A 132,716-nucleotide genomic window follows, 5' to 3' on the forward strand; every position below is an offset into this window, starting at 1 on the left:
GATCACATTATGTATGTATGTCTCATTCAACAAATCATTCTTCTTACACACCGTCAGAAATTAAAGTCGAACTAAATTAAATAACTCAACTATCTACCAACTGTGCTCAGACGTTATAGGTAGGACCAAAGTGGTTTTATTGATTATAAATACCCTGTTCTAGCGTTCATTCTTCTCTTCTTCTCCTTCATCATTTATTTTCCTTCACCTCTTTCAACCGTTTGGGTTTCTGGAAGCTCTTATTTTCAAGTGGGTGGGTACGTAATATCTCTGTCTCTCTGCTTCACTTTCCATTGTCGCTAACTCCTCCCACGTGCACATTTCTCTCTCTCTCTCTCTCTCTCTCTCTCTCTCTCTCATGTTTGGCTGCCCAGAAAGTTTACCGCAAAAGGAAACTCCTCTTCAAGTTTAAGCCGCACCAAACACACTTTGTGTTTGTTTTTTTGTTTGTTTTAAGTAACCAATGATATCACCATTTTTATAAATGAAAATGTTGATCGAAATTCTAAATAATTCGACCAAAAAAAAAAAATTTCTAAATAATCATTTTCATCTTTAATTCACCTACCGGTATTTTCTTTCCCCTTCTATTTATGCCTTTTTTCCTGTTAGTTTATTTTCTGGGCATTTTTCTCAACTTTCTTTGTTTTTTGTTATGTTTTGAAGGCTTTTATATTCATCAATCATCAGTAACTTGCGTTGTTGAGTGAAGATTAACGAGTACCCTCGTTTCTTTGTTCTGGCTGGAATCGGAGCTTGTTTATTAGGTACCCTTTTTATGCCTCTTCTCTTTTTTTTTTTTGTCAAATTCAGATTCTGAAATCTGGGTTTCTTTTATTATTATTATTGTTGTTGCTATGTTGTTTCATGTTGATTGTGTAAACATGTTGACATTCAATGGTTCGGTAACACTTTTCAATCTTGAATCTTTCGGGCTGCTTTCGCTTGTTAATAAAGTTATATTATGGCTTTTCATTCTTACTATTTCAATTTTTTTCCCTTTTTGACTTGGTCAGATTCTTTGTAGTCTGCTTTTATTTGATTAATTTATTAGCATAGACAATTCTTTGATTTTCTTTTTTAATCATATTGTTGTTTTCTTAGAAGGGTGGTTACATGAATGTTGTTTGATTCAGTTTTTTTTTTTTTGTCTTGATTTTGTCGAGGAGTGATTCTGAATCTGATTTGTCTGCCAATGAAATTGTTTTTTTATTAAGCTGTGGTGAAGTCGTTGTTTGTTTTGGGGTTTTGGGTCTAATTGCTTGTTGTCGTGATCTTGTGATGTAATCTATTCTAAACAGTTTAATAGAAGTTATAACTCATGAAAAGGATCAAAAGGTCTGTGAAGTTGACATCAATCCAAGTTTAATTGACCAGTCTTAGATGGTTTTTCTTGGGTACTTTTCATTGAAAATAGAAGTCCAGTAGAATTATGGACCAAGAAACATGCCATACAAATTCTGGAAAAGTTCATGTTTTTTATAGTTAAAACATGAATTGGGAATTCTGTAGACTTTGGTTTCCTAAAAATTTCTTAAAGGTCTCTAACATTGTTGCTGCACTGTAAAATTGTCCATAGACCTGGATCCAATGGACCTGAAGGCAAATCGTGGTCCTCTCCTCAGTGATACAGCAACCTTAACAAGGTCAAGGTCAAGGCTAGGTGTGACTTCCACTCAGTTAGCTTGCTCTCCTCCAGCAGGGGCCACAACCTTTTTGCACGGTTCATCGATAGCAATTCCGAGGAAGAAAACAGGAGTTCTTGATGACGTTCGTTCTAACGGTTGGCTGGATTCCATGAAATCATCTTCTCCAACTCACAAGAAAATATCTAAGGATGTTAGCAATGGAATCGCATCATCCGATGCCGATGCTGCTTATTTTACTTGGCTGGTATAACACACTTCCATCTCTCTATATAACTTTTTTGCCTTTGATAATTATGGGACTTCAGTTTATGCAGTTTCGTTACCTTTCTTTTTGTAATTTCACAGCTAAAGTATCCATCAGCACTTGCATCTTTTGAGCAAATTATTAACTGTGCGAAAGGCAAGAGAATAGCATTGTTTCTGGATTATGATGGGACTCTTTCACCAATTGTGGACAATCCTGACTCTGCATTCATGTCTGACAGTGTATGTAGTTTTCTTCTAAGATTTAGTTTCCAGAATTTCAGTTGAGTTCTTTTTTTCTTCTTCTATTGTTCTGGTTTTGCTGAATACTGTAAATTCTGCAGATGCGTGCTGCTGTTAAAAATGTGGCAGAATATTTTCCGACAGCAATAATTAGTGGAAGAAGCCGTGAAAAGGTAGTTGGAGAATTTTATAACAGAAAACAATTTGATTTCTCTTTTATGTTTACAAATAAAAACTCCCTTGTTTGTTAGTTTTGATTTTGACCTTTGTTAAACTCCTATTTGCTCAGGTGTATGATTTTGTTGGAGTAACAGAACTCTATTATGCCGGTAGTCATGGAATGGACATTCTTGGTCCTCTAAGACAATCTGTATCTGATAATCACCCTAACTGCAATAGGACTACTAACAAGCAGGTATGGTTTTCAGAGTATCTTTATATCTACCATATATTTCTGGCAGTGAGTCTGATTTAACAATTTCTTTCAAGAAGTAAATTTTTAAAGGGACTCTTTCCTTATTTTGAATTGCTTAAAATTACAGGGTAAAGAAGTTAATTTATTCCAACCTGCTGCTGAATTCATACCCATGATTGATGAGGTATGTAGATATGAAAGTAGTACAGTGAATCATCTTTTCTTCTGGAATGTTGTATCCTGAATAACTCATGTTTGTGCAGGTACGTGGCTTGCTCCTTGAGTGTACAAAAGACATCAAAGGAGCAAAAGTTGAGAACAACAAATTTTGTGTCTCTGTGCATTACCGTAATATAGATGAGAAGGTATTTCCTTAATGCCTTCATTCGGTTGATGAATCCTTAGTGTTAATCAAAGATTAAGGAGTCTTTCTGCCCAAGATGATTCCCTCTTTTCACCAACCTGTTACATATTTCGTCACACTTTTAAGTTTATTTCCTCTTATTTTGTTTCATTTATGTAGAATTGGGGTATGGTTGGACAGCGCGTATATGATATACTGAAGAACTATCCCCGCTTACGATTAACTCATGGGCGAAAGGTACTTTTTCAGCTTTAAACCCAGATTTTTGACTCATTTTTTAGAGATAGAACTGTTGTTAATAGTAACTTATGTTTACTAATTTTCAGGTTTTAGAGGTCCGTCCGGTGATTGACTGGGATAAGGGAAAAGCTGTCACATTTTTGCTTGAGTCACTTGGTGAGTACAGTTGTTTCATATTTAATTACTACTATGTTTCAAGATCAGAATTTCTGTTTGGCAGTAAATGACAGTACATATCTTTATGTTAGGACTTAACGACAGTGATGATGTGCTAGCTATATATGTTGGAGATGATCGGACAGATGAAGATGCATTTAAGGTAATACATATCACGGTACTATTCCTCTAATTGGGATTAAGGTCCTCTCATATCATGTTGGAATTTTGTATCTATCTATCTATCTCTTTATTGGTTTGAACTTAGAATATCTATGAAGTTAGAAATAGGTACAAAAATTCACATGACATGAGAGGACTCTGATTCCTCAGATTGCATGTTTTTCAAAATTTCTTATCCATACTCTAAATTTTCCTGAACTCTGATATCAAATGGACTATAACAGGTTTTGAGAGAAGCTTATAAAGGTTGTGGCATATTAGTGTCCTCTGCCCCAAAGGAAAGCAACGCATTTTACTCTCTTCATGATACTTCAGAGGTAATTTGGATGTTTCCTTCGAAAGTTCTCTTCCAATTTAGATCATTCGTCAGAGCTATGTTTAGATATCTGTTAGCACCAGTTTAAACATAAAGAATAATTCCCTTTGTTTATATTGACATTGGTTTTCTGATGACATCAATTCTACTATAATGTTGTTTGTGCAGGTTATGGAATTCCTCAAATCACTCGCGGCATGGAAATCAAGCTCGTTAAATAGCTTTGTATAACAGATAGAGGAGAATATACTCCACTATACTATATAATTATCAAGGAATAAGGAGGTCTCTATTTTTGGATTTGTAGGTGACATTTCAAGAGGTCTGCTGGAGCAGATTTAGGCTCAAATGGCCTTTTGCGACGGCAGTGACATTTTTATTACCAGTTGTTTTGCTCAAAGCTGTGTACGTGGTAGATGTAAATTCCTTGCTCATAATCATATGGTTGTCAGAAAGATTAAGGAAGATATGCTCAGAGGTTTTTTTTTTTTTTTTGCAGTGAAAATGTTTATTGTATTTAGTTCACATTCTTTCTTCAGTTTTGGTTACAGGTCCTTCCCAGCTAATTGGGGGACATTCTTTTTATTTTTTCATTAAGAGAGAATTTTCAGTTAATTTTTTTAATATGTAAGTTGGAATTGGATATCATTATTTACATTACCTATTTTATAACAGTCAGATCATCATTACATGCTTGATTGTGCCTCTGCTCCCTCAATCTTCTTTTGAATTGTCCTGCAAATCTTGACTTCATAATCCATATCAATCTAGAGGAGATCCTATGAAATGTGTCCAAGCGAATGCTTAGATGAATTTTTTTAAGGACTAATGTAATAACACTTTAATTTTTGAGTGGTTAATTTAGTGACAATGATATTTAAAGGACTTACACAATGACACCCTAATTTTTGGAGAATTAAGTACTTAAAAAATATTAATCCAGAATAGCAATTTTTATAGCAAAGCCATGTATGTACCAAAAAAGCAAAGCCATGTATGCCCAATCCAACCTTGGTTCTTCTTTTGGTCCATGGCAATGGCTATGACTTTGCTTGTCTCATTTCTTTCATAGTTTGGAAGAGAATTTTTCCTTTTACTCACTTTTGGAAATAAGTAACAAAATGTAGCTTGTTGGTAATTGTTACCCTTTGAATTACGGGTTTACTGTCAATTCAAACACATTGTATGACTAGTAGTTCCAATGAATATAGCTTTAACATCTCTCTTTTTTTTCATCACATTATCAATCTCAATTACATATATATAATTTTAGGGGTGTCAAAAAATATATGTTTTGCGGTCTTTATATCCTCATGAACAGTGAACGTGATTTAATTTCTCTTTGGCTTCTTTCTGAACTACCATTCCTATCTAGCTAACTTCTCCTGCACCTCATTATTGGTCATTGTATCTCTACACTTGCCATTCTCCACGTTCCCACAAAGCTTATTCAACCATATTTTCTTTAAGTGAACACCCTAAAGTCCTCTAGGAACCATCTTCACCTCAGCTTAGCCATAGCATCAATGGAGGCCAATTCCTCTGTAGACACTCCCCCACTGAAAATACAATCAAGTGTAGACAGTGCTGGTCATAGTCGACCATTAAAGGGTATCCTTGTCATATGTGGCTCCATTGTTTTCCTAATGTCATTAGTTGCACTAATCATAAGCCAGAGCCAGAGTTCCTTGGAATCCTCTCCTCTTTCTAACATCTCCATTAAAGAATGCCCTAGAGGAATTGCACAAGGGGTTTCACCCAAGTCCTATCCTTCTCTTTTCCTAAAAGATTCATATAATTGGACAGAAGCCATGTTTTCTTGGCAAAGAACAGCTTTCCACTTTCAACCCCAAAACAATTGGATGAATGGTAAGCTAAGTGTAGTGTAGTATACCTTAGTTGCTTTCTTGTTTTTTGTGATGATATATAGACCTTCACTTTCTTTCTTTAAACATAAAACTCTATGACGGTTCACAAAGTAATTTGTGTAAAGGATGTTCTAAGAAAATGAGTGTCTTTCAATATATATATATTTTTTAAAATCACGTCTCAAATTGACATTTCTACATGTTTTATAGCTTTGAAGAATGGTAGGTGAGATTCAGGTTCATCCCAAATCTCACTCTTTCAATTTTGTCTTTCATTGTTTTTTTATTAATTAGTACTCTTAATTATGACTAAGAAGCTAATGAACAATGAATCTTTGACTTATGGGGTTCCTGTTCCGCACGTGGACGTTTGGTTGACATGACTTCAGATCCTGACGGTACGTTTAAATTTTCATTTGAGTAATGATACATAGTTATCCACTTTCTATTGGACATTCTTTAGGCATATCACTCTTTGGACAAAGATAAAGTGGTATGTCTAAATGATGTCCCAAGAAAATGAATGTATATTAATACTTTATGTTTCCATTTTTAAGCTAATTTATATTTCCATTTGTTAATAATGTTAGAACTTATGTTAACATTTTTTTGCAACACTCTCTCATTGATTGAGTGACATTCATATTTGAATCACTACAAAATGACCACCACTTCCAATTTAGTAAGACCCACATAAATTTTAACCAATAAATAAGAAAATATTGAAAAGAAAAAGTAAAAATGAGCACCCTCTTCCATTTATTTGAGCCTTTAAACCTGTTCAAATGCAAATCTAAGAGTAATTATGTGAGTTTATCCATTAATTTTTACAATATGTAAATTTTAAATTGAATTGAAACACTAAGTCATGTAACTACTTAAATTAATGTGACATGAAAAGATTCAATGTCAGTGTAAAGAAATTTCACACTATGAAAATTAAACTCATAAAATAATCTTCTTATTCAAAGCATATTTAGTTAAGAATATAATTCTAGATGAACAATAATAATATTTCTATAAATATAGCATTAATATAATTTTCAACATACTTTTCTTAATTACATTAGCCAATCTAAAATGAATTATTTAATCGTTTAAGTTAAGTTAAGCCATTCCTTAGCACATTGATAACTTTCTAGTAGTGATTATGGTTTTAGTCGTAGCATATAATAATCCATGTTCATAATTTTAGTAATTTCATATGTATGTATTATGATTATGATTTTGATGCCTACTTATTTACATGTTTTTGTTGTCCCCATAACGTGAAATTTTTGGGTCCATTCCGGTTTGCCAAACTTACATGAAAGGGAATTATACGACCATCCATTTATTTATTGTTTGTATTCCCGACTAATAGGATTAAAGGTTAACATGATTAATTAAACATGACATTAATTTAAAGTGGGTTTATATTGACTTTCAGGTCCATTGTTTCACATGGGATGGTACCATCTATTTTACCAATACAATCCTGATTCAGCAGTGTGGGGAAACATTACATGGGGCCATGCTGTATCAAGGGACCTGATTCACTGGCTCTACCTTCCCATAGCCATGTTACCTGACAAGTGGTATGACATCAATGGTGTATGGACCGGGTCCGCCACGCTCCTGCCAGATGGCAAAATCATGATGCTCTACACTGGTGATACCAATAAAAATGTGCAAGTACAAAATCTAGCATACCCTGCCAACCTATCTGATCCCCTACTCCTTAATTGGGTCAAGTATGCGGGTAACCCGGTCCTGGAGCCCCCACCCGGCATTGGCCCGAAGAATTACCGTGACCCGACCACAGGCTGGATCGGGCCGGATGGAAAATGGAGGATCATAGTTGGGTCAAAGAAAGGAGAAACAGGGCTTTCATTAGTGTACAAGACCACTGATTTTATTAACTTTGAGCTCAATGATCACTACTTGCATGCGGTTCCGGGTACGGGTATGTGGGAATGTGTGGATTTTTACCCGGTTTCGCTAAACGGGTCTAAGGGTTTAGACACATCAGTAAATGGGCCACAAGTTAAGCATGTGTTGAAGGCTAGCATGGATGATACAAAGGTGGATAGTTATGCACTTGGGACCTATTATGTGGAAAATGATACATGGGTGCCCGATAACCCGGTTGAGGATGTGGGTATTGGGTTGCTTTTGGACTATGGGAGATACTATGCTTCAAAGACTTTCTATGATCAAGTAAAACAGAGAAGGATCTTGTGGGGTTGGATTAATGAAACTGATACAGAATATACAGACTTGGAAAAGGGTTGGGCATCTCTTCAGGTACGTATTTATTTACTGGTTAATTTTTAACATGGATAGGTTCTTACTGAAATTTAAAATGATATGTAGCACTTTTAGCTATATTGCATTAGTATTGATACTGGACAAACAATACTGCAACATCCAACAGACACATTATTTTTCTATTTATCTCTTTCTTTTATTATATATTGCGTTCATTACTTTTCTGTCCTTTTGTCATTTCTCACTCTGGGTGTCTGGATGTCTATACTATATCTATGAATCATTTTCCATATTACATATAGTCTGAAAGTAGCTCTTTGTTTGACACATGAAGAATCAAAGAATGTATTTTTGGACATTTGGTACTAATTTGACTCCACATCAATTTTCCAAAGTATGAAATTCATTGGGAAAAATGTTTGGAAGAAAAATTCATATGAAATTTATAAAAAATTGAACAATTTTTTATTTTAATCAGACAATTCCGAGGACAGTGCTGTTTGACAACAAGACTGGAACTAATTTGCTTCTATGGCCAGTAGAAGAAATAGAGAGCTTAAGACTGAGCAGTGTTGAATTTGAAGGAGTGTTGGTTGAACCGGGCTCTGTTGTGCCATTGAACATAACCCAGGCTACACAGGTTTGTCTATACCATTATGTAAATAACATATTTGTTGTATTGTCACTAACAATAACTGAACTAATCAACAACTCTTTCATGAAAAATTTACAGTTGGATATATTTGCTGAATTTGAGATTGAATCATTGGCATCCGGTGGGATTAGCAATGACAGTGTAGATTGTGGAAGAGGTTCTAGTGATAGAAGTGCTTTTGGACCATTTGGCATTCTTGCTATTGCTGATGATGCACTTTCTGAACAAACTCCAATTTATTTCCGCCTGTCTGATACTAGCCTTGGAAATTCTACAACTTTCTTCTGTGTTGATGAAACAAGGTAGGAATTTGCATTAACTGATTCAGATTTAAAGATGAATAAAGGTGATAATCATTTGTATAATGAATTGTTGATGATGCAGATCATCCAAGGCCTCTGATGTTGCAAAGCCAGTTTATGGAAGCCAAGTTCCAGTCTTCAGTGATGAAAAACTATCAATGAGGGTATTGGTAAGTGTGATTATGATACTTGTTGTATTGCTCAACTCTTTTTTGGTGTAATATGTGTATCCTCCGCAGGAAGATATCATGTTTGAGTTGAAAATATCCATATCCTTTTGGGGCTAGCTAGCTCTCCCAGCATAGGTTTTTTTTTCGTACACAAGTCTCAAACGTGAGATATTTCTTAAGGGAAAAAGACATGCACTACTTGAATCAACTACTGGTGGATTTGATGTTGTATTGCACAACTCTGCAGCCACTTATATGTGTATTTGATAGCTGTGTGTGTGTTTGTAGACCTGGTAGTTTCATACATTCGAGGAGAAGTGATTTTGAGAGAAGCTACTAGTAGTAGCTATGTTATGTGGAGAAATAATTTTAGGAGGATTAAAAGTAGATACAAACATGCTATATAGGGTTACATGACCTGTTTTAGCTTTCTCCCCCTTCTGAGCAAGACTAGTTTCTACACTAGGTTATGCATTCTTATATTATAGCATGTTTTGATCGACTTCAGAATCAATTCTGACACTCGGTAACTACTCACATAAGCCTTTTCTTGTAATTGATTTTGACTTTAGAATCAATTATAGACAAATTTACAAACATTCACTTAGACTGGGATCAAACAAAATTTACTTGGTTTCTGTTCATATATTTGTTCTTGTGACAATTGACTCTCCAATTTGACCAGGTTGACCATTCAATCATTGAGAGCTTTGCTCAGGAAGGTAGAACTGTGATCTCAGGCAGAGTTTATCCAACAGAAGCAATATATGGGGCAGCAAGATTATTCCTATTCAACAATGCAACTGGCATAAACATCAAGGCCTCTCTCAAGATTTGGCAATTGAACTCTGCTTTCATAGGCCCCTTTCCCTTTGATCAGATTCAGAGTGAATGAAAAGTGCAAAAACTACACCATGTACCTTTTTTATCAACCACATGAAGCTGACAAATAATGTTTGAAATCATACACCTTGTTAATGTCCCTATTGATGGTGATTCATTTTAACTTTGGATTTGCAGGGGCACAGGATTTCCCCTACTGGCAGTGCATTTCTTTAATCATTCATATATTGGATAATGTAGAACATCACCCATCAAGAAATCATAATCAAATCTTCATGTTTTGTTGATGAATGTGAGTTGTTTAGGAATAATTTATGGACTCTCATTTTTAATACCAAGATTTGAGTTGTTGGGTTTGAGTTTAGGATGCGTTAATGTTTGAGTGATGAAGAACACTCATGAATTGCGGGTGTTGAGGTTGAGATTAATGATAAGGATTACGTATTAGAATTTTTAATAATTTATTTTGTACTTAAAAAATGTTCTTATTGCTTAATGTTATTAAAATAGGGTTAATGTCTTAATGAGTTAATAAAAAATGTTTGAATTTTGTCCCTTACTTAATACACGTGGCGTGTCACATCAATTTCGTCGCACATAAAGTATGGTTTCCCGAGCTTATTTTAGATGAGGACTAAAATTGAAGTATTTATCTAACACTCATTTTCACGCCGGGAAGATTTTATTCATGTTAAGGTCGCGCACACAACCATCAATGCTTATGTTCCTTCCTAAGGTATGACAATGGTAATAAAGTACCCTTGAAAAACCCTAGCAGAGCTAGAAGAGGTAAACAATACGTAAATAAGGAAATAATCTCATAAATGGTTAAAAAGGTCCCTAGTACAAGGTGAGGACATCCTTTTTATAGTAGGAATGATCCTTATCTAGAATGTTCATGTATTTGGGCCTTACATACAGGGTCCAAATCCCTATGTTGAATAAGACAAATGCATGTATACAATATGATAAGACGAAACAACTCGGGCCCACATCCTTAAGCTGGGGTTTACGTCCTAATAACCTCGTTGCTGGTCTTACCGGGAGGGTCAGTGGACTTATGATGACCCGCCCGGCCCATAAGCCCACAAGACAAGAAGCTCCATCTCTTCTGGAACTGAAATGTCTTAGTCAAGATAGAAATGTTCTTGCCGCCCTTCCCGCGGTAAGCCCGCCTTATCTGACCTAGCCCACAAGCCCACAAGACAAGAGACTACTTCTTTTTGGAGTCTGCTTGTCTTATAAAATTCGCGCCAGGTCGCCCAACTTGTTTGACTCGTGTCATTTCTTCTATCGTTGCACCGTTACCAAACAAAAATTGCCATCATTAGCCTTCAACTGCCGCAGTCTTTTCACGCGGAATTCGAGGGATTGCCTCGATTTGTGAAAACGTTTAAAAATGGTCACGTCTTTTCCACTTTCCTTCTCTCTCCTTACTTGACTTCCCTATATAAAACCCCAAATCTTCATTTTTCACTCTTTTACTTTTCCTTACTTTCAACCCTTGTATTTGTTGAAGTTCTCTGCACTCGACGGCCGCTTGCTACTCCGGTGACCTTTCAGTGTTCCGACCACCATTGCTCGCTGCATTCCCATTACCTCACCTATCTTCGGTCAGTTCCGCTCTTTTCTCTTTACTTTTCTTGTTGTTTTTCCATTCATCTCCCTTTTCTGAAGCTTCTCCAAAATGTCTGCCAAAAACCCCTCTTGTTCTTCTCTTTCTCTTGATCCTGTTTCTGATGATGACAAAATTTTTAATAACCAAAAGGTTATTACGGTTGAATCTGATTCTGAGTCCCACACCTCGCCCTCTTCCTCGGAACCCGCCCAAGAAAGAACGGCCTCTATAACCTCTCACCTTTCCACCGAAAACCCCTCAACTTCTCAAAGTTGGTGCACTAGTGATAAGTGTATTGATGACAAGTGTCTCTTCCGTTTCGTTTGGAATAGTGTTCAAGCACTGAATAACAATCGCCTTAACGCCCGAGGTTTTACCAGGGTGAACCCCGAAACCGGCCATAATGACGACCTATCCTTGAACGTCGCCCCTTGCCATGACAGTGAAGTCGTAACCCTTAAACCTAATGGAGCCAACGGAGAGCCCACCTGGTTCTATCTTCATGGGTATATTTTTACCGAGCTTTTCATGAAGCTTCCTTTTTCCAGTTTTATTTGTGATGTGCTTACTTTCCTAAATGTCGCCCCCTGCCAGCTTCTACCGAACGCCTGGGGCTTCATTCGTTGTTTTGAATTGTTGTGTGAGCAGCTAAACGTTGTCCCCACTTACCCTTTATTTTTCTTTTTCTATAAGACTAGCATCGCCAAACCTTCTTGCGTGTCTTTTGTTCCTTTATCGGCCCGTCCTAACATGGCCATTTTCAAACCCTTGAAGAGTAACTTCAAACATTGGCAAAAAAAGTTTTTTAAGATCGTTCATTCGCCCGACATTCCGAACCTCATCCTTGACCAAAAAGACCGCCCCTTGTTTCCTCTACACTGGACAGTGAACCCTCGGCGGGACATCACTGTCGTGCTTGAGGCGCTGACCAAAGAGGAGAAACAGGTCGCCTTTTACATCCTTACCCTCCCTCAAATTTCCTGTTCTGACCTTCTTCAGGCCGCCAAAGATGAGAAACTTCCGCAATTTTTTTGTAAGTCTGGAATTGGTAATTTTTTTATTTTTTTTTTACTGTTTTCAGCTGAAATGGGCAAGGCCAAAGGCGGCGTTAGTGCTGACAGCATGCAAGCCTTAATCGCCAGTCAGGTCGATGCTGCTAAGGGGCAAAGGAAGAATGAAAAGAAAGACTTGAAGAGTGACAGGAAAAATAAGTCACCCTTGATTGATGAACGCGACCCCAAGCGCCAAAAACCTGGCGGTTCCTCCAAGAGTGACCCCAAGCAGCCAACATTAAATGATGCCTTATCCAAGGCTTCAAAAGACAGGAGGTCTTCCAGCAACATTCCCCCGCCCCCAATTCACAATCCTGGCGCTTTTGCCAACCTGATAGCTGCCGCCAGCCCTGCCCCTCAATCATCTCGAGACGCAGTATCTGGTAGCGATACTGGCGCTCTTCACAGCGTCTTTGATTCCAAATTCAATGGCCTTAACTTTATAGAGAGGAATTTTAACACTCAAATTCCGCATGACGTGGCCTCCAAGGGCGTTCGAGCCGCTGTGACTCTCACAGTAAACCAAGCGCTCGCCGCTGCCAGCTGTGCCGCCGGTCTTCTTCCTCATTTGAAGAATATCGAATCTGATAAGGCCCGCGCCCAGCAAAAATTTGAAGATGCTAAGGTGGCCTATGCCCAATTGAAAACTGAGTCGAACACCGCCGCCAAGCGCGCTGATACTGCCAAGAAGCAAACTGAAGATGCTTTGGTCGGCGTCCGCCGTCAGCTTCAGGGGGCGACTGAGGATCTTGCCAAGGAGAGGGCTGCCAAGGGGATCCTTGAAACCAAACTTAACACTGCTGAAGAAGAAATTAATAGGCTGAAGGCTGAGTTGCATAAAACTAACGAGACACTTTTAGTGAAGAGTTCTCGCCAATATGTTTTGGGTCATCTCAGCGCCAAAGAGCAACTTCGGATTCTTTATCCGAAACTTGATTTTTCTATGTTTGGTTTCATGAAGAAGATCTTGGATGGCAAAGTTGTAGGCGATCCCGATCCTGAAGTGCGCAGCCTTCCTTTTATGCAAGAGTCCGACGATGAGGAAGAGGGCGAGGATGCGGAGAAGATTGCTGCAAGTGAAACAACTCAGGGCGAGGGCGAGGATGCGGAGAAGATTGCTGCAAGTGAAACCAACGCAAATAACCAAGCATAAGATATTAAGGATATTTTCAATATTTGTAACTTAACTTTTTGTTGCTTCTATTTGGATTTCGGGCTCCGCCCTTTGTTTTGTAATGACGTATGACATTTGGGCGCTTGTTCCCTTTTTATTTTCAATCATGTTTTACTCAATCATTTTAATTTCGTTATAGCGTGTTTTGCTGAGACTTTACTCGCCTTTTGGCGAGGTTTTTTTTGGCTTGGTATGATAACCAAGGCTTAGGCGCATTTTACTGGCCTTAGTCGTTTTACGGACGAGGCTTGGTTTCTAGTGGCCACTAGAATTGCCAAGGCTATGTTTGCTCAGTGATGACGCTTTCTTATTGCGAAAGTTTTTTGTCATGTTGGGTCATCGCCATAGGAAATTTGTTTAGCAAAGTTTATGAGTTAGATCTCGTCAGTTGTGACAAACATCAAACTGTAAAACATTTTTCATTGCTGTTAATAAAACTTAGGGTTTATAGACCCGTACATGAGAGTTTCCCCCCTTCTTTTCATTGGTCGCCTCATTAAAAACCTTTTTCAAGGAAAAAAGAGTGCGACTTTCTTCTTCCTAACTATAGTATTGCCTTAAACTAGAGGCGTTCCACGTGCGGCGCACTGCCCCGCCATCCAACTGTTCCAGCTTGTACGCCCCCGCGCCCACTTCAGCTTTAACCCTAAAAGGGCCTTCCCAATTGGGTATCAACTTGTTCTTTCCTGAAGTCAGCGTCCGTTCACGCAACACCAAGTCTCCCGCCTTCATTTTTCGAGGGATGACCTTAGTTGCATACTTTCGGGCGACCCTTATCTTTCCAGCTTCATTACGCAAGTGTGCCTCCCTTTGCAATTCTGGGAGCATGATCAAGTTTGCGATTAAGTTATCATTGTTTTCTTCCTCATTCCTGTTTGCAACCCTCCAGCTTTGATTTTCTACCTCCACGGGTAACATGGCGTCTGAACCATAGGTTAGCCTATACGGCGTTTCTCAAGTGCTGGTTTGGACCGTGGTATTTTACGCCCACAAAACACCGGGAAACTCCTCCGCCCACCATCCTTTCGCCTCATCAAGCTTCTTCTTCAATCCGTTTAATATGACCTTGTTTGCCGCCTCCGCCTGGCCGTTTGTTTGAGGGTGTTCAACCGAAGTGAACCGCATGTCAATCCCAAGGTCAGCACAGAAGTCCCTTGTTAGTGCGCTGGTAAATTGAGTGCCATTATCCATAACTAATGCCATTGGGACTCCAAAACGGCACACAACACGCCTCCACAAGAAGTTTTGCACCTTGGCAGCCGTGATTGTGGTGAGTGCCTCGGCTTCTATCCACTTGGTGAAATAATCCACTGCTACCACGATGAACTTCATTTGAGCCTTTGCCTTTGGAAAGGGTCCCAAAATATCCGTTCCCCACATGGCGAAGGGCCACGGGGCGGTCATCGTTGTGAGTTGCTCTGGTGGTGCCCTGTGTATATCAGCAAAGACTTGACACTTTGAACACTTTTTCACGTACTCCATGCAATCTTTCTTGATGGTTGGCCAATAGAAGCCCGCCCTAAGGACTTTTACGGCCAAAGACCGCCCCCCAATGTGGCTTGAGCATACTCCCTCATGAACCTCAGCCATTATTTCTTGAGATTTGGCGGTATCCACGCATTTAAGCATTGGAGACATAATTCCCCGCCTATACAGCTGTCCACCAACCAAAGTATAAAAGCTAGCCTCGCGCCTTCTTTCCTTGGTGTTTTTGCTTTCATCTTGCGGTTGTTGACTTAAGAATTCAATGATTGGATCCATCCAAGATGGTTCTCCATTTCCTATAGCCTTCGCCACTTTGAACTCTACCATGTCTGTACTTGGATGGGGCAAAACTTCTTGTATTACAGTTTGGTAGTTTCCGAGTCGCCCAGTGCTGGCTAGTTTAGCCAATGCATCCGCACGCTCATTTTGACTTCTTGGTATGTGCTCGATCCTTACATGTCTAATCGCCTGCATAAGCCTTTGAACAATTTCTAGGTATTTGGACAATTATGGATCCTTCACTTGGTATTCACCACGCACTTGCTTTACTACCAATTGAGAGTCGCCCTTTATATACAGTTTTTGCACTCCCAATTCAATGGCAAGTCTCAAACCGGCTATTAATGCTTCATATTCGGACTGATTGTTGCTCGCCCTGAATCCAAACTTAAGTGATTGTTCAATCAGCATTTTGTCCGGACTTTCGATCGACACGCCTGCACCACTTCCTGATTCATTGGATGAGCCATCCACCGAAAGTACCCATTCTGCATTTTCTTTATCACCCTTTGTGGGTGTTAACTCCGCTACAAAGTCAATCAGACTCTGAATCGTGACTTGTCCTCTTGGTTCATAGCTAATGTCATATTCCGACAGTTCGACCGACCAACTCACCAATCGCCCTGATAAATCAGGCTTTTGCAAAACTTGCCTCAAGGGAATGTCTGTCTTGACCTTTATTTGGAAACTCTGAAAGTATGGCCGAAGTCGCCTGGCCGTCTTTAGTATTGCTAGAGTCGCCTTTTCTATTTTCTGGTACCGCGCTTCTGCCCCTTGCAGCGTGTGACTAACGAAGTATATGATTTTATGTTGCTTGTTTTCTTCTTGAAGCAAAACCGTGCTAACCGCCGCCTCAGTGACCGCCAAGTAAAGAATTAAAGGAATCTCAGGCGTTGGCTTAGCTAGCATAGGTGGTGAAGCCAGTAACTCCTTAAGCTGCTGGAAGGCCTCCTCACACGCCCCTGTCCACTGAAAACTTGCATTCTTTTTTAAACATGCAAAGAATGTCGCTGCCCTATCACCCGCTTTTGGCAAAAAGCGAGATAAGGCCGCCAACCGTCCTGTTAACCTCTGAACTTCGCGAATATTGGACGGGCTTTTCATGCTTACTATAGCTTTGCACTTGTCGGGATTAACCTCGATCCCCCTTGAAGTGACCATGAATCCTAAAAACTTGCCACCTAAAATTCCAAAGGAGCATTTTTCTGGATTCAACCTCATATTGTACTTCCGGATCTGTGCAAATGCCTCAGCCAAGTCTTCATGATGGGCGCCCCCTTTGACAGTTTTGACAATCATGTCATCCACATATACTTCCATGTTTCTTCCCACTTGATTTACAAAAACCTTGTCCATCAACCGCTGATAGGTCGCCCCCGCATTCTTCAAACCAAAGGGCATCGTTTTGTAGCAATAGTTCGCCTGACTCGTCATGAACGCCGTTTTCTCCTCATCAGGGCGATACATCATTATTTGGTTGTATCCGGAGTATGCATCCATTAAACTGAGCAGTTCATTCCCGGACTCCCCATCTACCAACTTGTCCACATTTGGGAGCGGATAAGAATCCTTTGGGCAAACTTTGTTCAAACTTGTGTAATCTGTACACATTCTCCATTTCTCATTAGCCTTTCGCACCATAACAACATTTGCCAACCATGTTGGATATTGAACTTCTCTAATGAACTTTCCTTCAAGTAACTTTTGAGTTTCTATTTGTACTGCCTTGTCCTTTTCCTCGCCTGTTCGCCTACGAGCTTGTACAACAGGTTTTGCCCCTTGCTGAATTGACAAGTGGTGGGATATAACATTAGGATCAATGCCTGGAACATCCTTAATTGTCCATGCGAATAAATCCAAATTGTTTTTGAGTAACTCGACCAATCGGTCCTCTTGTTCCTTTGACAAGGTGCTTCCAATTTTCAAAGCACGCCCAGATAAGTGAACAGATTTGGTTTCTTCCGCCGGCTGAGGTCGTAACTCCTTCGAATCATCACGAGGATCCAAATTGAAATTCTCATGTGGAAAAATTTCCGTGACGCGATGGGCTTCCTTGGCGGCCTTCTTGCCGTAAAGTTCCAGACTTTGTGTATAACATGATCGGGCGGCCTCTTGATCCACCCTCAAAATTCCCACCTTTCCATTGCAAGCTGGATACTTCACTGTCAAATGGGCGGTTGAAATTATTGCACATATTTTGTTCAATGTATCACGCCCTAAAAGCACATTATACGTCGCCTTACATGGAAGAACCAAATACTTTACTTGAAATTTCTTCACGTATTCACCCTCACCAAAAGCAGTGTCCAACTCCACGTAGCCTCGGACCTTGGCCCGATCGCCTGTGAATCCAACTAGACACCCAGTATATGGCTTTAAGTCTGACTCCTTTAAGCCCAATCTTTCAAATGCATCACCATATATGATGTCAGCAGAACTGCCTTGGTCTAGGAAAACTTTCTTGGTAACATAGTTATTTACGCGCAGAGTCACCACTATTGGATCGTTATCATGCGGAATCACATGATCAAAATCCTTTGGTGAAAAAGTAATTGGAGTATGGTTCAGCCAACATTCCCCCTCGTAAGCGTGGTGAACCGAGTTCACTGCCTCCACATATCTTTTCCTTCCCTTGCTAGATATGCGCCCACCGCTAAATCCCCCTGCGATTGACAAGCAAGACCCGGCGGGTACTCCTAACTCCTCAACGACCTCCTTTCCCTTTGCCGACTCACCGCCCGTGTTTTTGACTGCGTCAAGCTGTATTGTCTCCTGAGACAAAATTGGACAAATGCCCCGCCTTGATCAGTCGTTCAATCTCCTTGCGCAAAGTCCAGCAATTATCTGTATTGTGTCCCATGACTTTATGGAATTCACACCACTTTGTTGTGTCCACGTTCGCAGGAGGTCGCCTGGGTGGCCTTGGGTATTGAACTACATTAGTTTGCCCTACTGCTCGCAGTATTGTGTTGAGAGGGGCGTTCAATTTGGTTTGATTACCTTGGGCGGGAGCATGTCCTCCTTGGGCCGTCGAATTCCCCGAAGCGGGTGGACTATTCTGATGCCAAGTGTTACTTTGTGGCCCCTGTCTTCCTGCTGGATAGGGCGCTGGCCTTGGCTGGCGTGGTGTCTGAGCGAGTCGTTGGTCTTTAGGAGCGCGGCCTTTTTCTGATGGAACACCCGGTTGGGCTCGCCAGTCATCCCTATCTTTTTTAGTTTGCTCATCCTGCTCCACCAAAATAAACTCTTGCACCCGTGCACGCAAATCCATCATATCTTTGGCAGGCCGTCTAGTTAAATCTTTGTTCAATGAGCCGCATCTGAGCCCATTTTTGAAGGCCGCCACACAGACATCCGGACTGGCGTCCTCTAACTGTACTGAAACTCTACTGAATCGAGACATGTAGGTTTTGATACGCTCGCCCGCATGTTGGCGAATATTGAACAGATCAGCTGGGGTCGCCTTTTGTGCTTGATTGGCCGAAAATTGTGTTAGAAACTTGGTTGACAAATCAGTGAAGTTGGAGATGGAATATGGAGGTTGTTTTATGAACCAAGTCATGGCCACGCCCTTAAATGTTGAAGGCAACAATCTGCACTTCACAGCATCGGTCGCCCCTCCAATGACCATTTTAGTATTAAAATACCGTAAATGATCAATTGGATCGGTATCCCCCCCATACATGTCCAAAGTCAGAGTCTGCAAATGCTCTGGAATCTCAACTGCGGCGACTATGGGCGCAAAGGGCTGAAAATCTACCACATCCTCAGCATCCACACGTTGTCCACGCCTTAAGTCGCGCATTTGATTAAGGTACTCCACTTGAGCCTGTAAATGTTCATTCTGACGTTGAACCGCCTGGATAGTGTCCAACACCTTCCTGAGCTCCGCAGATGAGGCTCCTACCACATTGTCTGGTACTCGCGCGGGTGTGTCAGCCTGCTGATCTCCTAAAGCATCCGCTTCCGGGGTAGGAAGCTTAGCTTTAAGATCCAGTCCAGATCCAACAGCCGCATCTGGCCGTGCCTGGACATCTGGAACCGTGGTGGCATGAGAGCGTACCGCCACCGAGGCTTCATCTGAAGAAGCTTCTCCTTCCAAGTCAGGTTGTCCTACAGGAGCCTGGCTTCTGACTCCAGTAAGACGACCTCCACCTCGACGGCGAGGAGCTCGCCCACTGCAAGAACGTGTCTCCATAACCAAAAATATGCCTCTCACGTCAGCAGAAGAATAATCGCTGAGTCAGAGCCACAGACGGCGCCAATGTTCCTTCCTAAGGTATGACAATGGTAATAAAGTACCCTTGAAAAACCCTAGCAGATCTAGAAGAGGTAAACAATACGTAAATAAGGAAATAATCTCATAAATGGTTAAAAAGGTCCCTAGTACAAGGTGAGGACATCCTTTTTATAGTAGGAATGATCCTTATCTAGAATGTTCATGGATTTGGGCCTTACATACAGGGCCCAAATCCCTATGTTGAATAAGACAAATGCATGTATACAATATGATAAGACGAAACAACTCGGGCCCACATCCTTAAGCTGGGATTTACGTCTTAATAACCTCGTTGCTGGTCTTACCGAGCGGGTCAGTGGACTCATGATGACCCGCCCGGCCCAGCTTATAATCATTTTCTTTTCTTCTTAAGTGTCTGAGTGTGTTTTTACAATTATTCTGCAAAGGGATGAAGATCGAAATCATTTATTTTATGGAGACCAAAAATTTATTTATTAAAGAAAATTAATTTAAACCATGTAACAATTTAAACCAAATAATAATAAAAAATAGGAAAATTAATTTCCACGGTTGAAAGTTTGTTTGGGTTTGACTTCCTCCATGTTTAAGAATTTAAGATTTAAGATGAAGGGATGGATAGTGATTAGTGACGAGAAAATCAACACAGGAAGAGAAGATAAGAGAAGACCCACAAGCTCCATCTTCGAACTCCACCAATAACGGTAAACAGTTTCTTTCTCTTTGGTGAGGTTTTGGAATTGGGGCAAAGTTTCAATTTTTTCCCTCAATTGTCACTCATTGCCACACTATATCTGAAATTAAGTTAGTAGGCATGTTGATTTGCATGCAACCAGCTGTGTATATGAAAAGGAATAATTTTTGGGAGTGATTTGTTGGAAATTGGTAATTTTTGTCTTGTACAATGAATCATCATCATTTGGCAGTTTTCTTCACCTTCTTTTTAGCTGCAGCATGAATCATGTGACTGAGGAGAATTGTATCTGTGAAAATCATTGTGTAACAACTATTTTAGGAGTAGGATTAAGCTTTTGGTTTGTGACCTTTGTGGACTGGTAGCCTTTTCTAAAAGGAATTAGAGACTATCTATCACATTTCTTCCTTTCCTTGCCTAAGGATAAAATACTGATCTGGTTTGTTCCTGGTTCTAGGCTCTGATGTGGCTACTTATTACCAGTAGTATATTAGTATAGCTGTTGATTAGCTGTGTTTTGTTATTAAGTTAGTGAGAAAACACTGATAGAAACTTGGAATTAGAGTATTAATAATGGAGACCAAGATACAAGTGGAGGTATCCCTCTGTTGAGTGTTTAGAATGAAATCACAAAAAAAATGCTGCAAGAAAGAAAAAAACAAGGGAAATTCTGCAGACACACAGAACATACCTCCTGTCTCATTACCTCTCCTCTCCAACTTGCTTGATTTTAACCAAGATCTCCCAGATCCTTCCCTCCTCTTTTATCCTTTCTTTAACTAGTTTCCTCCCCCTACATCCCTTGCCATTCCTCTTCTGCTCCATATTCACATTGTCCTCAAAGTAGAAGCTGAATGAGGCGTAACAACTAGCGTATGCACTTGGAGTTTATGATTATTCTTGGGACTGGTTGTCATAGACTACCTACATCCCTCCTCTTTTATTTTGTTCTTTGAGAGATTTTATTATATATGCTATTATCATCTTTATATTCCTGTTTTACTTGCTGCTGATCATATTTAATTTGTTGAATCTGAATATTGAAATTTGAAATGATAACATGCTGATAATATATCAGTGTTCTTAATTGATGGTTGGTCATGGTCAAAGTTCAAGTTCAGCATCAAGTACCTGAAAGTTGGGGATATTATATCCATCAATTTCATGTAGATTTGTTCCATTGAGAACTTGAACATGGTCAGCATTTTCTGTTATTTTCAGTTGTATGACAAAAAAATTTCTCATAAAAAATCTGTGTCTTTTTGGCTCTTAGCTATCAAGCTGACCAATGTTTCTACAGCCTCAAAATGTGTGGTTCCTACAGATTCTGCACATAGTTTGTCAAAATCTGCTGTCTGTGCCCTTTAGTTCATAATTTGGGTTATGCACGTTTGGTTTTGGTCCTTTATTTCTTTGTTAGAAAATTAAAACACAAGGATGTCAACCATGAAATTCCGTATTTTCACTATTTTTAGTATTTGTCGATTGATAGTATATTTTTTGTCAAAATCAAAGCTGTTTCTGTGTAATTCCTGTTTCGGGCAACCTCTGTTGTTTTACTTAGGCTATTCACATGATGTTAATTGCTCTGCAAATCTAAGATCTATCATTTTATCAGTTAGATGATTGAGAGTTTTTTTTTTAATTGTCTTAGAAGTGGTCATAGATGAACTGTGAGCATTGATTTATGTTATCATGTTGAATTTTTGGCAGTTTGCCGGAAACATCTTGTGTCCACTAGTTTGTCTCTAGCTGCTTAACGTATGATGGAAGGAGATATTAATACTTGCGATGGAGACAACATGCACAGCAAGAAAGAAAGTGCTCTGGTGAAGATAAAAGTATTGTTTTTCGCTAGAGCCCGTGATCTTACTGGCTTGAGTGAGGTGCCCCTGGAGGTCACATCTGGAAGTACCACTCGTGATTGTTTGAAAAAGCTTCTTGCCCAGTTTCCGAGTTTGGAAGAAATACAAGGGTGCATGGTTTTGGCTCTGAATGAGGAGTATACAACTGAGTCAACAATTGTTAAGGACACAGATGAGTTGGCCATAATACCTCCAATAAGTGGTGGTTGAACTACTTAAGTTTATTACTATAGGGTACTTAATTATAATGTTGTGCCCTGATAATTATTTAGCTGAGCAAAATCTGAATTTGAAGAAATCCTGTAAAGTTATGTATCATTTCCAGTAATTAAATGGTGGAGGTGAAGTTCTCAAGAGGTTAAGCTTTCTTGCCAGAATATGCATGTTGAGATTTTTTCCTGTATCTTTAAAGCAGTTCAATGCTTGAGGTTAATTGAAAGGAATTGTATGAGTTCAAGTTTTTGAGAAGTCCACCACTCTATGGAATGACCCTATCACTATGTATTGGAAAAATGACTGCAGACTTTAAGTTAGTATTGCAATGATTTCAATAAAGGATTTGTAAACAATTATAAAATTTATAGTCCTAGAGAAAAGAATAATCTTGTATATTATGTTGTCTTTGTCTTTGTTGCTCTGAAACCAGATGCAGAAAGATCAAGTTCATTGTCTTGTCATTCTGAGGCCCTTATCACAAACATTATTTTGGTTATTGCTCTTGAAGTGAAGAACGCTAGTTCAGCTTCTCTCACATTTTATTTTATACTCTTAATAGTCTTATTCTATCCTTCTTGTTATTGTGACTGTAATTTTGGTAGAGAAGATATACTTTTACCATGGATATTTTTTTAATTACTGGTTACCTGTGTAGGAATAGGTTGTTTCTTTCTTTGGTTCTTCTCGAATGTAAGAGGATCTATGTTCTTAAGGGGTGGCATATGTAAATTAGATATGTCAGATATATTTTTCAGGGGGGAATGCTATGAGTTTACTTTGAAATGTATTTTTCTTTTTGAATGCTGAATGAAGAATATATTTGAATCAAACAATTTTGGCAAATCTCGTAGGATGTCTAGATAGTTTAAGTAGTTTTTGATAGCACAATTTTTCCCTCATGAAACATTGCAACAAATTTTAGAGCATGAAACATTGCAACAATATCACGCTTAAGTGAAGTGACAACAAGTTGTGGTTGCAAGACACTCAAAAACTTGCAAAATGTTTCATTCTTGACATAGCAAAATTAAAGTTCAGGAACAAATGTCTTGACAAGGTCTTGGTTCCACACGCCTGAGATGATTATGTGTTAAGATGTGGTGGTAAAGATATGAGTAGCATCAATGCATCAGTGCCATTGGCAACTGGTGTAGTAGAGACTTAGTGTTCACCAATCTTTCCGATTATCTAGGAGTAATTATAACTTCACACCTCATTTTTGAGGTGTGAAGAAGTGGAGGAAGAGAGAGATATGAAGAAATGAGAGAAAAAGTAAAGATTTGATAAGTGATTTAATTGATAGAAAAAAGATAAATAGATAGAAAATGAATGTGAAAAAGGAGTTGAGAGGTATGTATATATCATAACTCATTATCTAGTGGCGACATCTATTCAAAAACTTAGATGTTGATTCAATGAATTGACTCTGCATTTGTACGACTGTATCCAATAGTTTAGTTTTTAACAAAATTTCCACAGCATTTCCCATTGCCATTGGTCTTCAAGCACACAACTTCATCGATCATGGTATACATCATTATCAAACATAAACCCAAACGATAGTATTTTGCATACATCACGAACTAATTACTCATATAATGTACGAATATATTTTCTAGTGTGGATCACTAACTTCTTGGTTTAGCTAATTTCAAACAAACCAAACTTTATCATCATATTTTCGTGGTCTTTTAACACTACTCCCTAATTTCGTTCATTAATCATAATGCATTCATCTCTTGTGCACATTGACTTGATGGTGAAAATGCATTTAGCTACTTGTCCCAAGTTAATGCGTGATATTGGCAGAAATTTCGTGGGTTGTTAGAGTGCACCTAAATTGGAATTTACTTTGCGTATTCTGTAAATATTATCCCCCTTCACAAATAATTTAACACATACTATTCTACAAATATCGCGTTTACTAAAATCGGCCCTATTAATTTTAGAAAATGAAAAATGAAATGTTTTAATTAAAAATGTATTAAACCCATTATTTTTATTCTGAACTTTGTACTTGTAAATCCTCTGTTACTCTTTATATTCAGAAAAAAAAATTAAAATATAATATTTTTATAATATTTTTTATTCAAGGTTTCATAAAAAAATTGTACTGATGTTAACAAGATATAAACTTATTTAACTAAATTCCTATCAAAATTCATATAAACTGTCACATTTCATTTAATAAAAATTGATACAATAATGATAAATAATCCGAAACAAGTTAAAACTCTTTTTAAAAAAAAGTTAAAACTAAAAAAAATCCAGAGACTAAAATAACACGAAGAATATTTGTTTATAATTTTTTTGAACGAAATATTTGTTTATATTTTGCTTGCAATAATACATTCCCTTATCATTGCGCAATTGCAGGAAAGTATAAAATAAACAAAAATAATTCTAGTCTACTCTTGCGTAGATTATAAAATAAAAAAAGACAAAGAGAAAATTAATGAATGTCATGTGACATATTTGATGTACCGATCTAATGTAATAAGAAGTGAAAGATAGAGAAAAAAATAAAATATTTGTGAGTGTTTATAACTTTTATCCTATTAAGTTATCTGTGAATCAGCTCTCAATAAAATAATAGGTGAGAGGAGAATTACTCTTCAAGCACCTCATAAAACAAAGTAGTCTGACAATTTGGAATGTCTAATTCATTTTTATTTTGTACTATCAAGAAAATAGAATAATCTGGGCATGTTCCTCTTTCTAGGTTGTCTAAAACATATTAATATGGAATCACTAAACAAATGTTCTACCAAGTGATGGAGCACTCCTACGGAGTGCAAAGTTTATCCAAATCCATTGTTTAAAAATTACTAAACAAGTGTGTGGAAGATGGGTTAGTTGTGGTAATTGTGGAGTCTAAAGGGAAAGGCTGCGCAATCTGGCTTGATGGTATTGGGCTGTAGGTGGAGGTTGGGCGATGACTGAAAATTAGAGTGGGAAGAGAAAGAAGGAAGAAGAGTATACAAAAAATGATTAAAGAGAATTTTGAAAGACTAAAATTAATGTGAAAATTACACATTGACACTTATATTTGACTAGATATATAGAATTGCCACATGAGTTGGTGACTGGGTAAAACATATTTCAAAAATATTTTATGGGGACTATTTTAATTTAAACAAATTTTTTTAAAGATAAAAAACGATGAAATGTTTTTCAATGACCATTTTATATCCGTACGTATAAGTTAGAGAGATTAATGGATATGCACTGTCAGTGTAAAGAAGTTTTACACTGACGTCCAATCACATTATGCCACATAAGATTAAGTAGTTACAAATCTTTTTAATTTTAATTAGTAAATTAATAAATTGCTGATGTGGCGGAAATCAATTGGGTGCATGTGTAAAACAAGTTTACACTGTCAGTGCATCTCATATTTTCTCTAAGTTAGATTAAAAAACATATTTATCTCTATATAAATTTTATCCTTTAAATAATACATGGACAATGTCCATATTAAAGGTACAAAAATAACCCCCACAATACCACACCTACAAAGTACAACCGTAAGCAAAATAGAGCATAGGAGATTCCAATTAAATTGCATCCTAACACCTTTAGAACCAATAAAATAAATTAAAAGCTTAAATCAACAAAAGATTGAAAAACTATGAAAAAAGAACCACAATCACTCAAGAAATTAAACCAACCTAGATCAGCATTCCCAAAAATATGATTAAATACCAATTTGCTCTATTAAATCGAGTGGTAGGTTCACAGCTCATATCACTTCAGAGAAAGGTGCATATAATCCACTTCCAGTTTTGAAGAGCATGAAAAACAACTTTCGTCATGAAATCTCTTGATTTAGTTTGGCAGTCTCATAACCTTTTCATTGCAATGAGATTTATGCAAAAAGTTTTTCCCACATACGACAAATGTTCTTCTTGAATCTAGATTGATAATTTTCCTCTAACTCTGTTGATGGTGCATGACCTTGGAAAATTCTATCAGGATGATGGTGATGCACTGATACGATAAGGAAGTACATGTAAATTAAAAGAACTCTAATGCTGAGGTTAGTGTAAGAGCATAGAGATAATTTCAAAGACATGGAAGAACAATGATTTAGCAAAATGAGTAAGTCTTATATCAATAAACAACCAAACATGTATTTAGATATGGTGATCATTACATTCGTGATTCAAAGTCTTTGGAAAGTCATAATAATGGATTTCTAAGATAATGATTATATTTGCATAACCTTATGATGTTTCATTAATTAGGCTAGCTGTATTTGGTCGGCTGATCTCTAAGCGAGATTTTCCTTATCTCAATCATCTCGAGCAACTAACATAATGTTCAACGAGTTGTGAGACCTTTAAAGGTGACAAGACAAAAGTTAATAATATAATGAAAAAGTAATTGCAAATGAGAATAATATTAGTATGTATGAATTCACATATACAAAATGCTAAGGACCAAAAAAAACATATACAAAATGCTAAATATTCCTTTGTATCATGGACCCAAATTTGAGGATTTTAATCTAAAATGGCGATAAAAAGGAATTGAAATCAATTAAGCAAAACTCAATAAAAAACGAATCTTATACCAAAAATGTGATTTTGGGGCCAAAAGAGATAAAAAGACAAAAAAAATAAACAAGAGAAGCTAATACTATGTGGCTTTATTTAGATTGTGAGGTGGGACCAAAAGTCATGCATGTAGGACTGTGGACCCTTCTCAGATTTGAAAACAACTGGAATGTAAAAGGTTGCAATGAAGACGACACCCCATAAAAGGTAAAAGGGAGCTCTCAAACGAGCACTGCCGCACTGGATTCGTGTGTTACCATTCACTTTCATGCGTTTACTCACACGATGAATGACAATACCTAAAACCAGGATGAAGACGTTTTTATCCATTCCACTACCACCAGTCCTACACACCTACTTATTCTTTTCATGTTTTTCAAATTTAAATTCATCCCAAAAAAAATTAAATTAAATTAATCATAAAATATTAGTGCTATTACTCATCATTTGTGTAACACATTTATAAACTAACTAGCTTGAAGTAGTGGCATAGGCATAGATATTCATCCCTTCAGGGTTTGATTTTCAATTCTTGTGAATTGAAAAAATTTATGGATCAATCTCCTACAGTTTAGTGCGTGATTAATCGTGAGACGATGAATTAATCTCACAACTATCAAAAACGTCTAAATCACCTATGTGAGTAACTTTTTGCCCAAGCATATGAACTACTAATAAATTTATTTATAAAGATTTGACACTCATATTATATTTTTTGATACATAATTTGAAAACATATCAAAATGAATAAATCGAAATTTTATTTTCCAATTTTAATACTATGTGGAATCACTTATAGGAAGGAAACCAATCCGCCTTGACATTCTTGGAATTTTATGGACTAATAAATTTATTTATAAAAATTTGACACTCATATTATATACTCTACATAATTTGAAAACATATCAAAATGAATCAATCGAATTTTTTTCTTCCAATTTTAAGACTATGTGGAATCACTTATAGGAATTAGGAAGGAAACCAATCCGTCTTGACATTCTTGGAATTTTCAGTGTGCTAAATTAACACGCTTTTTTCAATGGGATACATTAATGAATGATTCTTTCCTTCTTTTGTTTGTTAAAATCTATACTAATGAGGAATGGGAATGAAAACATCAATCAATCATTTATCAAACCAGAAAAGAATAACTCAATAAAAGGGTTTTCTTCATTGACCTAAGAATGTAAACCAATTTTATTAGAAACTTGACAAAATCAATTAGCCTGTTAGTCTACATTGGAAAAATAAATTACATCATCCAAAAATTGATTCCTGGATCTTCCCCTTCGTTATTCATATGTCACCAAACTCTTACGACTTGTTATATCATTCGGAAACCTTCTACCCTACTTAACCACCAAGATATCTAAACATATTTTATTAATTATATATATTATATATATATATATATATTTTTGGTTATGGAAAGAATATAAAAGATTTTTCTGGAATATTGTAAAAAAGGAAAGAAAAAATATATGAACCAATGACAGGTCATTGATGAGTGATGTACACTGTATATTTTGGAAATGCAAATAGCCGTTTTTATTTCTCACTCTCTTTCTTCTTCTTCTTCCTGCATTTGATTGTGTGCTCTGAACCTTTTCATTTCACAACTTTCACACTGCGCGCAAATTTTCACATTCTACAAACGAGCATGGTTGTCTTTGGATTCTCTCTGTTAAACCCTGTTCTGCTATCGCTTCTCCACATTGCTCTGCTTTCAAGTCTCTGTTTTGCCGGCGACCCAACAGTTTTTGCCGACCTTCGCGTCTCATACACCACCGTTTCTCCTCTGGGTATTCCTCAAAGGGTTTGTTCTTCACTCTGCTTCTTCTCTTCCATTCATACCGCTTGATCATCCATCTGGGTCGCTCTCAAAATCATCAAAATGGTTTTTTTTTGTTCTGGGTTGCTAATGGTTTTTTTTTTTGCTTCTCTGTTTTACCTCTCCCTCTTCTTCTTTTTTCATTTTTGAAGATTTTTTTTTATCTCTGTTCAACTTTCTTTGTGATGTTTCTGAAATGTTAAGCATGTATTTTTTTTGAAAGGCATTAAGCATGTATTTGAAACCAGTTTTTTTGGTAATGGACTGCTTCTCCTGGTAGAAAAACTGAAAAAAGGATCAAACTTTCTCTCTGCTTTATCAATATTTCATGTTAACTGAGAAAGCTATCAAAATAAAATAAATAGCCCCTTTTGAATGTATTTGAAATAGTACTAACTGAGAAACCTATCAAATTTTTTAAGTTTCTGCTTAACCCTATTTTGCAAGAGATTGAACCTGGTAGTAAAGTTGAAGTATAGCCCTAGTGGGATTTAGATTTTTCATATGGTTTTTGCCCCAATTTTATTTTTCTATTTTTTCTTCATTTTTTGTTGTTGTTAAATGACTAAATGTGCTCTAAAATCTTTTATGGTTTTTATTTTTAATGTAGTGAACTTTTCCTCAAATATTATATGACCTGATGTTTCAAAGGTACCAGGAAGCTAAAGAGTTCAATAAAAAATCTTATTGCAGGTCATAGCTATCAATGGGGATTTTCCAGGACCAGTCATCAATGTTACAACCAATAACCATGTGTCTGTGAATGTGCACAATGAATTGGATGAAGAGCTTCTCATTACATGGTTGGTTTGGTTCCACTGTCAGTCTGTCACATTAGAATATTTTTTGTTTTATTCCTATTCATCTACTTGCAATCTAAGAAATTTAATACTAACGGTTGTGGCAGGCCTGGAATTCAAATGCGGCGTGACGCGTGGCAAGATGGAGTTCTTGGCACTAATTGTCCAATTCCTCCCAAATGGAACTGGACATATAAGTTCCAAGTCAAGGATCAAATTGGGAGTTTCTTTTACTTCCCTTCTCTTAAATTCCAAAGAGCCTCTGGTGGCTTCGGTCCCTTTGTTATCAATAACAGGGAGATTATCCCAATTCCTTTTGCACAGCCAGATGGAGATATTTTCCTTATGATTGGTGACTGGTATACCCAGAACCACACGGTTAGTAATTTTGTCATGTTAATCTTTCTGCGAATATTTCAGATGGAATGAGTTGCAATAATTTTTTTATTCCATTGTACTTGCATATTTGAAAAATGTAGGCTCTAAGAACAACACTTGATGCTGGAGAAGACCTTGGAATGCCAGATGGAGTTCTTATCAATGGGAAGGGACCTTACCAATACAACACTACTCTTGTCCCTGGTGGCATTGAGTATTCAACATTTTCTGTTGATCCAGGTACTTTTATCTTTTTTTTGCAGGGCATATACTTGTGTTTTAAATTCGCCTCTGTTTATCAAGAGTAGTATTACACATTCGCGAAACGAAATCATACGAATTGCAAGAGAACTTGAGGTGTCATCCTTAGCATAAAACCTGGGAAAAGGTGACTATAAAAGATAGAAATGGAATAAAAATCAAATTCGGATGGTTATTACTGATTTCATGCTTTTCGTTTCTAGATGCTTCATAATAGCTATCATTTCTGTTTTATCAAATGTATCTCTATATCAATGATGAAGCTAGTGTGCTTTATTCCCCTCATTCAAGCTAGATGTTTCAAGTTATCCATTCGTCATCTTCACCATTGCCTTTTCATGTATACTTACTGTTAACAATTTGGTGCCTTTTATTTGTTTCCACTTGTTTCTTATGCATTTTGTTTGGCTAGTCCTTTCTTCACTGCAAAATATTTTGTTTACACTGTCTCAAAGGTCCATACATTAGTATGCAGCTCGATTTCCTGAGTTTCATAGTTGTATTCTTTCTGACTTCTTGTTAGACTGTAAGATGTATTGTTTCACTTCCTCTTTTTAACTGTTCCTTTTATACCCTGGACCACTATTTCTGAGATTTCTTATGTGTGCCATCTGGAAATTAACCACTTGTAATTTGGTTTTATTCAAAGTAGCCTTAAAGGTTAGGACAAGTTTATTATTCTTTGTGTGGTTTTAAATCAAGGTCCGCAACCGTGATTTTTGCTGCGGTGTCAAGCTTTCGGAGGTTTCCGAAATCGCAACCGGACCGTGATTTCAGCCGCGACAGCCATGCTTATTCACAATTTTACGCAATGCGAAGGAAAACAACGCAACCTTCATGTGACCAGGACTGCAATTTAAAGCCTTGATTATATGTTTCATAATATCCAAACTCTGCTCTCGAATAGGCTATAAATAGTTTGAACTGTTTAGGAACAATAATTAATTCTAGCTCGAATGGTTTGTTGAGGAATATCCTACCTTCTCTGATCCATTCTACACATGCAATTCTTTTTCTGTTGATACACCCTGCAATTTGTACTCGAACTAGTCAACTACCTGCCTGTTCAGTTAACTCAATCGCTTTTTTCCTTGATTCATGAAACAAAACGGTGTTGTGTAGCATGGTCATGCAGATTGGTATTATTTAGCGGATGTTTCTTATGAACAAATTTCAAATTATATTCCTCCTTAAATATTATCCTGTATTTCCCTGGCTAGATGTTGGAACAGTTTGAATTATGACCGGTTGTATGTGTGTGTTTTGCAGGCAAAACTTATCGAATTCGGGTTCAAAATGTGGGGATTTCAACTACTTTGAACTTTCGAATTCAAAATCATAATCTATTGCTGGTAGAAACAGAAGGGTTTTACACAACTCAGATGAATTACACCTCTTTTGATATTCATGCTGGCCAGTCTTATTCTTTTCTGCTCTCCACTGACCAGAATGCAAGTACAGACTACTATATTGTTGCAAGTGCTAGGTTTGTGAATGAATCGTTGTGGCAAAAGGTTACAGGTGTTGCCATTTTACACTACTCAAATTCCAAGGGACCAGCAACTGGTCCTCTTCCTCCCCCACCAGATGATTTTTATGACAAGGGTGCATCATTGAATCAAGCTAGAAGCGTCAGGTTTGTTTCTGAGAATTTGACTTTGTAGAGGATTATATCACAGGAATTATAATAAATGTTGAATTATTGTTTGAAATATTGTTTAATTGATTTATCCACCACATAAAAGCAAACACATATCCGTTTATTATATAGTTACAAGTGTTAAGTGATAAAAACTCCCCTTGTGAGTTTCAGCTAAAATTTATGGTCAAAGAATTTGCCTGCCATTTGAAATCACTTGTTATAATAGATTCGTGAGTAGTTTAGTGGTATTTGCTCTATATGTGTAACTTAATGAAGTCAATGATTGTAGTCTGTATTTTTTTCATTCTTGATGATTTCACTCTCAAGTTGACCTTTTGGCTCACGTTGCTTATGATTTGAAAGCTGTTGCAGGTGTTAAGTTACAATTCACTTTGTAAATGTGGTAAAATCGTACTTTTCCATTTGTGCATTGAGATGTGTGTTTTCTGCATACAGGAAACTAAACACAGTAATTTAGGACACAGTCATTTTGGTTTCAGTATTTCGTTCACTATTTTGATGATTTCACTTATGCGCAGGCAAAACACATCTGCAAGTGGAGCTCGTCCTAATCCTCAAGGATCCTTTCGGTATGGCTCCATCAATATAACTGACACTTATATGTTAAAGGTTACACCGCCAGTGACCATCAATGGCACTATTCGAGCTACTATTAATGGGATCTCATTTCGGAAGCCTGATGTTCCGTTCCGGCTTGCTGACAAGCATCAATTAAGAGGAGTTTATAAGGTTGATTTCCCCAGTAAGCCAATGAACAGAACTCCAGTAATTGACAGATCACTTATTAATGCTACATATGGGGGATTCATTGAGATTGTATTGCAAAACAATGACACCACAGTTCAAAACTTTCATATGGATGGCTACTCCTTTTTTGTAGTTGGGTAAGAATCTATTCTATTTTTGTTCTGTGTCTAATGACATTGTTTGTGATCAGAGTTCAGAAATTGATTTCTTGAATTCAGGATGGACTACGGTGATTGGTCGGAAAATTCAAGAGGTTCTTATAATAACTGGGATGCTATTGCTCGCTGCACAACTCAGGTGCGTTCCTTAGGAAATTGTCTCTCTAGTTTTACAAGGTCTCATTTTGCAGATTTTTTTTCTTCTAAATATTAGTTGTTCTCCCAATGTCCATAATGAGTAGGAATTTCAATGGCTAAAAAGACTTCAGATGAAAAAAATTTCAGCTATTGAAAAATAAACTTGATTTCTTATCAAGTTTTCAAAGGAGTTGAATGGGGAACTTGTTAAATGGTTTACTTGAGCTTTTCAAATGCTTTCTACATGCTATTTTAGGCATGGAGAGTTAGTTTAGGCATGGATGTTGCCATTCTAAATCTTCAAAGGGGACTTGATATGGAAATTTGTCAGCTACGGGAAAATAAACTTGATTTTCGAACAAGGTGAATTGGGAACTTGTTAAATGGTTTCTTTGTGTTTTTCAAATGCTTTGTACATGTTACTTTAGGCATGGATCTTGTCATTCTAGTACATGTTTGGATCAGCTTATTTTTTGATAGAATCAATTTTGACACTCAAAAGCTACTCAAATAAGATTTTCTCCAGAATTTTTTTGCCTTTAGAATTAATTGTTGAATGATTTCAAAACATGCTATAAATCTTCGAACACCGAGACTTGATTCTTGGTATATTTTCCACCAAACAGGTTTTTCCTGGAGGATGGACTGCGATTCTTGTGTCTCTGGATAATGCTGGATCATGGAACCTGAGAGCAGAAAACCTGGACAGGTGGTACCTTGGCCAAGAAACATATCTGAGAATTGTCAATCCTGAGGAAAACGGAGCCACAGAGATGGCGCAACCACAAAATGTTCTCTATTGCGGCCCCCTCGGTTACTTGCAGAAGTATACCATCATCTCATCCTTTTGTTAACATTGTTTCAGTCCTTTTATTTTGTGTTCTCTTTTATTTACTTTACTTTCTTTACACTTGCAGGAAGCAACCCCATTCATCTGCAGCTTCTACATTTGGATATTTCTCAAACCTTTTCACATTGATCCTGGGACTTCTCATTGTGGTTTTCACATCTAGCTAAAGCTTCTGTTCCAAACAGTGTATAGACCTGTTACAAAGTGTGATTACTGATTTTCTTGGTCTAAAGATACAACACATGATTTTGTTTGTCTAGTTATGTCATGCTTTGTACACATTTTTCTCTTAGTTTAGCTATTAACTCACCGAAAGGTCTTCATTCTTAATCCATGTTTAGTTTATAGAATTGAGTTTCTCAGAATTCAATACCTTTGATCCTTATCATGCCTCTAATCATTTCCTTGCACGTGTGGTAGATATTTCGCTTGCCTTGTAAACCTCCAAGAGATTTTAAGGCATATTTATGATTATAATCTATCTGTATTGCTAGTCTTTGCAGCAAAGTATGTGGTACCATTCGTTGCCTTAGGGAGTGGGGAACACAATCAATCCTCTGCATTTTAGATTTGTTAACTTTCTAGAATAAGGCTCCTAAACGGCTTAACCTTTTGTCATAACAGCAATGAATCATTATCTTTAATCTTTGCTGCCACGGAAAGGGATATATATATATATATATATATATATATATATATATATATATATATGTATATGTATATATGACTCTCTATATTGATTTAAGGCTTAAATGCTAGTAGCTATCTTCAAATAGAGCCAGAAGCTTCAAATACAAGAGCTTCAATGTCACGTTCATTTAGTTTATTATGTCCAGGAAATTAAACAGCACTCGTTTTTTTAGGTATAATTAGTTGAGATTCCTAATATTAGTATATGCCCTTAAATCAATTCAAGCAGCCACTATTTCCACATGTCAACGGGGAAGCTGGGGTTTGACGTTGAGGCATTTTCAGGCTTCATTTCATGGTTTTCTATGTCCCTGAATTCTTCATTGCTATTGTTCTTCAACTGAAAGATGTCTTTGGTTATATCTTGACTGAGTTGTGAAGCAACAAACTTGTCAAGAGCTCTCCAATCATGAGCCACTTGCTGAAGGTTTTGCTGTTGAGCTTGTTGTATGATTGATGCAGCATGGTTGTCTTCTGTGCCATATGCTGCCATTTTGTTAGGGCTTATGGTGGAAGTAGATTGAAGGAGTTTTTGGTTCTCCAATGGAAGCTGAAGAAAATGGTAGGCTGAATTCTTAGGTTGAGAGGTTTGGTTTGGTGAGTCCATGTCTTGCATGACAGAGACTTGGTGGTCATCATACCAACAGGGAGAATCATGATGATCACTCAGTTTCAGCATGGTTGGTAGTCTCTTTTTAAATACTCTACACACAACCCATCCTTCTTCCTGCTTCAACCAGACAAAAAATTAGACAAACCGATACTAAATGTTACTAGTAAAAACATCGTTAATGAGTGAACCAGTTTTTAACATAACACACTGTAGAATTGACAATAAATACAGTTATATATTTTGAAACTTGCCTGTGGTGTGGCATGTTCATTGGTTTGAAGGCGATACTCATGCATGATCCAATCAGACTTTTGCCCATTGGGTGCTCGACCTTTATAAAAGACTAATGTTTTCCTCATCCCTACCAAGTCATGCAGCTTAGAATAGATTGCTTTGTCTCTTCCCGTTGCTTTCCAAAATCCTGCTGCTGTTGTTCTATTCGTACGGGTTCCCGTTGGATACTTCTTATCTTTATGGCTAAAGAAGTACCATTCATTTTGTTCTTCACTTCCCAAAGTGCAAAGCTCTTCTTTTTTTATAAAGGAAATTATAAGATATGCATAAACTAACCAAATATTTTTTGCAATTAAATTTAAATTTATGAGCTAAGTATATACAACCTTGAAGATCCCAGGGCTCAATTTTATAGAGGTCAATATCTTTGATGACATCGAGGTCGATCCTCCTTGAAGTAACTTTCTTCCTGAGGTAATAATCAACAAGTTCTTCATCCGTGGGATGGAACCTAAATCCGGGGGGAACATGGGAAAAATCATTCATATTCTCCCTCACTTTAATTTCTGAACCCTGCATGTATAGAGAAGTTATAAGATAGATATTTGCCTCCATTTGTAGCCCAAATTAAAATATTACTTTTAATATATAGCAAATATCTATGATCATGTACTTATAGCTTTCAATCAACATTTTGATCAGCAAGTTAATGTTACTAGCTATAGGAAATGGATATTATATATGTAAAATTGAGCAGTATTAGTTAATATTCTCTATTTCGCTCTTCTATTATACATTATAATTTTCTCTCTCTTATCTTCTTTTTTAATTTTGAATGTATGTTGGATGTCTGCATTATGCTTTAAATCATTTTATAACATTAAGAATCACATCATTTGTTGGATCTATTCCAAACCTTTAGACACCCAATCAAATGAGCTATTCTCAATTACGGAGATCAATGTTCTCTTGCCTTGTTGGCCAGAAGCGTATGGGTCCAAAAGGAGGAGGAATAAGATGAAGAATTTATGGGTTTTGCATACTAAAAAGATAGAATACTTTCTAGGTTGAGATGAATTTTTGGGTTTTAAAAGGAGAAGGACTACATGTGATGAAAAGAAATTTTTAAGGAGTTAAAACATGTGAATAATCCATGTGCTAATCCATGTATGTGGACTGGTGACTAAATAATAAAATTGTCACGTAAATTTTATGACATTATAAAGACTATTTTAAATCAAACAAAATTTTATGAGGACTAAAAACTAATATTTTTTTTAGAGATCATTTTAGATGTGTATAAGCCAAACATATTTAACATTTGTTCTTTTCTATCTCTCTTTCTTCTTTTTATATGACATATCTATCTTGTCTCTTATTTCTCTTTCGTCTATTTCTATCTCTTTCATAAAAAGTTTAAGTGTAAAATTGTGAATAAATTATTGTTCGAAGTAATATGATGCAAAACAAGAACACTTGCTTCTAATAACGAATAATATAAGAGATCGTGTGAGAGTGGGAAAAATATTGTAGAAGAATTTTTTCTCTAAAAAAATATTGTAGAACAATGCGAATGAGGGAAGAACCATTTTCCCCATCACAATTTTATCTTTTATCTTTTTAATTTGATAAAAAAAAGTTGAATTATATGTAGGAATATTAAAACTTTGCGTTCCAATTTTGTTTTTGATAGAGTATAAATGGCAAAAAAGCGTGACCATGATATTATGCATGTGAAATGATTAGAAATGGTCAGTAGACAATTAGACATGCGTTAATAGAGGTGCACAACACTCACTGCTATTACTACACGAGAAGACACACAAACACAAGAGATTGTCACTCATTGTGATTCCCACTAATTCATGAACCATGCTTCTTGCACCTTACAATTATTTGTAACAACATATGCCAAAGCAATAATGAGATGCCAGTAGATATCATCATGAATAGAAAGCAAAGAAAATGAATTGAAAACACATGAATACTGCTTGAGTTTTAATTAGAAGTGTCAAAGAGAAGTTTCCACCACCAATATTATTGTATATCTAATTGCACTAAAGCATTATATTGAAGAAAAGAGACATGAAGGGAGAGTAAATGAGAGAGAGATCTCACAGATGAAGCAACAGATGTATGAAGCTTTTCTTGTGATCAGCAACAGATCCAAGTGGTGCAGTCTCAGATCTTCAATGCAATAAAAGTTCCAAGATAGAACAAAATAAAAAGAAACTCATCATAAACCCTTCAACTCTCTGTTGTCTACTTCTATTGGATCAATCCCGAGGAGAAGAGAAAACAAAAAGAATCAGAAAGAGGCAAATCTTTAGCACCAACACTTGAACTAGGAAAGCTGAAACAAGGAAAGTAGGGTTAGATAAGAAGGACAGAAAAACCCAAATGATAATTTATAAGATCTCACTGTCAAGTTGAGCTGATTTGGTGGGTAAGCTTTGTGAGCGAGAAAAAAGGTGGCAGAAAAATGGCAAATAAAGATCAAAGGAAATGGCTCTTTCTACTGCCACCTCTACCAGCTACCGAAAGAGACCCAACAAAGAGTCAAGAATGCAGGAAAAGTTCTCTCAAAAGTGTCTATTACCAAGCTTAGCAAATCACATATACCATAGAAGAGAGAATAAAGAGGCAAAGGGTGAAGGAAGATGAGATATTAGACCAATCACCAATCTTAAAAGGCCAGACTCCAGAAGACCCCAAAAAGAGTAAATAAATAAAGTTTCTTAATATATTCAGTTATTCACACATTTATAGTCACTTTCTTTATTACTTTATTCTTTTCGTATTATATTAGGTGAATTCTATGGTATCCACATTTTTTTTTGGTGTGATACCCATATTAAGTGGTCCAATAAATTAATGACATGTGGTAATTGATGTTATAATTATTGTTTTTAGTTAAAAAAAAAGAGGAGGGATTTTCTCGTGCAATAGTAAAAAGCATAGGTACTAATAAAATAATAAATATTGTTGTTGGGTCCTTTCTATTATAAAGTTACCACCACGTAAGTAATCAATTTCAAAATGAGGATTTGAAGATTAGGGTTTGAAGGTTGTCATTGTTGGGCACTGGTTGAAGCTTTATGAACGGCTGTCCGTGGACGTCACTGCCATTTGTGATTGAACTGGTTTATGGTATTCATTGTCAAAATATTATTTCGTAGGCATAGCAACCCAAGATGTTGGATCTCGGGTCGAGCCAGTTTGATGGGTGATCGGGATGATCACGGAGTGCTGGGGCAGCCAAGAGGGAAGAAGGGCTGGTGTGCTGACGAGCTGGGTGATCCCGGGAGGGGCTCCTGCAGGGGACTCCAATGCCAAAGTGAGTAGGGGAATCGAGTAAGTGAGTGGTGAGGTGAAGAGAATAACGTACGTTAGAATGGATGTGTCGCCTCCCTTATATACACGTTGGGGTATTAGGGTTGGAGCCATGCAACGTCATGCATGGTCCGTACCGGTGGACTAGGAGCCGTTGGATCCTTCTGCTCCTCCTGTTGTTGACAGTGATCCAACGGCCTAGAATCCCTAGGGACCCACCTCCCAACCACCCTAGTTCCGTAGGGTGGTGGGCCTAGGTCAACCTCTAGGTGGTGGGGTCTAGGTTCTTGGATAAGGGGAGGATGTCGTCCTGCTTGTGGTACAGGGCCTGGACATCCCACCCCGGTCGTCCTCTAGGGGCCTTCACCGGGTAACCCTGATCGGGTACTAACCATACTGGGGGTAGAGGTCGGTGTGTCTCCGTCCGTCCCATAACAGTGGGTTTGGGAGGCAGGTCGCTGCCATAGGTGATGGTTTATGGTGATTAGATCAGAATAGAAATCATCGCTTTGGTTCTGTTTTGTAGAAATATTGGAAATGCAAAACTATAAATGGAGGAATGGTGTGCTGGAAATAGAGGAAGTGCCCCAAGGTGCTGGTTTTCCAGATTCGTTTTGATGGTGTTCTTCAGCATTTGGACCTGTAAATGGCAAAGCTTGGGAGGAGAAGGAGAAGAGGAACAGAGTATGAACAGATCCCGTTGGGAGAGAAGACCCATGGTCAATAACTTCAAAATTTTCCAAGGTTAAATTCTCACATTTATTAAGTGAAGGGGTGTTTTAGCAAATAATAATAACTATATTTTCACAAATAAACTTATTAAAAAGACATTGTTAGGAAAACATAATTGCTGAATCATATGAAACATGGCTGTTTATTATTAATTGGGCTAACTCATTTTGGGTACTATACCTTAATCTGAGTTAAAGTACCACAGCAAATACCCTTATTATATTTTATATTTTTCTCTTCTTTTTTATACCATTTCATTGAATGTGATTGAGGTGCCAATAGTTTTTTTCCATAAATAAAGAATGATAATACTTAAAAAACATCTATTTTCTGAAACACATACACCCCTTTATAATGACTTTTAATGATTTAATCCACAAAGCACTTTATGACGGTTAAAAACAAACATAAATGGTATATATCTAAAAAGATGTTCTAAGAAAATGGATGTGTATCAATACTTTAGCACAAATAAAATAAAAAGTGATCAATGGTTGACGTAATGGAACAGCTTCCACACGCCCTTTAACAGAAAAGCTACCCTCACACAAATGGGGCATAGTGGCCCCTCTTACTCCCCTACTCCATTCTAGTCCCTACCATTTCCCATCATCTTCTTCAAGTGTAATGGCATCATGATCATAGGAATGAGTGACACGGGATTCATGTGGATCTTCAAGACTTCAAGTGTAATGGTTCTACTGTGCTGTTGTCTCTTTCTAAAGAATTCTGCACATACGTGATGGTTGTTCGGCTTATAATTAGGTTAATAATACAACATTTGTAAACCACACGCATCCAGAGATACAATTTTCATTAATTGTAAAGGAGCCAAAGTCATTATTATTTCATTAGTCTTAAGTGAGACAAAAGAAACAAGAGAAACGAAATATTTGAAAGTTAGGATTTTTGGTACTTTAGAATATTAGGTATCAGTATTCCATAAGTATTGTAAGTTATACTTTTTAGATATTCACCTTGCTAGCGTGGAAAATGTTTGGTAGATCATGGAGCATAGATGACGGAAAATTTGAAATGAAGAAATAAATAGTAGTAGTGAATGCGATATATGATGTAATGCGATAAAAAGTGAAAAATAATGCAAAAAAAATTAGGTGTTTGAAGGGTGTTCTACAAGAAAACTGGTCACTAGCAGCAATTTTGTGAAAACTGCAGCCCAAGATGATTTTGCAGCAATTTTTTTTTGGTTTTTGATGGATTTCGAGTTCAGGAAATGGTTGCAGACTCCTCCTAACAAATGTATTTCTCGAGATTCAAACTTGTATTATCATCTTTACGACTCCATCAACACCTTATTGGTTGATTTTTTTGGCGATTACCGAAGCAGACAGTGATATTATCTTTAGCGGCGGTTTTTAGTCATGTTGCCGCGGTTTTTAGCTTTAGTTGATAACTGGCAGCTGAGAAATTACGAAAAGGACAAAATGCTACATTCAATTCAAGTTGAAACCCTTCGCATCTCTCAATCACTCTCTCACGTTCGCCTCCGCGAACCAAACCATACCACATCGCCTTCGCAAACCACCGTCCTCGTTGCCGTCGTTCATCTTGCCTCTGCGAACAAACGTTCACCTTACTGCAAAGGCATTAGTTCTTCAGCTCAATGGATGCTTTGTTGTACTCTGATTTTATAGTTTTATTCATATTTGAATTTGAAGGGTTAATGGATTATGCTTGTGATTGGGTTATAAACAATGATGGCTAATTGCCATACATGGCTCCCTGCCTTTTACCTTCCTGTGCTTTTTTATTTGTTTCTTGTGAATAGATATGGTGATCATGTGAAGTACATTATTGTAATTTTGTGTGTCTAATTCATTTAAGTTTCTTTATCTTGAATTATTTAGGCCCCGTTTGGAAGAGCTTATTTGAGCTTATCTGATAGCATAAACTCTTATGCCAGTGTTTGAGAGAGTTTATGCAAACAGCTTATGGCCTACCATAAGGATAGCGTATGAAAAAGAGCTTAAGCTTGTATATAACTTATTTTCGATTTATTTCAATAACTATTTTAAAATAGCTTATGAATAAGCGCTTATGTCATAAGCGCTTAATTAAGCTGTGTTTCCAAACGAGGCCTTAGGAGAAAACCAAAGTTTGATGGCTACACAACTGAGGATGGGATCAGGCTTAGTCCTAGTGTCAAACATAGTACTTAAGGCTTAAATAACATGAATTTGTGCTATATTGTTCTCTTGGTGGATTTATGCAATGCTCTATTATTGTAATTTGTAACTCATAGTCGTTACTTAGCCTTAGTTAGTTTGGGCTATGACTGTCGTTGTGGGCTGTGAGTTCGTTGCCTGCTGTATCTTGTTCCTGCTTATCGATCTTATTAGTTTCTTTGTCCTGGTTTGTTCGGGAAGTTAGACAGTCAGAAGGGTGGTTAGGGGAAGCAGTTAAATAGTTGAATTGTCAAAGGAATAAACATCTTTTGGGAGAATTTTGTTTGTACATAGCTACTGCTTGGGTGTTAAAGGGGTGATCCTTTCTAGGAGTTCCACTCCTTGAACAGTTCTCATCAAGAAAAAAAATCTTTCTCTCTTCTTTCTCAAAACTCATAACTTGTTGCTGAGTTTTCCTAAGTTCTGTCTTTCTCAGAACTCTTTCTTTGTATGTCATGTCTCACTTTTGATGATGTAACACAAGTTTTATCCTTTTCTATTGATACAGTTCTCAGGCAGGATAATTAAGTTTTTGACCATGAATATTGATTATTTCAAGAAGGACATTGATGAACTTATTGGTGAATTCGCTCAGGTATTTCTATGACCAGTACTTTCCTCATTGTGTTGGTTCATTTGTAAACTCGAGGAGCTTGTTTCTAGATGTGGGCAGGGTTTGGTTTTACATAAAAACCAAGAGTAACTGGTAAACTGGTTGTTTTTGAGTGTTGCGCTGAAGAGGCTTCACTTTACGGACAAAACTTAGAAACATTGCTATTGATCCTGTTTGCCATGTTCTCCAATTATCAGTGTAATGATGTATCATGTATCATCATGACAACTGCAAAGGTGGATGGCGTAGCGGAGATTGGTTCCCGGTGGAGGAGATGACAAAATCGCGACAAGATGGAGCTGCATATTGGTTCTATTGGGTTGTGTATATGAATGTTGGAGTGATGGGTTGTTATACTGGATTGAAACCAAGATGGAGTACGATGGGTTGTTATTGATGAGGTAACAGAATGAATTGCAAGATTAATAAGATGAAATGGTGCTGGAAATGATAGTATTGATGACAGAAAACGATTACAGAATGAAAGATAGAAATATTGCTAGAAAACTCTAACAATCCCAAAGAGGAGCACTAATGGCTCTCTCCCCAAAAGAGATCTTACTCTCTCTCCTCTAACAGAAAGATAACAATCATTGGTCCCCTAAAAGACATTCCCATATTCCCTTATTCTAACTAACTACAGCTCAGCATTCTGCAGCATCTTTTCCCTTCCTCCTCGTGTAGACTTTCCAAGCCTTGGGCCCGCCAAGGCCCACCCTAGGATTTGGGTTTCTATCAACTCCTTCTCCCTTAAGAACAGCCTTGTCCTCAAGGCAGAACTCAGGGAATTGGCCTGCAAGAGTCTCATTATCTTCCCAAGTGACTTCTTCTACAGATTTGTGCTTCCATTTGATCAAGCTTTGCTGAACCTCTCTGTCTCCATGCCTAACAGTCCTGATCCCGAGGATGGATTCAGGATATACATCATCAGATTCCTCTATGCCCAGATCTGTAGGTAGTTCCCCTTGGACTTGATAGTTACCAATGACTTTTTTAAGCACTGACACATGAAAAACTGGATGGATCTTTGACTCTGCTGGGAGCTTCAGTCTATATGCCACAGCACCCACTTTGGCTTCTATCTGAAAAGGACCATAGAACCTGGCAGCAAGCTTTTGATTAATTCTCTTAATCACAGAGTGTTGTCTATGGGGCCTGAGCTTGAGAAATACCCATTCTCCTACCATGAAACTCAAATCCCTTCTCTTCTTATTTGCATAGCTAGCCATTTGTTCCTGAGCTCTCTTCAAATGTGCCCTGAGCTGCCTTAGTGCTTCATCCCTCTCACTCAACTCTACAGCAACAGCAGCCACTTTGGTTTCATTGGTGAGGAACTTAACCACAGGAGGGGCCTTCCTACCATATACTACCTCAAAAGGTGTTTGTCCAATGGAACTGTGGAAAGTGGAGTTGTACCAGAATTCAGCCCAAGGAACCCAATGGGACCAGGTTTTGGGATGATCAGAAGCAAAGCATCTCAAATAGCTCTCAAGACACCTATTAATGACCTCTGTTTGGCCATCAGTTTCTGGATGATAAGAAGAACTCATCTTCAATCTAGTCCCCTGCAGTTTGAACAACTCCGACCAGAAATGACTCACAAATATAGGGTCTCTGTCACTGATAACTGAATTAGGAATCCCATGTAGCCTTACAATCTCTTTGGCAAAAACCTCAGCAATGGATTTTGCAGAATAAGGATGTTTCAACAGAATAAAATGGCTGTATTTAGATAACCTGTCTACTACCACTAAGACAGCTTCATACCCTTTTGATTTTGGTAAACCAGTGATGAAATCTAAAGATAAGTCTTCCCACACTGCATTGGGAATAGGTAGAGGCTGTAGCAACCCCCCTGGTGACACTGCACTGTATTTTTGTCGTTGGCACACATCACATTCCCTGACAAAATCCCTAACCCTTTTCTGCATTCCTGGCCAATATAAAGAGTCAGCTAACCTCCTATAGGTCCTCAAAAACCCCGAGTGTCCCCCTGAAAGAGAAGCATGGAATTCCTGTAACAGCCAAGGAATTGATGGGGATGTAGGTGCTAAAACCAATCTGTCTTGGTATAATAGAATTCCCTGTTGGACAGTAAACCCTGGCTTAGATTGTGGAGATTTCAGGACTTCCTGAGTGAGGTTCTGAATGTAGGGATCACTAGCAATCTCCTCCAGAATTTTCTTCCTATCTTTCCACAAAGGAAAAGACACCAGAGTGTGGAATTCACCCTCATCATAGCACCTGGACAAGGCATCTGCAGCCTTATTCTCCAGCCCTGGCTTATACTTTACCTCAAATTGATAGCCTAAGAGCTTGGCTAACCAACATTGCTGGTCTGGGGAAGAGACTTTCTGTTGAAGGAAGTGTTTCAAGCTCTTGTGGTCAGTGTAGATAGTGAATGCTCTTCCTAACAAGTAATGCCTCCAATGCTGGATGCATAAAACCAGGGCCATAAGTTCTTTTTCATAAACAGACTTTGCAAGGTTGCCATTAGATAGAGCTTTGCTGAAAAAAGCAATTGGTTGCCTTTGCTGCATTAACACAGCCCCTATCCCTCTCCCTGCTGCATCACACTCTACTTCAAAGGGCTTGGCAAAATTGGGCAGAGCCAAGACTGGGGAACTTGTCATAACCTGCTTGAGCTGTTGGAAAGCTTTTAGTGCTTCTGGATTCCAAGAAAAATTGTCTTTCTTGGTGAGCTCAGTAAGAGGTTTTGCAATTTTTCCATAGCCCTTAATGAATTTTCTGTAGTATCCAGTGAGTCCCAAAAAACCTCTCACCCCTTTGACATTTTTAGGCTCAGGCCAATCTATAATGCATTGGACCTTCTCAGGATCCACTGCTACTCCCTTCCCTGAGATAATGTGTCCAAGATAGTCTATCTGTGCACAGCCAAATTTGCATTTGGCTTGATTGGCTACAAAACAATTTCCCAGCAGCACAGTTAAGACTAGATGCAAATGCTCCTTGTGTTCTAACAGATTTCTACTATAAATCAAAATGTCATCAAAGAAAACTAACACAAACTTTCTAAGGTAAGGTCTGAAAATGTCATTCATGATAGCTTGAAAAGTAGCTGGAGCATTCATTAAGCCAAATGGCATGACCAAATACTCATAATGACCATTGTGAGTTCTAAAAGCAGTTTTAGGAATGTCATCTTCATGTACCCTAATCTGATGATAACCTGATTTTAAATCAAGTTTTGAGAACATGCTTGCACCATTTAACTCATCTAATAATTCATCTACTATAGGGATTGGATACTTATCTGGTACCGTAGCTTTGTTCAAAGCTCTGTAGTCCACACACATCCTCCAAGTATTGTCTTTTTTCTTCACCAAGATGACAGGGCTGGAAAATGCGCTCATACTAGGCCTGATGATCCCTGCTTCCATTAGCTCCGCCACTTGTTTTTCTATCTCCTCTTTCTGATGATGTGGGTATCTATATGGCCTCACATTGATTGGACCATGTTCTGGACTCAGAGTAATTTGGTGGACCTTGCTTCTTTCAGGAGGTAATTGAATCTTCTTCCTGAAAACTTCTGGGAACTCTTCAATTACTTCCCTGAGTTGCAGTGGTATATCAGCCACTTTCCTGGTGATTTCTGCTGATTGTAATTGAGGCCACCACCCCTCCAAATTCTCTCTGCCTTGAGTATCCTTTAGGAAGGAGTGAAGGTTACTTTGGTTGCTATCATTTCCCTTCATTCCTTGCAGGGTCACCATCTCTTCCCCATGGACAAATTGCATTGTCAGAAGTTTCCAATCCATCACCACTTTCCCTAGTGTACTGAGCCAGGAAATTCCCAACACCAAGTCCAAACCCCCTAAGTCTAAGACCAAGGCATCAATGACTATCTCAATCTTCCCTAACTGAGCCTTAATTCCTCTACAAAATCCTGTAGTAGTCACCCTGTGGCCATCCCCCAACTTGATTCCCCTTGAGGAGATAGGGGTAATCTCTAGTCCCAGAGCCTTGGTAATCTTGGGGGAAATAAAATTGTGACTCGCTCCACAGTCAATTAAGATAAGTAAAGCCACACCATCGACTTGCGCTGCGAGTTTCATGGTTTGGTACTCCCCCATACAACCCAGAACACCCATGAGCTTGCATTCCGCTGGTTCTTCTTCTTCACTCTCTTCAAGTTCTCCTTCCAGCATCACTATCTCACCATCCTCACCCATGGTTTCTCCTTCACCCAGAATTAATACTCGCAGTGCTCGCTCAGGACACTTGTGCAGCGTGGGATGATATTTTCCCCCACACTTAAAGCATAGTCCCTTCGCTCTCCGATTCTCTATCTCATCCGCTTGAAAGCTTCTGACCCCTCTCCACCGATCAGAGTTGCCGGTGCGATGGTCGCCGTCAGTTTTCCTCGCCGTCGATGACAACGACGAAGCTGGTTGCGCGTTCGACCCATACGAGCTAGAAGATCGATTCAGACTTGACCCACTGGATTTCACGAATCGGGTTGTGTCTCTACTTGAAAACCCGCTTCTATTGGCGGTTGGGCCGGCCCAATTCATTTGACCCGATCGCTCCAACCCGTTTTTCCTAACAACCCGTTTACCGTCATCTTCTTCTTCCCTCAACTCTTCCTCCACATCCTTCGCGATCCGCATCATCTCCATACGAGTACTCGGATTCAGTGTTCGCACCCGTCGTCGAATCGGTGGCTTGAGTCCACTCATAAAATAGCCCAGGTATTGATCATCTGGTAACCTCCCCACTTGTGAGGATAACAGCTCGAAAGCCTCCACAAACTCCTCAACGCTACCGTTCTGCCTCAGCGTCGATAGTTCCTCAAAGGGATTCTCCAGGCGCCGGCCTCCATAACGCGCAATCAAAGCTCGTTTCAGTTTTTCCCAGGATAGCTCGTCTTCCGTCTCTATCAACAGATTGAACCAATGGATCGTCGATCCTTCCATGCTCAAGCGAGCCAGTTTCACCTTCAACTCATCAGGTGTGCCCTGTACATCAAAATAAATCTCAGCTCGAGTGATCCAAGCAACTGGATCATCTCCTTCAAACACTGGCAGCTTCACCTTCTTCCCGGCGAGGCGCGATTCTCCGGGACTGGAATCCCCAGATGATGCTTCACCCTCATGAACCACTCTCTTTCCCATCTGCTTGCTCAGTTCAGTCAGCAACAGACTCTGTTGTTGCAGTTGAAGAGCAAGTTCTTGAAGCGTCGTGGTCACCGTACCCATTTGGTTTTCCAGAGCTTCCATACGATCAGTCATCTTCGGTGGCATCTACCAACACTGGTTCTCGTGGGATGGGATGATCCGGTAGGTCGGACCAATTGATGAGGTAACAGAATGAATTGCAAGATTAATAAGATGAAATGGTGCTGGAAATGATAGTATTGATGACAGAAAACGATTACAGAATGAAAGATAGAAATATTGCTAGAAAACTCTAACAATCCCAAAGAGGAGCACTAATGGCTCTCTCCCCAAAAGAGATCTTACTCTCTCTCCTCTAACAGAAAGATAACAATCATTGGTCCCCTAAAAGACATTCCCATATTCCCTTATTCTAACTAACTACAGCTCAGCATTCTGCAGCATCTTTTCCCTTCCTCCTCGTGTAGACTTTCCAAGCCTTGGGCCCGCCAAGGCCCACCCTAGGATTTGGGTTTCTATCAGTTATCCACATGTTATATGATAATTTGGGAACAACATGAACAAGACGCGTAGCACTGTTTCTAAGTTTTGTCCTTACTTTATATATATGATTTATTCTATTGTCTCTGATAATAACATGTAACTCTGTTGATACCTGGACATTTAGCATGAATTGAAACATCAGCTTATACAATAATGCTAACAACCATACAGATAAAACAATGATTTGGTACAAAAGCCACAAACTATTCATCTGAACTTATTTGTTTTAGTGGTAGATAGGTAATTAAGTGTCCCTGATCAATTGGTTGCATATACAACAGCAACAATCAAAGCCTTTATTCTCTAGATGAGGACAATTATGTGAATCAAATGATGTTATAATGTCTATTTTGATCAGTTTCAAATGTTAAAAGTACAAGTCCCTTCTGTCTCTGAACTAAAAAGAAAAAGGCAAAACACAAACGCGGCGCAAAAGTCACTGCCTCCAAAGTAAAAAGCATGTTGTAACCCGGCTGTGTTAGTAACTATTAGGTTATATTCTATAACAACAATAAAAAAAACTATTAACAAAATTTATTGGGAGTTAAAAACTCACTCAGAAGATTAACATTTGTGTTTATAGTCTTTAAGCACAAAAATGAATGCTTGTTAAGGCTGAGACGCTAATCAGATCATTCCCCTTTAAACCCTCTAAATAGCACAAAATAAGAATATTACTGAGTAAAGTATTCTGTGATAGTTTGTACTTCAAAGTTCAAACATGACATTCAAAAGGACTAAAGGAGTATGAAATTTCATTCTTTGACCGCCATTCTCATAATGCTTTTGTGGGTCGGCTGAACCATTATTCAGAAAATTCTGAGTCAGTAATAACAGACTCTTCTTAGTTGTTAATAAATTACTGATAAGAAGATCCCTATTTGTTTCTTATTATTTGTATTTGGTTAGTAACAATCAATACTTACTGTTCAACTTTGGTGAGTGACAGGATGAGTCAACAACTCTAGCTGATATGAAGAGAGTATGGCTTTCTAAGAAGTTTTCCTACATTTATGAAGCTTATCCTTCCACCAACCTGGCCTTCTTTATGCAATCTCTGTATGCTCATTGTATAGGTACATCTTTAGCTGGTATATGCGGTGTTGATCTTACTTATTTTTATATCTAAAACTGGTAAATGCAAACTATTCACTTGAGTTCAGGATTTTAGTGGTAATTTGGATGTTGAATGGTTTTATTTTGATGCTGAAAAATATTTCCAAAAGTAAAAGGCAGTGAAACAAACAGAACTGAAATTCACAATATATTTGTGACAATTCACAAGTATTTGATAATTATGTCATTTTAAGTGTATTAGTTTTACTTTATTAGCCTTTATCTTTTTATTTCATTATAGAAACTCCTTTATGTTCCTTGTAATGTTCCTATGCAGGTTACATGGTTGGTGCTGGTTCTTTATCAGTCAGACTGGGCAGCCTTTATTGCCTCTACTGTCTTTATGAGACTCAACCTTTTAAACCTCCTTTTAAGATCTATCTATCCCTTGGTATGACAAATTTTCACTTGAAAATAAACTATCATACTATTATCTCACTTGATAGAGTTTGTATTCTGATATGATTCGAGCCCCAATTAAAAGGGTCTTTGAGAGGAAATGTAAGAGGAATGTACGGGAAAATAACCCTGCACCCTCAAAGCTGAATTTAGTTATTAGTTGTAACTGATTTGTTAATTGTAACAGAATACTATCTTAGCTGTCATAGTTAGTTAGGATCACTGTTAGCATGGAAATGGAAACCCCGGTACTATAAACAGGAAATGGAAAATAGAGAAAAGTAAGAAATTGGTGGAAAGTAGTGGAGAGGTCTGGATTTCTCAAAGGGGGGGGGGTATTCTTTTCCTCTGGAAATTTGAGAGTTTACTCAATGAAGTTCTTCGTCCAGTTCTTCTAAACCTCTCGTAGGCAATTCTTATCATATTGTCACAGAGGCACATTGTTTGTACACACTTTAGGGATTGCGTCATTTTCTGTAACTTCTAAACTGCTTATATAATTTTGCTTGTCGGAGCGAGATATATCATTCGACTTATTCGTAATGTATATTAATTACACATGATGGTTTAATGTAACTTCCTTTTTTAATTACACATTCCCCCAGTTTACATGAAAAACCTAAATTTATGTTTGTACAGGAGAGTTAAAGAAAGTCAGGATCCTTGTTGCTGATGCAAAAGTAAATGCCATTAACGTGGCACCTGCTGTAGTAAACAGAATGCTGGAAAGAAACATGTTCCTTTTTGGCGCTGTTGACTTAGCGGAAGGTGCTGTCACAGAGACAGTACAGCAACTCCAACAATTGCAGAATGCCAGTATTCGAGTGGCATATGAAACGTAAACCACCATGCTTGAAAGAAACATGTTCCTTTATGTTCAATACGCTTTTTTCCTTGTGATGTTGTCATGATAGTTTAGTTAACCTTACAATTAAATGTTTTAATCTATTCCCTGCGGATGACAGGTTATTTAAAAGCACTCCAATCAATCACTACATCCACATGGACCTTGTAAGTTTCCCAGTGCTTTATGACTTGCATATTGATTTCATTCTTTAATCACACTGATTTGCCATCAGATTTCAAGTTTGCCAGAAGCTTATATTGTTATTTATTTTCATCTAGTGTGTTAGATGGGTTGGACTTTGGAGTCATTTACAAGGGCTGATGCAATTAACTTAGTTTTAGGGAACTAGGACGAAAACGGTGGATAGCTAAAGTGTGTAATTTTTTTTTGAAGAATAAAAAAGCTCTTGCGGCGTGTTACTTAACTTAATAATTGTAGCTATCATATAACCTTCATTTCCAGGGTGATGGGGTTTCTTTGGGGGGGCTATGGTGCAGTTAGGTACATGATTTTAGCTTACTTGCTGGCCTGATTGAAATTTGAAGGATTGGCTATAAGACTAAGATCCATGCAATTTCAGCCGATGTATATAGCTTTATATTGCATAGGTTAGAAAGCTGATTTAATTATAATCAAAATTTGTGAAGAAAACTTGTGCAGGGCATGCCACTCAATCGATGCTTTCATGTTTCATGTGGGTGTGGGTGGATTTTGACATCTATCTCTTAGAAACTAATCAATCTGTTGAGAGATGTATTTCACGCAATCTCATTCTATAGATTGCCTGTTTCTTTAGTTTGTGATTTAATTGCATTTAACTTCCTTACTCCTTTGCACTTGTTAGGGCATGGAAGTAGACCTCAATAATTTGAAGAAAATATCATCTGAATATGCTGAGGCCAAGCATGTAGCCGCGAAAGGTAATTATTCCATTCCTCTTATAAATCATAATGTGCTCGGTGATTAAGACATTTTCTCTATTTTGAATTGATTTCTTGTTGTGTAACCTTGTATATGTGCATTGTCTTTGTTTCTTCTTGAAGAAGCAAGCAGTATTTTAGACGCCGAAAATATAAAGCGCATAGCAGGAAATAAGGAATTGATGCTAGGAGATGTCTTTGAGGAGATTGCTAATGATTGGGTTATCCAGAAACAAGCATTTTATAAACAAACCGGATTAGGGGAGGATGAAGCATATGAACAAGAGCTGGAGCAGTTACTTCTAGAGCACCGCCATGATGATGAAGAGTCTAATGAAGATTGAAAACAAACATATGAGTCGTAGTTTCTCATGTATAGGGAATTCATAATGCTAATAGCCTTGTTTGAATAGTAGATTAGTTGAGAATTTCAAAGAAGCTGTGAACTTTTTTGCGGGGTCGGGGGGCATTTAAGATCCTTTATGAAACAGAACAGAGTAATTCCACACTAATTTTAACTATGTTATTATTTTATTTGTACCCTTTGGAAATGTGCACATGCTCTGCAATGTAACTTAGTAGTTATCTATATTGATCTGGAAGCAAAACTTAACTAGCCTCTTATATATTATTTTAATAGTGGCAAATAAAACAAACATGAGCTCATCTAGCTAAGGATACTATATGCTGGTTCTTTATTTTGAAACTTGCCTGTGGTGTGGCATATTCATTGGTTTGAAGGCGATACTCATGCATGATGCAATCAGATTTTTGTCCATTGGGTGCTCGGCCTTCATAAAAGACTAATGTTTTCCTCATCCCAACCAGGTCATGCAGCTTAGAATAGATTGCTTTGTCTCTTCCAGTAGCTTTCCAAAATCCTGCTGCTGTTGCTCTATTTGTACGAGTTCCTGTTGGATACTTCTTATCTTTATGGCTGAAGAAGTACCATTCATTTTGTTCTTCACTTCCCAATCTGCAAAGCTCTTCAATTTTATAGAGGAAATTATAAGATATGCATAAACTAACCAAATATTTTTTGCAATTAAATTTAAATTTATGAGCAGTATATACAACCTTGAAGATCCCAGGGCTCAATAGAGGTCAACATCTTTGATGACATCGAGGTCGATCCTCCTTGAAGTAACTTTTTTCCTGAGGTAATAATCAACAAGTTCTTCAACCGTGGGATGGAACCTTAACCCAGGAGGAACATGAGAAAAATCATTCATATTCTCCCTCACTTTAATTTCTGAGCCTGCATGTATAGAGAAGTCATAAGATATATATTTGCCCCCATTGTGTGTACTTACTTAGTTACTTTGTAGCCCAAATTAAAATTACTTTTAATAGCAAATATCTATGACCATGCACTTGGCTTTCAATCAACATTTTGATCAGCAAGTTAATGATATATACTAGCTAGGAAATTGATATTATACATATGCATGTAAAATTCAACAGTATTAGTCAATGTGATCAATATTTCGCTTTTCTATTATACATTACGTTCATAACTTTCTCTCTTTTCTCTTTTTTCTACTCTGAATGTATATGTTGGATGTCTGCACTATGCTACAAATTATTTTCCTTAATTATAACATTAGGAATGACATCATCTTGCAAAGATTGGATCTATTCCAAACCTTTAAACACCCAATCAAATGAGCTATTCTTAATTCAACACTGATGAATGGCTCGAAAACTTCTAGGAATTCAACGAATTAGTGACTCAATCATTTTAACAACCACAAGATTCTCACCTAGTGCTATAACTAAAATATATTAACCAACCAGAGCAAGGGAAGGCACTGAGACGAATTCGTCTCATGCCATGAAGCATATTCCTTCTCAATTTCAGAGATCAATTTCTCTTGTCTTGTTGGGCCAGACGCGTGTAAAAGGAGAAGGAAGAAGATGAAGAATTTCTAAGTTTTGCTTATGAAGAAGAGAGTACTTTCTAGGCTGGGATGAACTTCTGAGTTTTAAAAGTAGAATGACTAAATTTGATGAAATAAAATTTTAAATGATCAAAACATATGTAAATAATCCATGTGCCAGTCTATGTGGACCGGTGACTAAATAAGAAAATTGACACTTAAGTTTTGTGGCGTCATAAAAACTATTTTAAATCAAATAAAATTTTACAAGAACTAAAATGAGAATTTTTTGTTTAAAAAAAAAAAGAGAATTTTTATTTTTTTTAGGGACCATTTTAGATTCAGTATATAAGTCAAAGACCATAAACATATTTAACATTTTTTCTATATTTCTCTCTGTTCTTTTCATACGCACGAGCTCCAGTACTCAAGGCAATTTCCTGAATCATGATCACACAGTGTGCATATATAATTTTCCATGAAGAATCACTGAAGTTGTTTGTTCAATTAGGATCTGATTTTATTAGTATGTAAAAACAAGGAAAATTCTTACAAAGTCTTAATGTGGAGAATAATTGCTCATAAGGTTCTTCATAAATATAAGGACAGAAGCAACTAAAAAATAATCTCCTTGAAGAGGTGAAGATTACTAAGTGTGTGTTTGGAAAACCCATCCAGGATCCACGTTTAACCCCGATCCACTTTTGGATTTCTGGATCCACGTTTGACCTCTCCAAATTTGAAACCAAACACAAACTAAATCACTGCAAACTTAACCCTAAAAAATGTAACAGTCATTTTCTTACATTTGGATTGCATGGCAAATTAAATGATGCTAATAGAGATGATCTTGGTGGTGGAAGTGCATTAGGAACTGTCCCCGTAGTATGAATTATACCTAGAAGGCCTTGAACTCCCTCATACTTTAGTCCCTGGATAAAAGCAGAACAAAACATTAGTCAAGAACTATCTGAATTTCTAGAACAATTTGTGCATTAGTTCAGATGCAGTCAGATGAAACCTGACATGTGAGAGTAAAGAAACAATAGTAAAGAAACAAGATATTAATCCATAATTACTAAGCTAACCATTGTCTTTTCTGAATATGAAATACAAATTATGATCATTGGGAATGGGAAGTAACAAAAATTACCAAATCAAAGACAAAATCACACAAATAACCAATCATTTAGGATCGTTTGTCGGTGATTTTAAAACCCAACAAGAAAACAGTTACTATGGTTTCAGTGTTTCACAAGAAAGTGAACCCACAGAAAATAAGCTAGCCAGAGATATGTAAAGTTGAAGGGCAGGTTTTGAAAAAATGATTGCAAAAACACCATTTTCACGTTCCTTCTCTCCTGTAAAAAACCTCCGATAGACCTTTACACCTGTAATTGATAAATGTCATATTTAGCTATAATTGTTGTAAATTAGAGAGTAATTTACTAATTTGTGTGGAAAGAAGAGTTATAGGAACATAAATCTATGGGAATTAGATAGAAGTTTGGTAATTTGAATTAGCTGTTATTGTGGAATGCTTTGTGATAGTTTGTGATGATTCTTTTTTTTTAAGATTAGGATTAAACATTCATTTTCTCTCAACCATAGCGGTTTCGTTTGCCAACTTTAATTTGGCTCACAACAACCAGAATTAGCTTGTTTTAGTTCACACTTCACAGTCCATGTTGCCGCATACGAGAGGAGTATGGCTACTAGCAGAGCTTAGATTCAGTATAAATAGTTGAAGTAAACCAGATGTGATCATTTTGATTCTTCATTTTGAATAGATAAACTCTCGAACTGGTTGTTTGTCTAGTTATACATGCTGAATCTATGTCTTACTCTATATTTATTGCCTTCTTCAACACTTTCAACTCCTGGAAGAACTTTTTCAAGGCTTTCTGCCTCCAACATGTCAAAGAATGAAGCGTACCTCCTTACTCCCTACAAAATGATATAGTTTAGAGAGTGTAGCAAAGCCATAATAACCCGAATCACCAATTATTAATGAAATAAAGCATTACCTGAACTTCAAACACCAGAGACTTATTGAAGAGAATCAGATTTCCTACTTCAATCCTGGAAAGCAAATTAGAGTGAAAACAAAAAGAGCAAGACAAGATAAATGAATGAGAGAAGTAAATGACCAAAATATGGCTGGTTAAGGTCCCACGTTCACTAGAAATATATTCAAATAAGTCCTTATAAAGAGTAGAGCAACCATAACCACTAAGCTAGTTTTTGGGGTAGAGTTAGGCCTAAGTCCTAACTGAGTTTTGATATGGTATCAAAATCTATCCTAGATCCGTTTATTGTAGACCACTTATATATGGGCCACCCGCAAATGTTCATTCCTGAAAATTCTACGCTCTAGATCTCCAGCTCTGTGCGTGAGGGGTGAGATAAGATTAACATTGACTTACGATAAATAAGTCCTTATAAAGGGTAGAGGCCCAACTCTAAGCTAGATTTTGGGGTAAAGTTAGACCTAACTCGAATTCTAATATAGAATCAATAGCCAACTATTAAGAGAAAAAAATCCAAGTAACGTCCATATAGAGCTGCTGAGCTGGTAAGATGGCTCAGGTGACCGACAAAATAGTTTGTAGGATGCAACTATGCATTGATGGCTTCTGTTATACAGCTTATTTTGATGAAATTCTTCATATCACATAATTTGGCTCCTTAGAGAAGGGACAAAGGTATTTTATTTTTGGGTTATAATGGAAGGGCAAGCATCAAACCTCTCGCATCATCAGAACCTAGTCCATGAGACTTCAGCCCATGCCTATTGAGCTACAAGCCCCTTGGAATTTTGTTCTTGACGTGGAAGGTCTCAAACTTTTAACAAATAAGGCAATTGTTTGTTCAGTTGGCTCTGAGTTTTCCTCCAATCGATTACTAAAGTTACTTTTATATTTCTTTTAATTGAAGAGGACTCAGAATTGGAAATATGCATATCACAAACAACACTGAATTTGGTGGTCTACCATTAACTACATATGAATAACAAATGTTGAAAGGGTTATCTTAAAACTAAAATAAGTATGGTACCTTATTATAATGATCAAGAAAATTAAGATAAGATAACAGGTATCTATATCTAGCCATGTATTTGAAACAATAACTAAAAAAATATTGAAACCTGTTGTGTTTACCACGGGCACACCTCCCTTCAATTGTTTTCAGGCCATCTGCAGGCAATAACATCATAAGACATAGGATAGTAGAATTGAATTTGATTAGGAATGAGAATGCCCTGTACAAAGACAACAACAATGGTACTTGCATGCAGTTTTTTTTTATTCTCTTCTATATAGTGTTTGGTAGGAGGGGAATAAAGGGAGCCAAAATATCACATCATTCTATTCCGAGTATTTAAATAAATCCCTTGAATGGTACCGCAGTCTGCCTTTAATTGGTCTGAATAGAAATGGAATAAGAATCTATTTCTTTGCTTTTTGCCAATAAACTCGAAGTACCATGGTCTGATTTCAAACTGCGTTAATTTGGATGTGTCTTTGTGAATATTAAATAGGTAGAACCTTATCAAAATTCATCAATATTTGTGTAAATTTAATGTGAGAAATTCAATTTCCCCTAATTTCATTTCTTGTGATTGGTTGTGACACTAACAGTGAGGTGTATTATGCCTAAGCTTGATGCAGATAATGTGCCAGAACCAATGACACAACCAGATAATACTATTAGAGTAGATCCTTTAGATAATTTCAGAAAATACAGAGGAGGATTTAACATCACCAACAAGCAATATTGGAGTGTAAATCTCTCTTCCTCTGTTTCTCAATCTGAAAGTTCTCGTTCGGATACTTGTTAGAAAGTATAAAAACGAGAAAATAATATATTTTGATGCACAACAAAACGTGTCCCGGCATCTTTTATTTTATCATTTTCATATTTTCTAACGAGTATCCAAACGAGCTCTAACTTCCTAACATCAATAATGTTAACATGTGTTAAATGTTTTGCAGTCCTTGATCTTCACTGGAGTATATGGATATGCAATTGGGGTACTCTTCATTTTGTGTGGAAGAACATATGCAAGTTTTTTGGTAATAACCAAATTTTATCACAAAGATGATGGGGGAAGAAGGATGAAGAAGGTCTTTCCTTGTAAGTTGTAATTACAAGAGTTGTGATCTTTCACTAATTCTTTTGGCTATATTGCTCATGATATTAGCTATGTAAGATTGTAAGTTACTCATCCTTCCCTATAGCCTAAGCAACAATGAGATCATGGATAGAAGCAATGTTTTTTTTTTTTGCTGAAGTGGTTTCTCATGATTTTTTGACAATTCTATTCGAGCCGAAAATATCCATAGTTTGGCACCGCTAACTCTCTCGAAGGGAGGTTTTCATATACAATAATTGAATGTGCAATTTGCTTAAAAGGATTTGAGCACATACCATTTGAACCAACTACCTGTTATGCATGCAACTTTAGTTTTGAAAGTAAAAATTATAACAAGATATGCATTTTCTTGGTTATTCATTGGAGATTATTTAAATATTTGCACATACAAGCTCCATAGCTTTCCACAAGTGACACATGCATGGTTTTTGTTTTTATAGAGTTGCAACTGGGCTAGTTCTTGCAGGGAGTGCAAGGTTTCATTCTGAAGCCAGAACTTCAGTTAATATTATAATCAAGACAGCAAATGTTGCATCAGAAACAATACACAACACAGCAGGAGCATTAAAAGACATGGAAATTAACTTGACGGGAGCCAATGACAATGCTGAAGCTTCTGTGAATCTTGACTCTACAACTAAAAGACTTGATGATGCATCAGCAAATATTGAAAAGCAAGCTAAGAAGAATAGGCGCCTCATTAACAAGGGCTTGAAAATAGTGTAAGACTCTTCAGTCTTTATCACAAACCAATTATTCGAAAAGTTTAAGCTATTCGGTATGGACAAATGAATGGTTTTGCGTTATACTTCTGACACGGCTCCTCACGCAAGAGCCCATTTTGCTTCAAGCTTGGTCAACATACAGGCACAATGCATTGTGCTGAAATTAAACTTTTTATATTTTAATAATTGAGTGACAAGAGTCGAGCTCTAGATCACTTGGTCATGAAGGCTCTGATGCCATGTCATGAAAGATGAAATAATTGTCCTAAAATTTTAAGCTATTGGATGATGACACATGAATGATTTTCATTTCAGGTTTGTAGCCACCACCTTGATTATAAGCTTGAACTTGATTGCTGTAACAGCTTTATCAGGTAATTTCAATTAGTCTATTATGTATGCACAGCATCAATGACTATATCACTAGACTAGTGATATTTTCATACATGTTTAATTCCATCCTATTTCAGTTTTACTCCTCATTGAAGGAATTGTTTTACACATGATTCATAACATGTTTGGAATTTTCTGTGAGCAGTTTCTGGAGTTCTGAGATTACGACGAGCATTGTACATGTAAGCAAGCTAAAATTTATGTTTATATGGATCATGTGTGTCACAAATCTTAAAATTTGTGTAATTATTTTGGATCTTCTTTTTCACTGGCTTGTTGTACTTTGCTGGTTGACAACTGTGATATGCTGGCTATTTTTTGGAGTCTATTTCTTCTTAGAAAAGTATATAAAAAGTCCTTTCTGATTTACATAACCACAGATTCTCAAGAGTTTGCAACTTTCTCCTGCAATATGCTTTATGATTTCAGCTTCATAATTGAAGTGTCCTTCTATATTGTAGATTTTCTAATGATGCATGCACAGCTCTTGACAACTTTCAAGAAAATCCCTATAACAACAGCCTAAGCTCCATCCTCCCTTGCGATGAATTGCTCTCTGCAAAACCAGTTCTATCTGATGTTAGTGCTGGGATCTATGACCTTGTTAATAAGGTAATAAAACCAGTTTCACTAAAATGGGGATAACCCCTAAAAGCGTGTTTGGATCAGCTTGTATTTCTTTAAATTCAATTGATTTTGACTTTAGAATCAATTCCAGAAGAATTTGAACTAAAAGAGCTACTCCCATCAATAGCTATTTAATTAAGTATCTATTTGTTCTTTAATAATAAGTCTCAAATGAGACTATTAAAATCTTATAAATATGTGATGTAGGACTCATATTTTGGTTTTGGGCTTTGTTCAGGTAAATGCAAACATATCAGCCCTGCAGGAAACAACATATCCAAATCTTGTTCAAGTTTGCAATCCTTTCTCAGAAACACCAAATTATTTCTACCAGCCAGAGAATTTCCCAGCTAATACTATAAGAATAGGAGATATCCCAAAGGTATGTCAGAGTCAGGAAATTAGGTGTTGATGAATAACGTGTTTGGATGAGTGTCGTCACAACTGCTTTGGGTAAAAGTGAGTTCAAAGCGAAGAGATTTATGTTTAAATATATTTATGAAAAATATGGTTTTTTAATGTTGTGAAATCCAGTTGTAAAATCTCACAATTAGTTATGTTCAACAGCTCAGCGCAGAAACTAGTATCTCTAGCTTCTAGCAGAATTGATTTTAGGACTGAACTCAATTCCCTAAAACCACTTCCAAACATCTATATTGTTATTGAATCTGATAAAATATTTCTTGTGTCTTATTCATTGATAAACTTGTACAATATATATAGATGTTAAAAGATATCAAAACTATATCTATCTAAATCTAAAAGATATAATCTAAAAGATACTAATCTATAATAGAAACTTATATTTGAACCATATCTCTATTTCTAAACTAAATCTTAATAATAATATTCAACACTCCCCCTCAAGCTGGAGCATAAATATCTAATGCATCCAGCTTGTTACATATGTATTGTATCCTAGGACCTCGTAAAGACTTAGTTAACATATCTGCAAGTTGATCCCTAGATTGAACATAGGAAGTCTTGATGACACCTGAGAGGATCTTCTCTCTGATAAAATGGCAGTCAACCTCTATATGTTTGGTCCTCTCATGAAAAATTGGATTCGAGGAAAGATACAAAGCTGATTGGTTATCACAAGCAAGCTCCATAGGACCTAACTTACAAAACTTTAACTCCTGAAGCAAGTGCTTTAACCAGAGCAATTCGCACGTAGCGTTAGCCATAGCACGATACTCTGCTTCTGTACTAGACCTTGCTACTACTGTTTGTTTCTTGCTTTTCCAGGAAATTAGATTTCCTCCAATAAGAACACAATAACCTGTAGTGGATCTTCTATCACTAACATCCCCTGCCCAGTCTGCATCAGCATATGCAAGGACATCAGTATGACCCTTGTCTGTATAGACAAGCCCCTTTCCAGGTGATCCTTTAATGTATTTTAGGATCCGAATGACTGCATTCCAATGACTATCACATGGTGAATTAAGAAACTGACTCACAACGCTAACTGGGAAGGCAATGTCAGGTCTAGTCATTGTAAGATAATTCAACTTCCCAACTAACCTTCTATATCTCCCTGGATCAGGATATGGCTCCCCCTGATTAGGAAGAAGCTTCACATTGGGGTCCATAGGTGTGTCAACAGGTTTACAATCAAGCATTCCAGTTTCCTCTAGAATATCAAGAACATATTTCCTTTGAGAAATAGCAATACCTACCTTTGATTGTGCCACCTCAATCCCAAGAAAGTATCGTAACTGACCAAGATCTTTAGTTTGAAAGTTCTTGAACAAGTGTTGTTTCAGCTCCTCAATACCCTTTTGATCATCACCTGTAATGACAATATCGTCCACATACACCACAAGATAAATTGATTGATTGGATGATGAGCGTTTAAGAAACACAGAATGATCGGCTTCACAACGAATCATGCCAAACTCTTGAATGACTTTGCTAAACTTCCCAAACCAAGCTCGAGGTGACTGCTTCAAACCATATAGATATTTCTTCAACCGGCAAACCTTACCTAACTCCCCCTGAGCAACAAACCCAGGTGGTTGCTCCATATAAATCTCCTCCTCCAAATCACCATGTAAGAAAGCATTTTTAATATCAAGTTGATACAACGGCCAATGGCGAATGGCAGCAATTGCTATAAATAAACGAACAGATGCCATCTTAGCAACGGGAGAGAAAGTATCACCATAATCCAGACCATAGATCTGAGTGTACCCTTTAGCAACAAGTCGGGCCTTTAAGCGGTCCACTTGTCCATCAGGGCCAACCTTAATGGTAAAGACCCATCGACATCCAACTGTAGATTTACCATGAGGAAGTGGAAGAAGTGTCCACGTATGATTGGCCTCCAAGGCAGTCATCTCATCAATCATAGCTTGTCTCCATCCAGGATGAGAAAGTGCTTCTTGAACAGTTTTAGGTACAGTAACAGAAGACAAGGCAGACACAAAGGAACAATAGGAAGGTGATATTCTGTGATAACTGAGAAAGTTATAAATAGGATGAGGATTAAGGGTGGAACGATTACCTTTACGAAGAGCAATAGGTTGATCATCAAGAGAATCAGGGAGGACCGCAACAGGAGGAGATGTTGGAGTTGGAGCTGAATCACAAGTCTCAACTGTAGAAGAAGGCCCTGATGTGTTTGATCGTCGTCGCTCATAAGTAATACCAAAACGTCGTGAGTCAATGAGTGGCACAGGCAATACCGGGGAATGAATAACAGGGTCAATAAAGTCCGGCGAAGCCACGTCGGATGCTGAGTCAAAGAATGGTTTATCCTCAAAGAATGTAACATCCGCACTCACATAGAAGCGGTGTGTAGTGGGTGAGTAACACCGGTATCCCTTCTGACAGCGAGAGTACCCAAGAAATATACATTTAATAGCTCGTGCAGTCATCTTGTCACATCCAGGGGAAAGATTATGAACAAAGCAGGTAGAGCCAAACACCCGGGGAGGAACAGCATAAAGAGTGGCTTGAGGATGCAAAATACTGTGAGGGGCCTTATTACCAAGAACAACAGATGGCATGCGATTGATTAAATAACATGTTGTAAGAATAGCATCACTCCAAAACTTCAATGGTACTTTAGCAGTTATTAATAAAGTTCGAGCTGTGTCTACCAAATGACGATGCTTACGTTCAGCCACACCATTTTGTTGTGGTGTATGAGGGCAACTGGACTGATGAATGATGCCATGAGATGCCATGAATGAAGTAAACTGCGCAGAAAAATATTCTTTTGCATTATCGCTGCGTAAAGCTCGAAGAGTCTTGCCAAATTAATTCTTAATCTCAAAACAAAAGGTCTTAAAAACTTCAAATAACTCAGAACGATCTTTCATTAAAAATAACCAAGTACATCTTGAAAAGTCATCAATAAAGGTAACATAATACTTAAATCCTAAAACTGACGTAACACGACTTGGACCCCATACATCAGAATGAACGAGGTCAAACGGTGATACTGCAGGACGACTAATACTAGATGGAAAGGATGCCCTAACATGTTTTCCAAGTTGACATGACTCACACTCCAATGTCTTCAAATGAGAAAGTTTCGGAACCATTTGCTTCAACCTTTCAAGACTTGGGTGACCCAACCGACGATGTAAAAGATAAGGAGACTCAAAGACTGCGCATAGTGTTGATAGATGAGGCTGCATGTAATAGAGACCACGTGATTCATATCCAACTCCAATCGTCTTTCCTGTACTCCGGTCCTGTATAAGAAAAGAATCAGAAACAAAGGTTATCGAACAATTCAAACTACGAGTAAGTCGACTTATGGAAATTAAATTAAAAGGGGAACCGGGTACAAATAAGACTGAATCTAAGGACAAAGAGGAAAGGGGTGAAGCTTGACCAATGCCCATGACTTGTGCTTTAGATCCATCAGCAAGAGTAACACTATGAGGTGCTTTAGGAGGTGTCAAATTATTGAAAAGGGAAGGATTACCAGCCATATGATCAGAAGCACCGGAATCTAAAATCCACGATCCTGCAGATTGAGAGAAACAAAGGGTAGAATTACCAGCATGCGCTACGGTGGCTGAGGAAGAGGATTGTTGAGCTGCCTTAAGTTGAAGAAATTCCTTGTATTCACTAGGAGAAAGACGATGTTCCTCAGATTCGAGCTTTTGTTCAGTAGCATGTACCGAAGATTGAGCAACAGTGGCAGTTTTGTTAGGAAACCCAACTATGTGGTAGCAACGATCCTGAGTGTGGCCGTCCCTATCGCAATAGGAACAATGAAGATTGCCTCTTCCTCTACCACGACCTCCATCTCTACCTCCATCTCTGCCTCCACGACCTCGACCTCGACCCCGACCTCGACCAAAGGAGTTAGAGGCCAAAACAGATGACTCAGAAGCTGTGTGAGAATCAATCTCTGGTGGCGGAACCCTAATCAAACGACCAATAAGCTCGGCAACAGTAGGGATACCAGGATTTGTCAAAGTTTGATTCCGAAAAGATTCATAGTCTTTATGGAGGCCATGGAGAACAAGTACCATGAGCAGATTATCAATTTTCTTTTTCATTTCCTTTACATCATCCTTTTCCAACATCAGTTTGACTTCATCACAAAGAGATTGAGCCTTCTTCAGATAGGATGGCAGATCAGTATCTGTCATATGAAGAGATGATATACCTCGAGCTGTCTCATAAAGCCTCTGAACATCATTAGCATAAAAGGTTTCAGCTGTCTTCCAGATGTCGTAACAAGTTTTGTAAGTGCGAAAGTGAAGCATCAAACTCGGTTCAATCGACTGCCATAACAAGGATACAAGTTGAGCATCAACTTTCTTCCAATCGTCTCTTTTAGTAGCATCAATGTTAGAAACCTTGGAAGAAAGATGGTCAGATAATCCCTGACCAACAAACCAAATGTCAACAGCATCACGCCAACTCAAATAGTTCTTCCCATCAAGCTTTTCCGAGGTAATTTTAGGAGATCCGGAAAAAGCGTAAGACACCAAACTCTTCTTCTCTTCAGCCATGAGGAAAAGAGGAATAAAATACCAAAAAGACAAAGCACCAATAAACAAAATTGGGCAAACGATGAGAGACGTCAAAGAGGACGTCTAAACAGGGTCAAAACAGAGCACCTAAACCAAACCAAACCAAACAGGTGCAAAATAGAGCACCTAAAAGAAACCAAACCTGACTAACGATGAGAGACGGCACAAAGAACGTCCAAACAGGGTCAAAACAGAAGACCCACAAACCAAAAGTGGCCAAAACGGAAAGAAAAAGGCCGGCCGGTCACAACCGTGGCAGAACGGCGCCGGAAAACTGGCTGTAAGGCCGCGCGTGGATCCCACGCGCCGGTGAACCTGCGGAAGTGTGGCGGCGCGTGAAGGCGCGTGGAGGTCTGTTTGGCGGCGGTACTCCGGCAGATGGTGGATCGGCGGCCTCTGGCTTGATTCCGGGTGGCTGTGTCGTCACTTGACAAGCTTGAAAAATATGGGTCAGCAGCACTTGCGGCTGTAACCCAGAACCAGAAAAAAAAGAACGCTCAAGGGAAAACTAGGGCTCTAGATACCATATTGAATCTGATAAAATATTTCTTGTGTCTTATTCATTGATAAACTTGTACAATATATATAGATGTTAAAAGATATCAAAACTATATCTATCTAAATCTAAAAGATATAATCTAAAAGATACTAATCTATAATAGAAACTTATATTTGAACCATATCTCTATTTCTAAACTAAATCTTAATAATAATATTCAACAATTGTTATCCAAAATTGACTTTACTCTATCAGAATTGGAACCAAACATGCACGAATTCTATGTCTGCACAGAGTTATAAGACCAAGATATACTAACATTGTATTTTTTATGATCGTCCTCTCAAGGTATTGAAGGCTTTTACTTGTTTAGATGCCAATGATGGGACTTGTGACAATGGGAATTTGATAAGCAGCAGTGAATATGTGAGAGTTGAGGCTTACACAAGTTCAATTCAGGATCTGCTGAATGTGTATCCGAGCATGGAACACTTGTTAGAATGTCAGATTGTAAAAGATGCATTCTCTCAAGTCCTTTCCAAACACTGCAAGTCTATGAAGAAATATGCCAGGATGGTGTGGGTAGGAACGGTGTTCCTTGCAGTGATCATGGTAGTGTTGGTTGTGTTGTGGACTAGAAAGGCTCGCCGCGAGCACCGTTATCATCTTTCAGATAGTTCTGTGGAACCCTTGGAATCCAGACCATCTAAAGAGATTGAAATCAGTTGAGTGCGACGTGATAAGACTTTAATTTCAAATTACAAAAAGTGTTTCGTTCACTTTTTGTTTTGAAATGCAAGCCAATGTTCGTCTGCACTGATGACAAACGAATAACCAATCATACCGTAAACTAATCCTTAGTTAGTCAATCATATTCTTTTTAGTCCTCAAGATCTTAGGAAGCAGGTCTTGGAAGGCAAATGCGCAAGCAGCCTCTCCAATTCCAATTATGCAGTATAGGATGTGCACAATTGTACATATATACACAGGTCAAAGAATGGACCAAGGGGGTCAAGATTTTTCCTTTGATAGCATACTTTTAAGTTTTCACACAATTTTATTTAAAATTTTCACTTTTTAGTATTGAGTTAAAAGAAGGGGACCAACCCCAAAATGATCATACAGATGTACCAAAATCATCAAAGAATATGAATACTTCATATCATATTTTTGTAGAGAACAAAAGAATAGGCATAGATAGTAAGAGTAGGTTCACCTACCTCTCTTGAGTTCATTAATTAACTCGTCTTTTAAGGTTACCCAGAGCCCTTCTTCTTCTTCTTCTTCACAAAACCAAACACAACACACGCGTCTCCCTTCTGCTTGAAGAAACCAAACACAACACAAGCGTCTTCCTTCTGCTTGAAGATGATGAAGCCTCTCCATCCTTTCCTCTCCCTCTCCGTTCTATTTCTTCTTACGGTCGTCGCACCTGTCTCCGCCGCCGCCGGCAACGACCACACATGGTGCGTGGCCAAGCCTGACGCCGACAAGGCGAGGCTGCAGGCGACTCTGGACTACGCTTGTAGTGAGGGACGAGCTGATTGGCTCCCAATCCAGCCTGGGGGCACGTGTTACACTCCTAACACGGTGCTCGCCCATGCCAGCTTCGCGTTCAACTCCTACTATCAGAGGAGAAGTCGCGCCGAGTGTAGCTGTTACTTTGCTGGCTTGTCTTCTCTTGTCACCGAGGAGCCTAGTGAGTCTCTACTCTCTACTCTGAAATTTATTTATTTATTTTAATTGAATGCTAAGTAAGGTGTTAGAGATAGTTTAATTTGAGGGTTAGCTGAGCTGTTGAAGTTATGTTGAATAATAATTCAGTTCAAAAAATTAGACTTGTTAATTACCGTTAGTTAGTTAGTTATTGTTTGTTAATTATTGTTTGCTACCATACCACAAGAGTAATTTGCTTTTGTTTAGAGTCATAGACCCTTTTTTTTGCTGGTTTTAATGTATATGTTCCTCTGTTTCTCAACCTTTGCTCTGTTTCTTACTTTTTCTTTTTCCTTTTCTTTGAGTCTGCACTGGATCTGCACTCCTTTTCTCCATTCTTCACAAACTCAGCCCCATTTTCAACAGATTCTTCATTATTTCTTAATACTCTAATCCTGAGTCTGCACTGGATCTGCACTGGATCTGCACTTTAAATAAATCATTTTGGTTTTGTGAAGAAGAAGAAGGGCTCTGGGTAACATTAAAAGATGAGTTAATTAATGAACTCAAGAGAGGTAGGTGAACCTACTCCTATTATTTCATCAGTTAAATTGATATTGCCTTCTTCCTCCCTTATAGTTTCCAGAACCAGTGCAGATCCAGTGCAGATACAGTGCAGATCCAGTGCGGTCTCAGGATCAGGGGGTTAAGAAATAATGAAGAATCTGTTGAAAATGGGGCTGAGTTTGTGAAGAATGGAGAAAAGGAGTGCAGATCCAGTGCAGACTCAAAGAAAAGGAAAAAGAAATAGCAAGAAACAGAGCAAAGGTTGAGAAATAGAGGAACATATACAGTAAAACCAGCAAAAAAAGGGTCTATGACTCTAAACAAAAGCAAATTACTCTTGTGGTATGGTAGCAAACAGTAATTAACAAACAGTAACTAACTAACTAACGGTAATTAACAAGTCTAATTTTTTGAACTGAATTATTATTCAACATTAACTTCAACAGCTCAGCTAACCCTCAAATTAAACTATCTCTAACACCTTACTTAGCATTCAATTAAAATAAATAAATAAATTTCAGAGTAGAGAGTAGAGACTCACTAGGCTCCTCGGTGACAAGAGAAGACAAGCCAGCAAAGTAACAGCTACACTCGGCGCGACTTCTCCTCTGATAGTAGGAGTTGAACGCGAAGCTGGCATGGGCGAGCACCGTGTTAGGAGTGTAACACGTGCCCCCAGGCTGGATTGGGAGCCAATCAGCTCGTCCCTCACTACAAGCGTAGTCCAGAGCCGCCTGCAGCCTCGCCTTGTCGGCGTCAGGCTTGGCCACGCACCATGTGTGGTCGTTGCCGGCGGCGGCGGAGACAGGTGCGACGACCGTAAGAAGAAATAGAACGGAGAGGGAGAGGAAAGGATGGAGGGGCTTCATCATCTTCAAGCAGAAGGAAGACGCTTGTGTTGTGTTTGGTTTCTTCAAGCAGAAGGGAGACGCGTGTGTTGTGTTTGGTTTTGTGAAGAAGAAGAAGAAGAAGGGCTCTGGGTAACCTTAAAAGACGAGTTAATTAATGAACTCAAGAGAGGTAGGTGAACCTACTCTTACTATCTATGCCTATTCTTTTGTTCTCTACAAAAATATGATATGAAGTATTCATATTCTTTGATGATTTTGGTACATCTGTATGATCATTTTGGGGTTGGTCCCCTTCTTTTAACTCAATACTAAAAAGTGAAAATTTTAAATAAAATTGTGTGAAAACTTAAAAGTATGCTATCAAAGGAAAAATCTTGACCCCCTTGGTCCATTCTTTGACCTGTGTATATATGTACAATTGTGCACATCCTATACTGCATAATTGGAATTGGAGAGGCTGCTTGCGCATTTGCCTTCCAAGACCTGCTTCCTAAGATCTTGAGGACTAAAAAGAATATGATTGACTAACTAAGGATTAGTTTACGGTATGATTGGTTATTCGTTTGTCATCAGTGCAGACGAACATTGGCTTGCATTTCAAAACAAAAAGTGAACGAAACACTTTTTGTAATTTGAAATTAAAGTCTTATCACGTCGCACTCAACTGATTTCAATCTCTTTAGATGGTCTGGATTCCAAGGGTTCCACAGAACTATCTGAAAGATGATAACAGTGCTCGCGGCGAGCCTTTATAGTCCACAACACAACCAACACTACCATGATCACTGCAAGGAACACCGTTCCTACTCACACCATCCTGGCATATTTCTTCATAGACTTGTAGTGTTTGATAAGAATGAAGAACATATCAATCGTTTATCACCACTGCAAAGTTCACGCGTTAGATATGTTGTCCATATGAGGTCACAACCAAAAGACTCTCCATGATTAGGGTCAACCTAATTTATCTCCATCTCATCATCGCCAAATATTCGTATGTCCTAATGATTATCATGAATATGGCGGAGGTGAATAATAGATGTTCCTTCCAAATTGTGCTTGTGGCAGATTCTATCAAATACTTCCTCAAACTGAACTCATGTTCCACAGCTTGTAACCAACCAATGGAAAACATTCCCAACAGGGTCAAATAAAACCGCCATTTCACTTTGCAGAACATCAGCATGCGATTCTGTAAACTGCCTAAGTAGGTCTATGAAATTCTAACAAAAAATATCATCAACCGAATAAATTCATATTCGGGTTACTGAATAATGAAAATAATACAATTGTATTCTTGAAAGAAAAGCATACAGGGTTCGCATGTAGTAGCATGTAGATGGATTCTGCATCAATAGGAAGGGAGGCAAGGTGTGTTGGGTGGATGGTGCAAATGATGTGGATGATCCAAGAGTTTGATTGTGTGGTGCATGAGTTAAGTTAAACCACTCATATATAAGGAAAAATGAGAGTAAAAGCAAAGTACCATGGATAAGTGATAGTACAATGCATTTTATGTGGATAGAAGATTTTTTGGTTTTTAATGTTAACTTTAAGTTGTTGGAATGTAAGTTAGGTGACTGCCAATGTTAGAAGAAGAACCTAATGTCTAATCACCTTATACTCACAAGGCTGGACATGAAAAAGATATCTACCATTTATGAGAAAATATATACATTTACTGGCTTGGTAAGGGTTGTAGGAAATTGAAATATTCTACCGCAGAACTTGGGAATCAATTAGCTTTTTGAGTAACTTTCTTCTGAAAATTATATAATGGAAGATTGCAGAGTTATTTCTTTTCATGGACAAATATATCATGTAGTACATGTTGCTATCATGTATTTTACTCTTCTTGTTTCGTAAAGTTGGTGGCTAGTTGAGGTTAATATAGCTAAAGTTAAAAAATTGGGGAAAATGGCACACTTTAGAGAGTTCAGGCATAATGATGAAATTGTTGTTACTTGTGAAAGTCAAAAACGAATAGTCAGTATAATCATTAGGGAGTACGGGTGCATATTCTTCCTCGGCTTTTAATACTTATACAATCATTCAAGTGTGTGTGTGAGGGAGCTTACTCTTTTTTTTTTTAGGCTAAGTGCCTTCACAGTTATTACCATAAATTGTAGACAATTCTCTCCATTCTTTTCCAGTGCTCTTCGTTCTTTTTCTCTTTCCCATAGAAACAAAATACAACAATATTCTGGATGAGTAGGACCATGAAGCAAGTTCAAAGGAAGCTTTTGAAGATGAAACAAACATATTATAAAACATACATGATAGATTCTCGGCACAACACAAGTTCAACAAAATTAACAACACAAACATGAAGTTAAACACTCCATACACAACAAATTTAACTACTGACGTTAAATAACAGACATAGTCTAGAGATAGACAACACAAATTCAAAGACCAACCCTTCACAAATCCAAAGACCAATCCTTCAGCAGCTCCCAATTTAATGGCGGTTGATTACAACCATGTAGGTGTCCTCTTGTGGCATCTTAAAGAATACTAACTCATCCATGGCACGGAGACGTTGGGCCTTGGCGAACTTGTACCAACCAACCCCGAACACACATTGCCATGGCCTGCCCATGGTCCATTTTAGAGTCCATTCCTCTACAGACTCATAAGGCAATATGATATTGAGGGTTGATGGTTTGTGTTGGAGCTTGACATTCACATATCTTGCAGGGATGCTCTAGTAAAGGTAAACAAAATTATCAATAATGACAGAGATATATCTGTTTAAAGTATGTAAAATAGAATGAGGGATAGATATACTACCAAAACATGACCTCGATGGCCATCGGTTTAGTGAGCACGTTCAACGACGTAAACTCCCCATCTTATCCCTTAGAACATGATCACGGCTTGCCTCCTCCTCAAACTCGACATGGGTTCATCGACGAACCTATGATCATGGCGTATATTAATCTTTACCATTTTCCTTAGTGAATATGGGAAAAAAAATAATTTTAATTCGTTAGAGAATAATCAGAAAGAAATTATGCACTATAATCAATAGTTTCTTATATTATTACTAATATCTTACATTTAATATTTATTATTAGTTATCTGTGAAGTCTGGATAACTTTATAATTAAAGATGCACCCTACAAAGGCTCCGGGAGTAGATGGATTTCCTACGCTTTTTTATCAGAAGTTCTAGCCTATCATTGGTAATGATGTTTCTGATTTCTGTCTCCGGGTGCTTAATGAGGAGACGTCGCCAGGCATGGTGAATCAAACTCTACTTGTCCTTATTCCAAAGGTTAAGAAATCAATACTTGCAAATCAATATAGGCCGATAAGTCTTTGCAATGTTATTATTAAGATTATTACTAAGACCATTGCAAACAGAATGAAATTGATTTTGCATGATTTAATTTAAGAGGCTCAGAGTGCTTTTGTCCCAGGTAGGTTAATAACTGATAACACCTTGATAGCCTTTGAATGTTTTCACTACATGAAGAAGAGTATTTCAGGTAGACGTGGTATGATGGCTCTTAAGCTAGATATGTCAAAGGCTTACGATCGAGTTGAGTGGCCTTTTTTAAGGAGTATCCTCACTCACATGGGCTTCCCTATACATTGGGTTAATCTAATTATGGATTGTGTGAGTTTTGTTATTTTTTCTATTATGTTAAATGAGAAACCGCAATCGACTTTTGCACCCCAGCGGGGGTTTGCGACAGGGAGATCCTCTCTCTCCTTATTTATTTATTCTTTGTGGAAAAGCTTTTTCAGCTTTGATCCAAAAATCCATTTTGAGGTCTTCCTTGCATGGGATTAAAGTTGCTCGTTCGGCACCTGTAATTTCTCATCTTTTGTTTGCCGATGATAGTGTTCTTTTTGCCCGGACTAATGTTCAGGAAGCAGAATGTATCAAATCCATTATGGAAACCTACGAACGAGCTTCTGGGCAGGTAATCAATTTAGATAAGTTTATGCTGTCAGTTAGCCGGAATGTGCTAGAGAATTGTTTTATTGATTTGCAACAACTATTGGGAGTAAAAACGATAGATAGCTATGACAAGTATCTGGGATTACCCAGTATTATTGGGAAATCAAAGAGTAGGATTTTCAGTTTTGTGAAGGAACGAGTGTGGAAAAAACTCAAGGGGAAGAAAAAACTTTGTCTCGTACAGGTCGGGAGATGTTAATTAAGGCAGTGGCCCAGGCCATTCCATCTTATGTTATGTCCTGTTTTATCTTGCCGGATGGCTTGTGTGATGAGATTGAGAGTATGGTATCTCGCTTTTATTGGGGGGGGGGGGATGTTACTCGTCGTGGTATCCATTGGAATAATTGGAAAACTATGTGCCAGCCCAAACGGATGAAGGGTCTTGGCTTTAGAGATTTTAATTCTTTTAATATGGCTTTTGTGGCTAAAAATTGGTGGCGCATTCAGAATTACCCGGAATCACTTTTGGGGCGGGTCTTCAAAGCTGTGTATTTCCCTTCTAGTAACTTAATTGATGCTAAGAAGGGTTATCACCCGAGTTATGCCTGGAGTAGCATCCTTAAAACTTCATCCATGATCCAGAAAGGTAGTTGTTGGAGGATTGGTGATGGCAAACAGGTTAAAATATGGGATGATAATTGGCTCCCTAGCGGCCCTCCCATTATTTTTCGTCAAGAGATTGTCGATGAGCAACGTTTGGTTAAGGTGGATGATCTCCTCCTTCCGAACCATGGCAGTTGGAATATTCCTTTAGTTGAGTGGACATTTTGTCCTACCACAGCTGCTAGAATTTTGTCTATACCTATTCGGCATCAGGATGTGATTGATTGTCTTTTCTGGTTGGGTACTGCTGACGGGTTGTACACGGTTAAATCAGGTTATGAGTGGCTCCAACAGTTGGCTAACCAGAACTTTCCGTCTTCATCGCATGAGGTGGGACTTGAACCGTCTCAGTGGGAAAATTTTTGGAAAGCTCCGAGTTTACCAAGAGTAAGAGAGGTAGCTTGGCGAGTGTGCACAGAGGCTATTCCAGTGCGTGTTAAGCTCCGCCGACGTGGAGTAGATGTGGATCCTAGCTGTCCTCTGTGCGGGTTAGAAGAGGAGACTGTGGAGCATCTTTTCCTGCGATGTAATGTGAGTCGTGGTTGCTGGTTCGCTAGTAATCTGGGCTTGCGATCTCTAGCAGGTATGAAGATGACTGAGTTTATGGCTTGGGTTGTGACGGAGATGGAGCTTGAGGTTGTGGCTGATGTGCAACGGATCTTATTTTCTATGTGGGAGGCCAGGAATAAACTGATCTTTGAGGAGAAACCTTGGTCTATGGCTTCGAATTTGGCTCGTGTAGCTACACTAGTGTGCCCCCCATCGATGTCGTTCTCCTTGGCGCATGGTAGGTGGGGTCAAGGGCCTGGGAAATGGGTCCGGCCTGCGGTTGATGTGGTGAAGGTCAACGTGGATGCTGTGGTGGGGAGGGACAAGATGGCGGAGTTTGGTATGGTGGTGAGGGACAACGCCGGGGAGGTGCTCGCGGCTGCTGCGAAATTTCCAACACTTGCTCTTTCTTCAACAGTGGCTGAAGCTTTGAGTCTTAGGTGGGCTATGGAGTTGTCTGTGGATTTTTGGTTCAGACGCGTTCAGTTTGAGACAGATTGCCTCTTTCAGGCTTGGAAGAAGGCGAATAGAACTTCTTATTTATTTTCAATTATTTATGATTGTCGGAGTTTACTTTCAGCTTTTGACTATGTTGATTTTTCTTTTGTTCGTCGCCAAGGGAACTCTTGTGCTGATTATCTTGCCCGGCACGCCTCTACCTTTCAAGTTGTCTGGATAGAGGAAGGTCCGCCGGAGCTTACTAGCTTTTTGCTTTTTGATGTATTGGCTTCTATGCCGGATCCGATTTGATTTAATATAAGGTTTTTGTTGAGTTCATAAAAAAAAGAAAGATAATAACATATAAACTATTGGTGGGTGGACATTGGGTATGAAAAAGATCTTTTAGGTGATTCTAGTGAATATTCGTGAGCATTGATCTACATAAAAAGTCATCTTCCACTCCACCCGTATTTATTTCATGCTTTTTTATAAGCATATTTATTTCGTGCTACATAACCAACTCTTGTCGACAACTAAACAAAGAGAAAATCATTCAATTATTGAAAAATGCTTAAACTCTTGTAAATAGATGACCACGTGGGCCAATGGGCTAAGCCCATATGTTTTTGTCTCTCTAATGCTATAAATAAGAGGATGATGCACCAAGCATCACACACCTCATTCCACACAATATTCCTTGTCTTACTCTTGCTCCTCTCTTCTCCTCTTTCCCTTCTACTATTTTCTTAACACGTTATCAGCACGAAGCTTTTTTTTTGTTATCATTGCTATCGCTTTTGATCCATTTTTTTTTCTTTACTTACGCATCTCTATTTGTTTACATTTGATCTTCATCTAACTAATCTGTTTTCTTTACTTGATCGGCAATCTCTGCTACACTTGATCCTTAGAGATATTGGATTTGATCTTGTTCCGGGAACCCTGACCGAGGACGGGCAGGACACCCGGGACGGGGCTGGACCCCACGGAACGTCCCTATCAAGGGACGGTTTAGAGGGTCTGGGAACACCCTGCTTATGGGCCCCACCGCCAAGGGTAAGGACAAGGAACCCGGGGCCCACTAGATAGAGGTTGACCTAGACCAACCACCCTAAGGGTAGGTTGGCTGGTGCAGATCCGTAGGGGCCCCCAAACCGTTGGATTACTGTTCCTCTGCAGCTAATCCAACGGTGAGCTGTGTCCCCATGTACGAGCCATGCATGACGTTGCATGGCTCCAACCCTAATTCGACCTCTCCTATATAAAGGGGACTCCTCTCCCATTCAAAGGTAACGTATTCTCTCCATACTCACCATTCTTACAACTTCTCTCACTGACTTTAGCATCGGAGTGTCTTGCAGGAGCCCCTCCCGGGACCTTGCCTACTTGGAGCCCTTCAACGTGTCCAGATCCCCTCTCTCTTACCCCTTGTCAACGGGTAGCTTGGTCTCTCCCAGATCAATTGGCGCCGTCTGTGGGGATCTGGTAAAACTCTCCCCAACACCGCGTGCCGTCGCCTCAAGTCATCAGCTAGCAAACTATGGTGGAGACACGTCAGACTTCACGCCGTCCTGTACCAACTCCTGAGGGCCATGTGGAGACTGTCAACGAAACAGCGGATCGCAGAACTCCTCCTCCTCCTCAACACCCACCTCCCCCGACTCCTCAACCACAGCCCCCCCGCTCGCCGGAACCCGCGGCCATTACCCCGCATGCGGCCCATGAGGCACTCTGCCGCTTGGAGGCTCGCATCCGGGCAATGGAAGAGGACAACGGGGCAGGGCGCGAACATGCCCATAGTATGAGGATTCGAGACGCTCAAGAGGAGATTCACATGCTCCGAGCACGCCTGCGACAACTTAAGGAGCAGGAAACTCAATCGCGCCCCCAGCCCGCGTTTTCCCAGGAAGAGGAGATGAGCGGGGGGCCCGATCCAACCCACCTACTACCAGGAAGCGTGCCTCCGGGCACCCGCGGCTGAGCGGGTGGCCAGCCATACACCACGGAGACGCTACTCCCCCCCGCCGGAGCCCTTCCAGGCGCAGGAGCCCCTCCCCGACTCGGGACAGGACGCACAACCGCCCCAGGTCCAACAACGCGCTTGTTACCTATCCAGCGCCGATCGGAGGTCCTCTATCCCCTGAGGTTATGGCGTTTCCTTTCCCCCAGGGGTGGGCACGGCCCAAAGTGAAGCTCTACGAGGGAGACACCGACCCGCAGGAACACGTGATTTTCTTCGTAGGCGCGATGCAGTATTAGTATTAGTATTAGTTCAAGTGTGTGGCAATTTGCTTCTGTTTAGTTTGGATGTGGAAATCTTCCTGAACGTGATGGATCAAGCGGAGAAGCAACAGAGCCGCTACACATAGGCATACATGTCTGGACAACAGAGAATGAAAAACTTGCAGGAGCTATGGCGGTGAGAGGATATGCTAATTTGCATAGTTTAGGTTTTATTATTAATTTTTCAAATTACATTGATTCATGATATGATACTTTGTACTTTTGAGTTTTTGGTCGAGAATTGAGAATCAATTGCAATTTATATTATGTACATATCAAACAGTTTGGAATATGGTCAAGTATGTAGAAGACTTTTTAATGTTATGAGAACTTTTTTTGTGATTGTCAATGTTAATTTATGAAGTTTGAAGAAACTTCACATCAATACTACATAACTATTTTAATACTACATTTTATATGTTCCCTTACACTAATTTCATATTTCTAGATCATTCTTACTCTTTTTCTATTTTTATAGAAGTTTTTCCATACAAATTTTGTGAAGCTTTATAATGGTCTGTGAAGCTGTCGATGGTCCTAATGTTACCCTATGAATACTCCTTTCCTGAGCTTGGTTTAACAAAAATTATAAGTGATTGTAGACAAAAATTATAAGAAAACTATAGGAAACTAGCTAGGACCTAATGGTGTCCATACCTCAAGTGACACAATGATTATGAGGATTTACAATGTCTTTTAATGGTAATCAATAGTACTGATATAAATATCAGTGGTTATTGTATTACTTCTAGCCTAAACTATATGTGTGAATGAGATTACTAGCAATGATCCCATTGAAGTGTAAATGAGATTTTACTATATCCGACTTCTAAAAGTGTAAGATAGCAGGAAAGTTCTTATAATGCTTTTCTTACTCTTAATTTTTTTTTTTGAAGTGTACTCTTAATGTTCATATTATAAAAAGTAATGAAGTAGAGCTAAAAATTGAATAAGTTAATAATGGTAAGCATGTAAGTTACTCTCCAATGAGAATAATATGTTACTTTTTAATTTTCATCACACACTCATATAGAGTAAGCTCATTTGTTTAGGGATTATAATCTTAAGGTTGAAAATTTCATATTCAATCATTTTTAATTGATGTGTCACAATTTCAATGGATAAGACAAGGAAATAAGACACTATTTAGAAATAAATGATATTGATCAATTTGAACGATTATGATTTTTGGTAATACATATATTATTCTCATTAAGTAGTAACTTATTTTCACTTTCAAAAAAAAAACCTTATTTTCAGTCCTCATATTAACGTACTTTTTACATTATCATAATTAAAATAAGGTATTAAATTGTGAAACTTATTATCATTGTGTATTGATGTTAAATTATATTTTTCATCCACATATCCTGCGTATTGATGTTAAATTATATTTTCATCCACATATCCTACCAAGCGTTATATGATCGTGCAATAATGGATTCATCAACAATAAATCATCCTGTACAATATTAACACAAGTAACCTTCGTGCATCGCGCGACTTTATTTCCAGTTCGTGTACTCAGTTTTGACCACCTAGAGTTGGTTTTGCGTCTCATTTGGACCTCTTTGCCCGAATTTAAATATTACTTTAATTTAATTTTAAATTATATTGTTATAAATATTAATTAAATATTTTTTAATTAGAGCATTGATTTAAATTTAAATTTAAAAAATAAGTAATATAAATATATGCGGTCTGGTGGATCCGAGTAATAATAAAATAAGGAATCATGGTTTTTTTTTGAAAAGAATGAATCATGGTTGTATTAAATTAATCGCAATTTTTTCAACGAAATCAATAATTTAGAACCCGTGCATCGCACGGGTATAATCACTAGTAAAGATCAAAGGAAATGGCTCTCTCTACTACCACCTCTACCAGCTACCGAAAGAGACCCAACAAAGAGTCAAGAAAATGCATGAAAAGTTCTCTCAAAAGTGTCTATTTCCAACCTTAGCAAATCACATATACCAGAGAAGAGAGAATAAAGAGGCAAAGGGTGAAGGAAGATGAGATAATATTAGACCAATCACCAATCTTAAAAGGGTAGATTCCAGAAGATCCCAAAAAGAGTAAATAAATAAAGTTTCTTAATATAATCACACATTTATAGTCACTTTCTCGTTACTTTATTCTTTTCATATTATATATCACTTATTATATTTTCTATTTTTCTCTTTTCTTTTATTCCATTTTATTGAATGTGATTGAGGTGCCAACAATTTTTTCCATAAATAAAGAGTGATGATACTTAAAAAGCATCTTTTTTTTTTTATTTGAAACAAAGACATATTTTAAAGTTTAAACACACCGTTTTGTAATGACTTTTAGTCCCAAAGCACTTTATTGTAGCAGTTAAAAACGGACATAAAAGTGATATATATGCCGATCCGCCGCCGCCGCCGCCCCCTCCTCCGCCCGACCAACGACAGCCAACGTTTAAGGAGAAGGTGATGGGGAAGAGGGCATCGGAAAGAAGGGAACCACGGAAATTCCAGAACTTGGTTAACAATGGGGTGTTAGCGAAGGAGAATGTCAACGGGGATAGGTTATTCCCCAGTTTTGATTTTGTTGATGAGGCTGAGTATGAGAAGATTTGTCAACCATGGCAGGGCTGCCTTGTGGTTAAGCTGTTAGGCAAGCATATCGGGTACACTGCGTTGAGAGAGAAGTTGCACTCATTATGGCGGCCAGCAGGAGGACTAGAGGTGACTGATGTTCACCATGGATACTTCATGGTGCGGTTTGACCTAGAGAGTGATAGGGAGAAGGCAATAACTGGAGCGCCATGGCTAATCTATGATCACTATTTGTCAGTGAAGCCCTGGACGAAGGATTTTGTTGCAGCAGATGAGAAAATCAACACCACTATGGTGTGGATTCGAATCCCAGGATTGGGCATGCAATTCTATGATGAAGAAATTCTGCTAACGCTGGCGACAGGGGTAGGAACACCAGTCAAGGTAGACATGAATACGGCAGACATGCGATTGGGTCGGTTCGCTCGCATATGTGTTGAAATCGATTTGGACAAGCCAGTGGTGGGAACTCTTCGTCTACGGGGAGTCTGGTACAATATAGAGTATGAGGGACTTCACCTGCTGTGCCCTAAGTGTGGTTGCTACGGCCACTTGTCAAGGAAGTGCAAGTCAGCGCCGCCAGCGTCTGCAACTGTACCGCCGGAGAGTTCGTCGTCGGTGAGGGAAACGGGGACAGCGGCGCATGGGGATGAAACCCTAGAGGTTCAAGCGAGTGCTGTTAATGATGAGTTAATGCACACCGAAATCCCTGCTCCAAAAATGGCAGTTTCATGCCCTTCAGCCGCACATGGCAAGTGATTAAATGTTGAGAGGCCAAAACGGAAACAGAATCGTAGCCAGCAATCAGGGACAGCGAAATCTAAGGGACCAATTAATGGGAATAGATTCCAGATGCTATCTGAGTTACCAGAGGGAGGAAACAATTCCATAACGGGTACAATTACTTCCAAAACTGGTGCAACTAAATTGAATGGTGCCAATAATGGAAATTCAAATTTGAATGGTGAGTTTAATGCTAAAAAACGCACCAGGAGAGACGAAGGAAAACAAGGAAATTCGTCAATCATGCCACCGTTGCGGATTCTGCCCAGGGACAACCAGAAAACTTTGCCCGTGCTACTCCCGGCGAAAACTCCGGCGACTACGAAGGAACCGCCAAAGACAAGGATGGTTGGTAACACGGTTGTGTATGATATTGGGGATGGCGCGTTGTCAACAGTGAACATGGAGGCAACGGGAGGTTGTGGGTATCGCTTTGTCAACAATAAGGTGCCAAACACAGTGCGTGAAGAGGGAAAATCTAATGCAGATAATCCTCCTGACCCAGGCTCACAAGGTCAGATGGTGGTGGTGCCACGTAATTAGCACTATCACAATTGTTCTCCTCTGTATATGTTTTAATGGATAGTACATCTTTTAAAACTATTGTTTGGAATATCCGTGGGGGAGCGGGAGCTCGTGGACAACGTCGGGTAAAAGACTTGATCAGGTCTTTCCAACCGTCAATATTTGCAGTATGTGAGACACACTGTAAATATAAGAGGGTGCAGAATTTTTGGCGGCAACAAAATTATGAGTTGGTACATGAGGTGGAAGCGATTGGGCACAGCGGAGGCATCTGGCTACTTGTCCCCATCAATAGAAACTTCCATGTGAACTTGGTTGAGGCTTGGGACCAAGTTATTTCGGTCGCAATTCAGCGGCAAGGTCGGAGATGGGTGTGCTCAGCAGTTTATGCTAATCCAAATCCGACGCGGAGACAAGAATTATGGGGGTACCTTGCGGAGTTCAGAAGAAGGTGCCAAGATCCATGGCTCGCTCTGGGAGACTTTAATGAGATTTGCTCCCCCTCAGAAGTTGTGGGGGGTGGGTTTTGTGAAGCGCGAGCTATGGAGATGCTGTCGATGTTGGATGCTTGCAGCTTCATTGACTTGGGGTTCACGGGACCCCGATACACATGGGAGCGGCATGAGAACGGGAGGAGAGTCCTTGCTAAACGCCTTGATAGAGCTCTTGGGGATGTTGCATGGAGACTTTTGTTCCCTGAGACGTATGTGGAACACTTGGCGAGAGTGTACTCTGATCATGCCCCAGTGCTTGTGCGGTGTGAAGCACTCCCCGGGGAACGTCGGCCACGTCCTTTTCGATTCCAGGCAGCATGGGCAACACATCCTTCCTTTGAGGGTATTGTGGGTGACTCTTGGGAAGCACAAGGGCGAACGTTGGGGGCTAAGCTTCAGAATCTCCAACAGGCAGCAGTGAAATTTAATAAGGAGGTCTTTGGTAGTATTCAGAGGCGGAAATGGCGGGTTGAACGTAGGTTGCATGGGGTACAGCGTGAGCTGGACTGGAATGTATCAGAGTCACTGACTAGACTTGACAGAGAGCTTCAGAAGGAATATGATGATATTTTGCTGCAGGAGGAACTATTGTGGTACCAGAAATCAAGGGAGAATTGGGTTATGTTTGGAGACCGAAATACCAGGTTCTTCCACACGCAAACCGTTGTGCGCAGGAAGAGAAATAAAATACATGGACTATTTATGCAGGATGGGAGTTGGTGCACAGATCCTATGGCTCTTCAGGAGGAAGCGAGGAGATTTTTCCTTAACCTGTTTTCTGTTGATATGCAGGTCACTAGAAACCATATCATGGAGAATAGAACACCTACTATTCCTGAGAGCAAGCGTGAGGACCTGATAATGCCAGTGACGGTGGAGGAAGTACGAGGAGCAGTCATGGAGATTCATCCCTTCAAAGCTCCAGGCTCGGATGGATATCAGGCTTTCTTTTATAAGCGCTACTAGCACATTGTGGGCGAGGATCTTCATCAGATGGTGGCTAAGGCGTTTCGAGAGGGGTGTGCTGATCCGACCCTACTAGATACTCTTCTGGTCCTAATCCCCAAGGTGGACAATCCATGCCGCCTCAAGGAGTTGCGACCGATAAGCTTATGCAACGTAGCTTATAAGGTGATCACTAAGGTCTTGGTGAACAGATTCCGACCCCTTCTTTCAGAGTTGGTGGGACCTCTACTGGGGAGCTTTATTCCGGGAAGGGGAACGCGAGATAACATAATTCTGGCGCAGGAGGTTATGCATACTATCCATACTCACAAGAGAGGTGGCGGGTTAGTAGCAATAAAGATTGATTTAGAGAAGGCATATGATCGAGTCAGTTGGGACTTCCTTCGAGCCACCTTGCATGATTTTGGGTTTCCACCATCAATTGTAGCTCTTATTATGTGGGGTGTTCAATCCTCTAGCATTTCTGTGTTGTGGAATGGAGGCAAACTTGAGTCATTTGCTCCACAAAGAGGACTCAGACAGGGTGACCCCCTGTCACCTTATTTGTTTGTGCTATGCATGGAGCGCCTTGCCATTCAGATCCAGCGGCTGGTTGAGGAGAAGAGATGACATCCAGTTCGAGTCACGCGAGAGGGAATAGGTATTTCTCATCTATTCTTTGCAGATGATGTCCTACTGTTCTGTCAAGCATCTAATGACCAGATGCAATTGGTCTCTGACACATTGAATAGTTTTTGTGAGGCTTCTGGGATGAAGGTTAACTTGGAAAAGTCACGGATGTTATGCTCATCTAATGTTGACCACCGGAGGAAGCAACAACTCTCTGATATATCTGGATTTAGCATGGCAGGCGACCTTGGGAAATACTTGGGCATTCCTCTCCTCAAAGGGCGGGTGACCAGAGAAGACCGCTCCCATCATAGACAAGATCAACTCGAGATTGGCATCTTGGAAAGGCAAGCTTCTCAACAAGGCGGGGCGGCTATGTTTGGCCAAGTCGGTGTTGTCTTCTTTGCCGGTGTATACTATGCAATCGCTTTGGCTTCCGGAAGCGATTTGTGATCATGTCGATAAGATGGTGAGGAACTGCATCTGGTCTAAGGGGTGTAGCAACAGAAGCTGGAACTTAGTTGCCTGGAAGGACATCACACAGCCGAAAGATAGAGGAGGTTTGGGCATCCGTAGTGCGAGGCTGAATAATGAAGCTCTCTTGGGGAAACTGGTTGAGAGTATGCTCCATGAGAAAGATAAATTGTGGGTGAGAGTGTTATCTGATAAATATTTAAAGAATGAGTCAGTTTTGAATGCAGAACACAAGCAGGGGGAGTCTTATGTATGGCGGGGTATAGTGAGGGCAAAAACAGCGGTGGGAAATGGCTATGGAGTGAGCTTGGGAGATGGCAGCTCGTCCTTATGGTATAGTGACTGGCTTGGCACAAGTCCTTTAGCCTCTCGTGTTCCATTTGTTCACATAACAGATACTGAATTACGGGTGGCAGATTTGTGGCAGGGGGGGCGTTGGGATTTTCGGCTGTTGTACACGCAGCTCTCGCCAGAGATTCAGGAGGAGATTAGGAAGGTGGAGGTGCCAGCCCAACCTGAAGGTCCAGACCAGATTTTGTGGAAAGGTGCGAACGATGGACGCTACTCAACGGCAACAGCGTATGACATGCTGGCGGGGAATGAGACACAGTCGTCCAGAGTTTGGAAATTGATTTGGAAATGTCGTGCTCCAGAAAAGGTTCGTTTCTTCTTATGGTTGGCGGCAAGGGAGTCACTGCCGACAAACCAAAGGAGACAGCGTTGCAATCTGACACCATCGGCGGCGTGTGGCCGGTGTGGAGCTCTAGTTGAGGACGTTGATCACATACTTCGCTCCTGTTCTGTTGCCCAGCAGGTATGGAACCTGTACCGCGCACTGTTGCCTTCATCTCCTGCAGGGTTAGCATTTCGTCCGTGGCTAGTTTCTCAGCTGCAACACGTGGATCATGCGCTTGTTTGTGCAGTGTTGTGGAATTTGTGGACTTGGCGCAATAATGCTGTTTTCGAACCGAATCCTTGGACGCTTCCTGTGGTCTTACGGAAAATCCAGAATTCCGTGATCGAATTTCAGAGATGGGGGAGGATGAATGGGAACGCAGGGGATGCCCATACATCGTTTGCGCGTGAAGAAGTGGGTAGTGTGGAATTGTGTACGGACGGGAGCATAGTTCCGGGGTCGAATACTCTTGGTGGCGGTGGGGTGGTTCGCGATCGTGAAGGCCGTTGGGTCTCTGGTTTCGCGGTGGCGTCCACGGGCGGTGACGCGTTTTTGGCGGAGGTTCGAGCCCTATATGATGGCTTGAACCATGTTTGGAATTTGGGCTTTCGTAAGGTGGTATGTTCCTCTGATTGTGCAGAATTGGTTGCCGTAGTATCGGGGACGCAGGATGTCAGTCAGTTTTGGCATAGAGATATGATTCAGAGGATCAGAGAGATTCTTCAGCGTAGTTGGCATGTGTCAGTGCGTTATATCCCTCGCGAGGAGAATGCGGTGGCGGATGCGTTAGCTAAGTATGCAGCTCGAGTTAATTGCAGCTGGCGAGTGTGGAGATTGCCTCCGGCATTTGTAGTGTCCTTGCTTTGCCAGGACGTTCTTGCTTAGTTAGTTTGTTTCGTTGTTTCATTTCCATTTGTAACCAAAAATATATATATATATATATATATATATATATATGTAAATGTAAAAAATGTTCTAAGAAAATGAATGTATCGATACTTTGGCACAAATAAAATAAAAAGTGATCAATGTTTGACATAATGGAACAGCTTCCACACACCCTTTAACAGAAAAGCTACCCTCACACAAATGGAAAATGCAGGTGGCCCCTCTTACTCCCCTACTCCATTCTAGTCCCTACCATTTCCCGTCATCTTCTTCAAGTGTAATGGCACTGTGATCATGATCATAGGAATGAGTGACACGGGATACATATGGATCTTCAAGTGTAATGGTTCTCAGCTGCTGTCTCTTTTTAATGAATTGTGCACATAAGTGATGGTTGTTCGGCTTATAATTAGGGTAATAGTACAACATTTGCAAACCACACGCATTCAGAGACACCTAATTCCAATAAGGTATTGGTTCCTCTAATAATTTTCGTTGTAATTGTAAAAGAGCAAAACTCAAAATCTTAAAGTCATTATTATTTCATTAGTCTTAACTCTTAAGTGAGACAAAAGAAACGGAGAAACTAAATACTCGAAAGTTAGGAAATATTGGTACTTTAAATAGTTTTGAGGTATCAGTTTTTTTTATAAGCAATATATATTATTTAAGTGAAGCACAAGGGATACTTCAACCCCATACAAACAGGAAAACAAGAAAAAAGAAAATAGAAGTAGTAAAATTACAAGGCAACATCATAGAACCTACTACTAATAAAAGCCCACCATCCACTATCTCTCCATGGAGACAGATTAAAAAAAAACATGTCTCATTAAAACCTTACTAGGAAAAATTCCCTTAGGAAGGGGAAGTCTCCGCAGAGGCAGGGTCGTGTAAAGCCTTAGAATAATTAGGCAATTGCCTAAGGCCCCAAAATTGATTAAGGCCCCAATTTTTTTTTACCTATATAGTATATTCTATTGAGACTTAAAAGAGGTAATGAAACAGTGAAAAATCATGTAATTTTAATCTCAATATGGGCAATGAAATGTGGGAAGTGCAACTTTAACAGTTATTAATAATAGTGTTTTAAATTATCAAATTCATATTTTCCAAAAAAAAAGAAAATTAAATACCCGTTATTTTTACATTTTCAAAGTTAAAAAATTAATTATGTTTACTCATAATCGTTAGCTTTTTTTTTATATATTTGTAGTTTCACTCAATGTTTTTTCTCTAAAACAATCTATTGTTTCTACCATGAAGTGAATTATCAAATAAGGTTACTTGATACTAAAGTGTTGTAAAATCTTTCAGTGTTTCATTCCTTACATTTCAAGTTCTATTGATTCTTTTCCAAATGTATATATTGTTTATCGAATTTTATTGACAATCCTTGTAACGATTTCTACTGCTAGAAGAAGTTTTTCAAAATTAAAATTGGCTAAATCGACAATATTGTTACAAAATAGATTGAATAATTAACTGCCTTATTTATTGAAGCGAAATGTTAGAATTATTTCATTATAACACTCTAATAAATGATTTCGCAGCTCCGACAACCTAGAAAATTAATATAAAATTAATAATTTATATGATACATTTAATCTCCTCAAGATTCGTATCAAATTAAAATAAGTCTAAAATTTTCGCCTTAGGCCCCAAATTGTCTCTACACGACCATGCGCAGAGGAGTAAACAAAAGTCAAGAAGTAAAAACTAGCAAAAAAATCCACGGCCCAAATGAAAGCTTTCAAAACAGTGCAGCATAAGTATTCGATAAGTATTGTAAGTTATAATTTTTAGATATTTACCTACTAGCTAGCTATATCTTTCAAGTTAGTTTTATTCAAGAAAAATGTTTGTAGAGAAAAAAAAAAAGGGATATGATGAGATAAACAAGTGAAAAACAGAGTGTTTTAAGGATGTACTACAAGAAAACCGGTCACTAGTGGTGATTTTGTGAAAACCGCTGCTTGAGATGATTTTTCGGCCATTTTATTTGCCTTTTAGAAAAGGGTTCCATGTTCCTTCTAACAAATATATATTTTGGGATTCAAGCTTCTGTTATTATTTTATAGATGTAACTTGCTTACCACTAAATAGTTGATTTTGCTGCGATACTCAAGCAAGGTTATTATTATATTTAGCGGTGGGTGTTATCAGTGTTAGTCATCTCGCGGCGGTTTATAGCTTTAGTTGATAAATGGAACTGGAAAATTATACAAAGGACAAAAAGCATCTACACTCGGGGCTGTGTTTGATTTTCAGTTTGGAAGCTTTGAGTTTCTGTTGGGTGAAAGTATTTTCAAACTGAAAACCAAACAAACGGTGAATCCTTCTCTCTCACGTTCGCTTCCATTGTTCACCTTGCCTTCGTTCATCTTGCCTCTGCGAACTAACGTTTACCTTGGCACGAACCATAGTTATCCATTACTGCAAAGGTATTAATTCTTTCTTGTACTCTGATTTCATACTTTTTATTTAGATTAGGGTTTATACTGCTGATCGGTCAGATTCTGAGCCTTGATGAACTTATTGGTGAATTCGCTCAGGTATTTCTATCACCACTACTTTCCTCATTGTGTTGGTTCATTTGTAAAGCTTGTTTCTAGATGTGGGCACCAAGAGTAACTGGTAAACTGGTTGTTTTTTAGCGTTGCGGTGAAGAGGCTTCATTTTACTTAGAAACATTGCTATTGATCATGTTTGTCATGTTCTCCAATTATCAGTGTAATGATGTATCATGTTTCATGACAACTGCAAAGGTGGATGGCGTAGCGGTAGCGGAGATTGTTCCCGGTGGAGGAGATGACGAACTCGCGACAAGATGGAGCTGCATATTGGTTCTATTGGGTTTGTATATGAATGTTGGAGTGATGGATTGTAATACTGGATTAAAACCAAGATGGAGTACGATGTGGATTAAAGAATAGTGTGGTTGAGCAGGATGACAGAGAGATGATAGTTTGTTTTGGACGTGAAAGCTATTATCCACATGTTATATGATAATTTGGGAACAAACATGAACAAGAGCGTAGCCCTGTTTCTAAGGTTTGTCCGTACATTATATATATGATATGATTTATTCTATTGTCTCTGATAACATGTAACTCTGTTGATACCTGGACATTTAGCGTGAATTTAAATATCAGCTTATACAATAATGCAAACAACCATACAGATAAAACAATGATTTGGTACAAAAAACCACAAACTATTCATCTGAACTTATTTGTTTGTTTTGTGATAGGTAGGCAATAAAATGTCCCTGATCAATTGGTTGCATATACAACAGCAACAATCAAAACCTTTTTTCACTAGATGGGGACAATAATGTCTATTGATCAGTTTCAAATGTTAAAAGTACAAGTCCCTACTGTCTCTGTACTAAGAAGAAAAAGGAAAAACCCAAACGCGGCGCAAAAGTCACTGCCTCCAAAGTAAAAAGCATGTTGTAACCTGGCTGTGTTAGTAACTATTAGGTTATATTCTACTATAACAATAAAAAAACTATTAACAAAATTTATTGGGAGTTAAAAACTCACTCAGAAGATTAACATTTGTGTTTATAATCTTTAAGCACAAAATGAATGCTTGTTAAGGCGGGACGCTAATCAGATCATTCCCCTTTAAACCCTCTAAATAGGCAGAAAATAAGAATATTACTGAGTACAGTATTCTGTGATAGTTTGTACTTCAAAGTTCAAACATGACATTCAAAAGGACTATGTAATTTCATTCTTTGACCGCCATTCTCATAATGCTTTTGTGGGTTGGCTGAACCATTGTTCAGAAAATTCTGAGTCAGTAATAACAGATCCTTCTTAGTTGTTAATAAATTACTGATAAGAAGATCCCTATTTGTTTCTTATTATTTGTATTTGGTTAGTAACAATCAATACTTACTGTTCAACTTTGGTGAGTGACAGGATGAGTCAACAACTCTAGCTGATATGAAGAGAGTATGGCTTTCTAAGAAGTTTTCCTACATTTATGAAGCTTATCCTTCCACCAACCTGGCCTTCTTTATGCAATCTCTGTATGCTCATTGTATAGGTACATCTTTAGCTGGTATATGCGGTGTTGATCTTACTTATTTTTATATCTAAAACTGGTAAATGCAAACTATTCACTTGAGTTCAGGATTTTAGTGGTAATTTGGATGTTGAATGGTTTTATTTTGATGCTGAAAAATATTTCCAAAAGTAAAAGGCAGTGAAACAAACAGAACTGAAATTCACAATATATTTGTGACAATTCACAAGTATTTGATAATTATGTCATTTTAAGTGTATTAGTTTTACTTTATTAGCCTTTATCTTTTTATTTCATTATAGAAACTCCTTTATGTTCCTTGTAATGTTCCTATGCAGGTTACATGGTTGGTGCTGGTTCTTTATCAGTCAGACTGGGCAGCCTTTATTGCCTCTACTGTCTTTATGAGACTCAACCTTTTAAACCTCCTTTTAAGATCTATCTATCCCTTGGTATGACAAATTTTCACTTGAAAATAAACTATCATACTATTATCTCACTTGATAGAGTTTGTATTCTGATATGATTCGAGCCCCAATTAAAAGGGTCTTTGAGAGGAAATGTAAGAGGAATGTACGGGAAAATAACCCTGCACCCTCAAAGCTGAATTTAGTTATTAGTTGTAACTGATTTGTTAATTGTAACAGAATACTATCTTAGCTGTCATAGTTAGTTAGGATCACTGTTAGCATGGAAATGGAAACCCCGGTACTATAAACAGGAAATGGAAAATAGAGAAAAGTAAGAAATTGGTGGAAAGTAGTGGAGAGGTCTGGATTTCTCAAAGGGGGGGGGGTATTCTTTTCCTCTGGAAATTTGAGAGTTTACTCAATGAAGTTCTTCGTCCAGTTCTTCTAAACCTCTCGTAGGCAATTCTTATCATATTGTCACAGAGGCACATTGTTTGTACACACTTTAGGGATTGCGTCATTTTCTGTAACTTCTAAACTGCTTATATAATTTTGCTTGTCGGAGCGAGATATATCATTCGACTTATTCGTAATGTATATTAATTACACATGATGGTTTAATGTAACTTCCTTTTTTAATTACACATTCCCCCAGTTTACATGAAAAACCTAAATTTATGTTTGTACAGGAGAGTTAAAGAAAGTCAGGATCCTTGTTGCTGATGCAAAAGTAAATGCCATTAACGTGGCACCTGCTGTAGTAAACAGAATGCTGGAAAGAAACATGTTCCTTTTTGGCGCTGTTGACTTAGCGGAAGGTGCTGTCACAGAGACAGTACAGCAACTCCAACAATTGCAGAATGCCAGTATTCGAGTGGCATATGAAACGTAAACCACCATGCTTGAAAGAAACATGTTCCTTTATGTTCAATACGCTTTTTTCCTTGTGATGTTGTCATGATAGTTTAGTTAACCTTACAATTAAATGTTTTAATCTATTCCCTGCGGATGACAGGTTATTTAAAAGCACTCCAATCAATCACTACATCCACATGGACCTTGTAAGTTTCCCAGTGCTTTATGACTTGCATATTGATTTCATTCTTTAATCACACTGATTTGCCATCAGATTTCAAGTTTGCCAGAAGCTTATATTGTTATTTATTTTCATCTAGTGTGTTAGATGGGTTGGACTTTGGAGTCATTTACAAGGGCTGATGCAATTAACTTAGTTTTAGGGAACTAGGACGAAAACGGTGGATAGCTAAAGTGTGTAATTTTTTTTAAAGAATAAAAAAGCTCTTGTGGCGTGTTACTTAACTTAATAATTGCAGCTATCATATAACCTTCATTTCCAGGGCGATGGGGTTTCTTTGGGGGGGCTAATTGAACTTGGTGCAGTTAGGTACATGATTTTAGCATACTTGCTGGCCTGATTGAAATTTGAAGGATTGGCTATAAGACTAAGATCCATGCAATTTCAGCCGATGTATATGGCTTTATATTGCATAGGTTAGAAAGCTGATTTAATTATAATAAAAATTTGTGAAGAAAACTTGTGCAGGGCATGCCACTCAATCGATGCTTTCATGTTTCATGTGGGCCTGGGTGGATTTTGACATCTATCTCTTAGAAACTAATCAATCTGTTGAGAGATGTATTTCACGCAATCTCATTCTATAGATTGCCTGTTTCTTTAGTTTGTGATTTAATTGCATTTAACTTCCTTACTCCTTTGCACTTGTTAGGGCATGGAAGTAGACCTCAATAATCTGAAGAAAATATCATCTGAATATGCTGAGGCCAAGCATGTAGCCGCGAAAGGTAATTATTCGATTCCTCTTATAAATCATAAGGTGCTCGGTGATTAAGACATTTTCTCTATTTTGAATTGATTTCTTGTTGTGTAACCTTGTATATGTGCATTGTCTTTGTTTCTTCTTGAAGAAGCAAGCAGTATTTTAGACGCCGAAAATATAAAGCGCATAGCAGGAAATAAGGAATTGATGCTAGGAGATGTCTTTGAGGAGATTGCTAATGATTGGGTTATCCAGAAACAAGCATTTTATAAACAAACAGGATTAGAGGAGGATGAAGCATATGAACAAGAGCTGGAGCAGTTACTTCTAGAGCACCGTCATGATGATGAAGAGTCTAATGAAGATTGAAAACAAACATATGAGTCGTAGTTTCTTATGTATAGGGTATCCATAATGCTAATAGCCTTGTTTGAATAGTAGATTAGTTGGGAATTTCAAAGAAGCTGTGAACTTTTTTTGCGGGGTCGGGGGGCATTTAAGATCCTTTATGAAACAGAACAGAGTAATTCCACACTAATTTAACTATGTTATCATTTTATTTGTACCCTTTGGAAATGTGCACATGCTCTGCAATGTTACTTAGTAGTTATCTATATCGATCTGGAAGCAAAACTAAACTAGCCTCTTATATATTATAATAGTGGCAACTAAAACAAACATGAGCTCATCTAGCTAAGGATACTATATGCTGGTTCTTTATATTTTCTTCTTAAACTCTCTACAATTAAGCCTAAGCCTGTGTTGGTATACTATAGGTTCATTACAAATCTGTGTATAGGGTTTTCGAAGCAAGAACTTGTGGACCTTATAAGTCTTTGGATACTACTAATGATGGATGTGAAGGAGGCTTGATGGATTATGCTTTTGAATGGGTTATAAACAATGGTGGGGTTAGTGCCGAAGCTAATTGCCCATAGCCCCATACAGTGCTACAGATGGTACCTGCTGCAATTTCACCAAGGTCTTTTTTTCTTACTCTATTAATACATAGCCTTGCCTTAACCTTCCTATGCTTTTTTTATTTGTGTCTCAAGAATAGATATGGTGAACATGCGAAGTACATTGTTGTAATTTTGTGTGTCTCATTGGTTTAAGTTTCTTTATCTTGAATTAGGAGGAAACCAAGTTTTTACCATTGATGGCTACACAAATGAGGTTGAGACTTAGACCAGGCTTAGTCCTAGTGTCAAACATAGGATTTAAGGCTTAAATAAGATGAGTTTGCTTGGTCTCAACTGAAAATCAATCACCCCTTTACACAACTATGATGATAGTTTGATAGAATTTTTCTTTCCTTCACATTTTTTTTCAATGAATCAGACTAGAACATGATAAGAATTATCACCCTATGACACATGACCCTGTAACTTATTCTGATCGAAAATGAATCCCAAGGTACACAATTAAAATGCTAAAAATGGATAAATTTATAACTTTTGCATTTTGAGTTTCTACTTTCTAGGATTTCTTTAGGGATGAAATTGGTGTTTGAGTCATGCTTTGTGGTTATTGGAAGTCTGAGAAATTTACTGCTATATTTTGTGTTTTATGATGTTCATCTTGTTGTGCTATATTGTTCTCTTGGTGGATTTATGCTATGCTCTATTATTGTAATTCATAGTCGTTACTTAGCCTTCGTTAGTTCAGGCTATGACTGTGGTTGTGGGCTGTGAGTTCGTTGCCTGCTGTATCTTGTTCCTGCTTATTGATCTTATTAGTTTCTTTGTCTTAGATTTTTTTATTTGCTGTACTTGGTTAGAAATGGTGTGGACTGCATTCTGCACATACTTTTCTCTTCATCTTTGGTAAGTTTTCGTTGCATATACTTCTTTATTAGCCTTTCAATTCATAGTAAGAATGAGTGATTTTCTAACTTAGTCCATTTAAGCATTAAAGGATGATTTGTAAAGCAGTATATTAATTAGATCTCAAGCAATTATACAATTTCAAACAATAATGTTTTTTTTTTCTTTTATAATACACACAAAGAATACATACAAAAGAATATTGTACAATTTTTTCAAATAACTACAACATATTAATTTCAAATAAGTAAATGTAATTTACATAGTAAAATGGTAGAACTTTTTTTGCTGCAATAGTTATATGGCAGAGATCAAAGACCAGAGGTAAATGGCACAGTTGTTTCACGTAACCACATGGAGCCGGTAAGAAGTCCATTAACGGTGAACCGTGATGCTTCAGCGGGGCTTGTTATCACATGAAACCCAGGCCACTGTACTCTATTTATCACAGATGAACCAGGCCCAGAGTTCCCATACTCTCCATAATACAAAGTGTCAAGAGCAAAATCAGTACCATCCCACGAAGACCATCCTAACGGGCTAACCAAGGTGTCCATGAAAGTTTTCAAGACCACCACTCTTGAGTATTGTTGCCAGGGCCTGCCCAAGAAGGTGTTGTGCTTCTCAACAACAGGCTTGAGGTCCGGAGCCGCCCTGATTTCAGAATTGTGGATAGTGATTCCAGTGTTCTGGAATGGGTCGTCTCGTCCTTGAGCTGTGATCATGTTTGCTTGGCCATCTAAAGGCTTTCTTGCGAAAATCTTGCAGTTCTGAAATACCACTGCGGCGTTCCCAAAGATGAAGTCTACGGTGCCATAGATTTGGCATTGTCTATAAAATTGGCGTTGTGCATGAACCATGAGGGTGTCTTGATAACCTAATATAGCACATCGGTAGAAGACTGAGAGGTCTGAGGCTGACCGGAGCGCCACGGCTTGACCCTTTTGAGGACCCGCAGTGTTTTGGAAGGTAATATCTCGTGCAACGAAGTGGAGGCCATCTATGCCTGCATTTTTTTAATCATTCAAGAGTAAATCATCCCGTGCAGGTTTAGAAACTCTTGTACAATTTATTCTAAAAGCAAAATCAATTTTGGAGAGAAACTTCTACGAGTAGCTTTTAGGTTTCAAAATTGATTCGAAAAAAGGTAGGGGGGGAGTCATGAGGTTACTATTATCATTTTGAATTTCTCATCGAAGTATTTTGTGAAAAGTGAAAGAGAAAGGAGTTGGAACTTGGAACATCACTCACCTGCTGTTGCAGAGCTATAGGTGGTAAAACCTGCTTGAACACTTCTGCCACTGGTGATTATGGTGTTTTTCATCCCATCACCAACCAGCATGATATTATCATTCTTCACAGCAACCTCAATATTCTCTCTATACACCCCTTTCTTCACATTTATCACAAACCTTGTTTTATATCTTCTCTTTGCAGCTGCATTCAGAGCACCTTGGACAGTCCTGTAGTTTCCCGAACCATCTTTTGCTACCACCAAATTTGGCTTCACCGTAGAAGACTGCACAAGTTTCCTCTCATGCCTAGAAAACCAGCTTGGAAACACATCTTCCTCTGTTTCTGAGGTGTGATATTTTGAAGCATTTTGTTTCAGGAAATCAACATTGATAGCTAAGCTGTTCCTTATCATCTCAGTGACGTTACTGCTTCCTGTTGGCACCATGAAATCTTGAGCATTGAGATCCACTGCCCCTGTTCTACATGTTCTGATATTTGTGAGAGCTGTTGTGAGCCAAGTTTGTGTATCAACTGGTGAGAAACCCTTTTTCAGATCAAGACTTTCAATTGCACGATTGAGATGAAAGATGGTATTTTCATACAGCTTCAAACAATCACCATGTACAGTCCTGTGTTTATCTGTGACCATGTTTTGTTGAGAATCATGTGCTTCCCTTTGCATGTTAAGTGCTTGTTTTAAAGCCAACTGAACAAGCATTCCTCGAAATTCAGTTTTGTGTTTGATTGTGGAATGGGGGTTCATATGAGTAATATAGTGTTTGCATGGTTCAGGGTGGGGGGTTAGGTTGCACCACCAACCTATGTTGCTGGAGGAAGGTGAAGGTTCTCTTCTTGATGAGGCTATTGAGAAAATTGAAGGTAACAATAAGAGTGTGAGGAATATATTTCCCATGATTGCAATTTGTAGTTTAGAAAAAGAATAAGAAGAGAGAAACAATAATAAGAGTTGAGTTGCACCACCAATCTATGTATGATTTTTTTTGTTAATTGGTTTTATGTGCTGAGCAGCTTTATATATATATTTCTTAGGTGGACTGCGGAGTTGACAAAAAAACGTGTTGGCTGATTAAATTGAAATTGATAATCAAGAATGACACAGATACAAGCCATGAATGCAATTGCAAGAAAGAATTAAAGAGGAATAAAAATCTTATCAGGTAGAAAAAATAATATTACTCGTGGATTGCTTGAATTTGTATTTGCTTAATAGTTCAGATAGTGGCTGCAAAAGTCTAATAGTAATTGCAAGAACAGGTGTGCTGTGGTCATCACAGAGCAACAATATCTGAATTGGTTCCTTAATTATGAATGCACTTGTGACAGCTAATTAACTATAGAAACACAGAATTGGACAAAGATTTTGAGGAAAATGGTTGAGTTTAGCTGAAGTTAATTGTGTTGTTGTTTCACATGCATGCACAAAGCTGAATAGAAAATTGTATATATTATCCTTCGTTTGAGCAGACTTCTTCAAGCATAGGTGAAGGAACGGCTCCTTTGAACGTAGTATCCATTTTCAGCTGGTAAGCTTCCACGCGTATGCGTTTTGTCTAAGCATATCTGAATTGTGGTACGGTACCTCTAATGACTAATATAATAATTATCATTGTAAAAGTACAAAAGTCAAAATCTTAAAAGTCACTATGGTTTCTTTGGTCCTAAGTGAGACAAAAGAAAAGAAAAAAGAATTGAAACACCAGTATTGGTACTTCAAAATAGTTGTATCTAAAAATTTTTAGGTGATTGATTATGTGATTGGTTAATGCTGCAGACCCAACTATAAGATCTTTCTTCTATGTCAAATAAATGAGCCAGTCATGTTGTTCTTCTAAAAAATTCTTCACAACTTTCGAGCACAAGATCTTTGGCCGGTGTTTAGAAGATGTTGTCCTTATTAATTAAGCATTAGGATTTAGGATACCTTTGGCTATGGAGGAGAAGAGACTAAAGATGGAGATGTGTGTATATTTTTTATGAGGTTGAATTCAAAAGCTACGAGTACAATTTCCTACCTCTTGATGTGCATGAATACAAGAGCAACTCATCGTGCGACTAATGTGCCACGAAGTGGATGTTAGGAAGAGTGGTAGGACTAAATTTAATGGATAGGTTTCTATTTACACTAACGTCACACGACATTGGAGAGAAATGAGATATATAATTGGTAATTTAATGGGAAAAGAAATGAAGTGAGAGATAAGAACTAAGAAGAGAAAAAACGTGAAAATGGAATGGAAGAGAAATAGTTGTAAGAATAATACCCAAAATTAATCCAGCCAATGAAATTACCATTCAGAATGGTAGATTTTCAAAAAAAAAATTGCACAAGAAACAAATGGTGAGCAAACTCAATTTTCCATATATCCTCCCACCCTATGACAGAAAACGATAATATATATATGGTTAATTATGACTATTGACTGTGAAGAAAGGATGACCCTCCAAGTTGCATCATCCAAGTAAAAGAAATACTCTAGAAATAAACTAAATTAATCAAATACAAATTACTTTTTTTTTTTAACCAAAAATACAAATTACTTAAACTAGATAGAATTTGCATCCAAATATCCAATATGGTATCTTCTTATTGTTCTCTTGGGCCTAGCAGTTGTAACCCCAGATGTAGGACTACCATTAGCATCACGCAGGACCAGACTTATCCTTAAGATTGAGATTAGGTCTAAAGTTTAACAAAATGGGCTCCTTATGTGCAATGGGCCGCACCTGCTTACCTAGACCTTATTAAAAATGGGTGTAGGAGATCATTCATAACTCTTTGAAAGGTAGATGGGGTGTTAGTTAGCCCAAATGAAATTACAAAGAATTTGTAATGTCCATCAACAATTAGGAATGATGTTTTATGAGTATCTTCTTCAAGTATTTGGATTTGGTGAGAACCATATTGGAAGTCTATGTTAGAATAAATTGTAGCAACAATTAGTTCATCGAGTAACTTGTCAATGGTAAATGCTAGGCATGGGAAGCAATCTTTAATAGTGGTTGAGTTCGAACTGCGATAATAAACGCAAAAACATCAAGAGTCACCAAGATTGGGGATGAATAAGAGATGATACTTGGGATCACAAAATTCCCTCTTGCGATATATCCAATAAAATTGTTACTGTGCTTCTTTTTTGAAAGTGAGTTTGGAAGGAGAGTAATATGGTGATCCTGAGGTTTTTGTGGGCTAAATCATGGAGTGTGGAGAAAACATATATGTAATTTAATAGTAACATGGGGTAAAAGTTGAAAGGCCCTCTAACTAAAGGAAAATAGAGGAATTTGGAATAGTTGGGGTTGTGTTTTAGGAAGGTGATGTTAAGAAATTAAGCTATATACCCCATTTATAATAGGCATTTAATGTGGTGAAAGGAAGGATAGGAAGAGAGGTAATGGTTGGCCCTTTGATGTTTATTTCATTTTGAAATGTGTTTTCTCACAATTGTTTTTGCTTAAAGAATCAAATTAATATTGGTTCGTGCAAATTTATTATTTTCATACAAAGTGTTTTTTATATATCAACATTAAATTCACACATTAATTTCTTTTGTTTTATTTTCTAAAATGGTTCTTTTATCTCACTCACATTTATATATTTTTGTTTAAAAATGTACTTTAATATTGGTTTGAGAAGAAAAAAAAATTCCTTAATGCGTGAGTGGAGAGAGGGAGATCACTCACTCTTGCTCAAAAATCAAAACTTTGTCTTCCTCTGATTATGTTTCTTGAAGATTCATCAGAGCTATTGCGAAAAAGCTCCAATCTTTGGCTTTTATATATTGCGGTATGCCAATGTTCGGTTTTTTATAGTTTCTTGAACTGTACTTATTATTGGTGTCGTTATGGAATCTGGGATGTCTTTTTAATTTGCAGGTTCTTCATAAAAATGGTGGAACCTTGTTTTGCACAAATTAATGGTGCCACGGCATTTTGAGGTTTCAGGTACAAACTCTGCCTCTTTTCTTGCGTGTCTGTTTTTATGGGAATTCAATTTATCAACAATTTATGAAAATGGCATCTTATCAAATTTCAATATATAGAATGAATTCTTTGTGTATCCAAATTTCATTTAGTGATGAGTGATGACACATATAATAGTCAAATATATAATTGAAACTCAGTGAAAAACAGGCAGAATGTGTAAAAGTCATGTTTGTACAGATTCTAATCAAATATATAATTCATGGTTAGTATTCACCTGAGTATGGCATGCATGTATGTTTAGTTTCACTGTACAAATCATGATAACAGCTAACATAATTTTTAAACAAAAAGAAACAAAGAAAGAAGTTGCAGCCATTTCTTATTCTTGGCTTTGTATGGTGTTTAGATGAAGCATTAATTTCTCCTTATCCTGTTAAGCCTTTTCCCTCCTAACTACTGTCTGTTATTAATTTCTCCTTTTCCATTGCAGAATACAATTGCTTTCAAGGACATGAGATCTACGCTGTTCCCCTTGATCAAGGTTCTTCACTTCCTTTGTTTGAGGGTAACTAAGCTCTCTTCATATATTAATTTCTTGAAACTAATGGTTTTTCCTTCTCTTTACAATAACAGATTTGGAAGCTTTCCTCAAGCAATATGAAGGAATGAAGGATGAGACACCACTGAAGTTGGTGATGAAGTTTAAGGTACCCTCTATATCTATGTTTATTTCATTAATTTGATTTGAACTTGGGTATTGGGTTAGCTATAATTTTCCGTTTGTTTTCCTTTGGAATTCTATGTTAATATAATTTTTCTATTGGCAGTTCATTAGACTGGGATCTTGCGTGATGTCACCAAATTTGATTCATAAGAATACCACTTCCAATTTCACACCTGAACAAGGTGAGTGCACTCAATACACTTTTTTTTTTGCTTTTTAATTATTGACGTTCATTTTTAATTGAATATATTGGGATGTTAATTGCTTTTATTTTTTATTTTTCTTTGCTTATTAATGTTGAAGTTCATTCTTGTTGACTGTATTGGGAAGTTAATTGCTTTTGTTTTTGAATTTTTTATTAAGTTATAACCGTAGACTTTAGACTTTTAGGGGATAGTTACCACCAAACACTGACACGAGGTTGAGTTTAAGCATATACCAAAAAATAGAAGGGGTTAGTCTTATAACATTATAAGGTTCTTCATACATGATAGACTTAATGTGATTATTGTTAAGTGTGTGATTTGACCAATGGGAAGAGATGAGTGAGTTATTGGGCTATTTGTTAAAGTAAGAATTCAATCCAAGTAGGCATATTGAAACTAAGTTGAAGGTTTCGGTTACGCGCTAAAGATAATGTTATGATTCATTTGTGGTTTAGTCCAATTTATTATGTTGAGAGACTTGGGAGTATCATGAACTTAAAATTAGAATATATTGTTAAGGAGTGTAAACTGAGTTGTAGTTCTTCAATCCTTGGGATGCAATAGTGGATTACTATGGGGTTTAAGTTTAAGGCTGAACAAGATGATATCGATGTTTGTGGCTTAGTGGTTTGAATACCTATGAAGCGATTTGTAGACCTTAAGTTGTAATCTGAATTACATGTAAGGTTTGGAGTTCATTATTTTGATTCTTTTTTGGCATTGATCTATGTGAGTCATCAAGACGCAATTTTGAGGTTTAGTTTCGAGATATTGATAATACTTAAATACATGATAGACTCAATGTGATTATTGTTAAGTATGTGATTTGACCCATGGGAAGAGTTGGTTTTGAGTTTTTGGGCTACTTGTTAAAGTAAGAATTCAATCGAAGTAGGCATATTGAAACTAAGTTGAAGATCTCGATTTCGCGCTAAAGAGAATGTTATGGTTCATTTGTGGTTTAGTCCAATTGGTTATTTTGAGAGACTTGGAAATTGGATTTTCTGCTATTGGTTGTTTTGATATTCTTAGGAACTTTGGAGTATCATGACCTTAAAATTAGGATGTATTGTTAAGGAGTATGAACTGTGTTGTAGTTCTTCAATCCTTGGAATGCCAGTGGAATCCTATGGGGTTTTAGTTTAAGGCCGAACAAGATGATATCTATGTTTGTGGCTTTGTTGTTTGAATACCTAAGACATGATTTGTAGAACTTAAGTTGTAATCTAAATTACATGGAGTGTCTATCCTAGAGATGTTGGTGGTGTCTCTTTTACAATCTGTTGGTGGGGTTAGGTATATATTGTCAAAAAAATTGGTATGGTTTGAATTTTTGGGGAGTTCTGGTATTACAAGCTTTTAGTTTTGTCAGGATTTATAATGGTGGGTGACTCTTAGTATATCAAGCTTTTAGTTTTGTCAGGAGTTCTGTTCTACATATTACTCACTTGAGAGAGTTTGTTCTCAAGTTTTGTCAGGAGTTCTGCTTTCAAAAAAAAAAAAATTAATACACACAAAGACATGGATAATTACACTCGCTATGTACAAAAGAATATTGTACATGTTCTTTACAATAACTACATCTAAACAATTTCAAATAATTAAATGTAATTGTCATAGTAAAGTGGTAGTTTTTTTGAGGTAGTGGTTATAACGCAGAGATCAAAGACCAGAGGTAAATGGCACAGTTGTTTCAGGTAACCACATGGAGCCCGTAAGAAGTCCATTAACGGTGAACCGTGAAGCTTCAGCTGGACTTGTTATCACATGAAACCCAGGCCATTGTACTCTATTTGTCACCGACGAACCAGGTCCAGAGTTCTCATACTCTCCATAATACAAAGTGTCAAGAGCAAAATCAGTATCATCCCACGAAGACCATCCCAACGGGCTCACCAAGGTGTCCATGAAAGTTTTCAAGACCACCACTCTTGAGTACTGCTGCCAGGGCCTGCCCAAGAAGGTGTTGTGCTTGTTAACGACAGGCTTGAGGTCCGGTGCTGCCCTGATTTCAGAATTGTGGATGGTGATTCCAGTGTTCTGGAATGGGTCATCTCGTCCTTGAGCCGTGATCATGTTTGCTTGGCCATCTAAAGGCTTTTTTGCGAAAATCTTGCAGTTCTGAAAAACCACGGCGGCATTGCCAAATATTAAGTCCACAGTACCATATATTTGGCATTGTTTATAAAATTGGCGTTGTGCGTGAACCATGAGGGTGTCTTGATAACCTAAAATGGCACATCGGTAGAAGACTGAGAGGTCTGAGGCTGATCGGAGCGCTACAGCTTGACCCTTTTGAGGACCCGCAATGTTTTGGAAGGTAATATCACGTGCAATGAAGTGGAGTCCATCTATGCCTGCATTTTTTTTTTGAATATGTTTAGAAATCGTTATGCAATTGATTCTAAAAGAATAATCATTTTTGTATGAACTTCTATGATTCATAATTGAATTTTGTATCCTCCTTAAAACCCTCTATTCAAAAGAGAGAGAACTCAAACTAGTAGTTAGGGAAGATGTGGTGAGGCTAGGGCCATGGATAAAAACTATGTAGTGACAAAAAATAATAACTCAAGCAAGTAATTGTGAAAATTGAAATAGAAAGGTGTTGGAACATCTCTCACCTGCTGTGGCTGAGCTATACGTAGTATAACCTGCTTGAACACTTCTGCCACTGGTAATTATGGTGTTTTTCATCCCATCACCAACAAGCATGATGTTATCATTCTTCACAGCAACCTCAATATTCTCTCTATACACCCCTTTCCTCACATGTATCACAAACCTTGTTTTATATCTTCTCTTCGCAGCTGCATTCAGAGCACCTTGGACAGTCTTGAAGTTTCCTGAACCATCTTTTGCCACCACATAATTTGCCTTTACGGAAGAAGACTGCAACAGTTTCCTCTCATGCCCGGAAAACCAATTGGGAAACGTTCTTTCTGTTTCCGAGGTGTAATTTTTAGCCGCTGATTCTTTATATTTCATGAAATCCGCATTGATGGCTAAGCCGTTCCTTATCATCTGAGTGACATTGCTGCTCTCTGTTGGAAACATGAAATCTTGAGCATTGAGTTCCACAGCCCCTGTTCCACATGTTCTGATATTTGTGAGAGATGTTGCGAGCCAAGTCTGTGTATCATCTGGTGAAGACCCTTTCTCCAGATGAAGGCTGTGATGGGTGCGATTGAGATGAAAGATGGTGTTTCCATACAGCTTCAAACAATCACCATGTACAGTTCTGTGTTTCTTTGTCTCCATGTTTTGTAGAGTAACATGTGCTTCCCTTTGCATGCCAAGTGCTAGTTTTAATGCCAAATGTACAAGCATTCCCCGGAATTCATTTTTGTGTTTGATTTTGGAATGGGGGTTGATTTGAGTAATGTAGTGCTTGCAAGGTTCAGGGTGTGGGGTTAGTTTGCACCACCAATCTATGTTGCTGGAGGAAGGACCTCTTCTGGATGAGGCTATTGAGAAAATTGAAGATAACAATAAGAGTGTGAGGAATATATTTCCCATAATTGCACTTTGTAGTTTAGAAAAAGAATAAGAGAGAAACAATAATAAGAGTTGAGTTGAGTTGAGTTGCACCACCAATCTATGTATGATGTTTTTTGTTTGTTAATTGGTTTTGTATGCTAAGCAGCTATATATATACATTTCTTTGGTGGACTACTGCAGAGGCCAAAAACGTGTGTGGGCTTATTAAATTGAAAATGATGATGAGAATGACACAGATACAAGACATGAATGCAATTGCAAGAAAGAATTAAAGAGGAATAAAATCTTATCAGATAGAAAAAATAATATTACTTATTGATTGCTTCAATTTGCAAGTGAGCTTGCTTAATATCTCAAGATAGCAGCTAGTTAGAAGTCTAATTGTAATTAATTGCAGGAACAAGTGTTTTGTGATCACACAGCAACAATACCTGAAGCTTCCTTAGTTATCAATGCACTGATCGGTGACGGCTAACTATCAGAACACACAATTGAACAAAGATTTTGAGGAATTAAAATCCTTGAGTTTTGCTGAAGTTAATTGTGTTGTTGTTTCAGATGCATGTATGATGCTGTTAAAGAAAATTGTATATATTATCTTTGCTTTGAGCAGACTTCTTCAAGCATAGGTGAAGGAAAAGTTCCTTTGAACGCCATTTTCACCTGGTAAGCTTGTACGCGTATGCGTTTTGTTCAAGCATATTTGAAATTTTAGGGAAACCCATGTGCTAGTAGCTTGCAGAATAAACAACAGTAGGAAAATATGAATGATTTTGACAAAACATGATCTTGATGACAGTGCTAACATATTGATGTGTGTAAGCGTTCCAACATAATGGTTTTCATTTTTATATTGGTGTCTTGGTAATGATATTGGTAGGTTGCTTTCTTTCTTGTTGAACATGTGTTCCCAATGATGATTTGGAAGCTTTGGAGAGCTTGAGGGGACTATGGTCTAAATCAAAGCTAGCTGGGAAAACTCTTGAGAGTTTATAAGTTATTTGTTTAAAACCTTTATTTTAAGATCAGGGTTTGAGGATTATTTTTGTATTTTTATTTTGTTTGGATTGTATTTTATCCTAGTTAGACCATATACAATGGTTAAACAAAAAATGTTTTGTTTAACCCTTTTCTACCCCACTTTTTCTCTTCCCAACACTTCACATCATCTTCTCTCTCCAATTCAACAAACTCTCAACAATTACCCACTCCAATGGTTTTACTTAACTCTCAACACCCTACCTCACCACTCACCATTCACCCTACCCCACCACTTTTTTATTTCACATTTTTATTTAATTTTATATTTTTGTTTTTATAATTACATAAAATTATAATTATCGATTTAAATTAAATTAAAACAATAAACACTTAACAATTTATTTTTTTTTAAATATAGACTATAATTTTTTTTCTTAACTTAAAATGCAAGACAACAAACTAAGCATACAAGAATTTATTTTATTTTCTTAAAATAAAATGCAAGACAACAAACTAAGCACACCATATCTTAAAATGCAAGACAAGGAAAAACTAAGCACACAACACACAAATAACGTAATTAGTACGATACAAATCATCTTCAATCCTGAGACATTCCAAACTTTGTCAAGATGTGCTTCACTAGATCTGCTTGCAGTTCATGATGAACATTTGAATCACGCAACTCGGATCTAGCACGCACATGATTTGCAAAAGCGGGTAAAACCTCGGTCGAGTATGGTTGCTGTGTACTAGATCCACCTTCCCCAGATTGCTCAAAATCGGTCCAACGTTGAGCATATGAATCTCGTTCATCCTCGACAATCATATTATGTAATATGATGCATGACCTCATAATGATACTCAAGTCATCTATGTCCCACAAGCGAGCTGGTTCACGGATGATTTTAAAACGAGCTTGAAGAACTCCAAATGCACGTTCGATGTCCTTCCGACATCCCTCCTGAACTTTTGCAAATAACTTATCGGGTTCACTTTGAGGAAGTCTAATCGTTTTGACGAAAGTTGGATAAGAATGATAGATACCATCGGCTAGATAGTATGCCATATTATAGGGACGGCCATTCACAAAGAAATTCACAGCCGGAGCCTTTCCCTGTTCCACATCATCAAACACTGGTGACCGATCTAGAACGTTTATGTCGTTCAACGTTCCAGGACATCCAAAAAAGGCATGCCAGATCCATAGGTCATAAGTTGCAACTGCTTCAAGAATAACTGTTGTGGTTCCCTTATCCCCTCTAGTAAATTGACCTTCCCATGCTTTAGGACAATTTTCCACTCCCAGTGCATGCACTCAATACTCCCGATCATGCCTGGGAACCCCCGCATGTCATTAGCATGTAGTATTCTTTGCAGGTCTTCTTGGGTTGGTGCTCTCAAGTACAGTTGCTCATACAATCGTATGATTCCTTTACAGAATCTACGTAAACACTTCAATGTTGTAGTACCTCCAATTTTGATGTACTCATCGACCGCATCTGCTGCCACACCATATGCTAACATTCGCATTGCTGTGGTACATTTTGCTAAGGGTGATATACCTTGTTTATTGGCTGCATCAACGCGTTGGGTGAAGTAGTTATCACTACTTGAAAGGTCATCAACGATTCGAAGGAAAAGATGTTTTTGCATCCGGTACCGACGACGAAACATTGCATCGTCATATGTAGGCTCATTGGCAAAGTAGTCGCCAATTAGCCTCTGGTTTGCCGCTGTATGATCTCTACCGAGATATTTTCTACTACGAGGTGCAGTATCTTCTCGAATTTTTCATCGACGCTCTCTAAATCGGTTGAGTACATAAGCTTCTTCAATTTGACTATTTTGAATGTATGCTGCAAGATCAAAAGGACAATCAGATGGATCCATTTTTTGTGAAATTTAAAGTAGATTGGAAGAGATTTGGGATATTGGTACATCAATGGATCTATGAGTCCATATAAGTAGGTACATTGAATGGTGGTTGAGTGCCGGATCTGAAATAAGTTATCAACCAGAGTTAATTATCGGAAAATGACAAGATTCGAATTGAGTGGTACATATTCAAACACAGTTACCCGAGAATTATTAAAGCCAAACACTACTGACTTGACACCACGGGCAAATTATTAAAGCAAACACTACAGACTTGACACCACTGGTGGATCTGAAATAAGTTATCAACCAGAGTTAATTATCGGAAAATGACAAGATTCGAATTAAGTGGTACATATTCAAAATACCCGAGAATTATTAAAGCCAAACACTACTGACTTGACACCACGGGCAAATTATTAAAGCAAACACTACAGACTTGACACCATTGGTGGATCTGAAATAAGTTATCAACCAGAGTTAATTATCGAAAAAGGACAAGATTCGAATTAAGTGGTACATATTCAAACACAGTTACCCGAGAATTATTAAAGCAAAACACTACTGACTTGACACCACGGGCAAATTATTAAAGCAAACACTACAGACTTGACACCACTGGTGGATTTGAAATAAGTTATCAACCAGAGTTAATTATCAGAAAAGGACAAGATTCGAATTGAGTGTTATATATTCAAACATAGTTACCCATACATTAAAGCAAACATTACATAGCTGTCACCACTTGAAAATTATTAAAGCGAACATTAAAGCAAACATTAAAGCAAACACTACAGACTTCACACCACTGACAAGTTTGACCGAATACAGACAAAGACTCGCTTGAAATTAATTTCCAAATAGCTCTTTGGACAACTGCTCTAACAACTCTTTCTTACGGTCACTGAGATGCTCTTCCGAAGTTAGCTTTAGATACATACTAACTTTCTTAGCATTAGTCTTCTCTTTCATCGCATTAGTCTTCTCTTTAATCAATTCGTTAGTCTCTGCTTGCACCGATGCTATCTTGTCCAATCGTTCAAGCTCTTTCTCCTTGAATTGGATATAAGAATCCCACTCTTTGTCCACCACCTCGTCGGCATCTTCTCTAATTTTCTTTTTACTCTTTTTTTTAGCTGCCTCCCTACCCATTGGACGAGGAATTGATCCTATAGAGTTTGAGCCACTTGCATCACTGTCGTGTGATCTCTTAGATCCACTACTTCTCGAGCCACTATTTCCTCCTACCTGACTACAAAAACGTGGTTGATCACGGAGAACGCGCCATTCTTCCATTAAAGTAAATTGACCAATCTTCCCACTTGCGTATAATTCCTGTGCACTTGCGATAACATCATCCTCCGACCAACCGCTTCGGTGCTCACGCTTAGCGCTATCATAAGCGCCAATCCATTTACCCAGTCTTGTGTTCATATAATTCCAACGGTTTCGGCAGGCAACCCAATCGCGCGGAGGATCGAATGAGCAATGCTTACAATACTCAGCAATATCTCTCCAAAATGTTTCTCCTTTCGGGTTTCTTCCGACAACACTGTTTGTTCCACAATTAATCCACCCACTAATTAGCACTAGATTTTGTGCAGTGTTCCATGCGGGTGAATGGGTTTTTTTGCTCTTAGGAGTGATTTCATTGACTTCATTATCAGCTGACCCGCCACCAAGATTGACTTGTGTTGAAAATTCCGGAAATTCCGATACATCAACACTCGGAAAATTTTCAGGAACCACTGGCATATAACCACTAGACTGGGGTGTTTGAGATGAATATCTCACAGATCCATAAGATGGATGAGAGTTTGGAACAATTGCTGACTGGTTAAAATTTTGTATGTTTTGAGGAGGTTGGTACGAATATTGATTTGGATCTGGATAATAGTTTGGATTTCGAGGACGTTGGTTGGAGATTTGATGTGGGACTTGATAATAGTTTGGATTTTGAGGACGTTGGTTGGAGATTTGATGTGGGACTTGATAATAGTTTGGATTTTGAGGACGTTGGTAAGAAATTTGATTTGGATCTTCATAGTTGTTGTGATTTTGGTTGTAAAATGGGTTGTTTGAAGAATTCTGGGTGTTGAAATGGTGATTGTTGGGATCCATTTCAATACAAATTCTAATAGATAGATAAATAAGATGGTGAGAGAGATAATAAGAGAGTGAAAAAACTTGGTTTTTTTTTCTGTGTCCAAATCAAACGAACCAAGTCTCTATTTATAGAGAAAAAAAAAATCATGAATTTTGGTATAATTTTTTTTTTTTTCAGAAAATATTTTTTTGATGAAATAATTGAGTTCAAAAGATAAGGAAAAACGAAATCCGGACCAACCAACCAGAGGAAGCCACGTGGCAGGGGCTGAAAATTTTTTTTTATCTCTCCTGCAGACAAGGCGCGTCACGCGCCTTGTCTGCGCGTGTTGCACACGCGCTTGCGGTGGCCACTGGCCTCGCGCCACGTGGCACACCGCAGACTCTTTAAACTTGTTGAAAATTTTCAACAATTTCACACTCTCTCTCCCCTTTCAACCAATTTCAACAACCATTAAACCTCTTCAACAAAATTCAACAACATTAAACAACACATTCAACCATCCATTGTGGATGGTCTTAGTATTACGTTTTTGGAAAGACTCAACTTGGGTCTCGTACCATTTGGGCTCCATATTAGGTTCAGGCCCAAGTTGGAGGCATTTTAGTTCATTTAGAGGTGTGATAGTTCATTTGATGCATTTTATTTTTATGTCTTGTGGAGGAGTTTCATATTCGTGTGAAAGTATCCCTCGTTTGAATCTCTCTTTGATTGAGGACTATTATCTTGAGAATCATCTAGTTCTATGAACTAGTAATTTCTCTTCAATCAAGCTTATGGAACTCATAACAAGAGTTTGTGGTCCCTCTCCTATTCCCTCTCCACTTTCTTCTTTGAATTTTGAATTTAGCTTCATTTCAATTTCAATCAATCTATCAAATTGAATTGAATGTTAAGAAACAATAAAATTCCTGTAGAAAGCATAAACAGACTGCCGTCTACATCACTAGGCCAATTAGGCAATTGCCTAAGGCCTCCAATTTATTTTTTTGTTAAGGCCCCAAAAAAGTTAGTACAAATAGAATATACTACTAAGACTTAAGAAATGTAATAAAATAATAAAAAATTAAGTAATATGAGGAAATGCAATGTGAGAACTTAGAAGTGCCTCGTAAGAAGTGCAACTTTGATAGTTATTAGTAATAGTATTTTGTATCAACAAATTTACATTTTTCAAAAAATAAGTAAATTAATATCCGTTATTTTTACATTCTCAAATTGAAAAAATTAATTTGTGTTACTTATCATAGTTATTTTTTTTATGACTTATGTATCTATAGTATGATACAATGTTTTTCACAGACTTCACTCATTATTTCTTCTCTATTTTTTTTTTCACGTTGAAGTGAATTATTAAATGAGATATTTGAATTTAAAGTGTAGCAAAATCTCACATTTTTTTATTCATTGTGTTCCTGGTTCTATTGTTCATAACTTTCTTATTTATTTTACTGTATAAAACTCTGATAAATGATTTTGCAGCTCAAAAAACTAGAAGGTAATATAAAAAATTGAAAATTGATATGATATATCATGTCTCTTTAAAATTCTTATCAAAATAAAATCACTTTAATATTTTCGCTTTAGACCTCAAAATCTCTATACACTGCCCTGTTACAGACACCAAGTATTACTTAATTATATTGAGAAATTATACTCAATAGAAACATAGCAAGATATAGTTGTATGTGTGTACAACTTTTTATATAATATAAATTAAATCCTTCCCCAACATTATAATGAGTAAATGATTTTGTACTCCAAAAATATGATAAAATTGCAGTGCATAATATCTTAGCCAAAAAAAAAAAAACCTTAGAGTAGATTCATTATTCCCCATCTCATGCATCCTTCATTTTTCAATAAACTATAAAGGGTCATTTCCTATAAAAATAATCATTAATAAACATACACACAATGCGACACTCGGAGAATACTTTGATTCGTGTGCATTTTCTTTCGAGTTTTGCAACTCATTTTCATGAGAAAAAATTATATAATTTACGGTGGGGAAACCACAATTTTTTGACATTTTCTACATAAAATTGGAATATTATAAATATTACAAGTAATTTCCTAGGAATAATCCGCGGGAAGTTGGAGTGTACCCAGGGTTGTGCATTGTGGGTGTGTTCATTTAGCGGGATCATTCCTATAAATTGTTAAAGTCACCACTCCGCCCCAAACCTTCTCCCTTCACCTCCCTCCGATCCCATAAATTGTTAGGGTAACCACTCCGCCCCAAACCTTCTCCCTTCACCTCCCTACCCCAGCCCAAATTGCAACTTCAAACTCTCTCATGCAAAATCCAATTCGGTTTGGGCGGCAGAGGGTCCTTTGAGTTTGTTGTCTTTTGTTTGTTCTAATGTTTTGACCTATGTGTCGGCTTAGTTTTTATATGTCATTTTCTACCTTCAAAAAACCTGCATCTCCTTTTATATGTTGAGATTGTTATTAGAAGTTGGTGTCATTTCTCTTGTACTAGTTTCACATTTGTAAACCATGGTAGAGAGAAGGATCAGTGTGTGGGTGGGTTGGAGGAGGAAAATGAAGTAGATTTAGAGAAGGATGAAAATGGAGGAATAACCAAAAGTGATGCGAAGAGTTCACGTGTCCTCCATTTAGTCGAGTAAGCTCATCATGACTTCGTAAAAATAATCACGTAAATATTATGGTGTTACTTATCCTTATACCAAATAAAAAAAAATGAAAAGACCAAAAACTTTTTAAAAAAATCCAGAGACCAATTCAAATTAGACTCATATTCATATACCTGAAATATATTTAGCCCTAAATCGAATTATTATATGTGGTATTGAAAAAGCATTTAGCGCAGGAGCAGCACTAGCAGGGATGTGCCTGAATATAAGTTGCACATGGTCACAGGTCACCCCTATAGCTGCCTTCAATTTGTAGGCTACGATTATTAATTTGAGTACTCGTGATGAGATGAACAGATCACAATCCTTTCCTTTCTTTTCGCAGCGTTTGACGCATGTGAATGTGGAGTGAGTGCTTGCTTGCACGTTCACTAAGATTAAATTGTCTGATTATGTATAGGCATCTCATGCTATTTCAACAAGAAAAAGGGGCATCTCATGCAGGCTTTGAGTTTGACATTATTTGTTATCTCATGCTCTTTCCAGTTTCCACACCATGTTTTTCAAACTGAGTGATTATGTTGCGCATTTTCATAATTGAAAATGGTTTTCTAACCTAAATTTCATACATCAGTTGACAATGGTATATAATATTAATGGTTACATCCTCCGATCACATATATAAGCAAAAAATACATTTTAGGTTCATTCATTTAATGAATGTATCTAGATATTATTAATGACTAGATACATTCATTAAATGAATGAACCTAAAATGACTTTTTTTGCATATATATGTGATCGGAGGGTGTAGTTAGTAATTAACTTTGCTAACCATCATTTTTTTTTTGGTACTTGCTAACCATCATATTTAATTGAAGGTTAATCACTTAATCTCAAATTACCATTATATTTTTTGTGATAAATTATGTGGTACCCATAATTTGTTTTGAGTGTGATACCAACATTAAGTTATTTAATAGATTATTACTATCTTATTCAACGTAAATTTTACATTTTCAAATTTTATTTTACTTTTCAATTAACTTCATTCAAAAAAATTATTTTTAATGAAAAATGGACGAGTAGTGAAGACGAACGATGGTGGTGGCGATACCCGTCAAATTACCATATTTGATGGAAGAACCCTAAAAATACACAACAAACAAATTTTACGTTCTGACAATGGAATATTATATTACTATGATATAATAAAATTAAACTTTTAACGAATATATAACTTTTTACATCTAATTTAACTCATTTTGGATACCACGTCTTGAATTGACTCAAGGTACCACAACAAGCATGAAGCACCTATTTCTATATTTGTTGGGTTGCTTAAAAAATGTATTAGGACATATAAGCCTTTGACCATATATTATTAAGTCATACCAGATTTTTTGGGTTTATTATTTGGGAATTGTTATTCAGACCCCCGACAGCTATTTAGACCCCTCAAAAGGTGTAAAAATAATAAACTACCCTTAATGAAAAAAAATAAAAAAATCCTCACCCCACTCCTTACATTTTCTCTCCTCTCTCCTTACCTCTTTCCTATTTCTTCCACCCACCACCACCACCACAACCACCCACCAGCTCCGCCACCACCACCACCACCACCACTGCCACCATCGCGGCCGCCGCCACCACCACCACAACCTCCATCTTATGTCATTTTTTTAAATTTCAAACATTATGAAGTTGATTCTGTCGTTTTAAATTTTTTCTGCAATTTAACGCACTTTAAAAGTGCGTTAATTACGCATTTTAAAAGTGCGTTTGTGCGTAATTAACGCACAACGTTTGTGCGTAGTTAACGCACTTTGAAAGTGCGTGCACTTTTAATTAAGGGGGTTTGTCACGCACTTCTAAAGTGCGTTTAATTGCAGAAAAATTTTAAAACGACAGAATCAACTCCCTAAAGTTTGAAATTTTAAAAAAATGACATAAGATGGGGGTTGTGGTGGTGGTGGTGGTGGTGGCGGCGGCCGCGGTGGTGGTGGCGGCAGTGGTGGTGGTGGTGGTGGGTGGTGGTGGTGGTGGTGGGTGGAAGAAATAGGAAAGAGGTAAGGAGAGAGGAGAGAGAATGTAAGGAGTGAGGTGATAATTTTTTTATTTTTCTTCATTAAGGGTAATTTAGTATTTTTTTCACTTTTTGAGGGGTCTAAATAGCTGTCGGGGGGGTCTGAATAGCTTCATCACATGAAAAATGGTGTCCCGCATATTAGTTGCGAAAATAACCCCGGAATAGCTAATCGGAGGTTATTTCACCATAGTGGACAAGATGATACCCCTTTTAGTAATTAAGATTGTGTTCGGAGTGGTTGAGAGTTTAATTTTTTACTTAATTTCCAAACGATTTCAACCTAGCTTTTAAACTAAAACAAAAAAAAAGGTTACCTGATTGTGGTTTTTAACTGATAACATGTAACATATCAATCCTCATCATTTTCATGTAACACCTCTATCCACCACCACCACCATCATTGTCATTGTCATCCAACAACCTCCACCTTGTACCTACCTGCAGTGCTACCCATGTCGTCCGTTAACATAACTACCACACCACCTGACACACACTACTGGCAGTGCCACCCAATACCCTCCCTTGTCATCACCATTACCTGACACCTACCACCACCACCACAACAGTCGTCGGCACTGCCCACCTCCACCATCGTAGCCCGATAACATCCACTACTACCACCATCTACCACCATTGTTGGAGACACCAGGTAACATCCACTCTTGCCCTTGCCATCATTGCCTTCACAGCTGCGACTCCCCGCCACCACCATCAACACCACCCTTCACCACGCCACCACTACCCTTAATTAACCACCATATCATCATCATCATCATCAGTGCCCCGAAAATATCCATTATTACCATTGTCATCGTCATTAGGTAACATCCACCATCATTGCTACTCAGTATTCTATATATACTCAACCACCGAACACCCAACACTTTTGGGACTATCATTGGCATGCTCTGCCATGGCCACCACCCTCTCTCACAACAATGAATATAATGCTATACTATACCAAGTGAAATATTGATAGAAAATGTCCTACAACCGTGGTAATTATATTGTAAAGTTGATAATAACTTTTTAAAATTGCAAACCATATAAACTAAACTGAATTTAGAAAACCGAATTAAAATGTTCAAAATACAAAACTAAACCACCCGAACCTGGCCTAAATTAATGAATCTGGTGTCTTTGGAAGTCAAACATCAGCCTTCCTCAACGAACAAAAAATAACTGAAGACAATTCATTGCTTTTTTTTTATTTAAATTGCATTTTTTTTTCTCTCTAGGGGATGGAGGAGGGACGTGCCTTAAAATATTCATGGAATACTCCTATAAATCACGAAACTCCTATAGATGACATTAACACACAGAAGAAGCTAGGAAAGATAACAGACGATCGATACGGTGGACATAAGACATGGAAGCCAACACTTTTCCAAGGCCAGTTTCTTCCCACCAGGTTCTCGCAATTATCATCTTCACATTTCTAGCTATATCTAGCCTCAGTTCAGCATGCAATAACAATTCAACCACCCCTACCAATTCCACACAAACCTATGATTATAAAAACACCACCTTTCCTTCAAACTCCACCAATACCTTCAGAGCCTACATTAAAACCTCTTGCATCTCAACCACATACCCATCAATATGCTACTCAACTTTATACCCCTATGCTTCCAAAATTGAAGCAGATCCTCTGAAACTCTGCAATATCTCTCTCTCACTCGCCTTAAAGGCATCTAAAAGTGCATCCTCCACCATTTCAGAGACTCTGGAGAGCAATAATTTGACAGGCACTGCAGAAGAAGTGGTACAAGATTGCTTAAGCAATGTGAAGGACTCTATAGGACAACTGAAAGACTCTCTTAATGTAATGGAAGGTTTGGAATTGGATGGTGTTGATAAAAAGTTTCAGATTAGCAACATTAAGACTTGGGTGAGTGCTGCAATCACCAATGATCAAACTTGCTATGATGGTTTTGATGCGATGAGCGTGGACACCGCCGTGAGGGACAAAATCAGAAGCACCGTTTTGAATGTGGCGAGGAAGACTAGCAATGCTTTGTATTTCATCAACAATAACATATACTGAGTCTGATTGGGTGATGAAGGTTAATTGAGGCTTTTTCTTTCCGTATTTTTGGAAAGGTTTTCTTTTAGGCCGTGTATTTTTGTATATACAGAGTGAATTGTAGTTAAAATGGTTTGTGATGAAGTTACTTTGGAATTTATGTGCTTGATGCATGTATGGTCTTTTTACTTTCTCACAATTCGAACAATGCAACAAGCCAGCAGAAAGTCTAATATAATGTTGCATGAAGGAAGGAATTTTGAAGAAAGTGAGTGGGCTGTGCATAGGATTAAATTTCTTTCACACTTATTATCCACTTACACCAAAAAAATTAAGGAAGAATTGAAGAAAAGAGAAAAATGATGGATAGGAGATCTAATATGGAAGAACTTGAAGAAGAGACAGAAAAAAAAGTATTTGAAAATGAAATAGATCAAAAGAGAGTGATGTGTGCATATATTATAACTCCTTTCATATTCTTTCATATTAAGAGAAGATTAGGTAAGTTTCTCTTTCTCTCATACCAATTCTCACACAATGAAGCTACTATCTAAAGATTCTCTCATAATTTTGAATTGGGCTTTAAACATGATTGCACAACATTTTGAAAGCTTTCGATCTTAAACTTCTTTTACTGGACAACCTTTTCTGATAGTTTTCTCCTTAAGAGATGGATAGTAAATAATGTAAACCCCTATTCACATGTTGTCCTGTTTGGTAGGCATGATAGGATAATGTATGATAGGACAACGTAATCATATTATACTACAACTTATAGTTTGTTGCATCAGTAACACAGTAAGACATGATAACACATTTTTATCATTTATTTTAATATGTTCATCATATTTAAAACTTATATTGAGGGGGGAGCTGGGTTAGAACCTAACATAATAAGATACGATTTTTTGTTCCTTTCCACTCTCATTGTAAATTAAAATTATTTCAATATTTATATTTTCATAATTTATAATATATTAATTTATAAATGTAAAAATTTTAATTTTTATAATATAGTAATATTATTATTTATCAGTTTCTCGTTGTTATTGCTAAGTTAAATTATTTAATTACACATATAATTTTAATAAAAAAATGTACTAATTTATAAATGGAGAAAATATTGATTTACTCATAAAACTAGATAATTTTGGAATTGGGGTCACCCCAAGTCATTTGTGAAACAGATTGCAAGGACCATGTGAATGTGCTAGCTTGAGCATGCGGAGGAGATGAATCTTCATGCGGAGGTGCTAATGTTGCAGCAAATTCTGGAATTATTGTCCCAGAGTTGGAGGGTGAGTGTAGCTTGGATCTCTCGTGGCGAAAATGGTGTGGCGGATTGGCTTGTTAAGAAAGGAGCTCGTAGCCCATCGGCAAACAATCAGAATTGTTGATAGACTGATGCAGAGTTGGAAACGATCATGTTGTAGGACTCCTTGTCGGTTCCTTAGTGTGTTCATCTCTTGTTAGTTTTCCGAAGGAGAAAAAATAAATTTAGAAAAAATAAATTCTAGAAAATAATAGCAGTATGTATTTTTTATTCGAAGAGAAACTTTATTCATCATTTCTCAGTGTTTTTATCATATTTTATCACTATTCAATCTGCCTCAAATACAAGATCTAATAAGAGTTTATCATTCATTTACCTAACTCTCTTATCCTATCATCTTTATCATCACCACCAAAGGGCTCTAAGTAGAGGAAGAAGGAGAAACCGAGAAAACTATTGAGAAAAAGACAGACATATGAGTGGGAAAGAATGATGTCATCCATCCTAAAGATCCAATGTGCTTATGGGACATTGGGACCTATGAAGGCCCATGTTTATCTGGACTCATTCTTGCATAACTCGAGCTAGCTTCCTGCATAAGCCTGGTAAACCCATAGCTTCTGGCAACCCACCACCCTCAATACAGCAAGTAGCTACCATACCTACTATTCTACCAAGTCAACATGAGGAAAATCATTAGGGAAAATAGTTACTTAGAGCAATAATTTACAAGATAATAGGGTAAATGGTCACTTTGGTCCTTGAAAGTGTCCACCGACTTCACATTTGTCCCTGAATGAATTTTATCCACCTTGCGGTCCCTGAATGTGGCGAACGTCATTCATATTGGTCCTTCTGTTAAAAAAACCTTAACGGACGTTAACAAATTCATTTTATATATATTTTTTACCTACGTGGAAATCATTAATTTAAATTTAAAAAAACAAATTAACTAAAAATTGATTAATTACAAAAACTAAATCAAAAATTAAAACACAAAATCCTAATCACCTTCTTCTCATCTTCTTCCTACTTCTTCTTTTTTCTTCATCTTCTTCATCAAATACAAGAAAAAAGAAAAGTCATATCAATTATAGCCATTGACAGACAAGGAAGAAGGAAAAGATCAAAAGACAAGATTGCAAGCTTAAGGATAAAGGAGTAAAGCCTTGTTGCACTAGAAGAACCCGATGTATAATCAAAGCACACCACCCTCCAAAAAGGATAAGATAACTCAACAACTTGTGGTTCCAAGCATCACAAACACACGACTAGAAAAGCCAAGAGAAAACCCACTAGTAGAAGGAAAAGAGAAACATAGCGTGGGTAAAATAGGGCACATGAATTTACAGCAAAGCAATGAAGAAACCTCCCAGAACAGGGCATCTTCAATTTACAGGGCACATGAATTTACAGCAGAGCAACCCAGATCAAACCCACTGCCACCGCCCTCATCCCCATCGCAGAAACCTTCCTCCACCGCAACCCCATCGTAGAAACCCACCGCCACCGCAACCCTGGCCACAAAATCCAGACCGAACCTAGCTCCATCTCCTCCCCAACCGCCACCGCAACCCTGGCAAGAAGGTGCTGTAGTGGGGAGAACAAAGGTTTGATTGAAACTTCAAACCAGAAGAGGAAAAGGTTGAAACTTTTTTGTGGGTTTGAAAATCTCTACTTAGATATGTGGGTTTGGAAATCTCATTAGGGTAGAGAGAAATGGGCTTCAGTGGGGATGGGGGATGGGGTTTGCGGTGGGGGATTGGGTTGTGGTGGAGTTTGATTGTGATAGAAAAATTGGTGAGGATGATGAAGAAGATGAGAAGATGAGAAGATGGTGATGGCTGGTGTTTTAATTAATTAAATTTTTAGTTAATTTATTATTTTAATTTAATTTAATGAATTTTCAGTTTAAAAAAGGAAATTATTAACGTCCGTTAAGTTTTTTTTTAACGGAAGGACCAATACGAATGACATTCGCCACATTTAGAGACCGCAAGCTGGATAAAATTCATTCAGGGACAAATGTGAAGTCGGTGTACACTTTCAAGGACCAAAGTGACCATTTACCCCAAGATAATACCTTTGGAGAGCCTGAGAGATCCTAGCATTGGGAACTATTTTCAATCTTTTAGTCTTTTAAGAAAATTGATACTTATCCCTTTTGTGAAAAAAATAGTTTATAAACAAATTAAATTAAAAAGGGAACTTGAAATTCCAACTTTACGAACTCAATTTAGTTTTTAATGTAACGAGAAAGGGAAAGCATCCATGGGAATTGGGAAGGCTAAAAGCTCTCAACAAATTGTACGCGCACTCATTAAAAATGTTTATTAGCAAAATTACAGAAAGGCTTAGAATTAGAAATTAGGTTCAAATTTATATACCAACAAGGGTCAAGCACAATTTGATAGTTGAGTCTTTAGCATGAGAAAGATTTGTTGGGAGATGCATATATACCTACTTAGGCCCCGTTTGGAAAAACTTATTTTAGCTTATCTGACAGCATAACTTCTTATGTCAGTGTTTGGGAGAGCTTATACAAACAGCTTATGACCTACCATAAGTTATTTTAAGCTTATTTTCATAAGCTACTCAGAATAGCTTATGAAAAAAAGTTTATTCTTATATATACCTTATTTTCGATTTATTTCAATAAAAAAATTAAAATAGCTTATGAATAAGCGCTTATGTCATAAACGCTTATGACCATAAACGTTTAATTAAGCCGTGTTTCCAAATGGAGCCTTAATATGATCTTATAATCTCGAGAGACTAGTCTCATGACTGCTATCATGACTGCCAACCGTAGGGAATACCATGGTGCAAAAAAAATAAAAATTAGGTTGTTGGGTGACCTGAGAGAAATTCTATGAATGTCATGTTGGGGTTGATTGCAATGTAAGTCCCACATTGCTAATGAAAGAGAAAAAAGATCAAGTTAGACTACCCACAATGGTTTCAACATTCAACACCTTCAACACTCCACTTTTTCTCTTCCCAACACTCCACATCACCTTCTCTCTCCAGTTCAACATTTCATTCAACTTTTACCCACTCCAATGGTTTTTCATTCAACACCCTACCCCCTACCCCACCACTTTTATTTCATATTTTGATTTAATTTTATATTTTTCTTTTTATGATTTCATAAAATTAAAATTTACGATAAAAATTAAATTAAACAAACTATTATCGATTTAATTTAATTTAATATTTTTTTTATTTATTTAAATTAAATTAAATTAACGTATTATTTTTTTTAACGTAAATTAAATTAAAACACTTAACAAAGGGGATAGTAGAAAGATTAAGATGAATAAGATGATGGAAAACTTGGTTTTTTTTTCTGTGTCCAAATCAAACGAACCAAGTCTCTATTTATAGAGAAAAAAAAATCATGAATTTTGGTAAATTTTTTATATTTTTTAAAATTTTTTTTGAATGAAATAATTGAGTTGGAAAGATTATGATAAAAGAAAATCGCCCGGACCAATCAACGCGTGACACGCGTCACTCATCAGACCGTCTCTCTCTCCTCTGACGCGTGGCACGCACGGTGCCCAACCGACGCGTGCCACGCGTCCCACCACCGGTCCGCCTGGGACCCGCCTGCTGCCACGCCCTGCCCATAACGCGCCTTGTCCGCGCGTGTGTGGCACGCGCCTGGCGGTCACCAGCCAGGCCGTGCCACGTGTCCCATGCTGCAGGTTTCACAAGTGTTGAAAAATTTCAACACCTCTCTCCTCCCTCCAACTTTCAACACTCACTTTCAACACCATTAAACCCCACTTTCAACATTAAACTACCCACATTCAACACCATTGTGGGTAGTCTTATGCATCTTGGAGAAGTCCCACATCGCTTAGATTAGTGAGGGGTGGGAGGGTTCAAGACTATATATAGGGATCTCAGACTCCTTGTTTCAACACACCAAAACACCAAAGATGTAGCACCTGAAAACACTTTAAGTTTATATTTGTGTTTTCTTTTTCTCTTATGCTCTTGTTTTAGAGTATTGTGAGATGTAGTTCAAATATTTACTTTGGAGAGTGTGGGTGTACTGGGGTTATGGGGTGGTTGAGAATGAAGTCTATGTGTGTTGTAATAATTTTCACATAGTGTTTATTCTCTGGTTGTCGGTTTTGACAACAGTCGTGGTTTTTTCTCCGGCTTTGGAGTTTCCACGTTATATTCTTGTGTTGTTGATTGTGCTCCTGCTTTACTTTACTTCTTCAGCTGTGTTATTTCCTAACATGTCATTTGTTTGCTTGAACCATCTATCATGCCCTCTTCTTTGTTTGATGTCTTGGATGAGTCAATCTCCTTATAAATCCCTAGAATATTCTCTTCAATTATGTTTTTCATGAGACAAAGTTTAGCAATTGCTTAGGTGCTTTAGGTTTATGCAATGTAGTTTTGTTCCGTGCTCCCTCCCTCCTCAAGATGTATTTGCGCTACTTGTTTCGTATAGAACAAGTCTTCGTTATTTGTTGCTTTTAGTTACGATACTAAAATAAAGGACAAAAAAATTTAATTTTATAAATTAATGACCTCCTCAATTTATTGGCAGACAAAGACAGAGATAGGGGTGGAGGCGGAGAGAAGACAAAGTGGATTATTTTATTGACAAATGGGGCCTGTTTGAAGAAATAATTATTTTAGATATTTTTTTCTGGGCATTTTTTTCTTCTACTACGTTCTAACATGTTTTTTTTTTTTGAAAAGTACGTTCTAACATGTTCAATCCATCCCCACTTGATTATGATAATAAGTCGGTGTTCGTAAACTTGATTTTAGATTTATTTTAACTCAGTAAAATTTATTCAACTTAATACGATGTAAGGAAAAACGAGAAGAATAGTAGAAGTGGGGGCAGTGGACATTACTCAATACTCATCGAGGAAGGAAACTTGCTCCAGAAATGGGGGGTTGAAGACTTGAAGCTACCAAGTTCGTACCAACGCGTATTCTAATTTCTAACACGCTAGTTAGGTTTTGATATAAAGCAAATCCCTAAATTAATCACAATATTCATAAGAGTTGTTAAATTAGCCCTTCAATTTAATAAAATTATAATAAAATCCTCATCAATTCACATTTTACATCTCACATTAGTCCCCCACCTTATATTTATCTGTATTAATAATCAATTATTGATTAAGAGACACACGTAACCTACGGACAATAAACCGAGGGACTTATTGCTATTTTTCAAGTGTAGAGATGAATTAAACAATATCATGCGTTTTCTTACTACATTTTCAAAAAGACAAAATACACATTTTTGTGATTGATCCTTAAAGCTACTTCTCTCCAATAATATGTGTATTTGGATGAACTTAAAAATTTAATCTAAAAACAATAGATAAATAACTAAAACTCTCTAAAAACAAGTAATGAAGAGGCTCAAATTAAATCTCCAAACACTCTTGCCAAATTATATGTTGTGTGGTATATATTTTAATTTCTAAATACATTAATATTCACATTATAGAAAAAAATATGGAATGATGATAACTTGGTGGTTGCTCCCACCACTTTTGTGAGTTTGATAGTTCCAGTCATTCATTGCTTATAGAAATGAAACACATTTCATGACTAACATTTATTATTATTACGATCATTAATTATGATGATAAAATAAGTCATTATCGTCTATGTGTGCGGCATTACTCTAGTATTAAAATCTAAACTTACCAATAGGAAATACTCATCAATAATTTATGTAAGAGACCGTGTGTTAGATTAATTAGGACATTACTTTGCTGGATCCAAAGACTTGAGTAAAAAAAGCAAATTGGAAACAAAAAACTCTTTCACATTTCAAAAACATCACTATTGCACACTTGAAAGATCCATATTCTATATCATATAGATTTAATTACATATCACAATAAACAGAAAAGGAAAGGAACCAACCACATTTAACTTAACTAGTTTAAATGTTCCTCAACAACCTCAAAGCAAAAACATTCAACTCTCACTAGTTTAACACTTAAACTTCTTCCTAGTGATTTGCAGCATACTGATTAACAAGTGAAAGAGCATTACTAGTAACCTGAGCAATATTCACCATTCTAGCTCTAATAGAAGTTTTAATCTTCCCATTCATGGCATTCCCAGCAAACCCATCACTGCAAGTGCTCTCATCAGTCAAAGCAGAGCTAACCCATGTCTCAACATTGCTGATATGCCATGTGAAATCCTCACCCTTGATCGTACACATCTTGAGCTCCTTCAACGAACGGCTGAGCCTGTCAACGCTGTCACTGATCTCCTCAGCGCAGTCGTGGAGGGCGGCGTACTCCTTGGGTTTGAGTCCCCTGAAGTTTTTGCATCTTGAGACGAAGGCTTTGGTGGACTGGGTTCTGTTGAGGGTGAGGGAGAGTGCAGTTTGGACGAGCTGGTGTGGGTCTTGTTGGATGGTGGTGGCGTAGGCGGAGAGGGATTCGACGCAGAGAGTTGGGTATTGGGTGGTGCTGCAGGAGGATTTGATGAAGTTGGTGGGGTTTGCGGTGGTGAGATACAGGGCGGAGAGGAGGAACAGGGTGGTGAGGAGAAGGGGTGTGTTTGCCATGGTGGGAATGAGGATTGGGAGGAAGTGTTGTTGGGAGTTGTGGGAATGGAGGATGATGGAATGAATCTGATGTGGTTTATAAAGAGAGGGGCAGAGTCACGGGCTCTACCTTGCAACTACCATATCCTCTGTCTACTTACTTTTTTTCCTTTTAATTATGAGTATGAAAATGTTTTGTCGACATTCAGAAAATGAAAATGACTTGTTGAGATCTACTCAAGACATCTAATAAATAGTAAGTGAGGAAAAATAAGAAGATATAAGTAATTGATGTTATATATGATAAAGGAAAGAGATTGAAAAAAATGAGGGGTTATTAGGTGTTTATACATCTAAGTATTATTGCACTATTGGGAGTCCGCTCAATGTCTATGTGTAGAAACAAATTAAAGATGTATTGGGAGGGCGTTTCGCTTCGACTTCGTGATGTACTTGTCGCTGGAATTGACTTCTATCACGATCAATATCTTTAACAGAGCGCTAGTGGGAGGCTCTTTTCTATCTGTTGCTTTGGCAAGGTTTCCCAGGATGGGGAGCTCGGGGCAAAGGGGTGATGAATGAGTTCAGCCGTCCACGCCAAGGCTATCAAGAAGGGTGGTGGAGGAGTGTCGTGGTCCAGGTCCGTCTATAGATGAAGAGAGGATGGTTGCAGATATCTCAAGGACCCCTTTTTTCTCTTGTTATTTGCCGAAGATCCTTTTCCCAAAGATCCTTTTCCTCTAGAAGTCTGGGAAGCGTGCTTTCTAGGCTGGGAAGTGAGGGACGATGCTCCTCCTTAGCTCCACTCCCCGAGCTGGGGCTGGGAGGCTCTGCCTCCTCAACAGGTGGTTGTGGGGGGGCTTTTTCTATCCATTCGGTGGTTTTGTAGATGAACGGTTGGAGGGTGTCAACGTGCTAGCATTGACGGAGCGACGTAGGGGGGCAGGCCAAGGAATCGGTGCTATGGGTAAGCAGAAGGGTGTTGGAGCTTTGCTTGAAGAGATCGTCGTGATTCCGGTGGTTGAGGATTCACTGGATAAGTCCCTTTCTCTGATTCTCCCTAAAGCTCGTGGTTCTGATTATGTTCTGACAAGAGCTAGGAGAGACTTTTTAATTGTCAAAAGAGTAGGTGTTGTCTCCATTGGTTATGAAGAGGAAGTCATCCAGAACTTGGCCAGCCACCTTGTTGCTAATCATCTAAGGTTCTACGACGATTCTTAGCGGAGTTCTTTGGTGTTGGGTTGTTCTTTGATGGGTTCTACCAGGTCTTTTGGGGTTTGAACTGCTTTTCTTAATTGTCCCCTTTTTGTTCCTATCTGATTTGTTTTGCTGGCTGTCCGTGACTTTTCTTTTGAGGGTTTTTTCTCTTGTGGGGGCGCTTGTGCCAGGATTTTGTTGTTGTTTGTTTTCATTGTTTTTTAGGCTTTTGTTGTTGGTTATTGTTTGGCTTGGCCAGTTTTTGATCCCTTTGAGAAATGTCGTACACGTTGTCTATTTCCTCATTTTCGTGGTATATATTTCTATTTTCTAAAAAAACAAGAATTGAGATGCAAATGAAGGGAATATATATGTTTATTCAGAGAGATATGAGTATCATTCATCTTAAAATCTTATATAAATGGGCAATGCACAATTTTACTTATCATGTACTGATATTTAACTTGATATTATTAGAAGAATTAGAGAGAAGATAATCGAACTCTAAACCACTTGATAAAGGTTTGAACGATAATGAGTGACATGCTAAGAAGAGAAGTGATAGACAAGAAAAAAATTGATAGAATTGGAATGAAAGAAAATTTTGAGAAAACGACGTGTTCACATTTTAATTACACTCTGACCTAATGAGAGGTAAGAAGAGGAGAGAGAAAAGTAAAATATATTATATATGATACAAAATGTAAAAAATCAATGTAGTGGAGAAGTGAATGAATCTGAAGTAAAAAAATAGTAGTGTAAATGAATTGAAACTCAAAAACTTAGATTTGAATGTATCTTGTCTCGTATCTATGTAGGGTTTTCACAATATATAGGTGAATAATTAAATAAAAAGGTAGTTATCAAACTAAATAATTAAATAAAAAGGTAAATTAAAATGTCTCCTTGTGGGGTCGGTTAACAAAAAAAATCTAAGGAATCATTGGGTTTAGGGAGAAATGCAATGGGAATGCCATTGCCAATTCACCAATCATGCAAGGAAATAAGGGCCACTGCCACCATCCTGATCTCATCTTTGCCTCAACTGGCACATGGGCATCTGTACCTTTCTCTGCGTTTATTAAAGTATCCGACCGACATCACTTAAAATCAGATTTTGTTCATCCAATGGTAAAGTGATTACTGTTTAATGCTTTGTTAATCAAAATGAATCTAGCTGGCCGGTAGTATATATTAAAATAGAGAAAAACTATGTTCACACCCTTTTACGGTTTTACCTTTATTTGATGAAAGGATAGGGATAAGGACAAACAAATATTTTTTAGGTGTGATCTCAGTGAAAAAGAAAAGCAAGTGAAATTTAATAATAAAAGTTAGTGTTAATTAATACTATATTGTTTCAAAATAGGTTCACACCTGATATTGTGGTGTGGTGATAGCAGCTGACTAATGATATATACACACCTCATTTTTTAAATACTTTATTTTCACCTCTTTTTATTTCTATCTCTCTCATCTTATCATATATCATATTTTCCTTCTCTTACTTTTTCTTTTCTTCCTATCTCTCTCACAATTCCACTTCTCCACCTCAAAAGAGAGATGTGGATGAAACATTATCCGATAGCAGCAGCCATGTGAAACTGACAAACACAGTCGCCTAATTCTTGATTACTACAACTTGGACCAATCTAGAAGAGCAATGAGTATAACTGTTTTTTATTCGCGAGGAGATTCGTTTAAATCGCTATCTAAAAAAATTCAGTTAAGTTATTCAATATGATGGTGAATACTACTATGCTTGACACTCAACGGATGGTGTATATAAAATGACTGACATAGAAAAAACATTGAAGATATGGTCTTAAAAAACATTTTGATTGTTCAATTTAAGTGTACGGAGTGGAATGATTTGGAAATTCAAAACTCTTTTAAAAAATAATGATTGTTCAATGTTGTGGACAATCATTCTGACGTATTTGGAAATTCTAATAAATAATATTCATCCACCACAATCACACACAGTACAAATAGGAAGATAAGAAACAAAAATGAGTTATATGATGTGAAAAAAAAATAAAGAAAAATTAAGTGAAAATAGATAGAAGAAAAAAGTGGTCCGAATGAATCAAAACTCTAACAAATATTCAATTTTATCTAATAAGATTTGAATAAAACTAAGGACTAGAAGGTGAAATAGTTATCCTCATCACAGAGGGACATTTTCATCAAATAAGTGACTCAAGCAATTCACTATGGACAATTGGGTATTGTCGACGACAAAAGTTGTCAGCAATTGATTTTTTCACGGCTTATTAACGGTCTAAAATTTGAGGTATTGGCCTCATTGGAAAAAAATTGTTTACTTATCCGGAAGTTGTTGGTAATTATCAATGATCTAGATGATTGGTAAATGATCTAGATCATTGGTAATTACAGACAGACATAGTTGTGAGTAACTTACCGATGATCTAGATCATTTGTAATTATTAACGGTTAAGTTAGTCCCTGGGTCCCCAAATTTCAACTAAGAATAACCAATTGGAGGATGTGGCCAGTTAAGTACCACTTTAACTTGCCACATAGGCGCCTACGTGGAAAATTAGCATTCCCTCCAATCCTTCGACTACCAATTTGGTCAATGAGTACATTTTCAATATAATTGGTCCCCTTATCCCTCCCATTTCTCTACCTCCCCCCTCTCCCACTGCTCCTTTTTCTTGCTTGATATTCTTATATGGTGCTATGGTCGTATTTCCCCAAGTTGCCTCGAAGACGTCCTTGGTTGTGTTGACCTTAGTTAGATATGATGGTGGATATGAAGTGGGGTTGCGGCGACCATGGAGGTCAAAGGTTGTTCTTAGGGTTGTGTTAAGCCAAAATTACAAGTACTACAATTCTCGACACCATGGTGCAAAAGTGGTTTCTCGACAGAAAGGGTTGGGCGAAGCCGGCAACTCAGCACACGATGTCCCTCAAAGACAAGTTAGTAAAAGCCATAACTCGACACACTCAGAAGATGAAGAAATCTCGATCATCTTAATGGAAGAGGCAGTTACCGAATAACAAGCAACTACAAGCACGTGCGTACACCCACGATGCCACGAATAGCAACGGTTGCCCACGACTCAGAACCATCCACGTGGCAATAGAGTCACGTGCGCGAAGACCATCGGCTAAACGTGGGGTATGGCGCCAAAATTCAAAACCCACGAAGCCATCGTGCATCCAAGGAAAACCGCCAAGAACATGGGCAGAAAGAACAATATAAATAGAGGAAGCAACAGCAGAAGAAGAGGTTCCCAACTAGAAACTCTGAAAATTCACCAAAAGCTCTAAACGTCCGCATCAATGAGACTTCGAGAGCAGAACGTGATGATGGAGGAGTATGTTGCAGAACCAACGCTTTAGTTTCCCTGCATTTCAGTTTGTTGATTTCCAGTTCTTGTGTGTAGCTTGTTTTGTCGAAATTTGCTTTCATGCTATTTTAGTTTGCTTGACTGTTTTGTAATCGACTCATATTCAATAAAGTCCAGTTTCGTTTGAGTTGTTTATTGTTGTCGAGAATACACTCGTTCACACACTACACTTTGGCAAAGCGTTTTCTCAAAAGGACCCCGAATCTAAACTTCCTTTAGTCGAACTAAGAGGATATTTGTTTACCAAAAATCCGTGTAAACAAATTGGCACGCCCAGTGGGACCGTTTTTGTGAAAACTAAGTTTTACAGAAGCATTTTGTGTGTTTGGGTTTATTGCATGCTATTTGGTATTTGCTACTTGTCTTGATTGTGATTTATATGCACCTGAGAAGTGGTAAGACTTTAAGTATGGCAAGTAATCGAGGAAGAACCTCTCCTCAAGGATCTAACGTGGGTAATCAGAGTAGCCCTGGGGGAAGTAGCGGTAACAATAATGAAGAAGTTTCTACTGGAATGGGGCATGGCACCAGTATGCCAACCCAGAACGTGGCAATTTCTGCAGTTGCAGAAATGCCTGTATCTACATCAGTACAGGCACAAATTGTTCCAACGATTACGAGGGACATGCCTTATGGTATGCCTACATCTATGATGCAAGGCATACAAGGCACGTATTCGACGTTCCCTGAAAATGTTCCCCCATTCAGCATACCCCCTTTTGGGGCAAATGGAACAATGTTAAACTTGGGAAGTCGAGTTAGTCCCCCTATTCCTGGATCTAGTTCACAAATTTATTTATCTACAGGTATGAATAATGGTTCACTTCAAGCCATTAGGCAGCAAGTAGATGATAGTAACCATGAAATGGTTAACATGCTATCTCGACAGATAGGTGAGCTAATCAACCCTGTGCTCCAAAATAATAATGCCAATAATCAGCATTTGGCACGACAGATGGATCGTTTGGTGACAGCCCTGGGGGCACCAGTCGAAATCCAACCGGCACCAGGGATTAACCAAATCCCGTTGCCTAACCATGTCCCTGCCCCGGTGCGCTATCAGGCGCCGCAACACCAAGAGATGAGGGCAAACCCTTTGTACGAGGCAGTGCAGCCACCATTGCAAAATGTGTATATGGTAAACAGGGAAGAACACGCTGATGGTGTGCTAGAAAGAATTCGACACTAGAACGCTGGGGGGCAACAAAATGTTGCTGCTGTGGTGGAGCAATTGTTGAACCAACATGGTTTCAACGTGGGTTTCGCGAATAGACCCCATTTTGTGTCAGCCTTTACAGAGGAGGTTCTCGAATCAGAACTTCCTCGAGGCTGGAAGGTCCCCAAATTCACTAAGTTCTCGGGGGATTCAGGAGAGTCCACGGTAGAACACATAGCCAGGTACCAAATCGAAGCAGGAGACTTAGCCATCAATGAAAATTTAAAAATGAAGTACTTCCCGAGTTCTTTAACCAAAAATGCATTTACCTGGTTCACCACCCTCGCTCCTAGGTCAGTCCATACATGGGCTCAGTTGGAAAGAATTTTCCATGAACAGTTCTTTAGGGGAGAGTGCAAAGTAAGTTTGAAGGATCTGGCTAGTGTTAAAAGAAAGCCAGCAGAGTCTATTGATGATGGTTTAGGATGCTTAAATCCCGATGTTTCACCCATGTCCCTGAACACGAGCTAGTTGTCTTAGCCGCTGGTGGTCTAGAATATTCCATTAGAAAGAAAATCGACACTCAGTATATTCGAGATATGTCTTTACTCGCAGATAGAGTGAGGCACATCGAATTGCTAAAGGCCGAAAAGTCAGAGGAAAGGGCCAAGACTACTAAGTGGCCAAAGAAGGAGAAGGTAGCGTACATAGATGCGGATTCAGTAGGTCAGAGTCCATGTGTCTATCGAGAAGTCCCGGCGGACGTCGATTTGAATGACGTCAATCTGGCTGAACTTCAGCCAGGGGATCCTTATGTTTGTAAAGCATTGAAACCACGTGAAAACAAACTTGGGGAGGAAAACCCCAAGAACACGATTCCTGCTGTGAAAACTTATACTTTTGATGTGGCCAAATGCGATGCAATCTATGATATACTTGTGTCTGATGGTTTGCTTGTGGTCCCTAAAGACCAAAAACTTCCTTCTCCTGAACAAAGGAAAGGGAAGAAATATTGCAAATATCACAACTTTTTTGGTCATTGGACCTCACAATGTGTTCGTTTCAGGGACCTTGTGCAGGGAGCATTGGACTCAGGAAGACTCAAGTATGATGAAAAAGCCAAAGGTCAAATGAAGATCGACTCTGATCCACTGCAGATAGCTGAGGCCAACTATGTAGAGCCTTTCTACATTGGCATGGTCGACATTTCCGAAAAGCTGAGTCTGGGTTTGACGCTGGGAGAAGTAAGAGAAGAAAACATAGCTGTCGAAGAACCAGAGGTTGAGAAAGAAGTGAACTTGGAAGAGGTTTACCCCAAGGCTGGAGAAACCCTTGTCGAGTTTCTATCCCGCAGCAAAAATGGCGAGAAAGAAGTTATGCTGTGCCCTCGATGCAGCGCTGTTTTCGACAAATCCGCAGCCAAGGCCTATCAAGATTCGGAAATGAAAAGGCATTATCAGAGGAAGACTCCTGTATCCAGGAGACTGAAGTACCCTCACGAGGAGTGGGTCGAGAGAGACCAGGAACTCGATGGCCATAAAGGCCAGAAAGCAAGCAATAAAGACAAAACTTACCTCCCCAATGCTGGATTGCCAAGAAACCAATGGTTCGGGCCAGCGCCTCCAAGGCCAAAACCATACCCTAAGTGGCAGAAAATCGACTTAGGCCAGGGATCCTCTTACATCAACAATTCCCATGTGTCACGAAGCTACTCCTATGGCTCTGGGAACTACTATGCTCCTGAACAAATGACCAGGACTCAGTTCAGGCGTTTTTTGAGGAAAAGGAAAGCTGAGAGGGAAAGAGGTGGCAAGTTCCGTTCACTATGGGATATAAAGCCAGAAGACAACTCTCGCAATGAACCTAGTGTGGCGTCGATTATCAACCAGCTGGACCACGCCATCAAACAAGGAACAACCGTACCACCAAATCCAGCTAAGGAAAAAGGGAAGGATGTTGTCGAAGATGAGGATGAAGACATGCTCGAAGATTTCGACGACAGTGATGGAGAAGAGCTTAACATCATCTGCATCGTGTCCATCCTACCTGCAGAATTCGATAGAATCTCAGAGGTCACTGAAAGCGAGGAAGACTACTATGTCGACGACGAACCAGATGACAATCCTTTGTGTTATTATGTGATGCAGAGAGGATCTGTCGAAGATGAAAGAGCTATCTTCCAAAGGCCAACCGAGCAAATGAAGAGCCATTTGAAACCTCTATTTGTTTGGGCCAGAGTCGAGGAGAAGGGTGTTAACAAAGTCCTTGTCGACGGGGGAGCTGCAATCAACCTCATGCCCGGATTTATGCTCAAGAAGTTAGGTAAAACTGAAGCGGATCTAATCTCACATGACATGGTGCTTTCTGATTATGAAGGAAAGACAGGTTCTTCCCTAGGGGCAATTATGTTGAACATAACCGTAGGAACAGTAGCCCGTTCCACATTGTTCATTGTGGTCCCTTCAAAGGCCAATTACAATTTGCTGCTGGGAAGAGAATGGATTCATGGCGTGGGGGCAGTGCTTTCGACCTTACACCAACGTATATCCATTTGGAAAGCTGATGGAGTTGTCGAAAATGTACAAGCAGATCAAAGCTACTATTTAGCAGAAACAAGCTACGTTGGTAAGAAGAATTTCGAGAAGAGTTTAGCCACAATTGCTCCTTTAGACACAGTGGCTAGCCAATACTTCAACCCCTACTCAGAGTACTCAGTAACGTTGGATCCCATCCGGGGCCTAAACCTCAATGAAGCATGCAAACCTGATGCCATGAGTGGATGGCACAGTGATGAAGAGAAAGATGCCACTGTTGGGTGGCAAGCCAATGATAAAGATGATTAATTCGAGCATGGCTCGAATTTCGGCTTACGCAGCCGAAAACAAAATAAGAACGGCCTTGGAGGCCGAGAGGATGGCCAAAGAAATGGCTATAGATGAAGCTAGTGTCTCAATCCTGCCCGTCGAATTGACACCCCAGGAGGAGGCAACAACAAATAAGGATGACACGTGCATAGAAGAAAACGAGCAGAGTGCCGAGGAATGCGGATTCGAGGACCTTTGCAATCTGAGGCTAGATTGCATCTATGATGACGGCCCATTGGGCTTCGAGAAACCAGTGGTCGATGTTTCCAAGAAAATGGAAGCGCAAGACCCTTTAGAAGAAGTGGACCTGGGTGATGGCTTAGAAAAGAGGCCAACGTACATCAGTGCTCTCATTGACCCGGAGCTAAAAGACAGGATGGTGAAATTACTCAAGGAATTCAAAGACTGTTTCGCTTGGGATTACGATGAAATGCCTGGCCTCAGTCGAGAAGTGGTGGAATTGAAGTTACCCATCAAAGAAGACAAGAAACCAGTCAAGCAATTGCCCAGGAGGTTCCATCCAGATGTGTTGGTGAAAATCAAGGAAGAAATCGAAAGACTCCTCAGGTGTAAATTTATCAGAACAGCTCGATATGTGGACTGGTTAGCCAACGTGGTTCCAGTAATCAAGAAGAATGGAAAGATGAGAGTTTGCATAGATTTCCGAGATCTTAACGCTGCCACTCCAAAAGACGAGTATCACATGCCTATTGCTGAGATGATGGTGGATTCAGCTGCTGGTCACGAATACTTAAGCTTGTTGGATGGTTACTCAGGCTACAACCAAATCTTCATAGCAGAAGAGGACGTGTCGAAAACATCTTTTCGATGTCCTGGTGCCTTGGGGACATACGAGTGGGTGGTCATGCCAGTTGGGTTGAAAAATGCTGGCGCGACCTACCAAAGGGTGATTTTTTGGGTTTTGTGGTGCATAAAAAGGGCATCGAGATCAACAAGAACAAAGCTAAAGCCATTATCGACACTAGTCCACCAACCAGCAAGAAACAACTGCAATCACTATTGGGAAAGATTAACTTCCTAAGGAGATTCATTGCTAACCTCAGTGAGAAGACCAAGTCATTTTCCCCACTTCTTCGACTTAAAAAGGAAGATGCGTTCCGCTGGGAAGCAGAGCATCAAAAAGCGTTCGATGAACTCAAAGCGTACTTGTCTAGCCCACCTATAATGGCACCACCTATAAGAGGAAAGCCAATGAAGCTGTACATCTCTGCCACGGATGGAACCATCGGAAGCATGTTGGCTCAAGAAGATGAAGATAGCAAAGAAAGAGCCATATTTTACTTAAGCAGGGTGTTAAATGATGCAGAAACTCGATACACCATGATCGAAAAATTGTGTTTATGCTTGTACTTCTCTTGCGTAAAGCTGAAATATTATATAAAGTCAATCGATGTAATGGTTTTTTCTCATTATGATATAATAAAGCACATGTTATCCAAACCTATCTTGCATAGTCGAATTGGTAAATGGGCTTTAGCCCTAACCGAGTATTCACTAACTTATGCCCCACTAAAGGCAGTTAAGGGACAAGCAATTACTGACTTCCTGGCAGACCATACTTTGCCTCAAGAAATCATAACTTACGTAGGCATCCAACCTTGGAAGCTATTTTTCGACGGTTCTAGCCATAAGAATGGTACTGGGATCGGGATGTTCATAGTATCCCCAAGGGGCATCCCCACGAAATTCAAGTTTAGGATTAAGAGTAACTGCTCAAACAATGAGGCTGAGTACGAGGCATTAACATCAGGCCTCGAGATCCTGATAGCCCTTGGGGCAAAGAATGTCGTCGTAAAAGGGGACTCTGAGTTGGTAATAAAGCAACTTACTAGGGAATACAAGTGCATTAGTGAAAATCTAGCTAGGTATTACACGAAAGCTAGCAATTTGTTGGCCAAATTCGACGAAGCTAGGCTAGGTCACGTTTCCAGAGTGGTCAATCAAGAAGCCAATGAATTGGCACAAATCGCGTCAGGATATATGGTCGATAAATGTAGGTTAAAAGAGCTTATCGAGGTCAAAGAAAAACTAAACCCCTCTAACCTCGACATCCTGGTCATTGACAATATGGCACCTAATGATTGGAGAAAGCCAATTGTCGATTACTTGCAAAATCCTGTGGGTACTACAGATAGAAAGACAAAATACAGGGCAATGAGCTATGTCATCATGGGAAACGAGCTATTCAAGAAAAACGTCGACGGAACACTACTGAAGTGTTTAAGTGAAGACGACGCGTTCATAGCGATCTCGGCCGTTCACGACGGGCTATGTGGTGCCCACCAGGCAGGAATCAAGATGAAATGGATCCTATTTCGACAAGGGATGTATTGGCCTACTATTATGAAAGATTGTATGGAGTATGCCAAGAGGTGTCAAGATTGTCAAAGACACGCGGGGATACAACATGTGCCAGCAAGTGAATTACACTCGATCATTAAGCCTTGGCCATTCAGGGGTTGGGCTTTAGACCTAATTGGCGAAATTAACCCATGTTCTTCTAGGCAGCATAAGTACATCATAGTGGCTATAGATTACTTTACCAAGTGGGTAGAGGCAATTCCTCTACAAAATGTGACCCAGGACACGGTGATCGAGTTCATTCAGAATCACATAGTGTACCGCTTTGGGCTACCTGAGTCACTTACTACAGACCAAGGCACAGTGTTTGTAGGCCAAAAGGTAGCATCATTCGCAGAATCTTGGGGTATAAAACTCCTAACCTCGACCCCCTATTATGCTCAAGCGAATGGTCAAGTCGAAGCGGCCAACAAAACGTTGATCTCCTTGATTAAAAAACATGTTGGTCGAAAACCTAAAAACTGGCATCAAACGTTAGGCCAAGTGCTTTGGGCTTACAGGAATTCACCTAAGGAATCTACCGGAGCAACGCCTTTTCGACTAGCATATGGTCAAGAAGCGGTATTACCAGCAGAAGTATATTTACAATCGTGCAGAATTCAAAGGCAAGAGGAAATTCCAAGTGAAGATTATTGGGAGTATGATGCTTGACGAATTAGTCAATCTCGACGAAGAAAGACTATTGGTGTTGGATACCTTAACCAGGCAAAAGGATCGCATTGCTAAAGCTTATAACAAAAAGGTTAGAGCTAAGTCTTTTATGCTTGGTGATTACGTATGGAAGGTCGTCTTACCAATTGATAAAAAAGATAAACGTTATGGAAAGTGGGCCCCAAACTGGGAAGGCCCTTTTACAGTCGAGAAAGTACTTTAAAAACGCTTATTCGATTAAGGAATTAGGAGGTAATCGACAAATGACGATAAATGGCAAATATTTAAAAACGTATAAGCCAACATTGCATGAGATAAACATCGAATAAGGAAGTAAAGAAAATAAATTGCCAAACGCGAATGTTTTATTGAGTAGAAAAGAGCATTACAAC

The 132,716-nt window shown here is 38.2% G+C and overlaps 13 protein-coding genes and 1 long non-coding RNA gene across 21 annotated transcripts; 8 read left to right on the forward strand and 6 right to left on the reverse strand.

The window, feature by feature from the left end:
• The first annotated feature begins 125 nt into the window (after positions 1-125).
• On the forward strand, positions 126-4,507 carry LOC130745510 (trehalose-phosphate phosphatase A-like). Of its 2 annotated transcripts, none has more exons than XM_057597806.1 (13): positions 126-257; positions 667-767; positions 1,580-1,893; positions 1,995-2,135; positions 2,237-2,308; positions 2,425-2,550; positions 2,678-2,734; positions 2,814-2,915; positions 3,074-3,151; positions 3,241-3,310; positions 3,403-3,473; positions 3,718-3,810; positions 3,978-4,507. In XM_057597806.1, exons 3-13 carry the CDS (start codon positions 1,591-1,593, stop codon positions 4,038-4,040), a joined length of 1,176 nt encoding a protein of 391 aa, XP_057453789.1. In that variant the 5' UTR covers positions 126-257; positions 667-767; positions 1,580-1,590; the 3' UTR covers positions 4,041-4,507. The 2 variants fall into 2 exon arrangements, with proteins under 2 accessions (XP_057453789.1, XP_057453790.1); XM_057597807.1 differs by lacking the exon at positions 126-257 and adding an exon at positions 315-570.
• A 727-nt stretch (positions 4,508-5,234) lies between these two features.
• Positions 5,235-10,184, forward strand: LOC130745512 (beta-fructofuranosidase, soluble isoenzyme I-like). Of its 3 annotated transcripts, XM_057597809.1 has the most exons (8): positions 5,235-5,678; positions 6,067-6,075; positions 7,107-7,963; positions 8,406-8,567; positions 8,661-8,884; positions 8,967-9,054; positions 9,740-9,970; positions 10,075-10,184. In XM_057597809.1, the coding sequence occupies exons 1-7, from the start codon at positions 5,336-5,338 to the stop codon at positions 9,947-9,949; spliced, it is 1,893 nt and encodes a 630-aa protein (XP_057453792.1). In that variant the 5' UTR covers positions 5,235-5,335; the 3' UTR covers positions 9,950-9,970; positions 10,075-10,184. The 3 variants fall into 3 exon arrangements, with proteins under 3 accessions (XP_057453792.1, XP_057453791.1, XP_057453793.1); XM_057597808.1 differs by having other exon boundaries at positions 5,237-5,678; positions 9,740-10,184; XM_057597810.1 differs by having other exon boundaries at positions 5,539-5,678; positions 5,888-6,075; positions 9,740-10,184.
• Positions 10,185-20,328: 10,144 nt separating this feature from the next.
• LOC130745513 (molybdopterin synthase sulfur carrier subunit-like) lies at positions 20,329-22,790 on the forward strand. Of its 2 annotated transcripts, none has more exons than XM_057597811.1 (2): positions 20,329-20,467; positions 22,171-22,790. In XM_057597811.1, exon 2 carries the CDS (start codon positions 22,221-22,223, stop codon positions 22,530-22,532), a length of 312 nt encoding a protein of 103 aa, XP_057453794.1. In that variant the 5' UTR covers positions 20,329-20,467; positions 22,171-22,220; the 3' UTR covers positions 22,533-22,790. The 2 variants fall into 2 exon arrangements, with proteins under 2 accessions (XP_057453794.1, XP_057453795.1); XM_057597812.1 differs by lacking the exon at positions 20,329-20,467 and adding an exon at positions 20,487-20,648.
• Positions 22,791-28,612: 5,822 nt separating this feature from the next.
• Positions 28,613-34,273, forward strand: LOC130745514 (monocopper oxidase-like protein SKS1). Its single transcript, XM_057597813.1, has 9 exons — positions 28,613-28,913; positions 29,622-29,731; positions 29,836-30,106; positions 30,208-30,346; positions 31,637-32,003; positions 32,549-32,914; positions 32,996-33,074; positions 33,700-33,899; positions 33,991-34,273. The coding sequence occupies exons 1-9, from the start codon at positions 28,758-28,760 to the stop codon at positions 34,088-34,090; spliced, it is 1,788 nt and encodes a 595-aa protein (XP_057453796.1). The 5' UTR covers positions 28,613-28,757; the 3' UTR covers positions 34,091-34,273.
• Positions 34,274-34,656: 383 nt separating this feature from the next.
• Positions 34,657-38,109, reverse strand: LOC130745515 (NAC domain-containing protein 7-like). Of its 3 annotated transcripts, XM_057597816.1 has the most exons (4): positions 37,579-38,109; positions 35,847-36,033; positions 35,478-35,755; positions 34,657-35,340 (listed from the first exon to the last, which is right to left on the reverse strand). In XM_057597816.1, the coding sequence occupies exons 2-4, from the start codon at positions 36,004-36,006 to the stop codon at positions 34,846-34,848; spliced, it is 933 nt and encodes a 310-aa protein (XP_057453799.1). In that variant the 5' UTR covers positions 36,007-36,033; positions 37,579-38,109; the 3' UTR covers positions 34,657-34,845. The 3 variants fall into 3 exon arrangements, with proteins under 3 accessions (XP_057453799.1, XP_057453798.1, XP_057453797.1); XM_057597815.1 differs by lacking the exon at positions 37,579-38,109 and having other exon boundaries at positions 35,478-35,752; positions 35,847-36,193; XM_057597814.1 differs by lacking the exon at positions 37,579-38,109 and having other exon boundaries at positions 35,847-36,193.
• A 10,777-nt stretch (positions 38,110-48,886) lies between these two features.
• Positions 48,887-51,788, forward strand: LOC130745516 (uncharacterized). Its single transcript, XM_057597817.1, has 6 exons — positions 48,887-49,081; positions 49,399-49,512; positions 50,160-50,358; positions 50,486-50,531; positions 51,212-51,287; positions 51,411-51,788. Exons 1-6 carry the CDS (start codon positions 48,979-48,981, stop codon positions 51,629-51,631), a joined length of 759 nt encoding a protein of 252 aa, XP_057453800.1. The 5' UTR covers positions 48,887-48,978; the 3' UTR covers positions 51,632-51,788.
• Positions 51,789-51,909: 121 nt separating this feature from the next.
• Positions 51,910-56,253, reverse strand: LOC130742401 (NAC domain-containing protein 7-like). Its single transcript, XM_057594502.1, is given in 6 exon segments — positions 51,910-52,273; positions 52,365-52,384; positions 52,386-52,545; positions 53,974-54,099; positions 55,013-55,114; positions 55,195-56,253. Coding segments are annotated over 4 exon segments (516 nt in total). The 5' UTR covers positions 53,987-54,099; positions 55,013-55,114; positions 55,195-56,253; the 3' UTR covers positions 51,910-51,950.
• Positions 54,404-56,380, reverse strand: LOC130744606 (uncharacterized). The gene is made up of 4 exons (XM_057596778.1): positions 56,340-56,380; positions 55,195-55,249; positions 55,027-55,114; positions 54,404-54,558 (listed from the first exon to the last, which is right to left on the reverse strand). Exons 1-4 carry the CDS (start codon positions 56,378-56,380, stop codon positions 54,404-54,406), a joined length of 339 nt encoding a protein of 112 aa, XP_057452761.1.
• Positions 56,381-86,111: 29,731 nt separating this feature from the next.
• Positions 86,112-90,310, forward strand: LOC130744607 (uncharacterized). Its single transcript, XM_057596779.1, has 9 exons — positions 86,112-86,141; positions 86,229-86,409; positions 86,531-86,550; positions 87,429-87,555; positions 87,873-87,986; positions 88,634-88,832; positions 88,960-89,005; positions 89,693-89,768; positions 89,892-90,310. The coding sequence occupies exons 1-9, from the start codon at positions 86,112-86,114 to the stop codon at positions 90,110-90,112; spliced, it is 1,014 nt and encodes a 337-aa protein (XP_057452762.1). The 3' UTR covers positions 90,113-90,310.
• A 242-nt stretch (positions 90,311-90,552) lies between these two features.
• LOC130745518 (uncharacterized) lies at positions 90,553-94,241 on the forward strand. 2 transcript variants are annotated; one of them, XR_009021800.1, is made up of 4 exons: positions 90,553-90,725; positions 91,524-92,538; positions 93,007-93,684; positions 93,856-94,234. It is a non-coding gene; the product is annotated as an uncharacterized LOC130745518 (long non-coding RNA). The 2 variants fall into 2 exon arrangements; XR_009021799.1 differs by lacking the exon at positions 90,553-90,725 and having other exon boundaries at positions 92,400-92,538; positions 93,007-93,339; positions 93,598-93,684; positions 93,856-94,241.
• On the reverse strand, positions 91,709-93,841 carry LOC130745517 (pectinesterase-like). Its single transcript, XM_057597818.1, has 2 exons — positions 92,821-93,841; positions 91,709-92,575 (listed from the first exon to the last, which is right to left on the reverse strand). The coding sequence occupies exons 1-2, from the start codon at positions 93,716-93,718 to the stop codon at positions 91,881-91,883; spliced, it is 1,593 nt and encodes a 530-aa protein (XP_057453801.1). The 5' UTR covers positions 93,719-93,841; the 3' UTR covers positions 91,709-91,880.
• Positions 94,242-98,955: 4,714 nt separating the features above from the next.
• LOC130745519 (pectinesterase-like) lies at positions 98,956-101,416 on the reverse strand. Its single transcript, XM_057597819.1, has 2 exons — positions 100,305-101,416; positions 98,956-100,037 (listed from the first exon to the last, which is right to left on the reverse strand). The coding sequence occupies exons 1-2, from the start codon at positions 101,197-101,199 to the stop codon at positions 99,343-99,345; spliced, it is 1,590 nt and encodes a 529-aa protein (XP_057453802.1). The 5' UTR covers positions 101,200-101,416; the 3' UTR covers positions 98,956-99,342.
• A 10,718-nt stretch (positions 101,417-112,134) lies between these two features.
• LOC130742402 (pectinesterase inhibitor 4-like) lies at positions 112,135-113,029 on the forward strand. Its single transcript, XM_057594503.1, has one exon. The coding sequence runs from the start codon at positions 112,206-112,208 to the stop codon at positions 112,881-112,883; it is 678 nt and encodes a 225-aa protein (XP_057450486.1). The 5' UTR covers positions 112,135-112,205; the 3' UTR covers positions 112,884-113,029.
• Positions 113,030-119,935: 6,906 nt separating this feature from the next.
• On the reverse strand, positions 119,936-120,788 carry LOC130745520 (21 kDa protein-like). Its single transcript, XM_057597821.1, has one exon. It carries the CDS (start codon positions 120,713-120,715, stop codon positions 120,146-120,148), a length of 570 nt encoding a protein of 189 aa, XP_057453804.1. The 5' UTR covers positions 120,716-120,788; the 3' UTR covers positions 119,936-120,145.
• Positions 120,789-132,716: the final 11,928 nt, after the last annotated feature.

Source organism: Lotus japonicus, chromosome 3 (assembly GCF_012489685.1).
Source record: "Lotus japonicus ecotype B-129 chromosome 3, LjGifu_v1.2".
Lineage (NCBI taxonomy): Eukaryota > Viridiplantae > Streptophyta > Magnoliopsida > Fabales > Fabaceae > Lotus > Lotus japonicus.

Excerpts from the sequence above, each read along its gene's own strand:
- LOC130745510 (XM_057597806.1), top strand. The coding sequence starts at position 1,591 with ATGGACCTGAAGGCAAATCGTGGTCCTCTCCTCAGTGATACAGCAACC. Across the intron at positions 2,735-2,813 it reads TCATACCCATGATTGATGAG|GTACGTGGCTTGCTCCTTGA; the intron begins GTATGTAGATAT and ends ATGTTTGTGCAG. Across the intron at positions 3,811-3,977 it reads CTCTTCATGATACTTCAGAG|GTTATGGAATTCCTCAAATC; the intron begins GTAATTTGGATG and ends TTGTTTGTGCAG.
- LOC130745512 (XM_057597809.1), top strand. The coding sequence starts at position 5,336 with ATGGAGGCCAATTCCTCTGTAGACACTCCCCCACTGAAAATACAATCA. Across the intron at positions 8,885-8,966 it reads TTCTGTGTTGATGAAACAAG|ATCATCCAAGGCCTCTGATG; the intron begins GTAGGAATTTGC and ends TTGATGATGCAG. Across the intron at positions 9,055-9,739 it reads AACTATCAATGAGGGTATTG|GTTGACCATTCAATCATTGA; the intron begins GTAAGTGTGATT and ends CAATTTGACCAG.
- LOC130745513 (XM_057597811.1), top strand. The coding sequence starts at position 22,221 with ATGATGGAAGGAGATATTAATACTTGCGATGGAGACAACATGCACAGC.
- LOC130745514 (XM_057597813.1), top strand. The coding sequence starts at position 28,758 with ATGGTTGTCTTTGGATTCTCTCTGTTAAACCCTGTTCTGCTATCGCTT. Across the intron at positions 30,347-31,636 it reads AACATTTTCTGTTGATCCAG|GCAAAACTTATCGAATTCGG; the intron begins GTACTTTTATCT and ends TGTGTTTTGCAG. Across the intron at positions 32,004-32,548 it reads AATCAAGCTAGAAGCGTCAG|GCAAAACACATCTGCAAGTG; the intron begins GTTTGTTTCTGA and ends ACTTATGCGCAG.
- LOC130745515 (XM_057597814.1), bottom strand. The coding sequence starts at position 36,075 with ATGGAGGCAAATATCTATCTTATAACTTCTCTATACATGCAGGGTTCA. Across the intron at positions 35,756-35,846 it reads TGAGCCCTGGGATCTTCAAG|AAGAGCTTTGCACTTTGGGA; the intron begins GTTGTATATACT and ends TTATAAAAAAAG. Across the intron at positions 35,341-35,477 it reads ATGAACATGCCACACCACAG|GAAGAAGGATGGGTTGTGTG; the intron begins GCAAGTTTCAAA and ends TGGTTGAAGCAG.
- LOC130745516 (XM_057597817.1), top strand. The coding sequence starts at position 48,979 with ATGAAGAGAGTATGGCTTTCTAAGAAGTTTTCCTACATTTATGAAGCT. Across the intron at positions 50,532-51,211 it reads ACTACATCCACATGGACCTT|GGCATGGAAGTAGACCTCAA; the intron begins GTAAGTTTCCCA and ends TGCACTTGTTAG. Across the intron at positions 51,288-51,410 it reads CAAGCATGTAGCCGCGAAAG|AAGCAAGCAGTATTTTAGAC; the intron begins GTAATTATTCCA and ends TTCTTCTTGAAG.
- LOC130744606 (XM_057596778.1), bottom strand. The coding sequence starts at position 56,380 with ATGTTATTGCCTGCAGATGGCCTGAAAACAATTGAAGGGAG. Across the intron at positions 55,115-55,194 it reads CTCTGGTGTTTGAAGTTCAG|GGAGTAAGGAGGTACGCTTC; the intron begins GTAATGCTTTAT and ends ATCATTTTGTAG. Across the intron at positions 54,559-55,026 it reads AGTTGAAAGTGTTGAAGAAG|GTGTAAAGGTCTATCGGAGG; the intron begins GCAATAAATATA and ends TATCAATTACAG.
- LOC130744607 (XM_057596779.1), top strand. The coding sequence starts at position 86,112 with ATGTGGGCACCAAGAGTAACTGGTAAACTG. Across the intron at positions 87,987-88,633 it reads TAAGATCTATCTATCCCTTG|GAGAGTTAAAGAAAGTCAGG; the intron begins GTATGACAAATT and ends ATGTTTGTACAG. Across the intron at positions 89,006-89,692 it reads ACTACATCCACATGGACCTT|GGCATGGAAGTAGACCTCAA; the intron begins GTAAGTTTCCCA and ends TGCACTTGTTAG.
- LOC130745517 (XM_057597818.1), bottom strand. The coding sequence starts at position 93,718 with ATGGGAAATATATTCCTCACACTCTTATTGTTACCTTCAATTTTCTCA. Across the intron at positions 92,576-92,820 it reads CTATAGCTCTGCAACAGCAG|GCATAGATGGCCTCCACTTC; the intron begins GTGAGTGATGTT and ends AAAAAAATGCAG.
- LOC130745519 (XM_057597819.1), bottom strand. The coding sequence starts at position 101,199 with ATGGGAAATATATTCCTCACACTCTTATTGTTATCTTCAATTTTCTCA. Across the intron at positions 100,038-100,304 it reads GTATAGCTCAGCCACAGCAG|GCATAGATGGACTCCACTTC; the intron begins GTGAGAGATGTT and ends AAAAAAATGCAG.
- LOC130742402 (XM_057594503.1), top strand. The coding sequence starts at position 112,206 with ATGGAAGCCAACACTTTTCCAAGGCCAGTTTCTTCCCACCAGGTTCTC.
- LOC130745520 (XM_057597821.1), bottom strand. The coding sequence starts at position 120,715 with ATGGCAAACACACCCCTTCTCCTCACCACCCTGTTCCTCCTCTCCGCC.